Source organism: Schistocerca piceifrons, chromosome 2, assembly GCF_021461385.2.
Source record: "Schistocerca piceifrons isolate TAMUIC-IGC-003096 chromosome 2, iqSchPice1.1, whole genome shotgun sequence".
Lineage (NCBI taxonomy): Eukaryota > Metazoa > Arthropoda > Insecta > Orthoptera > Acrididae > Schistocerca > Schistocerca piceifrons.
Genome location: NC_060139.1, coordinates 685,215,806 through 685,359,984, shown reverse-complemented (window position 1 = coordinate 685,359,984; position 144,179 = coordinate 685,215,806).

Genomic DNA, 144,179 nt, shown 5'->3' with positions numbered 1-144,179 from the left:
GAGTTTCAGTAATGGCATAAATTCACCTCGTGGGCACCTAGTTAGCGCGGCGCGGCGCAGTTTGGCCCTGCCATGTCACCTAGTGGGCTGCTCCTATCTCTGCGGCTAACAGGCAATATACGCTCATCAAAGTCTCGGTGCCACCTCGTCGCGCCAGATATAACGAAACCTTATGTGAAAACTTGCTGCAAGAGACTAGTAACGTCGCTAGTGGTTCGTGAAAGCAGTCCCGTGCATACAAAGCCACATGCCTTCTTACGCCGTGGTCGTACAGTTAACTTTCAAACGGTAAGGCAATCATACGCGCAGTACCTTCGCTCACTCTGTACACAAATTGATACATAGCGGAAGGTGAGTGAGTGTACAGGACTGATGGCGAGCCACATATTTAACAATAATCTACAACTGATTTTTTAAAAAGTAAACATTAAAAATGATGAAACTTCCTGGCGGATTAAACCTGTGTGCCCGACCGAGACTCGAACTCGGGACCTTTGCCTTTCGCGAAAGGCCAAGGTCCCGAGTTCGAGTCTCGGTCGGGCACACAGGTTTAATCTGCCAGGAAGTTTCATATCAGCGCACACTCCGCTGCAGAGTGAAAATCTCATTCTGGATATAAACAAAATGTATAACTAAGAGAGATTCTTAAATGCTGTTTAACAATAACAAACTCTATCAGACTAAAACTACAGAGTATAGTTCCAGTTAGCTATCCTGCTAGATTGTAGATGTACACATGCCATCTACTACATATAATCGGGCCAACATATCATGCCAATCAACGCAGTATTGAGGTTTCGTCAATGTAGGCACGTATTGAGGCATTGAGGAGTTCTGCCGTGTGCACAGCGTGAGTGCTGTCCACCTCGCAAAGCGCCGTTGGAGACACCGCTTTTTCCGTGTTCCAGATAGGAAAATATCCAGGTGGATAAAAGAATGGCCTGGGACAGGTTCTGTAACCAGTGTGATGCTGAGCGACCTAAGTATCAGTTCCAGCCGGAGAAAGTATCCAATGATTTCGTGCAGTCTGCAACGAAGCCCACAGCGATCTGTCACTCGCCATTCCATAACATTACAGATTCCTCGCATGTCTTTTCGGAGGAATGTAAACAGGGATTTAAGGTCAGCCTTGTAAGCAACAAGTGGCATGAAAGTTACTACCGGGAGATACGGTGAGTAGGTGCAATTTCTGCAAAGCATTAGGCAGAACTAACCAGGACATCTAGTGATGTCTTAAGAGGTAAGCTTACATCAGAACTGGTTTGTAAATAAGAGAAGCCTTCTGTTATTGCTGAAACACATAGCCGACGTGCACTCATAATATGAAAGCCGCAACTCGAGAATTTACGGAGGTTATTTGTTAAGAAGTTAATGAGAACGTAATGAGAACTTCCCACAGACATCTTCAGTAATACATCGTGAAGAATGGAAGCCATTTGTGCGATATACATTTTAAAAATGAACTTGTATTAGCATTTACAGTAACAGCAATGGTTCAAATGGCTCTAAGCACTATGGGACTTAACATCTTAGGTCATCAGTCCCCTAGAACTTAGAACTACTTAAACCTAACTAACCTAAGGACATCACACACATCCATGCCCGAGGTAGGATTCGAACCTGCGACCGTAGCAGTCCCGCGGTTCCAGACTGCAGCGCCTAGAACCGCATGGCCACCACGGCCGGCAGTAACAACAATGAGCGTAGAACAATTATCAGTATTTTATACTGGTGTAAATGTTCGCTGAATCTCGTAATAATCAAATGAAATTGTACAGTTTTTCGGAGGCCACCACGTATAATGGAAATAAGAAATTAATTTAGGAAGGTATAAAACATGGAATTACACCACTGCCTCACAAACAAGCAACTCTAATTAATAATTTTTCATGAGAGTAAAAATAGCCTTGTGTACGAGACCAGCCACTGCAACAGGTTAATTACAGAAGTTGTAAAAAAAATTCAACAGAGAATTTCATCAACAGAATGGTAAAGGGCGGAACTGCAACCTAAGGAACTGTAATTGATGACACAATGGAAATATATATTAAGCAATAGGTTTACTTCTAATTGCAACCGATCAGAATGTAACTGTCGCGGGAGGAATCCAACCACATTCCTCTATTGCCTCGTCGTCGACATAAGGACGTCCGCATCTTAAATTCAGTGAGCGTCTCTCGGCACCAATGCAAACACTCACGGTGAGCCTCACGAGCACAACTTGGCACTAGACAAGGGCGATGAAGAAGCGTCACAGAGCAGATACGGGAGGCAAGAAATCCGGGAAACTCCCAGTCAACTTGCACTCCAGTTGCTGTGGTGCAGTTGGAGATGTTCAAATTATAAGCAATATATTTTCAGATGCTTAGCAACGGTAGCTCAACTACATACCTAGGAATTACAGTTACAAACAACTTAAATTGGAAAGAACACATAGAAAATGTTGTGGGGAGGGCGAACCAGAGACCTCGTTTTATTGGCAGAACCACAACACTTAGAAGATGCAACAGATGAATGTGTTCACTACGCTAGGCCGTAGAGTTTTTAAGTAGTGCTGCTCGGGTGGGATCGTTACGAGATATGATTAACGCCATACAACGAGAAAGTTCACAGAAGAACAGCACGTTTTGTATTATCGGGAAATAAGAAAAAGAGTGTCACTGACATGAAACAGGTTCTGGAGTGGACATTATTAAAACAAACGCGTTTTTCGTTGTGGTGATAAATTCTCACGAAATTTCAGTCATGAAATTTCAGTCCGACAGTGAAAATATTTAGTTGACGCCGACCTACATATGGAGACGATCATCAAGTAAGTGAAACAGAGCTCGCACGTAAAGACATAGGTATTCGAGAAAGGAATAACTGGGAATTATTGTGAAGATGGTTGAATGAATCCTCTGCCACACACTTAAGCGCGATTTTCGGAGTATCCATGTAATGCAGAAGTAGATGTAGACAGTGGAAGTCAAGAAAATCATAAGTTGCATTGGAAACCATTGGCCCGAACAGGATAATCAACTAACAATTAAAGTACCTTCCACGAAAGCCATTGGTGCTGCCTATACGCATCTGCTGTCATTGCATGTTGCTGTGCTACTTTCCGATTCGGATGAAACACTATCCAAACGTGGCAAAGATTTTAGCCAGCCAATGAACTATCTACCAATCAGCTTGCTGTCAGTATTATCCAGGATGATAAAACGACTGATTCTCCAACGGATACGGCATCTGATACCGGAAGACAATGTTATTCAGCCAGACCATTTCGTTTTCTAGCACACACTGTCTGCAGAGCTGCTGTTGCTGCTATAGTAGCTGGAAGGCGCTGGCCGACCGGCCGAGGGCGTCGACTGTGAGTTACCGCAAACCACGTCAGCCCCCGGTAGCTGAGTGGTCAGCGCGACGGAATATCTTACCTAACGGCCAGGGTTCGATTCCTGGCAGGGTTGGAGACTTTCTCCGCGCAGGGACTGAGCGTTGTGTAGTCCCTATCATCATCATTTCATCCCCATCGACACGAAAGTCGCCGAAGTCGCGTCAACTCGAAAGACTTGTACCAGGCGAACGGTCTACCCGACGGGAGGCCCTAGCCACACTGCATTTCCATTTACTGAAAACCACAAAAGACAGACCGTGATGGACCAACAACAAGGCAGCACGACAGAACGACAAGACCAGAGTGGAAACCATAGCACGCATCTCAAAGTACACTGATTACAACTTAAACATGTCCAGCTACAGGCATCAGTATTTATGGATGTGGAGAATGACAACGACAGAGCCTGGAAAGACAAACTGTTGATCAACCTTCAGAAACTAAGGAACCTGCATACGACTGTTTGACTGCTTCTTTCAGCACTGAGAATATTGAAGACTGATGGGCAATGATCCAGGCTCTAACAACTAACAAATGGCATCCCCCAGGTGTCAGTGGTGTTACCTTTGCGCTTTGTCATTTAGACGAATGATCTCCCGTTCTTACCACAAGTGGCGCTCCCTCAGTTCTCGGATGACACAGCCTTCTTAACCAGTGATCGCTGCGTGAACTCAGTCATCTGACGTTAAAAGCTGACAGTCACAGAGGGATGGGCTAAGGAAAATTTGATCTCCCCTAATGCTGACAAACCGAGGGTGGTCATGTTGTATCGGCAATGTCCGCTGCTGCGGAATCAACTGCTGAACTACCGAGAAACTGCATGGACTAACCAAGTGAAATACTTTGCAGCTACTTTGGACTCCAAACTACAATTCAGACTGTACTTCCAGAAGAAACGGGTGAAGATTCTACGACTAACCATACAACTCTATCCCTTACTGGCCAGTTCGAACATGGAAGCGAAATTAAGACATCGCTGATTCCGAGAAACGGCCTGAACCGTCCGATTCTACGAAAACCAAATTATGACTTGAATTCTCGTATGTAAATACCAAGATGTACGTCTTTCAGCAACACCAAAAGAAGTAAATAGTAGAAGGAGAGTAAGAAGGACAAATTTCGTTCTAGTTTAGACGCTAACCGAGCCTTGTAGGCCATAAGTTTTCCAAAAAAATGGTTCAAATGGGTCTGAGCACTATGGCACTTAACATCTGAGGACATCAGTCCGCTAGACTTAGAACTCCTTAAAAAATAGTTCAAATGGCTCTGAGCCCTATGGGACCTAACTTCTAAGGTCATCAGTCCCCTAGAACTTAGAACTACTTAAACCTAACTAACATAAGGACATCACACACATCCATGCCCGAGGCAGGATTCGAACCTGAAACCGTAGCAGTCGCCCGGTTCCAGACTGAAGCGCCTAGAACCGCTCGGCCACAAAGGCCGGCTAAGTTTTCCAAACTGACATTTTATTATAATTAAATATTTACAACAAATAATCAAAATTATTCAGTATTCGTATTGATCACAAGTGGGCACCATAAGCCCTGTAAACATGACGCCGACAGCGATCGCCACTCGGTCGGGTAACATTGGAACAGCGTTAAAACACTGAAGTCCAACGTAAGAAGAACACGTGTCACAACAAAAAATTTTTAAGTCCCTAAGATGACAGCAAAGTGTGTATAAACCGGTTGTCATAAATAAAGTTATATTCATGCGATCTAGGCTGTTGAACGTTCCCAGAAAGTGAAACAGATCGCTCTTCCGGTCTTCTCAAAATGAGAAAATTCCATTTTAAATATTTTGCTTAGACCAAACCATTTATAATGTGCTGATTTTTATCCACATGACAATTTTGCCTGACGTCCAACGTAAAATAAACACGTTTCACAACAAAAAAGGTTTTTAAGACCTGAAGATGACACCAAAGTCTGTCGAAAACAATTTTCTTAAAAAATATTAATGCGATCTTAGGCTGCTGAAAGAAATTTCTTCCTCAAATTAATGATTATGTTTGATACTAGTAGACTTCCCTTGGCCAGGAATGCCCTTTTTGCCATTGCCAATCTGCTTTTGATGTCCTCCTTGCTCCGTCCTTCTGCATTTAACAGTGGACTTCCCGTTGCACCCTTAATGTTACCACCCTTACTTTTAGTTTCACCGAAGGTTCATTTGACTTACCTATACGCTGAGTCACTCCTTCCAATAATTATTTCTTTTTCGATTTCTTCACATTTTTCCTGCAGACAATTCGTCTTAGCTTCCGTGTACTTCCTATGTTCTTCATTTCTCAGTGACCTGTACCTCTGTATTCCTGAATTTCCCTGAGCATTTTTGTACTTCCTTCTTTCGTCGATCAACTGAAGTATTTCTTCTTTTACCCACGGTTTCTTCGCAGTTACCTTCATTGTAACTATGCATTTCTCTCCAGCTTTTGTGATTGCTCATTTTAGTTATGTCCTTTCCTTTTCAACTGTACTGCGAACTGAGCTATTCCTTGTTGCCTTAGAGAACTTCAAGCGTATCTTGTCATTTCTCAGTATTTTCGTATATTACTCCTTTGCGTATTGATTCTTCCTGACTAATCTCTTAAACTTCAACTTACTATTCATCACTACTAAATTCCGATCTGTGTCTTTTTCTGCTCCTAGGTATGCCTTACAATCCAGTATCTGATTTCGGAATCTCTGACTGACCATGATGCTATCTAGCTGAAATCTTCCCGTATCGCCCGGCCTTTTCCATTTATACATCCTCCTGTTGTGATTCTTGAACAGAGTATTCGCAATTAGTAGCTGAAATTTATTACAGAACACAATAAGTCTTCCTCCTCTCTCAGTCCTAGTCCCAAGCCCATATTCACTTGTAACCTATTCATCTACTCCTTCCACTACAACTATATTCCAGTCCCTCATGACTACTAGACTTTCATCTTCAGCCTGCAACGTCGGTATGTATACCTGAACTATTGTCTTCAGTGTTGGTCTGCTGTCGATTCTGATTAGAACAACCCGGTCACTGAACTGTTCACAGTAACACACCCTCTGCCGTACCTTCCTACTCATAACGAATCCTACACCTGTTATACCATTTTCTGGTGCTGTTGATATTACCCTATACTCATCTGACCAGAAACCCTTCTCTTCTTTCCATTTCACTTCACTGACCATTACTGTGTCTAGATTGAGCCTTTTCATTTCCATTTTCAAATTTTCTAATTTGCCATTCAATCTTTTGGCATTCCACGTCCCGACTCGTAGAACGGCCTTTCGATGGTGATTCATTCTTTTTCTCATGGCACCTTTGGCAGTCGCCTCCCACAGTTCCGAATGAGGAACTATTACGAAATGTTTTGTCAATGGAGAGTTCAACATGACACTTTTTCAATTACAGGCCACATGTCCTGTGGATACGCGTTATGTGTCTTTAATGCAGTGGCTTACATTGGTTTCTGCATCCTCATGCCGTTGGTCATTGCTGATTCTTCCGCCTTGAGGGTAAAGGAGTGCCCTGAACTTCTGTCCGCGCATCCGCCCTCTTTGACATGGCTGTTGGAAGAATGAGGCTGACTTCTTATGCCGGAAGTCCTTGGCCGCTATTGCTGACTATTTATCAAAATTTAGGCAGTGGCGGGGATCGAACATTGGTCGAAGGACGTTTTCATCACCGACGCTACCCCAACACCACTCACAAAAATACAAAAAAAAATGGGTACTTAAAGAACGTTAATATTAAAGTGAACTTTATTTCTTGGTTTATGTTACCAACTGATCCAATACATTATAAAAAAGATAGATACTACCTTGGACAGTGTTTATTAAAATAATAAAGCTACTTAACTAAAATAAAGTCCAAAAGTGGCAACTGGACTGTTGAGGATAAACATACAGTAATACGTTTGATATTTCATAACTGAACATTACAATGCTTTTGCTTTGAGACAACTCCTCATTTATCGCTATTTCACCAACCGTCACTACAGGCGCCAATGAAAGTTACTAGCAAGCAAGTATCACCATTTCCTTCCCGTGAGCTTCCACGAACGGATACTAACCATAAAATCCAATTATGTAAGAACTTCTTAGCTTTGAGAATAAGATTTTCACTCTGCACCAGAGTGTGCGCTGAAATGAAACTTCCTGGTAGTGTGCTGGACCGAGACTCGAACTCGGGACCTGGAAGATAGAAGACGAAGTACTGGCAGAAGTAAAACTATGAGGACGAGGGCGTGAGTTGTGCTTGGGTAGCTAAGACGACAGAGTACTTGCCCGCGAAAGGCAACAGTCCTGAGTTCTAGTCTCCGTCCAGCACACAGTTTTAATCTGCCAGGAAGTTTCCTTAGTTTTCGTTATCTCATAGTTTTCCATCGACCGCAAAGCCAGTAGGAAATTTCAGACAGAGGATCAGCATCTCCTTCTGTGTCGCGGCGATCTTGTGGTACTGACAGCACAAAACAACACCCTACGTAGCCGCACTCCCGCTTCTCACATCCGAATCAGCAATCCAGTGTGTATTTCCTTGCTCTGATACACATTTCGAACCAAGGCACAACTCTGCTTTACTATGAATAGCACAAAACAACAAGAACATATGATTTCACCGACGTGACTGTTGTATCGTGGATCGTATCGGGAACTCTTCTCACAGGGTGAGTTGACAGTCAAAGAGCCGACAACCGATTCAATTCCCGCAACCTCACACACCCGAGCTCGAAGGCAACTGCCGCGGTATGGTCTCTTGCACAGCTGTTGAAGGCTTCCCGCAGTCCCTCCCGCCTGCTAGTGGAAGGCAGAACACACGTGACAGCTGTAGCTTCTCTGAAATCGATAGACATACAGCCCTCCTGGCAATACTCTGTGCTTGTTCAACATGGGGGCAACAAGCACGTCACATCCCGAACTGTGTACTCCACAACCAATGCAACCGCCTAAACCACGGGGAATCTACATGGGCCAAGGTTCGACATCTCCATGACGAAGTGATTGAACCTACGATCAATGAATTAATTGTCTCTTATCGCAGCAGCTCACCGAAAAATTGAAACATTACATCCCACATCCAACCATCTCGAAAATGTAGGCTTTATCAAACTTGAACGCTAGCAGCGTGTCAGGGTGCCTCGAGCGACCAAAGAGAGTCAGCAATATCCTCACACCATAATAAGCAGCACAATATCAGAAACTACAGCCCACGGTCTTAAAGCTATTATTATCTTTCTTCACACACAGAAGTCCACCTACGAAGTTCGCAAAACTTCGTAAACCCCATACACAAAAAGAAAAAAAAAACTGAAAAGTTTGTTACCCTGTTAGTTCCTCTCCAGTGAAACTCCCAGAGCAGACTCCAGGGGCGGTGCTCATCCATCTATCTCGGCCAAAGTGACTACAACAGCACCTTCTATATCGCCTAGCAGCTTCGCTCGGTGGCTCGGCCAGAAAAGTAAAGCTGACCGGGACTGTGATCATGGACGCTGGGATCAGGAGCGCAGCTGACATTCTAACTCATCCCAAAGGTGCTCCCTTGGGTTCAGGTAGGGACTCTGGGCAGACAAGTCCGTTTCAGAAATGTTACTGTCCACGAAACACTGCCACAAAAATAATGTGTGCATTCTCATTCTGCCTGTGAACTGTCCCTCTACTGTATGCAGTACGGAATTCTGTAAAATCTGTTTTATCGTTTCAAGTTTAGCGCTTTCTTAAGCGCATTAATGGTTCCACAACCTAACCACGAAAAACAATGCCACACTGTTATACCACCTTCTCCGTTCTTCTGTTGGAGCTACACACGATGCCAAGTAAGGATGTCCAGGCATGCGCCAAACCTAAACCCTTCCACTGGACTGCCATAGGATGTGGACAGATTCATCATCCCAAATCACTAGTTTTCATTCAGCCACTGTCCTATAGTGTCGCTCATTACACCACCTAAAGCGCCACTAGCACTGACAACAGAAATGTGTGGGACGTGAGAAACTTTGTACCCCATTCCTTTCAACTCCCTACGCACAGTCATTGCGCCAGCTGACTGCTAGTAGCACATTGGAATTCACAGTTGATTCTTTCCTCTGATTTTCATGTGATTTTTTTACAACAACACTCCGTGTCGCTCGAGGGTTCCTATTCGCTAGTACATGAGGCCTGCCTGATCCTCGTTTATGTGTTGTTCCTTTGTGTTTCCACGTCACAGTCACATCACCGACTGTCGAACTGCGCTGCTGTAGAAGATTTGAAATGTCTGCTGCTCAGACTGTTTATAGGTTTTAGGAGACTAAACATCTAACATCCCAGTCTTCTATTTATACCTAGGATACTCGCCGGCCGTGGTGGCCAAGCGGTTAAAGGCGCTACAGTCTGGAACCTCGCGGCCGCTACGGTCGCAGGTTCGAATCCTGCCTCGGGCATGGATGTGTGTGATGTCCTTAGGTTAGTTAGGTTTAAGTAGTTCTAAGTTCTAGGGGACTGATGACCTTAGAAGTTAAGTCCCATAGTGCTCAGAGCCATTTTGAACCTAGGATACTCCATGTGTCTGTGTCGAGAGTAAATTCTGTGTGCGCGTGTGGATCTAAGGCGGACGTGGGTACCAGCCTGCCAGTCACCTAGTGGGAAGTTAGAAACCGTCTAAATACCAGGTCTTGACTAGCCGGCGCAACGCCCAATGTCGTTAATCTGCGGGGCGTATTAGTACTGAGGTCAGCGCACCTGCCCGAGCCGAAAGTGGATACTTTAACGTGCACGCCTGTGTAGGCAGGTGTTAGAAATGACCGTGATGGATTTATTACTCAGGTGACATCGCATGACTACATTTCGGTACTGCCGGCCGCTAGCCGAGCGGTTCTAGGCGCTTCAGTCCGGAACCGCATTGCTGCTACGGTCGCAGGTTAGAATCCTGCCTCGGGCATGGATGTTTGTCATGTCCTTAGTTTAGTTAGGTTTAAGTAGATCTAAGTTATAGGGGACTGGTGACCTCAGAAGTTAAGTCCCATAGTGCTCAGAGCCATTGGAACCATTTTTTGAACTTCGGTACTGGAGCTGTCCTAACCTACCCTTTCTGCTGTTACTGTTTCTAAACTGACAACACAATACTCCATAGCTCGATTTATACTGACGGATCGGCCTCTTCTGATATCAGCTTCAATTCCGCGATACATACAGGTGTCCGGATACTTCTGTGTAGATAGTGCATAACGTGCTGAAGTAGTATCGTTTCCATTGTTAAGGTACGTCAGAGGTAAAATCTGAGCTCAATTATAAGTGGAATTAATTGAGGGTTCATTTTAAATCGTATGCAGGTTCTATTATTGCACAGTTCGCCATTTCTGTTTTCGCTGTTAATTATTATACACCACGTACAAAATGAAATCTAGTTTGAATAACGATACAGCACTCAAATTATTGATTTTATGAAGAAGAACCTCGTTGCCACGTCTGTCCAGCAACATGAAACTGAAGGTATGACAGTTTCAATAACTTCTGCCTGAAGGAAAGTTTCCTTCAATTCCTTCACTAAAGTGGTTTTGTGAATAATATTGCTAGCCCAGGAACGTGCGCGATGAGGTTTTGTAAACTTTGGAAGGCAGAAATGAATCTGTGAGGGCGGGTCATTCGGAATGCCTGGATAAAACACTGAAGACTAAGGATTGGATTTTCCCCAGTCACACAATCTGAACAATTACAACGGAGCATCCGTTTGTCAAGCGGGTATGGTATAAGTTAGTACCGCTAGAGGCGCTGAAAATCACCTTGCGCTTCTAGCCGGCTACGAGAGTCTTATTTGATATTTATTCCTAGTGCAAAGAAGATCATGTGACTCGTCGTGGCAATTTACCAACAAAATTGCCTCCATTCCGCACCCACGCAAACTCACTGGCTGATGTTCCAGGTAAGACCAAATATTCATCCGCCTCACAGATCAGAGTTCCTGAAGTCTCACGGTTGCTACTCACAGGCGGATAATCGAACTTATTAAGTTCTTTTACACGACATTTTTAGCTACCTGACTACGCACAGTTTAGTTTATGTTTTTTGTTAGTTTGCTTAGCGGAATTTGTTTTGATAAATAACTACCAAATTATGTATTTTTATGCGCGACTTCAGTGTGTCCTAGTCTGGTTTTCTTCCTTTATAGTGTACAATTTTACTCCTTCCAAATACTTCATATACATGGGTATGTACTTTGGATAGCATCAATGTTGATTTCATTTAGTATGGCTTATTCATTTTACGGTTGTTTCTTAGTTGTTTTCAGATTTGTGAATATAGTTAGCCACTCTTCTTACAACTCTTTTCATTAATTACATTACAAGGAAGTCTCAGCATTTGTTTGTTCTTAAATGTTTTGTAGGGTGGTACGGCGGAAAAATACTAGCAAATGTGTCTAACAGAAGCAGACGAATTATGCAGAAGACAGAGGACACGTTTTCTGACGACTCTAGCTTTGAAGTTGACACCAGCGATTCATAAAGTATTGACCGAAACAATGCGTCACTACCAGAACCCGACACAGGCTCAGAAATATACGACAACAACGAAATGCAACAGATTATTTTCTATGAAGAGAATGCAACCATTATTACTAAAGTCGATCGAAACCACCCGTCTGAAAAAGAGAACACTCTCAACCATGACGATAATGTGCTAAATACACCAAACATGGAATGTGACCCCTCCAGATTTACCACGTGTCCCAAATTCCTCTGTTACTTTAACTCAGGACTACCGAAGTGACTCTGTCATTTATTTCTGTGTAGCTAATACGTATTATAAGACTGATAAAACCTTTTTCGTGGCTGATGAATTTTCTTTCCGAATGTGAATAAAAAATTAAAGTCTTCAAACTTCAACGCTTCACTCATTCCAGATTTTCAGATAAGACGCAATATTCTACAACGGCTTAATGTAATGTCAGAAAAATGCGATATTCGCCCCATAGGCGGATGTTCCAACTTCCTACCTGCCTCTGAGGAGGGTGTTTCTAAAGCGCAGTGTAAAACGATATTCCTGTCTAAGTGTTAATCTGCTAGGAAGTTACCAGTAATATTTGATTCGAGTTGTAAATCCTTTTGGTGTAACTCTAATAATTCTTTCAGTGTAGCGTTCATAATTTACACTGATTAATTACTCCATTGTTAAAAGTTCTTTTGTAATGACGACACCAGGAAAATGGCGTCCAGAGCAAACTAGGGTCTGCAACGACACGCTACTTCAACCTGCCCGCTTCTCCTCTTTGCTTCAGATCCTCGTGGCTGTTTAGCCTGTTTATACGTTTATTGAAGTCAACACGGCTTCAGATCTAATTGAAAATACACACGTCAATAATTCTGTGTTGTACCATGCTATCCAAAAGAGGCAAAACACATTCTAAAGTCACACTGCATTCAACAAAAAAGCGTTTGCTTTTTGTGTCATTGCCGATCGTAGAAAGCGAAAACAAACAACCAAGAAACGGTTTCGATTTCTCAACTTTTTATGGAGCAATTTTGTCTTACTTTCTTTGCGCTTCCTATTTATTTCATTTCTAACTGACTTAGGAATTCTCATTCTAATACTGACCGTGGGGATAGACAACAGTACGTTAGAACGTGACAAGAAAACGACTGTAATGTTAGTGTGAATGTATGACTCTAACTTTCGGAAAAAATCATCCACCCAATCCCGAAGATTGCGAGAGCCGACAAGTACGAAAATTATCGCACAATTATCTTAACAGCTCATGCATCGAAGTTGCTGACGAGAATAGTATACAGAACAGTGGAAAAGAGTTTTAAGGCTGAGTTAAGTGACTATCAGTTTGGCTTTAGGAGACGTAAAGGAATGAAAGAGGCAGCTCTGACGTTTCAATTGATAATGGAAGCAAGACTAAAGAAGAACCAAGACAGGTTCATCGGATTTATCGACCTGGAAAAAGTGTTCGACAGTGTCAAATAGAGCAAAATGTTCGAAATTATGAGAAAAAATAGGGGTAATCTATAAGAAAAAACCGGTAATATACAATGTGATCAAGAGACAAGTGGGAACAGTAAGAGTAGAAGACCAAGAAAGAAGTGCTCGGATAAAAAATGGAGTAATACAAGGATGTAATCTTTTGCCTCGACTGTTGAATCTATACATCGAAGAATCTGTGACGGAAATTGAAATGTTCAAGAGTGGAATTAAAATTCAAGGTAAAAGAATAAAAATGTTAGCATTTGCTGATAACATTGCTATCTTCAATAAAAGTGAAGAATAATTACAGGATGTGTTGAACGGAATGAACAGTATAATAAGTACCAAATATGAATTGAGAGAAAATCGAACAAATACAAAGGTAATGAGAAGTAGCAGAAATGAGAACAGCAAGAAACTTAATATCAGTGTTGGCGCCCACGAAGTACATCTAGTTAAGGAATTTTGCTACCAGATCAGCAAAATAGCCCATGGCAGACGGAGCAAGAAGCACATAAAAAGCAGACTGGCACTGGCGAAAAAGGCATTCCTGGCCAATAGGAAAATCATCAAAAATAGGCCTTCATTGAAGGAGCATTTTCTAAAAATACATGTCTGGATCACACCATTGTATGGCAGTGAGATACGGACCGTGGGAAAACCGGAAAAGAAAAGAACCGAATGATTTGGGAAGTGGAGCTACAGAAGAATGTTGTAAATTAGTTGCACTGGTAAGGTAAGGACTGAGGAGATTCTCCTCGGGCGTGGGTGTGTGTGTTTGTCCTTAGGATAATGTAAGTTAAGTAGTGTGTAAGCTTCGGGACTGACGACCTTAGCAGTTAAGTCCCATAAGATTTCACACACATTTCAACATTTTGAGAAGATTCTCCGGAGAATCGGCGAGTAAAGAACTATACGGGAAACAGTGGCATGAAGAAGGGACAGAATGGCTGGGCGTCTGTTGGAATATCAGGGAATAACTTGCGTGGTACTAGAGGGAGCGGTAGAGGATAAAAACTTTTGAGGAAGACAGAGATTGGAATACATCCAGTAAATAATTGAGGACGTTGGTTGCAAGTGCTGCTCAGAGATGAAGAGCTTGGCACAGGAAAGAAATTCGTGGCGGGCCGCTTCAGATATGTCAGAAGATTGAGGCGAAAAATACTATAATTTGGTTGCTTTCTTCTAACAACTGGATGGAAATGCAATATTAACTGGCTTTCGTGTCTGGCTTGTGGCGGATGGTACTTCGTTTTCCGTCTGTTTGTTCAGTAGAATGTCTGGCATGTGACTGATGGTACTTCGTGTTCTGTTTGTTTGTTAGGCAGAAATTTTACAGTTCACTTCCAAATGAGCTAGAGACTTGAAATTTTCAATGTACCAATGCAATGAGAATTCGTTTCTTTGTCTGTTGTGTGACGAAGTGTACTTCTTGTTCCACTGCTATTTTTTCCTTTCCCTGTTTCAGGGGCGAATGCTTCGCGGAAGGAAGAGTGCTGCTAAGCTCCAGGTGAGCTTGTTTATTCTGTTCTAATCTCACAAATTTTTTTTAAATCGCATGAAAAGTTTCACCGAGCAGACTGAAGAGCAGAAAATACAGACTAAAGATCAAAAAAGTTCTTCAGCGATATACTTCCAATTTTTACATGTTACTCTAATGAACATTCGAGCGGACACAGGTTTCATAAATAAATATGAATGTCATATGTAAAAGGAAAACGTTGTCACTAAAAGCCTCCTAAAGATCTTGACGGATTTACTTCAAATATTTACACGAGACTGTACTGAACATTCAGACGGAAATAGACGTAGAGAGGTGGGAGAAGGGGAAGCACAGAGAAAGGGGGAGGAGGCTACGCACGGAGAGATGGGGGTAGGGGGAGATATAAGGAGAGAGAGAGAGACAGGATGAGAAGATGGGCAGAGAAAGGGCTGGCAGGGAATTTGGGATGTATCTGCAATTCCCATACACATTAAATAATTGCGAAGCATTGTCGGGTTCGCTAGTACTGAAGAATAATAAGGACACATAAGCAGGGGACTTTACTGTAATCATTTCGGCTCACTTCACTAATGTTTATCTCTATTTTTTTACAGAGTTCGCAGATAAAATATAAGACATTCTTCTGATCCAGTCACCCAACACATTCCCAACCTCTTCACTCGCTGCACAGTACCCAGTCTTCTTAAGCTCAATCGCAACACGCAACGCACTTTTCAGTATCTTCTGTTGGTCCATTACTTCCAGTAATTTCCAGTTTTCTTCACCACATTTTAATTGGCTTTCCATTGCCTCCCTTTAGATGTTTATTTTGTTTTGGAACACCGGACTTAAACTCAGGTTTCTTCAAGTCTCTTTCAACTTTATTTTTTTGTGCTTTTAATCTCTTCTCTTCAGTGGCGGAAATTTCCTTTTCTAATTGTTTAAAGTGCTTCAGCTGCCTTCTACGCGATTATTTTCTTAGACATAACCATGCTCACAGCTGTTTTCATGCACTCTTCATTCCATTTTCCTCTTGCTTTTTTCTCATTTGTCATCATTTCAATCTGAAAAGAAGCAAGAAGAAGGAACAGTGATTTAAAAATGGAAATTACTTCTGGCCGATACTGAACGAATGTCGGGCAGTCGGTACTGCACGAGAAACACGCAGTAGGATCTAGTCATGGCGTACGTAGCCCACCCAGCTAGCCGCACGGTCTAACGCGATACTTCCCGAGCGGGAAGAGGTGACGGTCCCCGGCACGAATCTGTCTGGCGGATTAGTGTCGAGGTCCGGTGTGGCGGCCAGCCTATGAATGGTTTTTAAGGCGGTTCTACATCTATCGGGCTGGTTCTCCTTGTACGGCGGGAGAAAGCCTCTCCGTCGTTTCTTGGTCCCCAGTTTAATACATAATACACATACTGTACGTTGTGTTATAAAAACTGCCAAGAAACGTTTGTTAGATGTCACTCTTTAATGACAAAGGCAACCGAAATACAGCAAAGAAATTAATTACTTACCTTAAAAACCGACACCAAAGACCTCAAAAAATTCTTGTGCGCTGTGTTACAGCAATACGAACAATCACTGAGAGCAGACAAAGCACTAAAAGAGAGGAAAAAGATAGCTGAGTCCAGTGCACATGTATAAAGATGCTTGCTTCTGCGTACTGTGCACTTGCCTATTTGAAGACGGAAAGCGCAATCACAGTAGCGGCCGGTAAGCTGGATGATATTGCAAAAATCTCTGCTGGCTAAAAACTTGTAGTAATAGGCAGGGAGCCAAATTATAATACTTTCTCTTTCCGTTTCAGATTGTGAGGGATTCATTAAGATTTTTAATTGTTGACAACTAAGTCAATAACATGGTTAGCTATTGTATAAGATAGTCTGTTATTATGGAACTCTAAGAAAATCTTTACTTAATTAAATGAACAGATCCAAACCTTCACTAATAGTAATCTCTGCTTAGGACTGTATGACGATTGTGAAGCAGGTACGTAATTGGGATAGCGTTTGTTATGAGGTAGTATTTTTACTTTTCCCGTAAGGCGAGCTATTAGGAAATTGATCTCAAAAATTCTTTCACTTTTGCAACTTTTTTTCCCTACATACAAGGAGACAAATGGCAGAGATTAAAAACTTCATGGGTTTAAGTTGCATCTGGGGACACCTAAGTTTTCGCATTTTATGTATGCTTAAGACTCAGCACGAACACCATCTGTCCACTAAGGGTAAATTCCAGTGATGAGACAGAATGGCGCTGGGGAATGACCACGTCGGTAAGTGAGTATGCAGACTAGACCAATTTCGATGTTCAAGTCAGAGACGTATCCACATTCTCTTTATGTTGAATAATTTTATCATTCTCTTTATGCGGAATAACTTTATCTGTGTAAAAGCAGGAAAAAAAGCACTCTCGCTCTCTATCTCCCTTTTGTCACTGCAGTTACACGTAATACGTATTGCTCCATTCCCCATTAACACTAATAACAGACTTCTATTATAAAAAAGACGGGCAACAATTCAGATGTGAGTGTCTACATAATCAGTGACTTTGTATCTTTTTAATGCAAATGACTTAGTAAGACCCTTTTTCTCGTAAGTATATTTCCTGTAAAGACACTGTAACGTTCTTTTATATATTTAATCTGCTTTGTATGGAATAATTTGATGGAAGAGTAACCTTCTTTAAATAATTTTTAGTTAATGCGTGACTGAGGAATGGATACAAAACTGGAGTTATTGTATAGCGTGTTGTAACTTCAAGTGGTGTGCTTACTATGTGTTATGATAGCAAAAGCTTTGTCTGAACTGATTGGGCAATGCAACTCCCAATGCCAATGAAGAATGCAGTCACTGCAAAATACATTCAGCCCCTTAGGTACTGAACCTTCTGCCGCTGTTCAAAACTGGTAACTTCGGTCCCCGTGCACATAACAAATAAGTTAAATTATCTTACCTCTAAAGCAGCAACGGTGGAACGCGATATATTCTGGTCTTTCGCGAGAAAAATTAAAATATACTAGCTACAGGCTCAGCGGTATTCAATGCTGGCAGTAATACTTTTAAATGTACATGAAATTCGTTTGGCTGATAAATGAAAACATTTAAGAAAAATTCAATGTCTTTGAAAAACAAATGACCTGGACAGGGAGGCGGTAATGATGTGGGTGAATTATTAAAACTGACTTTTTCAATAGTGAAATTGTATTCAAGGTTAAGTTTGGCTATTCAAAACATCTGACAATTGAAATTACATTACTCAGAAGAATTACATCCTTTTTTTAACAGTTCAGTCACAACAATGAGATTTATACAGCAAGAAATATCTAACCTCACTGAAAACGCATAAACACAAATCATCAAATTATATATACCTAAGTTAGAAACATTACAAGAGGGAAATATCTAACGAGCCTTTATATCAAATCTGTTTACGTGCATTCTGGGGATACTCAACAATGGTAAATTGTCACCCAACTGATATACACTAACTCGCTGGAAAAACGAAATACATAAATGTTTAATATCTTTACCTTGCTTGCGAGAAGACTTCGGCGCCCACGCTTCTATTCGAATAATACATCTACTCGTAATTCCTATATTATAATATAAAACTTGGTGGTTTGACACAGCACAACACAAAAACTACCTACTCCATCCTCTTTCGCCCACAACTTTGCGCCAAGCACTGTCTTACTCCAACACTACAATCTCATACCACATCTTTGGTTCTGCGGTCGTGGACAGTCAGCAATCCATTTTTATAAAGGCTATGAGAGACAATCATCGCTTCTAATATAATAGTTTCATTTTAGTTTACATTAGTATAATTATCACTTACAGTAGCCTCCTTTCAATAAGAATGTTAATGTATTAATTCATATAAAAAAAAAGAATTCTGAACTATTACAGGCGGTCTTATTCGCACTACGCCAACGGCCTTGTCGCAGCGGTAACACCTACATCTACATCTACATCTACATCTACATCCATACTCCGCAAGCCACCTGACGGTGTGTGGCGGAGGGTACCCTGAGTACCTCTATCGGTTCTCCCTTCTATTCCAGTCTCGTATTGTTCGTGGAAAGAAAGATTGTCGGTACGCTTCTGTGTGGGCTCTAATCTCTCTGATTTTATCCTCATGGTCTCTTCGCGAGATATACGTAGGAGGGAGCAATATACTGCTTGACGCTTCGGTGAAGGTATGTTCGCGAAAGTTTAACAAAAGCCCGTACCGAGCTACTGATCGTCTCTCCTGCAGAGTCTTTCACTGGAGTTTATCTGTCATCTCCGTAACGCTTTCGCGATTACTAAAAGATTCTGTAAAGAAGCGCGCTGCTCTCCGTTGGATCTTCTCTATCTCTTCTATCAACCCTCTCTGGTACGGATCCCACACTGCTGAGCAGTATTCAAGCAGTGGGCGAGGCAACAGTAGACAAAACTATACAGCATTGAATGGTATTGGAAAAGCGTACGAGTGCTCCTCAAACTACAAGACGCACCAAAACAATGTGTTATTTTCACAACAATCATAACAAGTAGTCAACGTATCACTTTCGGTCTCTTAATTCAACTCACAACAGTGTTGCACGTATGTCCACCTACTGAGCTGAGACTTCCCGACTGGCATGTTCACGATACAAATTACGTTTCCGGCATGGACAGAGATTTTCCTAGTTTTTAGAGTGTTGAAATGCAATGGATCGAGACTATCGAAGAAAAGGTGCTGAATAACCTGATAGTAGCGTCATTGAATATTAGCGTCCATCGTGTGAAATCGACGTTATCCGCAGCTATACGTTGCGCGATCCTCCCTAGTTAATCGATGAGCTCTTCAGCAGGTGACGGACCACTCAGCATCAACTCACGAAGTAATGTAGCATTGTAGCGACAGCAAAGTCTGTGTGCAGCTCAATATTATTGTTTTTATGAAGTGATTTGCATCTTAATAATCTTTCCTTCGTGGGGGACCACAGTCATATAAAATTTTTTGAAAGAAATTTCCGCCATTTGACTCTTAATAGTTCGTTTATTTAACAAAATAATGACTTTCGCTATGTAGGCATTCTCAAGTGCATGTTGAAATGTTAGTAACCTGCCTGTCACATGTCATGGAAAAATCATGTTTGTTGTCTTATAGACCAGTTATCGTATTACAGGATAGGAGTAAATATCCAAGATTCACAATATGGCTGACGTTGTGCACAATGAGAAACCGTACAACTGGCCTAGAAGACCACAGATATGTTTTTCCACGATGACTTGTCATGGTCAGGTTTAACATTTCAACATGTGCTTGAAAATGCCTACCAAGCCGAAATCGTGATTATGTAAAGTAAATTAAGAGTAAACAGTGATACGGTGGATTTTTATTTCAAAATTGCATACACACAATACATGTAATGGATATCATATGATGTTATATGTGAGGAAAGATCACACTGTTTGACTTCGACAATGCAGTGCAAATTTCTGAATAGAAAGTTGGCTTCGTAACCTGCATCGTCAGCCAATAAAACAGCAAAATTGGAAGACCGTGTAGGAAACTCAGTTTCTACTGTCTGGTTTATATATTTTGTTTCCTTCTGTGTCTACTTTTATGATGTTTGGCGTGCTGCCTCAGCTGTTCTCTGTGTCCCTACTCACAGACCCAAAAAACACAAACGCACAAACACAAAAACATACACACATAAAAGCTCACACACACACACACACAACACGTTGGTGTTAATATGTGAGATGTGGTGTAGGATTAGTATCAGCTTTGTGCGATTGCAAAAAATGAATTTAATCTCTGCGTCCAAGCTAGTAAGCATTGTTCTCGCTTCTGGTATCCATTGTCCGCTCTCCAAGATTATAAGGACTTGGCTCCGGTATAAAGGAAAGCTCAGATGAGTAGAATTAAAATGTTTCACTGGGAGATTATCGTGAATTTTTTAGTTTATTAATGGCTAGGTCGGACACTAAGTATCAGACAAGCCGAAGCTAACACCATTCTTTTTAGTTAAGTATAATGTGTCACTTTTCATAATTGAGAAGCACCTACAAAACGAACTCCTCTTGTCTCCTATCTCGTTTGTCCTACTAATAAAAATATGTTTACAATGTCGTTTTTTTAGTCAGTATTCTTACCAGACCCTCCTTCATTAATAAATGTTTCATCGTATTCATATACCAATTGTTCATTAGGCATCATTTTCGCACTGATAAATGGACTAATTCTGGATGTTTATGTCTTCCCTTGTATCTTCCATTTAAAGCGTGTCGATAAGCTTACCAATTCTTTTGCGTGTAACTCAAATTGATTTGTACAATGATAATTAGTTGAATTTTATTTCTATGTACTCATTTAACATTTAACGTGGTATTTTCTTCGGTGATTTTGTACTAAGCATGTTCCAGATGTATGGCGGAGTGGCTTACATGTTAATATCGGGTCAGTGACCGATTTTTCTATTTTTTTCTTCACGTGCACATTTGCTCTACATGGATTCTAGAGTCGCAAAGTTTATGTTTCCTTCCGTTTTGATTACCTGCAGTTGTTCTACTGATATGTTATTTGCATTGTATTTCATCTTCTTTTGTGTTGTAAACATGTCGCTTTGGTCCCTGAATTCACCACCGTTTCTAAGTTTTTCTACGCCCAATTACTGAGCTCAGATGGTAGAGCACTTGCCCGCGAAAGGCAAAGGTCCCGAGTTCGAGTCTCGGTCGGGCACACAGTTTTAATCTGCCAGGAAGTTTCATATCAGCGCACACTCCGCTGCAGAGTGAAAATCTCATTCTGGAAACATCCCCCAGGCTGTGGCTAAGCCATGTCTCCGCTATATCCTTTCTTTCAGGAGTGCTAGTTCTGCAAGGTTCGCAGGAGAGCTTCTGTAAAGTTTGGAAGGTAGGAGACGAGGTACTGGCAGATGTAAAGCTGTGAGTACGGGGCGTGAGTCGTGCTTCGGTAGCTCAGATGGTACAGCACTTGCCCGCGAAAGGCAAAGGTCCCGAGTTCGAGTCTCGGTCGGGCACACAGTTTTAATCTGCCAGGAAGTTTCATATCAGCGCACACTCCGCTGCAGAGTGAAAATCTCATTCTGGAAACATCCCCCAGGCTGTGGCTAAGCCATGTCTCCGCTATATCCTTTCTTTCAGGAGTGCTACTTCTGCAAGGTTTGCAGGAGAGCTTCTGTAAAGTTTGGAAGGTAGGAGACGAGGTACTGGCAGATGTAAAGCTGTGAGTACCGGGCGTGAGTCGTGCTTCGGTAGCTCAGATGGTAGAGCACTTGCCCGCGAAAGGCAAAGGTCCCGAGTTCGAGTCTCGGCCGGGCACACAGTTTTAATCTGCCAGGAAGTTTCATATCAGCGCACACTCCGCTGCAGAGTGAAAATCTCATTCTGGAAACATCCCCCAGGCTGTGGCTAAGCCATGTCTCCGCTATATCCTTTCTTTCAGGAGTGCTAGTTCTGCAAGGTACGCAGGAGAGCTTCTGTAAAGTTTGGAAGGTAGGAGACGAGGTACTGGCAGATGTAAAGCTGTGAGTACCGGGCGTGAGTCGTGCTTCGGTAGCTCAGATGGTAGAGCACTTGCCCGCGAAAGGCAAAGGTCCCGAGTTCGAGTGTCGGTCGGGCACACAGTTTTAATCTGCCAGGAAGTTTCATTTTCTTTACTATTTAGTTTTGATGTTATTGACATCGAGAAATTATGCTCGTAAGTGTTTGTTCCTTTTCAAATTAATACACAAATTTTAAACATAACATGAATTATCCATTCCACAAGTATCCTCCGCGTGCCAACCCATAATTTGTGAGAGAGGGTTGTCTACCTATGGCTCTGAGCACTATGGGACTTAATTTCTGAGGTCATCAGTCCCCTATAACTTAGAACTACTTAAACCTAATTAACGTAAGGGCATTACACACATCGATGCCCGAGGCAGGATTCGAACCTGCGACCGTAGCGGTCGCGCGGTTCCAGAGTGTAGCGCCTAGAACCGCTCGGCCACTCTGGCCGGTAGTCTACCTACGGCAACACTGTCATTTCCATTCGCCCTCCGTCGTTCCATTCGGGAATGATGCGTGGCAAGAAAGCCTCTTAGTAAGCCTCCCTATGTTTTCTAATTACACGCAGTTAGACGCGTTGTGCTCGTATTGTTGATAAGGAGCGCAGAACGCTAAATCTGTCTGTTATATTGCTAGAGAAGGCCGAAATGCACGCTATAAGCTCACGCAGGATGGCGTGAGGTCTGAAACAGGATACGTAATGAATGCTATAAAGAAAAGTACGTAGCTTCTGGAATACTTAACTTTAGTCCATCATTTGTATACATCGTTCTTGATGAGACATGCTTCATACGATAACTATCAATTGCTATGGCGCCTTGCTAGGTCGTAGCCATTGACTTAGCTGAAGGCTATTCTATCTTCTCTGCATATAAACGAGGCTTCGTCAGTGTTGCATCGCTAGCTAAGTCGTCCGTACAACTGGGACGAGTGCTAGGAAGTCTCTCGAGACCTGCCGTGTGGTGGCCCTCGGTCTGCGATCACTGACAGTGGCGACACGCGGGTCCGACATGTACTAATGGACCGCGACCGATTTAAAGCTACCACCTAGCAAGTGTGGTGTCTGGCGGTGACACCACACTGCCAATACCACAGAGCATATTGCCCGTGGAGAACAACATTGAACTGACATATCACCACAGCGCCGGATGCCGACAGAAGTGTCTGTTGGTCAGGAACTGCACGTTATGTTATGTACGTAAGTGGAATGAAAGCATTAGTCTTATAGAATAAAAAATATAGCTTTTCTGCGGAATAACAATAACTAAAATATAAGCTTTCTGCACGAAAGTGAACTGTATTTGCACAACTGTTAGATCTGTTTTTGTATTTGTTGCTTCTAACAAAAGCACTGTAATTACCTAGTACCTTGTAAAGCACGAAATTGCTTAGTATCATTGTTGCACGCTCCTCGGCATGGTAGACACATGGAGTTCAAGAGGTTGGTGCTGAGATGATCCAGTGTTTGGGGAGAGTTTCTGCGACGACGCATAGCATATTTCAAATTTCCCATCATAACTCCTACCCACACCATAAAGTGACATTATGCTCACATTTTGTGCTTGAAGGAGCATTCGGAGCATGTTCACAGATTAACGGTAGATAGATAGAATAATCTATAAAATGCAGTGGAATAGATTATAGTATAATTGAGGCACTCCTATGCCAGTCGGAGCAATGGAGAATGCTGTAATTCTAATAGATCCCACGTAGTTAATATCTGCAGTAATTTCTCCTTAGTTGCTACATCAATTATGCTTTATCATTCAAATAAGAGAACTTCTTTCTTTTTGCAATTAAATTTACTATGTGTGCCAAGCATGTTTCCCCTATTTGTGGACCGAGAAAGGTGGCGCAGTGGTTAGCACACTGGACTCGCATTCGGGAGGACGACGGTTCAATCCCGTCTCCAACCATCCTGATTTAGGTTTTCCGTGATTTCCCTAAATCGTTTCAGGCAAATGCCGGAAAGGTTCCTTTGAAAGGGCACGGCCGATTTCCTTCCCAATCCTTCCCTAACCCGACCTTGCGCTCCGTCTCTAATGACCTCGTTGTCGACGGGACGTTAAACACTAACTATCTACCTACCCTATTTGTGCGAAACATATTTGGCGGTTATAATACGAAGAAAATTATTCAATTATACATTTTATGGCATTAGCTCTGTAGTTATTCTTGGTAGCTCTTAAATCTAGAGAAGATTAGATCAAGCACCTATTAGCCGTCTAAATTTCCGAATCATCATTTTGCTGAGCAGTCAGTTTCGGTGATACTCCATTTTCTCCATCTTCGGGTTCGCTCAACGAATTTTAGGAAGATTCCCCTCTCTGACCGAGTCAAAGTATGATCAACATTTAATGATTGCTATTCATTGATCTCTAACGGTAATTGAATGCTGGCCCCTGTTCTGACTCAAATCTTCCTAGACGTCCGCCAGAGGCGCTGAAGATGGCGTAATATACCGCCGGAACTACTTCCTCAATAAAATAACGTTTTGGAAATTTAGACGGCTCAAATGTTTTTTACTGAACAGCCGAGGTCCCACAACCATCTGTAGAAACATGGACACACAGACGCTTTAAATCTTTTACAGAAAATAAAAGATTTATATAAGCCGTCAGGACTGATAAGGGTGGGAGGGGGCAGAGGAATGGAGTGGCAACTGACAATGATAAATCTATAAGCCGGGATTATCGCAGACATTTTTATTGATAATAATGTTTAACATAAGGTTACAAAATCTTTTAACCAAAAGATCAACAGATAACCTTTTTAAAATTACTGGAGAAAGTTCCAAAATAATAGCCGGAAACGCACACTAAAGTGTTTCAACACACAGCTAGAAAATCTTAGTCATCAGGTCATTAGATAACCTTTTTAAAATAACTGACGAAAATTTAAGCACAGGATAACAGTATTCGTAGAAGGCGATCAGTTACTTGGTGCTCGTGCCGTTTTGGTCTGACGGGAGGAATGATAGGATAGTCCAGACAGTTGCCATGTTCAATGCGTCCAGATGGCTCAGTAGGCCGAACATCTGCCTAATAAGAAGAAAACCCAGCTTCGAATCCAGGTCTGGCACAAATTTCCAACTTTCTCCATTGATTTCTATCAATGCACCTTGCCGCCAATGTCTGTAATACCTTTGTGCCATAATCGCTAGTTGGCAACAGTGGGGCTGAAAGCGACTTTTTGCATAAAGAGAAAAACACAGAATTTTTTTTTGTTAAACTACATCGCTAATAACAAAACAATTTAACAAATACACAAGCAGATTAAGAAACGCCTAACGAATGATTAACGCTATTATTCAATTACAGTTGTGCAAGGAATACTATTTACAAAGTGGAATTCCGCTGAAATGCCAGATTACGTGAATTGCTCGGAAGCCACAGTGTTAAGAAACTGTTATGAAGGTAAGTAATAAAACAGAAATACCAAAGCTGGTGAAGCTCCGTTTTTCAGCGAACTGGATGTTACATACCTTTCTTATACGTGGGCAAATAGTAAAATTACTTTTATTACAACTGCATGGACGTTCGAAATCTAGTCACCATGAATTGGTTCCGCTTATTGGTGACAATTGAATGTTCCTTGCAAGAGATTATCCGATCTAATAACATCAGATTGACTACTGTTAACTGGTAGACTAGCAAAACCCTCAGAAAAACGGTGATTACGGGCCAGTCAAGAGTGACCAGTACTACAACAGTTAAAACACACAATTAAACACAGGTTAAAAATGGTTCAAATGGCTCTGAGCACTATGGGACTTAACATCTATGGACATCAGTCCCCTAGAACTTAGAACTACTTAAACCTAACTAACCTAAGGACATCACACAACACCCAGTCATCACGAGGCAGAGAAAATCCCTGACCCCGCCGGGAATGGAACCCGGGGAAAACACAGGTTAAAATATACACTATGAGACTCTGCAGAATTAAGACAGCAAATCCGAAAGCACATTTATCCAAGTAGTACATACAAGTCGTTTTAACTCTACCCAGAAGAATATAGCAGTATCAGGAAAGCCGAAATGCAGTGTTTGTTTTTGCTTTAACAACTTACCCGCTCAATATTGAAGGTGAGTGAACTGTTGTTCCGGTCACAGGAACTACAGATGTCTACCATGGTGAACATTACAAAGCAGTCTCTTGAACTACGATCAACAACTCAGAGATTATTAGGTTCACAAATGCTCACCATGCATCCTTTTCTCGGTGACAACCAGTCCGCATTGCTTACAGAAACTGACCAACATTTATAAGTGCAGGCAGCCCTCCTTTCTCAGAGGCAATTCCATATAACCAGTCCCGTCTGAAAATAAACACCAACGTAAGAAGGACGTTCAATAAGTAAAAAACACAGTTTCCTCTGAAAGCAGACTGATTTTATTCAGTATTCTACACTGCATTGTTCATCACTCCTTTGGCTACAAAACACTATTTTTCAACATAATCTCCGTTCAATGCGACGGCCTTACGTCACCTGGTTGGGCCTGTATGGCCACATAATACCACTGTAATGGTGACGTCGGAACCAACGTCTTGCTGCATCAATAACCTCCCAACAATCCAAGTACTGCTTCCCGCGGAGTGAATCCTTCGTTGGCCCAACCAGGTGAAAGTCGGAGGGTGCAAGAACCGGATTGTAATACTGACGAGGAAGAACGGTCCAATGAAGTTTAGTGAGCTCCTTTCGGGTGTGCAGACATGTCTGACGTTCGGTTGAGGGGCGAGGTATTTGATTGTGATCCGTCAGTCACTTGGATTGAGAATGTCCGTGGGTTCGAATACTGCAGGAGACACAGATGTGTGCTGCCGGCCGTCATGCGGTATATCGGACAGAACTGTGCGACTTTGTTTGCAACAATGACAGACGCCTAGCCTAACGACACACCATCGTTGTTTTCACTGCAAAATCTCCATAGACCCTCTGACAGCACCTATCAATATGTGTGTGATGCTGTGGTTGGCTGCAAAAAGAAACACAGTGCCAGGTCTATGCTTGAAACGCTTCTATGCTGCAGACGCCATTTTGAAGGCTACGAATAGCACTGCCACATATTGGAACTTCATGAAATCATTGGGGCTGAAGCGGGAATATTCCACTATGTCCGACTTACTGAACGCCCCTCGTCGATCGAAACTCGCCGCGCAGCTTCACACATATTACTGGCCCAGCCTACTTGCGGTGTTGTAACCATCCAGAAGCCTCGGGGAGAAACTGTCCATTGTCACTGCAGTCGGGGCGTTTCTTCCCCTCGGAGCAGCATAAATCGCCTTCCCCGGCGTGGCACCTCTCGGCTGGGAAGCAGGTGAGCGTAATAACTATTATTTATACTCTTATTCGCACAGATGAATGAATCTTTACAGCCGACCGCCGTGGCCGAGCAGTTCTAGGCGCTACCGTCTGGAGCCGCGCGACCGCTACGGTCGCAGGTTCGAATCCTGCCTCAGGCATGGATGTGTGTGTTGTCCTTATGTTAGTTAGTTTTAAGTAGTACTAAGTTCTAGGGGACTGATGACCTCAGAAGTTAAGTCCCATAGTGCTCAGAGCCATTTGAACCATTTTGAATCTTTACAGATCTCACATCTCTTGTTTGTATTATAGACCACTGAAGATGCCTAGCAGTAATCAACGAAATGTGTGTGCTACGCACAAGAAAATTTAATTTCACAAGATGGAATTGTTCTTATTTACACGATAGAACATAAATAATAAGTTTAGATTTGTGTACCCTCGCAATAAATCTCCGAACGTTAACTCTTGCCAAAGAGCCTGTAGCAGCCGTAAGAATTCAAGCAGACAGTTAGTCTCTTAAGACTCTATGAATATTCCTCCTTTTTAACATCAATATGTGTCCAAAATTTTTCTTTGTGTCGTTGTCATATAATCTCTATTGACACACCTTATCACTGTACACGTTGTACGAAGCATTTTATCTCTATCTGCATTATTGAATATTTACTGTGCCAACACAATTAAAGTCCTGGGCCGCTCAGCAGCTGGCGCCATAGTCAGTGGTTGACTTGCCGCCACAGCAGATGGCATGCCGGCCGTCGAAGAGGCCGAGAGCAGCAAGTCAACGAGCAACCGAGGGTGACGACAGAAAGAAGTCTTATGTGTGACGCTGGACCAGCCGGAACTAGAATGAGCACCTTGTCTACGGGCCGTCAACACATCTTGTGGAGCGCCCCACACATCGAGGTTGCGGCTTCCGGTGTGTCTGTTCCTGAGTGGTTGGTTCCTGTGTAATCCGTGAACAGCGGAGTCGCTAAATCTTGGAGTGTGTTGCTGGGCAGAGGAGTCGCTGTTGGCGGCCGCCAGCTTTGGGACCGCTATATTAGGACGGGGCGGGTGCCGTTTATTGGTGGAGAGCGCAGATGCAGCCTGGTCTGGAAATGTACGTCTGCGGAAACAGAGGGGCAGCTGGCAGCTGTCAACACCGAGAGAGCAGCGCCAAAACACAGGAAGAATGAGTCGGGTGGTATACTGCTGGCTCCCGGGCAGCCTGTGCCTGCTGTGCACGAGCGTGGCTGCGATTGGTGCTGTACACAGGATTGCTCAAGTAAGTTGCACGCTTTTCTGTGTCTAATTAGCAATCCTTGTTACTCGTTGTGGATTTCTTTTCTTACAACGAGCTCCACTACAATATTTGTAATACTGTTGTATGTATCGTGTGTGTGTGTGTGTGTGTGTGTGTGTGTGTGTGTGTGTGTGTGTGTCTGGAATAGAGTGCGATGTTAGTGTTGTATGATGATGAGAGAATGGAGAGGGTGAAACACGCTGTTGGCACACAGCAGCCGCGCGGGATTAGCCGAGAGGTCTAGGGAGCTGCAGTCGTGGACTGTACGGCTGGTCCCGGCGGAGGTTCGAGTCCTCCCTCGGGTATGGGTGTGTGTGTTCGTCCTTAGGATAATTTAGGTTAAGTAGTGTGTAAGCTTAGGGACTGATGAACTCAGCAGTTACATCCCATAAGATTTCCCGGCACACAGCCTTTTCCTAGCGAGTAGCACCAAGAGACCCGCCAACCATCAACAACATCACATGCTCTCACTTTGTGAAACAGTGAGGAAAGGTTTGGTATTTAAATCAGAACTTTGCTGCAAAGTCTGGTGATCAGCAAATTTATGATCCCAACCTGCTCACCACCAGGTTGTTTGCCGCCGCACTAGCGTGGGTTAGCGACTCACACCTCGTGCACTTGTTGCACTTCTAAACTCTGCCGCTGTTTGCTCACTGTCTGTTACAGGTGATTACAGAGGCAACATCCTTAGCACCGCGACCTTGTCGGCATTGTTCAGTTCTATTGTTACTCTTTCTGGGAAGGCCTCACGGCACGTTTGTGTTTGTACTGATAGAGCACTGTTCTCAGATTCTAAAGTTTTGTCTTTGATATCACGATACGTCGCAAGTTTGAGGTTTGATTATGTTGACGGTCTGTCATATTCTTACGGGTGTATGTTATTCATAATGTCGGGTGGCATGCGTGTATGCATGGAATATTTTCAACTAGCGTACGATTTTGGCTGAAGCCGTCATTGCGGTTTAGCTGGTTGATTACGTTATATTTATTCTGAGTAATTTATGACTTCACTGTGGTATTATATTATGCTTCATATGTTGTCATCTTAGTACTGACTGACTGTTATCTGACTGATTAATCATGGGTGACTGGAATTCGATAATAGGAAAAGGAAGAGAAAGAAACGTAGTAGGTGAATATGGAAAGGGGGTAAGGAATGAAAGAGCAAGCCGCCTGGGAGAATTTTGCGCAGAGCATAACTTACTCATAGCTAACACTTGGTTCAAAAATCATGAAAGAAGGTTGTATACATGTAAGAGGCCTGGAGACACTGGAAGGTTTCAGATAGATTACATAATGGTAAGCCAGAGATTTAGGAACCAGGTTTTAAATAGTAAGACATTTCCAGGGGCAGATGTGGAATCTGACCACAATCTATTGGTTGTGAGCTGTAGATTAAGACTGAAGAAACTGCAAAAACGTGGGAATTTAAGGAGATGGGACCTGGATAAACTGAAAGAACCAAAGGTTACGGAGAGTTTCAGAGAGAGCATTATGTAACGACTGACAAGAATGGGGGATAGAAATGCAGTAGAGGAAGAATGGGTAGCTTTGAGAGATGAAATAGTGAAGGCAGCAGAGGAGCAAGTAGGTAAAACGACGACGGCTAGTAGAAATACTTGGGTAACAGAAGATATATTGAATTTATTTGATGAAAGGAGAAAATATAAAAATGCAGTAAATGAAGCAGGCAAAAACGAACACAAACATATCAAAAATGAGACAGACAGGACGTGCAAAATGGCTCAGCAGGGATGGCTAGAGGACAAATGTAAGGCTGTAGAGGCATATATCACTAGTGGTAAGATAGATACTGCCTACAGGAAATTTAAGAGACGTTTCGAGAAAAGAGAACCCCTTGTATGCATATCAAGAGCTCAGGTGGAAAATCCAGTTCCAAGCAAAGGTGGAAAAGCAGAAAAGTTTAAGGAGTATATAGAGGGTCTATAAAAGAGCGACGTACTTGAGGACAGTATAATGGAAATGGAGGATGATGTAGATCAAGATGATATGGGAGATATGATGCTGGGTGAAGAATTTAACAGAGCACTCAAAGACCTAAGTCGAAGCAAGGTCCTGGGAGTAGACAACCTTCCATTAGAATTACTGATAGTCATGGAAGAGACATCCCTGACAAAGCTCTACCATCTGGTGAGCAAGATGTATGAGACAAGTGAAATACCATCAGACTTCAAGAAGAATATAATAATTCAAATCCCAAAGATATCAGGCGTTGACAGATATGAAAATTACCGAACTATCAGTTTAATAAGTCACGGCTGCAACTTTCTAACATTAATTCTTTACAGACGAATGGAACAACTGGTAAAAGCCGACCTCGGGGAAGATCAGTTTGGATTCCGTAGAAAAGTTGGAACGCGTGAGGCAATACAGACACTACGACTTATCTTAGAAGAATGATTAAGGAAAGGCAAACCTACGTTTCTAGCATTTGTAGACTTTGAGAAAGCTTTTGACAATGTTGACTGGAATACTCTCTTTCAAATTCTGAAGGTGGCAGGGGTAAAATACAGGGAGCGAAAGGCTATTTACAACTTGTACAGAAGCCAGATGGCAGTTATAAAAGTCGAGGGGCATGAAAGGGAAACAGTGGTTGGGAATGGTGTGAGACATGGTTGTGGCCTATCCCCAATGTTATTCGATCTGTATATTGAGCAAGCAGTAAAGGAAACAAAAGAAAAACTTGGAGTAGGAATTAAAATCCATGGAGAAGAAATATAGTCTTTGAGGTTAGCCAATGACATTGTAATTCTGTCAGAGACTGCAAAGGACCTGGAAGAGCAGTTGAACGGAATGGACAGTTTCTTGAAGGGGGGATATAAGATGAACATCAACAAATGCAAAACGAGGATAATGGAATGTAGTCCAATTAAGTAGGTTGATGCTGAGGGAATTAGATTAGGAAATGAAACACTTAAAGTAGTAAAGGAGTTTTGCTATTTGGGGAGCAAAATAACTGATGACGGTCGAAGTAGAGAGGATATAAAATGCAGACTGGCAATGGCAAGGAAAGCGTTTCTGAAGAAGAGAAATTTGTTAACATCGAGTATAGGTTTAAGTGTCAGGAAATCGTTTCTGAAAGTATTTGTATGGAGTGTAGCCATGTATGGAAGTGAAACATAACCGATAAATAGTTTGGACAAAAAGAGACTAGAAGCTTTTCAAATGTGGTGCTACAGAAGAATGCTGAAGATTAGATGGGTAGATCACATAACTAATGAGGGGGTATTGAATAGAAATGGGGAGAAGAGGAGTTTGTGGCACAATTTGACCAGAAGAGGCGATAAGTCGGTAGGACATGTTCTGAGGTATCATGGGATCAGCAACTCAGTACGAGGTGCATTCAAGTTCTAAGGCCACCGATTTTTTTTCTTCGGACTGTAAAGAGATAGAAACATGTGCATTGTTTTAAAATGAGGCCGTGTTCATTGTCAATACGTCCCAGAGATGGCAGCACCTTACGGCAGATGGAATTTTACCGCCAGCGGCGAGAATGAGAACTGTTTTAAATACTTAAAATGGCGACGTTTTCCTTACTTGAACAGCGTGCAATCATTCGTTTTCTGAATTTGCGTGGTGTGAAACCAATTGAAATTCATCGACAGTTGAAGGAGACATGTGGTGATGGAGTTATGGATGTGTCAAAAGTGCGTTCGTGGGTGCGACAGTTTAATGAAGGCAAAACATCGTGTGACAGCAAACCGAAACAACCTCGGGCTCACACAAGCCGGTCTGACGACATGATCGACAAAGTGGAGAGAATTTTTTCGGTGGATCGCCGAATGACTGTTGAACAGATCGCCTCCAGAGTTGTCATTTCTGTGGGTTCTGTGCACACAATCCTGCATGACGACCTGAAAATGTGAAAAGTGTCATCCAGGTGGGTGCCACGAATGCTGACGGACGACCACATGGCTGCCCGTGTGACATGTTGCCAACCAATGTTGACGCGCATCGACAGCATGAATGGGACTTTCTTTTCATCGGTTGTGACAATGGATGAGACGTGCATGCCATTTTTCAGTCCAGAAACAAAGCGCCAGTCAGCTCAATGGAAGCACACAGATTCACTGCCACCAAAAAAATTTCGGGTAACCGCCAGTGCTGAAAAAATGATGGTGTCCATGTTCTGGGACAGCGAGGGCGTAATCCTTACCCGTTGCGTTCAAAAAGGGCACTACGGTAACAGGTGCATCATACGAAAATGTTTCGAAGAACAAATTCCTTCCTGCACTGCAACAAAAACGTCCGGGAAGGGCTGCGCGTGTGCTGTTTCACCAAGACAACGCACCCGCACATCGAGCTAAAGTTACGCAACAGTTTCTTCGTGATAACAACTTTGAAGTGATTCCTCATGCTACCTACTCACCTGACCTGGCTCCTAGTGACTTTTGGCTTTTTCCAACAATGAAAGACACTCTCCGTGGCCGCACATTCACCAGCCGTGCTGCTATTGCCTCAGCGATTTTCCAGTGGTCAAAACAGACTCCTAAAGAAGCCTTCGCCGCTGCCATGGAATCATGGCGTCAGCGTTGTGAAAAATGTGTACGTCTGCAGGGCGATTACGTCTAGAAGTAACGTCAGTTTTATCTATTTCGGGTGAGTAGTTAATTAGAAAAAAAATCCGAGGCCTTAGAACTTGAATGCACTTCGTATTGGGGGGCAGCGAGGAGTGTAAAAATCGTAGAGGAAGACCAAGAGATGAATACACGAAGAAGATTCAGAAGAACGTAGGTTGCAATAGGTACTGGGAGAAGAAGCAGCTTGCACAGGATAGGGTAGCATGGAAGTCTGCATTAAACCAGTCTCTTTACTGAAGACCACAATAACAACATGAATTGTGTGACTTGTAACGTACGTGTATTTTTTTTTTATTTCTACTCTCAGTGCACTACTCACTGAAAGTTTTTGATTTAGTGTTTTGGGGAGTGGAGTGTCAGAGGCTTGAATGTGGTAGGGAATCCAGAAAATCTGCCAAGGGAAATGGAAACGCTTAATGTGGATACAATAGAGGTCAGTGAAGTGAAATGTAAAGAAGACAGGGATCTGTGGTCAGATGAGTGAAGGGTAATATCAGCAGCAGCAGAAAATCTTATAATGGAAGTAGGATTCGTTCTGAATAGGGCGGTAGGGCAGAGGGTGTGTTACTGTGAACAGTTCAGTGATAATGTTATTTTTATCAGAATGGACACAAACCAACCGACAACGACAGTTCAGGTATACATGCCGACGTCGCAAGCTGAAGATGAAGAGATAGAGAAAGTATATGAGGATATTGAAAGGGTAATAAAATATTCAGAAGGAGATGAAAATCTAAGTCATGGGGGACTGGAATGCAGTTGTAAGGGAAGGATTGGAAGAAAAGTTTACAGGAGAATATGGACTTGGGACAAAGAATGAGAGAAGAGAACGACTAATTCAATTCCGTAATTAAAATTCACCTAGTAATAGCGAATACTCTGTTCAAGAATCACAGGAGGAGGAGGTACACTTCGAAAAGATACGGGAGGATTTCGGTTAGATTACATCCGAAATCAGATTCTGGAACAGATACAAGTATAGATCACAGTCTACCAGCGATGAAGAGCAGGCTGAGGTCCAAGAGATTAGTCAAGAAGAGTCAATAGGCAAAGAAGTAGAATACGGAAGGACTAAGGAATGGCGCGGTACGCTTGAAGTTCTCTTAAGCTGTACATTCAGCAATAAAGAGTAGTCCAGCAGGCAGTACAGCTGAAGAGGAAAGGACATCTCTAGAAAGGGCAATCACTAAAATTGGAAAGAAAAACATAGGTCCAAAAAAGGCAACAAGAAAGAAATCATGGGTTACAGAAGAAATGCTTCAGCTGATCGATAAAAGAAGTGAGCACAAAAATGTTCAGAGCAATTTAAGAATACTGAAATACTAGTCGCTGAGGAATGAAATAAATAAGAAATGTAGGGAAGCTAAGACGAAATGGTTGCATGAAGAATGTGAAGGAATCCAAAAAGAAATTACCGTCGGAAGGACTGGCTAAGCATATAGAAAATTCAAAACAATCTTTTATGAAAATAAAAGCAAGGATGGTAACATTGAGAGTGGAACCGGAATTCCATTGTTAAATGCAGAGTTGAGAGCGGATAGGTGAAAGTAATAAAGGATTTTATGAGAGGGAAGAGTTGTCTAATGTCATAGCAGAAGAAACGTAAGTCGATTTAGAAGAGATAAAGGATCCAGAATTAGAATCAGAATTTAAGAGAGCTTTGGAGGACTTAAGATCAAATAAGGCAGTAAGGATCGATAACATTTCATCAGAATTTCTAAACAATTATTCAAAATGACAGTCACAATCCCATTACTCATTTTGTCGCCAATCGGTTTCAACCCGCGATGGTGACCGTTCACACGCAGGGTGACGACTCCAGCGGGCGACCAAATGGTGCAAATTTCCCTGAAGATGACCTCATCGCGGGTTGAATCCGGTTGGCGGCAAAGTAAATAATGCGATTGTGACTGTCACTTTGAATAATTGATTGTAAGTAACTTAATCGCTGTTTATCTCCATACAACTATGTGTCTAAAAATTTCAGAATTTCTAAAATCATTGGGGAAGAGGCAATAAAACTATTCCCATTGGTGTGTAGAATATATGAGTCTGGCGACATATCACTGACACTGGGAAAATATCATCCACACAATTTCTAAGACTGCCAGAGCTGACCATTGCGAAAATTTTTGCACAATGAGCTTAACAGCTCATGCATCCAAGTTGCTGACAAGATTAACACACAGAAGAATGGAAAAGAAAATTGAGGGTGTGGAATATGACGATCAGTTTGACTTTAGAAAAGGTAAGGGTACCAGGGAGGCAACTCTAACGTTCCACTTGTTCATGGAAGCATGACCAAGGAAAAATCAAGACACGTTCATAGGATTTGTCGACCTTGAAAAAGCGGCCAACAGCGTAAAATGGTGCAAGATGCTCAAAATTCTAAGGAAAATAGGGTTAAGCTATAGGAAGAGACAGGTAATATGCAATATGTATAAGAGCCAAGAGGGAATAATAAGAGTGGACGATTAAGAACGAAATACTCGGATTAAAAAAGGTGTAATACAGGGATGTATCATTTGCCCCTACTGTTCAATCTGTATCTCGAAGGAGCAATGATGGAAATAAAAGAAAGGATCAGCGATGGAATTAAAATTGTAGGTGAACGGATATCAGTGATACAATTCGCTGATGAAATTGTTCTCTTGAGTGGAAGCGAAGAAGAATAACATGATCTGCTGAATGGAATGGCCTGTCTAATGACTACAGAATATGGATTGATAGTAAATCGAAGAAAGATGAAAGTAACGAGAAGCAGCAGAAATGAGAACACCGAGAAATTTAACATCAGGATTGATGATCACGAAGTAGATGAATTCACGTATTTCTGCTACCTAGTCAGGAAAATAACCAGATGGTCGGAGCACGGAGGACATCAAAAGCAGACTAGCACTGGCAATAAGGGCCTTCATGGCCAAGAGAAGTCACCTAGTATCAAACATAGACCTTACTTTGAGGAACAAAGCCGGCCGGTGTGGCCGTGCGGTTCTAGGCGCTTCAGTCTGGAACGGCGTGGCTACTACGGTCGCAGGTTAGAATCCTGCCTCGGGCATGGATGTGTGTGATGTCCTTAGGTTAGTTAGGTTTAAGCAGTTCTAAGTTCTAGGGGACTGATGACCACATATTTTAAGTCCCATTGTGCTCAGAGGCATTTGAACCATTTTTTTTTTAGGAACAAATTTCTGAGAATATACGTTTGGAGGACAGCATGGCATTGTTTCCCGGGAGGTCCCATGTGGGTTCGGCCGCCAAGTGCAAGTCTTCTTTCAGTCGGCTTACATTGGGCGACTTGCGGTCGATGATGACTACGAAAGGATGATGAGGACAACACAACACCCAGTGAGCGGAGAAAATCTCCAACCCGTGTGGGAATCGAACCTGGGCCCAGTGCATGGGAGGCAAGCACGTTACCACCCAGCTAAGCAGGCCGACTGTTTAATAGAGAAACATAGACTGTGGGAATACCGGAACAGAAGAGAATCGAATCATTTGAGATGTAGTGCTACAAACGAATGTTGAAAATTAGGTGAACTGATGAGGTAAGGAACGAGGAGATTCTGCCCAGAATCGGAGAGGAAAGGAATAGGTGGGAAACACTGACAAGGGGAGGGGACAGGATGACAGGACATATTTAAGACATCAGAGACTTCCGTCGTACTAGAGGGAGCTGTAGACAACAAAAACTGAGAAGAAGACACAGTCTGAATACATCCAGCAGATAATTGAGGACGTATGTTGCAAGAGCTACTCTGAAGAGAGAAATTCGTGCGGGAACCGCATCAAACCAGTCAGAAGACTGATGACTCGAAAAAAAAGTAATGTTGCTAATAAACGCTACCACTGCTAAAATAAAATTATGACTTAAGAACACCTAGACAATCCCACTCCACAGCCTATGTTAATGCTAATACCGATTATTCTGCACCATCACGACCTATGTTGTTTCCAGGAGTGAAGCCTAAATTTATGTCAAATAGTTGAATGTAACCGAAAAACAAGCCGAAGCCACACGGTGTGTCCCGTTCATGGTTGCAGACACAGCACGCCCCAACTGAACTGCACTGATAATGCACGTTTAGTTTAGCTCCATTAGAAAGAAGGCTGTACGTAGTGATTCTCTTTGATAAACTCGATTTAAAAAAAAAAATGAAACAAAATAAGCATTTCATTCCGATGGTGTAATATATTTCTTAATCAGTTAACGGTCCACTACCGAGGCTCGAACCGGCTGACGCCTGTCTGGCAGATACAGTAGATACTGCTCATTTATCTCGTGACATACTGAAGCCATGACAGAAAATGCGGAGAGTTTCTTCCAGTTGTGAATGGTGATTGGTTTAAATAGAACTCAGTAAAAGTTTCTTGCTTTCCTCCCTGTGTCAATTGTGAGTGCACCCACGACGCATATCCTTACCACCTTCTGACGACTCGCCGGTGAACCCAGATCCGTCACTTTTGATTGGGAGCGCTACGGGGGAGTGGAGGGGGGTCTTTAAGTCCCGGAAGCTGCTGCTCCGAAACAAAGCCAGAGGGCTCTCGGTCCGTTTGCGTCCTGCTTTCGGCATCCGCCATTGCCGCACAGCTGAGCAGAAGTGGGAGCACACCTTTAACGAGATCGAAGACTATTATTTTTATTCCAGCGCTAATGATACGACCTCAAAGCAAATAGTGGAGCAATGGCGTTTTCCAAAGCGAAGGCATTGTACGCTGCAAGCTATGAAGTGTCGATTTTTCCAAGTGAATATTATATTTTTCTGATGTAATTTCTTACCAAGCTGAAGTATCATTAAATACAATCAATATGTCACGCATACGATGCCTCATTACCATCGTGTATAGTTTATCACTCGAAGAGTAGGAATTTTCGATGTTCTCCGCCTGTGGGTGGTCGTAAATCTAAGAAACAGTCAGAAGAAAAATACACGACGCTAGTGTTCTAATAATAGTGGTATCGAATCATGGAGGGATACCACTGCGAATCAGAGAGCTGGACAGGCTAAGCTAAGGACAGATTAATGATGTCAAAGAAAATGAAGAACAAATTTTAACTTGTTATAAAATAAGAAAACGGGTAATTGAAATAACTACACAATTTCTATCTCATGATAGAAATAAAGCTAGTGCCAACGCAAAGTATATGTTACAGGCATTACGTTCCATTTTCACAAAAAGAACGATCCAAATAGCACACGATTACATTAGAGGTGAAAATTTAGGGCACATCACGTTGTATAAGTATGTAGGTGTAACACTAAGAAGTGGTACGAAACGAGACGATAAGGCAAAAAATAGTAGTGGTTAAACTGACTTTGAGCATTTGGAAGGATTCTGGTAAAGTTTAGTGCATCTGTAAAGGTAGCAGCGTACAAAACGCTAGTCGCCCAATTCTCAGAGCCCTTTTCAACGAAGCATGAGAATGGATATCGAGCGAAATCACACACGCCCTACTGGGTTCTTAACAGGACGGTATAGCCCATATAAAAGTGCACCAGTAATATTCTAGGAACCTCAAACACAATCCTTGGAAGAGCTGCTCTGAGGAAATCCTCTTGCGTAAATGTTAAGAACCTGTATTCGCTGTGTGACCACTCTGCTGGCACCATCGTAAACGTCGCATGGTTGAAGGTTATAAATGGTTATCGAGCGTTAGTTAGCAGTTTGGCAGTTATTTTTCTATCCTACAGTTTACTAGTGGAACAGGACAGAACATCAAAAACATTGCAACAAAGTGCGCTTGACTAGGTCCTGTATTTATGTGCTTATTGTAGGACCAAAGTGAACCAACTGCCTTACCTACAGGTGTTTACCGACGGCATCACAACACCGGTCTACAGCTATCACTTGTAAATAGATAAATCGGCCAGTGTATACATGTCGAGATGACATGTTTACAAGCTGTCCTGTCAGGGGCTCCATGGAAATTTGCAGCGCAACATTCGCCAGATGTGGCGCTAGCGTAGCCACTGGCAGCCATTCAATTGACGGACTTTCTTCCGTATACCGTCACGTGGCCTCCATAGGTGAAACGAGGACCCTTCCCTCGAGTGTGTATTCAAGATCCCGTCCAGTAGCTAGGGAGCCAGTTCCGCTCGTATACCCAGTTGTGGACCATCTCTTCTCCAGCTCATCCAGAGCAGTGAAGCAACCTCCAGCAGGAAGCTGTCTCGCTCTCCTCGCTGACCACCGCCTCGTCGGACTTAGGGAGCAGCCAGGCTGTCGCCATGTGCAACCACCTCTCACCACAGACCAGTGGCTCGTTGCACTCATCATTCAATGATAGTAACTTCATTGTTGGACTCATCAAGAAATTTCCAGTTGGTTGGATCCAGTGTTTAACTTATTGATGAAATTTGTTAATCAGTGACGATTAACTGTTCCATTGGATTTGACAAAACAAGTAAACTATTATGATACCACTGAACTTTTGATAAGTTTCGCGTCAGAATTATTGTTGTATTAAGTTTAACAATTTATGAAGTTATCGGTTATTGAAACGGTACGTACCTGGTTGGGGAGTGGTAACGTGCTGGACAAATTAAATTGTATTTCCATAAACAACAATTTATTTTTATTATCTCTTACACATAACAATCTTTTAACAGCAAAGGACAACAGGTAAGGTGGAAAAGTCTGTCACCTTTAAGCAAAAACTTAGAAAAAATTAACGTATCTAACGTTTCTAATACTTGAGACCTCGAAAAACGTTAAACATACACAGAGTACCAACATATGTACAAGTGAAGTCCACTGTGTACGAGAGAAAGATTTTAAATTTTAAAATACTCTGCACTTGGCAAATGCAGTAATATAACGAAAGCCACGTCTCGGAGGCGTTATCAAAGATTTTTACTAATTAGTTTAGCGAAAGTCCGTGATAATTACTCTAATTGCCAGTCATTCAGATTATTACGAAAGTTTTAAAATTAAGTATGTGCTCTACTCGATATTGCAGTAAAAGTCAATCTGTCAGCACGACAGTGAAATTAAAATTGAACCGCCTTGAGGCAACCAAAATAAGTTAAATGCTCAAATACAGAAACTAACATTAGAAGAGTTAAAGGATGTTTGTAGCCAGAAATACGGACACTGACTATATCAGCTTAATCCAAATGAGGCAGCAGAGGGCGACAAAAAAACACGCAACGTGATAACAGTACAAGAGTGAGTCAAGAGTGTTTCTGTGCGTAGGGACAGTAAATCCATAATGAACGTATTGTAGTATTAACGGTAGATCGTAGCCTACAATAGGCTTGAGGTGTGAAACATAGTTAGGATTCTTGTGTGTTTGGTGTCGTCGTCGGTATCAGAAGAGGCGACCACACTCAAATGCGCTAGAACAGTAAACATAGTGAAGTGCATACATGAAATTAACTGACCAGCTGTTTTACAAAGACACAAGATACCTCTATCCAACGGTGTATAAAGGATTAAACAGAATCCCTACCTCCTTTTTTTTCAATTAGCTGTAAACTTAGTTCCATTCTGAGGCACAACACAACAAAGCTTGATCCACTTCCAGGCTCCCTGCAACATAAAAACATAATCGAAACCGTTAGCATTGAGCATAAAAATAAATAGCTGTTGGTCGTTAACAATGAAGCTTTACACGTTGTCATATTGGTGAGTAAACGCCGGATGATTTATTTATTTACAAGCGGTGTACACGAACTATTGTTTTGTGATGCCACAATTGGATGCTTTCTATTAGGATAACTAGCCTGCATTGGCTACATGGCCATTGTGATGCCATAATTGGATGCTTTCTATTAGGATAACTAGCCTGCATTGGTTACATGACCGAGAAGATGTCATCCTAGGAAAATCATGGGGTCACAGCATCCATCGACCCCATAGGGTAGCTATGATGGTGCTGTGTTGTGGAGACTGATGTCAACGGGACGCCCCCCCCCCCCCCCTGTAAGAGGCGCCTTACTGTGGGCATTTGGCATTCAAATTCGCTTGAAACGCGAGGTCTGCATTCCATTTTGGTTCTAATTGTCGTTGCTGCACTCCTTTTTCCTTCATCAATTAAACCATAAGTTTTTAAATCAAAAATGGTTCCCTACATGCCCCTTGACTTAACCAAAGTACTCTGCCGAAGTATACGAACCCTCCATACTATACCTTCAGTTCCATTGAAAACCGTTGCATTTGGCAACGTAATAATGCTATTCGTACCACCAATTTCTTGACGTGCTCCATGCCTGCAAATTTAGCACAAAGTGCTAGGTGTACAGAACAATAAATCCCATCTGTCGATCGTGGTAATATTTTGCTCTTTCACTGTCAACTGAATCTCTAAATTCTTTCTGCATGTTTAAGTATTGTCGCTTCACAGTAAATACGCAGTATCGGTCGCTTATGTGAATTCAGAACTCTCATCCCTCTCTTCTGTCATTCCCATTCATTTTACAGAATTGTGACTACAGACTGATTCTTTTAGTGCAAAAAATCACTGGAACTGTCAACGTCCTTCATACTAAGAACAAATAGGAAAGCCTAGACAGCGCTGAAACGACGATTCTGACGGACTCAGAGAGCTGTGTCGACTGAAAAATGCCGCACCGTAATGCTAAATGAAAAGTCACGCTGTCCTGGGTGCTTCCTAGAAGGACCGTGCAAAACCGAGTGACAGGCCATGCCTCGGCCTGCACGTGGGCACACACGTCTGCACCCACGAAGTCTGGCACGCCGTAGCCGGCCCTGGTCAAAAACTTTCTTCGAATTTGAATTTCTCATGTTCTCCAACCTTGCCCCACTAATTAGAACTTGTGGTTTCTTGTTTACACGAGACGATCATACATTTTTTGAAATGTATGGTCGTCTTTTGTTCATTTAGTTTAATGTAATCAATTACCCGAGTTAAATATCTTTTTGAGGCGTCACAGTTGTTACTTGTTATTTATTCCAATGGTGACTACATTTTTTTTTAGTCATCAGTGTTCGGAGTCGTTGGATGCGGTCCGCCACGAGTTCTTCTCCTCTGCCATCTTCCATCCCACAGCAACAGTTATTTGCTGCATGTTTTCCAATCTCTGTCTTCCTCCAAATTTTTATCTTCTACAGCTCTGTCTAGTACCAAGGAAATTAATCCCTGATGGCGTAAGAGATGTCCCATCATTCTGTCCTCCCTTCTTATCAGTGTTTTCGATGTATTCTTTCGTCTCCGATTCTCTGAAGAACTTCTTCGTTCCTTACCTTATCAGTCCACCAAATTTTCTACATTCATCTACAGCACCACATCTCTAATTCTTCTGTTCCCGTTTTCTCACCGTCGATGTTTCACTGCCATACAATTCTGTGCTACAAATGTACATTTTTAGAAATTTCTTCCATAATTTAAGACCTACGTTTGATACTAATAGACTTCTCACGGCATGACATTAAGTTTCTGGCTGTTCTCATTTCTACTACTTCTCATTACTTTTGCCTTTTCTCGATTTACTTTCAGTCCATATTCTGTACTCATTAGATTGTTCATTCCATTCAACACACCCTGTAATTTTTCTTCTCTTTCACTGAGCATAGCAATGTCATCAGTGAATCTTATCACTGATATCCTTTCAGCCTCAATTTTAACTCAACTGTTCAACCCTTCTTTTGTTTCCGTCACTGCTTCTTCGATGTATATATTGAATGGTAGGAACGAAAGACTACTTCCCTATCATACACCCTTTTTAATCCGAGCACTTCGTTCGTGGTCGTCCACTGTTATTATTCTCTCTTGGCTTTTGTATATATTTTACATTAGCCGTTTCTCCTTATAGCTGACCCCCACTTACTTCAGAATTGGGAAAATTTTGCACCACTTTACATTGCCAAACACTTTTTCAAGGTCGATAAATCCTATGAAGATGTCTTCATTCTTCTTTAATCTTGCTTCCATTATCAACCGCAACGACAAAACGGCCTCTATGGTGGCTTTGCTTTTTCTAAGGCCAAAGTGATCGTCATCTAACACATCCTCAACTTGTATTAAAAGTCTCTTTAACCGCCTTTTGAAACTGTACGTAAATACTTCTGATTTTGTAAAATGTTTCTGAATTTTTCAACCTTTACTTTCTATAGCGTTATTCAAAGTAGCATTTCTTAAAGGTCATTGTTAAGAAGTTTGAGTGTCTATCAGGAAATTTATAAAATCTTTGCCAGTTTTGAGAAATATAAAAATAAAATAATCATAAGAATAATAGTATGGAATGCTTGAGTCTTGTCAGCCCAACATATTATCGCTCACAGATCCAGGCTGCCTACCATTTCAAAAAGGATGATGGGAACTATGTTGATGGATAAGAAGTGAGGAAGTTTTTCACTGATTAGGGGAAGAGAGCCGGCCGGTGTGGCCGTGCGGTTCTAAGCGCGTCAGTTTGGAACCGCGTGACCGCTACGGTCGCAGGTTCGAATCCTGCCTCGGGCATGGATGTGTGTGATGTCCTTAGGTTAGTTAGGTTTAAGTAGTTCTAAGTTCTAGGGGACTGATGACCTCAGTAGTTAAGTCCCATAGTGCTCAGAGCCATTTTTTTAGGGGAAGAGAGGGACATTTGGGAAGTATTGACAAGAAGAAGGGGTACGATGACAGATGTCAGTGATTGGCTTTCATGGTACTGGGAGGTATAGAGGGTAAAAGAAATTGTGGATGGGAGGGGTGGGGCACACAAAAATTGAAACATATCCAAGAAGTGTTGAAGGACGTTGCGTGCAAGTGTTACTTGAGAAGAACAGGTTGGCATAAAACACGAATTCGTGGTGTACCGCATAAAACCCGTAAGACGAACTGATGGCAAAAGAAAAAGAAAGCAGAATTGGAAATTTTTTCTTGCTATGCGCCATCCAGTAAATGATTTATAGATCACTATGTAGGCTCCGCATCACAACGTAGTGTGGTTTATGCAGTACACACGTAGGTGCAGAAATGTTTGAAAGTATATCCTACTTCAGATCAGTGAGTAGCTTTTGTAGACACGTTTAAATGCGATGTTAGCGTACTTGACACGACTAGCTGAGAAACTCGTTAGCTTTTCCAAGTGTCGACTGCTTCACACGGCTTTGCTGCTTTGCCACGCATGTTGTACTGTGCGTGTTGTAACAACGGCAGAGTATAGTGCAGCGCCGTGGCTGGGTGTGAGGTACTCCGGCGAGGGGGCAGCCGTGTTTAACCAGGGCACCACATTCATCCTACGCGGAGCTTCTGTTACAGTCTCCGGAACACAAAGTGCAGCTTAAGCGTCGCGGCGCTAACGAAATTAGCTAGAAACACTGCCAGGGCGTTCCTCCTAAACTCCGAAATACTTTTACCGAGATAAGCTGCGCCTCATCCTCTCAAACTAAGCTGCTTGCCTGACAAAAGTTGTATTGCCTTAGACAGATGGAGCCACGTCCTAGTCTCGCGAGCAAAATATTATTCACTATATCAGCTCACATAGTTATAGCGTCTTTACGCTTCAGAACAAATGAGAGGAGGCTTTCCTGTTTGCCATGACAATATTCAGGAAGTGTTGACCATAAATATGAATGAAGTTGCAAATTTAGTAATTGTACTCAAGCTGTGTAATATCGATATAATCATATTCTTCATAATACTGTGTTTGAGGCCAGAGATGTTGGTCAGAGAGATTACCTCTTTTGAAGACAGTAGCAGTGTGTGTTGGACAGTAGGCAATGTATTTGGCTTGAGAAGGATGGATGTTGACCTGCCCTGTAGTGGAGACGGTATTATTTAAAAACTGATTTTGTAATAGTATATTCTGAAGAAATAAATTGAGCAAAATATTTATGGAAGAATGACAAAAGCCACCTTATAAGGTAATCCAGTTTTCTATATCTGTATGTTCTTATTGTTAGAACGTCGCGTATGGTTGATGTTTGCTGCAGAAATCTTAAAATGCAGCATATGGTTTTCATCTCATAACTGAAACAAGTGTGAAGAAAGGTCATCGTACACTGGAAAGTTGACTTAATGAAGCTTAGTTGAACTTGCAGTCTTCGTTCTCATTTATCAGTCGTTAAGATTAGTTCTCCATTTTCATTTTTACTTTCATGACTGTGCCTGCATAATCGCATTGCACACAGCGAGATGTGTACTGAGAAGCATTTTATCAAAACTGGGAAGATTCCTTCTTGCAATGCATATCCCAAATGAAATTTGAATTTTGACTGTCACGTCATTATTCCTAAAGTTGCAGAGCAAAGGATTGTTCGATGGGCACAATTAGACCAACACATTTAATTTCCATCAAAGCTCATGCGCACTGTAAGTCACAGTGAGTGTCAGAGAGTATTTGTGAAAATAATATCAGTTCAGAGGCTTAATAACAATAGAAGATTTCAGTAATGTGGTGTCTTGCGAATTTTCAAGCAATTTTATCACAGAGTTAGATGCATTGACTTTTATGTTCGTTATGTGTGTGATCGCACTAACATTTCTGGTACAATGATTGTTTGCAACATGAAAGATAATGATTAACAATATTCACGTCCAGAATTTTAATCTGAACCATTTTGTTTTGCAGCAGGATACCTTATTTAAATTTCATTTAAAAGGGATTGCTTTCTCGAAGGAATTATTTGATGTCCAGCTAGTCTGGATTTCGCATCGTGTAGCTTGAGCTGCACATATTTACGTTCCAAATTAAATTTTCATATTGTTCACGTGTCCCGCACATGTTCAAAATTAAATTTTCAAATAGTTCCATTGCCCTGCACCGTTTACACATTTCGATATCAAACAAATTTTGCAGAAACAGGAATTATTATTCTGGGGTTTATACTTGTTATCTTGGTTATTTTCGGGAATATTATCTTTTACTTTTGCATTAATTTCCTTTCAATGTTTTTTTGTTTAAATGGTAAATATTTCTTTGTTTAAACTGCTTAAGTATTTCAAGTTTGACGCTTACAGGCGCGAGTTTAAGTATAACATCAAGCTACTGTCTCGGTGCGTACAAAACTAGAGCTTGTAGTCAGTAAATAGCAAGAATCAAAATGAGGAAGGAATTAGATGGAATACAAGTTCAGATGGGACAACGGCTGGCAAGGAGGCCAGCCACGTTAGTCTCAAAGGAAACAAGGACTGAATCTGTTCTTTAAAACATAGATGTTTGTACAGGGCATTACACCTTGCTCCATCCAAATGACACAGGAGCCTTGCATCTCGCCTGTATAACGACTTCGATTCTACCACAGAAGATACAGAGTCAAAGAAGTCGCGGGGCAGGTACCTCTGCACATGCGAAACACTTGGTCCCGTTACCTAGAGGCCAGAATGCGTCTATAAACGGCGGCTGTGAGCTCCACGACAACATCGTTCGGAGAGTGAAGACTGTTGGCATCAACGTCGTGATGCGCTACTCGAGTCTGGTCTCTCACTGCTGGTTTGGACTACAGATTCCTTTAGGAGCTTTTAATTACAGTGCCGATAAACACTTTACGAGAACTTACGCACTTTTCTGTATTATTCTTTCACCACAAGTTCGGTCGCTGCGGCTGACCCACCTCGTTCAGGTTATGTCCAGTTTAGTTTTGTTCTGTGGTTGTTTAACTGTGAATTAATGAAATATGTGCACATTGATAGACAGAAAACAAGCAAGCGTGCATGAAAAGGGGAAAAAGAAAAAGGAAGTTTGGGGTATAACGTCCCGTCGTGGACGATGTGTTTAGAGGTGATGAACAATCTCATAACTATGAAGGGTGGGAAATGAAATCGGCATTTTCCTTTTTAAAGTAACACTTTCCGTAGGTTATTTAGGGAAGCCACATGAAACACATGATAAATGAAAGATGTTAGTAGATGGGTCAAATGTTGAGAACAAATTTTGCAAGTCTCTATGTTTCACAGTTTCATATTTTTCATACAAGTCTGCCCAGTTCACTAGTTTCTAAAGTACAGCCTACTTAGCCAGTTTGGCCAGCCAGTGGTTCGTCTCGTTATACTAATCAGTGTAACGTAAGTTGATCAATTCAGGAATTTTAGCTAGCATGCTCCAATCAGAGCATAGGCTGCCAAAATTTAGCAGTTGCCAATATGCTCTGAAAGAGAGAGCTTCACATACGGTTCCAGCGTTAGTGTGATGTAGAGGTTCTGGTGGATGATGGTATTTGACTACGCAGCTTGGTAGCGATGGGTGCCCCCCCCCCCCCCCACCCCTTGATCCACAGACCTTGCCACTGGCATGCAAGCTTCCGTGTCTCAGCGATACGGATTGTCGTACCGTAGGTGCAACCACAACGGAGGGGTATCTGTTGAGAGGAGAGACAAGCGTCTGGTTCATCAAGAGGGGTAGCAGCCTTTTCAGTAGCGTGCTGGTACTGCGAACGGCTGAACGCAAGGGGAAGCTACAGCCGAAATTTTCCCGAGGGCATGCAGCTTTACTGTGTGGTAAAATATTCCGGAGTTAATATAGTACCCCATTCGGATCTCCGGGCGAAGACTACTCAGGAGGACACTGTTATCAGGAGAAAGAAAACTGGCGTTCTGCGTATCGGAGCGTGAAGTGTCAGATCCTTTAATCGGTTACGTGGGTTAGAAAATGGGTAGGTTAAAGTTAGATATAGTGGGAATTAGTGAATTTCGGTGGCAGGAGGAACAAGACTTTTGGTCAGGTGACTACAGGGTTATAAATACAAAATCAAATAGGGGTAATGCAGGAGTAGGTTTAATAATGAACAAAAAAATAGGAGTGCGAGTAAGCTACTAAGAACAGCATATCGAAAGCATTATTGTAGCCAAGATATACAGGATGCCCACACCCACCACAGTAGTACAAGTTTATATACCAACTAGCTCCGCAGACAACGAAGAGATTGAATAAATGTATGATGAGATAAAAGAAATTATTCGGATGGTGAAGGGAGGCGAAAATTTAATAGTTATGGGGACTGGAATTTGATAGCAGGAAAAGGAAGAGAAGGAAAAGTTGTAGGTGAATATGTAATGGGGACAAGGAATGATAGAGGAAGCAGCCTGGTAGAATTTTGTGCAGAGCATAACTTAATCACAGTTAATAGTTGGTTTAGTAATCATGAAAGAAGATTGCACACGTGGAAGAGGCCAGGAGACACTGGAAGGTTTCAGACAGATTTTATATTGGTAAGCCAGAGATTTAGGAATCGCGTTTTAAATTGTAAGACATTTCCAGGGGCAGATTTGGACTTTTGAGCACAATCTATTGGTTATGATTAAAACTGAAGAAACTGCGAAAAGGTGGCAGTTTAAGGAGATGGGATCTGGATAAACTGAAAGAACCAGAGAATGTAGAGCGTTCCAGAGAGAGCATTAGGGAACGATTGACAAGAACAGGAGAAAGAAGTACAGTAGAATAAGAGTGAGTAACTTTGAAAGATGAAATAGTAAAGGCAGCAGAGGGTCCAGTAGATAAAAGGACGAGGGCTAGTAGAAATTCTTGAGTAATAGAAGATAGATTGAACTTAATTGATGAAAGTAGAAAATATAAAAATGCATTAACTAAAGTGGCAAAAAGGAATACAAACGTCTCAAAAATGAGATCATCAGGAAGTGCAGAATGGCTAGAGGACAAATGTGGGGATGTAGAGGCATATATATAGGGGTAAGATAGATACTGCGTACAGGAAAATTAAAGAGACCTTTGGGGAAAAGAAAACCTCCTGTATGAACATCAAGAGCTCAGATGGAGAACCAGTTCCAAGCAATGAAGGTAAAGTAGAAAGGTGGAAGGAGCACATAGAGGGTCTATACAAGGGCGATGAACTTGAAGGCGATATTACGAAAAAGGAAAACGACGTAGATGAAGATGAAATGAGAGATATGGTGCTGCCTGAAGAATTTGACAGAGCACTGTAAGACTTAAGTCGAAACAATGCGCCGGGAGTAGACAACATGCCGCTAGAGCTACTGATTGCCATGGGAGGGCCAGCCCTGACAAAACTTTACCATCAGGTGAGCTAGATGTATAAGACAGGCGAAATACCCTCAGACTTCAAGAAGAATATAATAATTCCAATCCGCCGGCACGTGTGGCCATGCGGTTCTGGGCGCTTCAGTCTGGAACCGCGTGACCGCTACGGTCACAGGCTCGAATCCTGCCTCGGGCATGGTTGTGCGTGATGTCCTTAGGTTAGTTACGTTTAAGTAGTTCTAAGTTCTAGGGAGTGATGGCCACAGATGTTAAGTCCCATAGTGCTCAGAGCCATATGAAACATTTGAGCGAATAGTTCCAATCCCAAAGAAAGCAGGTGTTGAAAGATTCGAAAATTGCGGAACTACCAGTTTAATAAGTCACCGCTGCAAAATACTAAAGCGAATTCCTTGCAGGCGAATTACAAACTGGAAGAAGCCAACCTTGGGAGGATCAGTTTGGATTCAATATAAACGTTGGAACGTGCGAGGCAATACTGACCCTACGACCTCTCTTAGAACATAGATTAAGGAAAGACGAACCTACGTTTCTAGCATTTGTAGACTTAGAGAAAGCTTTTGACAGTGATAACTGGAATACTCTCTTTCAAATTCTGAAGGTGGCAGGGATCAAATACACCGAGCAAAAGGCTATTTACAATTTGTACAGAAACCAGATGGGATTGATAAGAGTCGAGTGGCATGAAAGGGAAGCAGTGGTTGGGAAAGGTGTGAGACAAGGTTGTAACCTATCCCCGATGTTATTCAATCTGTACATCGAGCAAGCAGTAAAGGTAACAAAAGAAAAAATTTGGAGTAGGAATTAAAATCCATGGAGAAGAAATAAAAACCATGTGGTCTTCCGATGGCACGGTAATTCTCTCAGAGACAGGAAAGGACCTGTAAGAGCAGTTGAACGAAATGGACAGTGTCTTGAAAGGAGAATATAAGATCAACATCAGCAAAAGCAAAACGAGGATAATGGAATGTAATCGAAGTAAATCAGGTGATGCCGAGGGAAATAGATTAGTAAATGAGGCACTTAAAGTTGTAGATGAGTTTTGCTATTTGGAGAGCAAAGTAACTAGCGATGGTCGAAGTAGAGAGGATGTAAAATGTAGACTGGCTTTGGCAAGGAATGCTGTTTTGAAGATGAGAAATTTGTTGAAATTGAGTATAGATTTAAGTGTCAGGAAGTCCTTTTTGAAAGTACTTGTATGTAGTGTAGCCATGTATGGAAGTGAAACATGAACGATAACTAGGTTAGACAAGAAGAGAATAGAAGCTTTCTAAATGTGGTGCTACAGAAGAATGCTGAAGATTAGATGGGTACATCACGTAATTAATGAAGAGGTAATAGAATTGGGGAGAAGAGGAATTTGTGGCACAAGTTGACTAGAAGAAGGGATCGGTTGGTAGGACATGTTATGATGCATCAAGGGATCACCAAATTAGTACTGAAGAGCAGTGTGGAGGGTAAAAATGGTAGAGGGAGACCAAGAGATGAATACACTAATTACATTCAGAATTATATATGTTGCAATACTTACTTGGAGATGAAGAAGCGCCGCGCGGGATTAACCGAGCGGTCTTGGGCGCTGCAGTCATGGACTCTGCGGCTCGTCCCGGCGAAGGTTCGAGTCCTCCCTCGGGCATGGGTGTGTGTGTTTGTCCTTAGGATAATTTAGGTTAATTAGTGTGTAAACTTAGGGACTGATGACCTTAGCTGTTAAGTCCCATAAGATTTCACGCACATTTGAAAATTGTTTTCATGAAGAAGCTTGCACAGGATAGAGTAGCATTTAGTGCTGCATCAAACCAGTCTCTGGACTGTAGACCACAACAACAACAGCGCTGAGGGAGAGTGCTGCCCACGGTACCCTTTATCCATGGTTTTTCTTTGTGATCGTCTTACGTTTCACGCATTTCCAGTTTACATTGAAGTAGTGTTTATTCAGAACAACTTCTTGCTTCATGTGTTTAGAAAGGGACTTAGATATTCCTTTGTGATTTGCTCCAATCCTAGGACTACATCAGTAGCAGTATCAACCATAGTCATTTAATCCATGGATATAAACTGCACGTATTGGATCTATATTGGAGAGCTTATGCATCCCTCTACGTTGTACAACTATGTCCCTTCTTTCATATAAATCACTCTGGTGTCGATCATGCTTCCAACTTATTACCCCTAATTCTTAATCCATAGTCTATCCTGTCAGCCCAGCTCCCACGTTGGCCGTTATGTACATTGATGTCAACACTGTCTTCATTGTCTTCTGATTTCGCGACCTCATGCGCGCCAGCGTACACACTGCGACCAGTAAGTGGTTCTCACTTCCGTACAGCTGGGGGTCGTTCTGTATGGTAACTTTCTGTTGTCCATTCGAAGTGGCCGGCTACGAAAGTACATTCACCGAATCATGACAATATTTGCCTATTATTATTAATGATTAATTGCCTTGTTTAACTGAAGTGTGGCACTATACTGTTTGTTTTATTACTTCACTCATTGTGTGAAAGCTGGGAAACTTTTAGCATGTAGTTAGATAGTTAGGATTTGAGTTCAGGATAAAGATTCATGTAGCCGAATTACTTCCACTGTAGAGCGAATTATTAACAGTAACTGTTTCGTGAACGAGGTAAATATCAATCAATAATATCAGTCGCTTAAACAAATAGAAAACTAACAACAGAAAGTACGTTTAAACCAGACATTTGCGACTGTCGCAGTGTTTACTTTTTGTTTTTTTTTTTGTTTTGAGTCTTCATGAGTCATCAGTTTTCTGATTGGTTTGTTGAAGCCAGCAATGAATTCTCTCCTTTGCTAATTTTTTAGCCAATCTCTTTAGTCAAGCTTTTCGTCTCAGAGTAGCGGTTAAAACCTGCATATTTAATTATTTGCGTGGCGTATCCCAATGTATGTCTTCCTCTACAGATTTTACTCTCCACAGGTCCATGTAGTTGCATGGAAGTTATTCCCTGATGTCATAACAAATGTAATACGTTCTGGCGTAACCACAAGCGCCGGAACGAAGAAGATGCGGAACGCAGGAGTAGATAAGGCGTTGAGGAAACGGCGGCCAATGGTATTCGGAATTGGACCGCGCCACACCAAGAGCGACATCTGGAAGAAGCGAATATAAACGCCGCTCGTGCTAGCCTCGGCCGCTCAGATCGGCACCGGATCACGGAAGTTGGTTATCAGTGACGTTTGTAAACTTGCCAGAATATTTCCCATATCAAGGACTCTAAAGTATATTGCAAGTCGCCCCTAGTTTGCGATTACTACATGTAAATCTCCGAAGCTAAGTATTGTCAGTTTTCTTTCTAGAAATAAAACTGCTAATGTTGTTTGTTGAAATTGTTGTACAACATTCCGAGAACGCTTCATCCCGTAGGGACCCTACTAGCGACGAGTGGGCAAGACCCCGCACCTGGCGACGAGTCATCAACCGAACTACGTGCCGACGGCTACGGCCATATTTTTCAGGAACGTAATTCTCTCTTGTCTTTACTTTGCAGGGGCGCATATTGCTTTAACAATTTCTTGTCGTTTTGCTAACCAGTGTTTTGAGGTGGGCGTTGCAGAATTCTTGCCTTGTATATTTTTCGCATTTGTGTCTTCCAACAAGACTCCTCCCCCACCTGTCCCGCCCACTGCTCAGCGCCACAGCAGCAAGCGTTAGATGCAACACAGATAATGCTGCTTCAGACGACCCAGATTCCTACCTTCCTCAACACGGTGGAGGAGCTACTCGCCAACGATGCGCGCCCGACAGAACTGGCACCGCCTATTACAGCTGCTATACCACCTTTTCGACAGTTTAGTGAACAAGTCGAGGAATGGTTCGAATGACTGCACCAGTTCGATGCGTCTATGGTAGCTCACAACGTCGCAGGTACTGTGAAACTTCCCTATCTATTACCTACGGTAGGAAGTGCAGTGCTAAGATTATTCAAAAACTCTTTCCTCACACCACTCCGAATGAACTGTCGTACGACGCAGTGATAGATAATAACGATTACGACCAACAATTGAATGTGGTAGCAGCTAGGAACCAATTCCTTCATTGCAAAAAACGGCCAGAACAAACGTATTGCAAGGGGGTAATACGTTTGCAGGGTATGGCAAGAAATTGCAAATGCAAATGTGCTTCTGGTGCTTTATATTCAGACATCATGTTGCGTGATGCGATCGTGTACAATGTGCAGATGCCAAAATCAGAGAACAAACACTGAAACAGTCCGATCCATCATTTTAGAAAGTAGTGCAAATGTTAGATCAGTATGATTCCAGTGCCTTGCCGGCCCATACATCTGAGCAGCAACGTATTTTCCGGGTTGAGTCCCTTGTTTGTGATCGCCCCATTCCGCACCGGCGGTTTGCGCTAGCCAAGCCGAGTAAATAGCCTTCCACGCTACGTAAACAGTTCGCTAAACAGGTGGCTACACAGGCGAACAGAATTAAGTGTTGCCCACGATGTTATTCACTGCACGAACGCCAAGACTGTCCCTCCCGACAATGTCAGTGTTACGCTTGTAGCAGGAAAGGACATGTTCAGTCCGTATGTTTGCAATTGAACAAGCGTAAGTATTCAAACCACTCACAAAACTCTCGTCACAAGGCCCATGTCATTAATGCAGTATATTCAAAGTCTGCTACTATCAAGCTTGTTGTTTCGTCAGTGATACGTCAGTCAAACAAACTCTGAAATTTCAGATGGACACAGATGCCTCTGTCACATTGCTAAATCGTCTCACATATGAACTATTAGGCTTTCCAAGCCTGTCTAAAACTAGCACGCAACTGCGGCTTATAATGGACAAGACATTCCCGTTCTCGGAACATGTTCTTTGCCAACCATGTATCGTTCGCATAAGTGAACAGTGACTTTCAGAGTGCTAAAATCACACAAGCGTGAGACCATATTTGGTCTTCAATCTTTTCATTTGTTTGGATTTAAAATTCAGGACAATGTATCAGCTTCTGTATTCAATGCAAAAGAATTCCCGGAACTCTTTTCTGAAGGTTTAGGCAAGGTAACAGTTTTGTTGAACATATTACGCTGAAAGACAATGCTCAACCGGAATTTTGCCGGGCCATTGATTACGGGTCAAAGTCGCTGCTGAACTTAAATAATTGCAAGATAACGGAGTTATTGGGCCTACAGGATGTTACAAAAAGCTACGGCCAAACTTTCAGGAAACATTCCTCACACACAAAGAAAGAAAATATGTTATGTGGACATGTGTCCGGAAACGCTTACTTTCCATGTTAGAGCTCATTTTATTACTTCTCTTCAAATCACATTAATAATGGAATGGAAACACAAAGCAACAGAATGTACCAGCGTGATTTCAAACACTTTGTTACAGGAAATGTCCAAAATGTCCTCCGTTAGCGAGGATACATGCATCCACCCTCCGTCGCATGGAATCCCTGATGCGCTGATGCAGCCCTGGAGAATGGCGTATTGTATCACAGCCGTCCACAATACGAGCACGTAGAGTCTCCGCATTTGGTACCGGGGTTGCGTAGACAAGAGCTTTCAAATGCCCCCATAAATGAATACAAGAGGGTTGAGGTCAGGAGACCGTGGAGGCCATGGAATTGGTCCGCCTCTACCACTCCATCGGTCACCGTATCTGTTGTTGAGAAGCGTACGAACACTTTGACTGAAATGTGCAGGAGCTCCATCGTGCATGAACCACATGTTGTGTCGTACTTGTAAAGGCACATGTTTTAGCAGCACAGGTAGAGTATCCCGTATGAAATGATGATAACGTGCTCCATTGAGCGTAGGTGGAAGAACATGGGGCCCAATCAAGAAATCACCAACAATGCCTGCCCAAACTTTCACAGAAAATCTGTGTTGATGACGTGATTGCACAATTGCGTACGGATTCTCGTCGGCCCACACATGTTGATTGTGAAAATTTACAATTTGATCACGTTGGAATGAAGCCTCATCCGTAAAGAGAACATTTGCACTGAAATGAAGATTGACGCTTTGTTGGATGAACCATTTGCAGAAGTGTACGCGTGGAGGCCAATCAGCTGCTGATAGTGCCTGCACACGCTGTACGTGGTACGGAAACAACAGGTTCTCCCGTAACACTCTCCATACAGTGACGTGGTCAACGTTACCTTGTACAGCAGCAGCTTCTCTGACGCTGACATTAGGGTTATCGTCAACTGCACGAAGAACTGCCTCGTCCATTGCAGGTGTCGTCGTCGTTCTAGGTCTTCCCCAGTCGCGAGTCATAGGCTGGAATGTTCCGTGCTCCCTAAGACGCCGATCAATTGCTTCGGACGTCTTCCTGTCGGGACACGTTCGTTCTGGAAATCTGTCTCGATACAAACGTACCGCGCCACGGCTATTGCCCCGTGCTAATCCATACATCAAATGGGCATCTGCCAACTCTGCATTTGAAAACATTGCACTGACTGCAAAACCACGTTCGTGATGAACACTAACCTGTTGATACCAGGTACTGATGTGTTTGATGCCAGTACTGTAGAGCAATGAGTCGCATGTCAACACAAACACCGAAGTCAACATTACCTTCCTTCAATTGGGCCAACTGGCGGTGAATCGAGGAAGTACAGTACATACTGACGAAACTAAAATGAGCTCTAACATGGAAATAAAGCTTTTCCCGACGCATGTCCACATAACATCTTTTCTTTATTTGTGTGTGAGGAATATTTCCTGAAAGTTTGGCCGTACCTTTTTGTAACACTCTGTATATCAGCTAGTCAATGGGCAAGTTACCTGGCTCTAAATGGCTCTGAACGCTATGGGACTTAACATCTGAGGTCATCAGTCCCCTAGAACTTAGAACTACTTAAACCCAACTAACCTAAGGACATCACACACATCCATGCCCGAAGCAGGATTCGAACCTGCGACCGTAGAAGTCGCGCGGTTTAGGACTGAAGCGCCTACAACCGCTTGGCCACAGCGGACGGCCGCAAGTTCACTGGTTTTGGACGCCAAACCTTCAGATCGCATTCTCCTGTGTATTTACTTTAAGTCTACATTCATCCCACAAACTGCAATTGATACTTGTCCACTGCCACGCCCAGAAGATCTAATGGACAACTTAGGTGCTGAACGCTACTTTTCAAAAATTAATTTGCGCGACGCATATCTTCAAATACAGCTCTATGAAGAATCTCAAAAACTGTGTAGTGAATACTCATTATGGTTTGTTTAAATATTTGCGTTTGCCTTTTGGCAGTGCTTTCACACCTGCAATTTTCGAACGATATCTGGAGCAGCTGCTGCACAAGTGCCAAGCTGTTCAAACTATTTGGACGATTTTGTCGTAGCAGGTCGTACACCTGAAGAACACATTACAAATTTGAGTGCTCTTTTTCATGTGTTACCTGATGCAGATTAAAGTGTCGCATGGACAAGTGTGACTTTTTTAAACCTTAGTTGCTGTATATTGGTCATGTCATAAACAGTCAAGTCGCTTTTGTTATCCATACACGACTTGACAGTTCCTCGCATTATCACAGAATTGCAATCAGTTTTAGGGAAAATGAACTGTTATATTCGGTTCTTACCGAATGCTGCACAAATCACAGCTCGATTGCATCGTTTGCGTCACAAGAACGTCCCCTTTGTTTGGACAGATGGGTGCCAAGTGTCTATGGAGAAACTTAAAGAAAGATTGCCTAGTGATCGATGCTTAGTTCACCTTGGTCCTGAAAACCAACTGTATTGCAAGTTGACGCTTCCTCTTATGGAATCGTTGCAGTACTTTCGCACAGAATTGGTGGTGCAGACAGACCTATTGCTTTCGCATAAAAAGTGTTGTCCAAAGCTCAGTGTAACTAGTCAGAAATTAAGAAAGAGGCTCTTGCTGTTGTGTATGGTGTCACCAAATTCCAACACTATTTGTATGTCATAAAATTCTACATAGTAATGGATCACAAGCCTTTGCAGTCCTGGTTTCATCCGACGAAACCGGTTCCTGTACGAACTGCCCAAAAATTGCAAAGCTTAGCTTTGATGTTGTCTCAATACCAGTACGAGATTGTGTATCGTCCGCCAGCTAAACATGGTAATGCGGAGGCACTTTCCGTCTTCCGATTGGCTCTGATACAGACTTTCACACTTCTGCTCCAACTTGTTTTCATATCGATGCACAATATTCTGAAATGCTTCAGTCTTTTCCGCTGAATTATAAGAAAACTGCACAGGCCACGGACGCTGATCCAGATTTGAACAATCTGCTCAACTGCATTCGCACATCTTGGCTTCAGTCAGTGAATAGCATAAAGAAGACTGTAGTGCGCCGATACTTCGCACGTCCGCATTGTGTCGCTGTACGGAAAATGACAATGGACAGTCAAGTGTGTTGATCCCTAAACCTTTGGAAAAAAGAAGTGTTGCAGTTACTTCACCATAGACACTGGGGGATTGTTCGTACGAGAAAGTTAGCACGTCGACATTGTACTTGGCAGGAAATGGTCGCACAAACAGAACAGATAACGTCACAGTGTCACACATGTGCGGAAAATCAGTCCGCTCTGCCACAAAGATTCTCTACTTGGACTAAGTCGCAATCGACATAGACTTTGCGCTACCCTTTTGGAACCCTCGCTGGTTAGTTGTGGTTGACTCACACAGAAAGTTTCTTTTTGCTTTGCCAATGAACTCGACAACGTCACGTGGCACTATTCAGGTGTTGTCATCGATTGTTTGCCCAGAAGGTTTACATGAAGCAATAGCGTTAGACAACGGACCTCGGTTAACGTCACATGAATTTCAAACGTTCGGTGAAGGCAATGGCATACTGCAACTAACTAGTGCACCGTTCCATTCACAGTCAAGCGGCGAAGCGGAATGTTTTGTCGGAACATTCAAGCACCAGATGGCCAAACTCCGCTCCCAACACATCAGGGATCAAGTGATTCGTGATAAGTTGTTTCATTTACTTGTTAAATTCTACGTGTTTTCTTGGTCAGTCTCCCGTACGCATTTGTTAGGCAGTTAGTGTCTGTCTGTCTGTCTGTCGGTCTGCGTACATTAATAGCTGCCTCTGTCATGTTTGTCGGATTCGGTGGTAACGAATTTGTTGCTTAAGGTGTAAAGGTCGAATTCCTGAAATAAGTTTTTTTTCTTGTCTATCATCTTGAGAGGCGGTATATATGTAATGCAGAGCATGTTTGTACATTTTATGTAAGACTGCATTTCATGGGTTTTTATTTAAACGGTTGTTTTAGTATATAAAGTTACCACCCTTCCACCGAAAGAGTTTTCTTTTAAAAAACAAGTTGCACTTTGAATGGCAAGTAATTTTTTTTAATGTGAGATTTTTGTACCATTTCCATCCCTCCTACGGGGTGCAGAGTTTATGTGTCTGTGTGAGTTGTTAAAATTTTTAGTTTAAAGTAATCTGGTGTGTTGCAGACTTGCACCAGTGTAGTTTTTCAGAGGTTTTTGTGAGTGGTCGTGACTACGGCTGTGTCAAAAGGGAGCGGCAAGGTTCTCAGCCAAAAAGCTCATATTGTCAAAAAAGAAAAAAAATGTTATTTCTAACTCTGAATAAATTGTAACTTGATGTTTAGAGGGTGCTTTCTGATTATGATTTTTAAATCTGTTTTTTCCAAAAAAGAAAGGGTTTTTAGGAATAAAATTTTCATTTGTTGAAAGAAATTTGTTTCCATCAGTTACCCACTGGCAACTACTTCCACGCTCACATAGTGTGATTAAATGTGTTAATGTTCTAGATGAATCGCTAGTAAATAAAGTAAATTCTTTAAGAAAAGATTTTGAAAGTAAAATTCCTCAAACTGAGGCCTATATTTCGTACTCGTAGACTTCCCTTAGTCAGGAATGCCATTCTTGCCTGTGGTACTCCGCTATTTATGATCTCATTGCTCCTTCCGTCATGGGTTATTTTTCTGCATACTAATCAGAATTCCTTAACTTCATCTAATATGTGATCCCTAAATCTGATGTTAAGTTTCTCGCTGTTGTAGTTTCTGATAATTCTTATTTTTCGTCTTTCTTCGATTTACTCTCAATCTATGTCCTGCACTCATTAGACTGTTCATTCTATTCAACACATTCTGTAATTCATCACACTTTCACCGAAAACATCTGTGTCATCAGCAAATTGCAACACTGATATTCTTCCACCTTTATTTTTAACCCCAGTCTCGTGCCTCTGTTTTATTCCTGTCATTGCTTCTTCGGCGTATAGATTGAACAGTAGGGGCGAAAGACTACATCCCTGTCCTACACCCTTTATAGTTCGGGCACTTCCTTCTCGGTCGTCCACTCTTATTATTCCCCCTTGGTTCTTGTACATATCTTACATTAATCGTCTTTGCCAATAGTTGAACGATATTTTTTCAGGATTTTGAACATCTTGCACCATTTTACGCTTTCGAATGATTTCTCTGAGTCGATAAATCCTATGAAAGTGTCTTGAGTTTTCTTCAGTCTTGCTTCCATTATCAACCGCTACGTCAAAATTGCCTCTTTGGTGCGTTTACCTTTCCCAGACAAAAAAGATAGCCATCAAACAGATCCTCAATTTTATTTCCCATTCTTCTGTATATTATTATTTCCAGAAACTAGGATGCATAAGTCATTAAGCTGAATGTGCGATAATTCTCCCACATGTCGCGTCTTGCAATCTTGGGAACTTTGTGCATGATGTTTTTCCAAAAGGCAGATGGCAGATTTGTAAGTCTCATACGTTCTACACACCAACGTGAATAACCCTTTTCTTGCCAATTCCCCCAATGAGGTTTGAAATTCTGATGGAACGTTATGTATCCATTCTACCTTATTTGATTTCAAGTCTTCCAAAGCTGTTTTAAATTCTGATTCCAGTACTGGATCCACTATTTATTCGCTGTCGACTCCAGTTTCTACTTCTATCGCATCAAGCAAATTATCCCCCTCATAGATGCCATCAATCTACTCTTTTCGCCTATCCACTCTCTCCTCTTTATTTAACAGTGGAATTCCCGTTGCACTATTAATCTTACGACGCTTGCTTTTTATTTCACTAAAGGTTGTTCTGATATTTCTATAAGCTGCATCAGTCCTTTCGACAAGCATATCTAGTGGAACGAGAAGACGAAAATCATCTCACTGTAGCAACTGTGTTAACCCCACCAGCCTCTGTGGAAATGACAGTTAATTCGGTAGCAGACTCTTCATTGAGTGATTTCATGCAGTTTTTTGAACGAATTTCTAAAGAGGCGTATTGCAGAAAACTTTGAAAATAATTATTGTTAACAAAGAAGAAGTGAGTTTGTTATATACCTGTTATTATTTGCATAAAAAATTCACACGCAGTTTCTAAACTACGGCGAACATAACAGCAACGACGAGGCTCGTGCCACTAAACCAGAGAGAAAATGGGGAGTGGGAGGTGGAATATTTTTTGAGTCGTCTTATTGTGTTGTAGAGAAAAGGGGGCAGCCGTATTGACCCAGATCAGTGTGTGTGTGTGTGTGTGTGTGTGTGTGTGTATGTGTGTGAATGGGTGTGGGGGTGGGGGAGGCGGGCGGGGTGACCTCACCTTTAATCATTAACTGACCTACAGCCGAAGCAGTGGATAGGTGACTTTCATTTCCCCGCCATTTTCTGGTCACACAGTTGCCCGAGACGCCTTTGCGGTGACTTAGAATGGTCCACAGCCATAAGTCTACCTGTCCTGTTACTGGCTCTCTATTGCCGGTTCATCTCCACACGTGGCCTGTTCAGTTTAAAGTTTTCGAGAATTTTCGTAAACCGTTTGAGACAGCTGATGCAGGATGCATTCCTTCTAAAGGACATGGTGGATTTCCGTTCCCTCTCAGAAAATCAGTCCCTGATAAAATAATCATCAACTTAGTCTTTCTTTCGTCCACCCTTCGAACAGAGTGGAAGGAAATAATCATAAGAAAAGTAAATACGTGGTGTGATACATGTTTTTAATCCGCAGCTTGTGCGCCTTTACGTCGTGATAGACTTGTTTGTCTCATGTTACAAAGTCATTTGTGTGGTGATGCATTTCTTACGTTTTCTATCAGCACAAGCCACCTTTCATTTATTAACCATAAACAATGAAATTCGCTGAGGAATTTGGAATAAATAACACACAAAATTATAAGACACGGTAGCTGGAGGAATGTTGTCAGGTAACATCATAATCTGTTTTACACTGAGGTGACAAAAGTCACGTGCTACGTGTCGGACCTCCTTTTGCCAGACGTAGCGTAGAAACCCAACTTGGCATCGACTCAACACGTCGTTGGATGCCCCCTGCAGAAACCTTGAGCCGTGCTGGCTCTATAGCCGTCCATAATTAGGACAACGTTGGTGGTAAATGATCGATGGGTGACCGAATTATTCACCTGAATTGTCCAGAATGTTCTTCAGATCAATCGCCAACAGTTGTGGCGCCTTGACATGGTGCATTGTCATACAGAAAAATTCCATCGTTATGGCTGGAAATGGTCTCCAATAGTCCAGCATAAGCATTTACACTTAATGATCGGTTCCGTTGGACCAGAGAATCCATGCCATTCCATGTAACCCCAGCCTACACCATTATGGAGCCACCACCAGTTAGCACAGTGCCTTGTTGACAACCTGGGTCCATGGCGTCACGGCACCTGCGCCGCACTCGAATCCTACCATCAGTTCTTCCAAGCTGAAATGGTGACTCATCACCAGGCCACGGTTTTCCAGTCGTGTAGGGTCGACCAGATGTTGTCACGAGCCCAGGAGAAGCGCTGAAGGCGATGTCGACCTTTTAGCAAAGGGACCCGCGTCGGCTGACTGCTGCCTTTGGAGCCAAATTTCGTCGCACTGTCCTAACGAATAAGTTCGTCGTACGTCCTACATTGACTTCTGCGGTAATTTCACGCAGTGGTGCTTGTCTGTTAGCACCCAACTCTATGCAATCATCGCTGCCCTCGGTCTTTAATAGTAGGCCGTCAGCCATTGCATTGTCCGTAGTGAGAGTTAATGCCTGAAATTCGGTATCCTCGGCATACTGTTGAGATTGTGGATCTCGGAATATTGGATTCCATGACGATTTCCGAAATGGAATGTGCCATGCGTATAGATACAGCTACACTTTCGCGTTTAAAGTCCGTTAATTTCCGTCTTACTGCCATAATAACGTCAGAAACCTCTTCATATGAATCATCTGAGTACAAATGACAACACCACCGATGCACTGCCCTTTTATACTTTGCATACGCCTTACTACCCCATCTGTATATGTCCATATCACTATCCCATGACATTTGTCCCTTCAGTGTATATCACAGCTTATCCCTGTAAGACAATCCTGAATTATATTTTCTCTGACTTTGCTAAATCGCTTCTGGAAAAAGCTGAGATGGTTCTTTTGGGAAGGGCACAAACTACTTCCTGTCCCATTCTCAGCTAATGCTCCATCCATAATGATTCGTTGTTGACAGATCAATAATAGGTACTCCTCCATCTTCTTGGGTAGACACCACTATTAATAACATCACGTGTTCCATACTTTTCCTGGTATTATTCTCTAATTGCCTCGTGTCTCTCTGACCTCAACGTGTTTTCCATTACAATGTAGCATAGTATAAGCACTGTAGCTGTCATCATATTTCGATTATCAAGGCTTCTTAAATTCACATATGGCTTCGGGTACATTTTGAATCTACTAAAATCTAATATTTCACAAAAATTTAAACCTTACATGAATGTGATGTTATTCATTACAAGACTACGTCACCTACCTTTGACGGATTACATTACAAACTAAACTGGAAACTGGAATATATTTCGGTTTCTGTATCTTTTTAACTAGCTAAACATGGAAATTTTCATAATTTGAAAATTCGCAGGACCTAATACAATTTCTGTCTGTTACAGGTACTAGACACAATAATGCAGTGATTATTGTTCGAGGGTACTGGGAGTGAATTCTTTCAGTAATGAAAATTTCAGGAAACGTTCCATTAATAACCTAGAGCTGTAATGCATGAAGACCGTAATGTCAGTCAGTGTTTCTATGACTGACGATCTCTACTCAAATGTTAATTTTGCACATTGCACATTGTCAACGATTTCAAATTTCTGTTCCTTATTGCTGCAAGCCTTTTCTGCTGTTAGATGATACGCAAATCAGTATTTATTTGACGTTATTCAGCTATAATGCATGTTATAATGCGACACCATTTCAGAATTACTGATAGTCTGCCAGTTTTAGGAGCAAAAAAAGGATATATCTTGTATATACCTCGTATGTACGTTACTGGATGGTGTCGGTCATCTGCTCCGATATAAATGCCTGCGCTCTGAACAGAGAAAAACGTCAATTAATAAAAAATTGGAGGTCCACTTTTCAGTTACTGTTCACGAAATATGCCGTTTATGTCGAAATTATAACGTCAAAGAAATTATGAATACCTTTCAAATTCTGTGTAGGCCACTGCATCGCTAAACCTCGGAGCGTTTTTCGTTTTGTCACACAACGGAGATGCTGCGATATGAAAGCTCAACGAGCCATGAATGCAAATACACTAGTTGGGCAATTTGCACGGAATTACGCGAGAAAGGCAGGAAGTTATACGAGGGATTGGTCCATTTTGCTTCGTTTCACCAGCCACAAATATCTGTGAAAAGCGGCATTTTCCACCACGCATCCACTCTAATTAGGTAAATTCATAAATGGAAATCGTTTTGACTTGGTAATCGCTCATCGTTTGCTGCAACAAATCCGCGAAATCGGATGTAGGACCGCCGCCGAGTGAATCGATAGGAACAGAATTTTCTGGATTATTCAGTTCTAGCAAAGGACAACGGAAAAATGTGGTCAGAAATTCATATACTGGCTGTTTCACTACTCTGCTATGAAAAGTACGTATAACCGATGGTTCTAAAGTAAAATTAATGAATTTATAAGACTGACAAATAATCTGAATCTTTGTACAGCTTAGTTTGGGAGAAAAACATTATATTTCATGTTTAGAAAGATGAGACTCTAGCTCCCAAATGCCACTGTATGTGGAAGTCTTTTCACAAGCTATAAGTCAAGCTGGAAAATCGGGAAATGGAGGTACAAACGTCTGAAACTAGACGTTTTTGTCAGTGTGTTGGAGGAATGGAAAAGAAGGTGAAGAAATCTGGTCAGATGAATACAGGATTATCTTAACAGCGTCATAAATCGAATAACGGGAAGAAGGATGGAAAGAAAATAGGGGTTAATGACCCGTCGACGATGAGATCGTTAGCAATTGTAACATTTATGTACGATATGGATTTACCTCCTTTATGTAAATTTAATGTTTCCGATGTCTGTGTTATAATCTTCTGTCACTCAACAAATACGTAAAAAAAGTTAACATAATTAATTTGTAAATGTAATTTTTAAAACTGTGTTATTTTCTGCTGAAAATACGTTAAAATGTAATATGTACGACCGGTTCATGGATAGGTAATGTAGGATTGTATGAAATGTAAAACCCCAGCTTTGCTGAAGGCTAAAAGTAATAGAACAGAGCTGTTATTATAAAAACCAAGTACGGGACATTAATATTTATTTTATTTCTAATTTATTTTATTGGATTGTAATAGTGATTTTATTCTTATAACTGCGTTTATGCGTCTGCTATTGCGTTTTCTTGTTAGAAATGTCGTAACCCAGACAGTAGACGGAACATTTTCTGGTTCCCCCCGACCTATGATGTGCCAGTACGTAACTAAAATTTGTAGTGAAAGTTGTTATAAACTTCTATAATTCGGAAACAAATAGAGCTCTTGTTAGCTTAACAGATTGATAACCATTTCCAATTTGCTTTCTTCCAATAGTAAAGACTGAAGCCACCTCGTGTCTCTGTTCATACCATATTACGCAGTACATTTTAAGGAATATTGTATTTCATATTTTAATCCAGAAAGTGTACGTTAGTGGGGGATAGTTTGTTGTAGATTAACTTTACGCTTTTGTCTTTGTCGCTCACTACTAACAAATTTACCAATACATGCTTTGGTGTACTGTCCTTTTCGTATACAATTGACACAACAGACTAATGCGCCAAGTAAATTTACCAACAGCATTTAGTTTTCTTGATTAGCAGCTTATTTACTTGGAATTACTTTGTTGGCGACCATTATAGATTTACGTAACCACTGTTTTACTTACCAGCTTTAGTAATGTTGGTTTGATTTTCGGTAAAACTACTGCTTTCTGTTGAAACATACCCCTTCTGATGACGAAACGTAGTCCTATCTTTTTCCATTAATGCACATCCACTGTCAAACAAACTCTTGTCGAAGAAAATCTTATGTGTCAACTGCTGTTATAATAATAAACTTTAGTGTTATAAGATCTTGCAGAAGCTTGGGTTGGGGAAGACGGAGAATAAATAGGTCGTCCCTTTTCAAAGGGTGTCTAAGATAAATGATGTAAAATCTGAATGTGAATGTCTAGAAGAGGATTTCAACGAAGTCCCTCCGATTACGACCGAGTGTCTTCTCACTATGGCATCTAAGTTGGTAGTTCTTGGGTGCAGACTTCGAAATAAATGGAAAGATAGGAAGAAGAGTGTGTTACTTCTGTTAGCCGTTGAATGACAGTTTATTCTTATCATACGTGGAATGAATTAAACGTCAAAAACTATAATTCAGGCATACGTGCAGATGTCACAAACAGTGGATGAGGAGATAGGTAGAAGAATGTATGAGGAAACTGAAGGGATAATATAGAAATGGGTATTAAAGTATAATTATCTTCACCCGTTGGAAACCTACAGTCGGGGACGGGATAGAAGGCAGAGGTATGTGGGAAAACCACTTCAGCAACGGAATGGATACACTCATGAAAAGAATTTATAGGATGAACATAAAAAAATAAAACAATTATAATGCAATCCTGGCGAATTAAGCGATGCTGAGGGATTTTTATTAAGAACTGAGACAATACGTAAGTACATTTATTTAGATATCAGGAAATCTTTTGTAAAGGTATTAGTCTGTTGTGTATATACGGGGCTGAAACTTAGACGATAAACATTTCAGACCAAAAGACAATAGAAGCTTCTGAAACACGGTGCCACAATGGATAGCTTGGGATCGTATTGCGAGATCGGTTGTCTGAGAAGGCACTGAATCGAATGAATGAAAAGGAATTTAGGGCTCAACAACTATAAGAAGGGACTTTTTGGTAGAAAACATCCTGAGGCATCCAGGAAACCTCAATTTGGTAGCGGGGGGAAAGCTGTAGGGCAAAAGCTATATCGGGAGGCTAAGTGCTGAAAAAGTAAGCAGGTTACTGTGGATGTAGACTTCAGTAGTCATGCCGAGAATGAGGAACTTATACAGGACAAACGAATGTGGGGGGTTGCATGGAACAAGTCTTCGACTGAAGACAGCAACAACAACACTGGCTCAGCAGTAGCTATGAGACACAAAAAATAATCTTTGGGGTCTCCAGTAAAGTCCGCTTATTAATTGAAAATTCCTGTTTGAACATCGTTTCATGAAAAGGTTTAGTTGCAAAAGGCCAAAAATGAGATAAGATACCACGTAGGCATCATCATGAGGCAAAGAAAAGGAAACAGGATTTACACTACAGGCCATTAAAATTGCTACACCAAGAAGAAATGCAGATGATAAACGGATATTCATTGGACAAATATATTATGCTAGAACTGACACTTGGTTACATTTTCACACAATTTGGGTGCATAGATCCTGAGAAATCAGTACCCAGAACAACCACCTCTGGCCGTAATAACGGCCTTGATACGCCTGGGCATTTAGTCAGAGCTTGGATGGCGTGTACAGGTACAGCTGCCCATGCAGCCTCAACACGATACCGCAGTTCATCAAGAGTAGTGACTGGCGTATTGTGACGAGCCAGTTGCTCGGCCACCATTGACCACATGTTTTCAGTTGGTCAGAGATCTGGAGAATGTGCTGGCCAGGGCAGCAGTCGAACATTTACTGTGTCCAGAAAGGCCCGTACAGGACCTGCAACATGCGATTGTGCATTATCCTGCTGAAATGTAGGGTTTCGCAGGGATCGAATGAAGGGTTGAGCCACGGGTCGTAACACATCTGAAATGTAACGTCCACTGTTCAAAGTGTCGTCGATGCGAGCAAGAGGTGACCGAGACGTGTAACCAATGGCACCCCATACCATCACGCCGGGTGATGCGCCGGTATGGCGATGACAAATACGCGCTTCCAATGTGCCTTCACCGCGATGTCGCCAAACACGGATGCGACCATCATGATGCTGTAAACACAACCTGGATTCATCCGAACAAATGACGTTTTGCCATTCGTGCACCCAGGTTCGTCGTTGAGTACACCATCGCAGGCGCTCCTGTCTGTGATGCAGCGTCAAGGGTAACCGCAGCCATGGTCTCCGAGCTGCTGCAAACGTTGTCGAACTGTTCGTGCAACTGGTTGTTGTCTTGCAAACGTCTTCATCTGTTGATTCAGGGATCGAAACGTGGCTGCACGATCCGTTACAGCCATGCGGATGATATGCCTGTCATCTCGACTGCTAGTGATACGAGGCCGTTGGTATCCAGCACGGCGTTCCGTATTACCCTCCTGAACCCACCGATTCAATATTCTGCTAACAGTCATTGGATCTCGACCAACGCGGGCAGCAATGTCGCGATACGATAAACCGCAATCGCTATAGGCTACAATCCGACCTTTATCAAAGTCGGAAACGTGATGGTACGCATTTCTCCTCCTTGCACGAGGCATCACAGCAACGTTTCACCAGGCAACGCCGGTCAACTACTTTTTGTGTATGAGAAGTCGGTTGGAAACTTTCCTCATGTCAGCACGTTGTAGGTGCCGCTACCGGCGCGAACCTTGTGTGAAAGCTCTGAAAAGCTAATCATTTGCATATCACAGCATCTTCTTCCTGTCGGTTAAATTTCGCGTCTGTAGTACGACATCTTCGTGGTGTAGCAATTTTGATGGCCGGTAGTGTAGTATGGTAAGATGACCCCGGTGGCATATATAGATCATAAATTTATACTGAAGAATATATTGTTTCTTAAGAGATTCATCAGGATGATTCAGCGTACAAGGAAGTGAGATATCCAACACCGTTAAGTGATGGAGTGTTTTCGAAGATCTCTAAGGCTGTAGGTACTGTGACAATAAAAACCACGGTAGGATGTTCAGTTAAAGAGTAATGTAATTCCTTGGAAGGGTTAATCACAGAACGTAAACAGAGGAATATAGGTATAAGTCGGATGTACAAATATCTTCGGTTAATCATCTGAATAGCGCAATATCAGAACATCGAAATGAAAGCATTAGCAAGTTATAGGAAGCTAAAACATTGACCTTTATCTGAGAGAAAAATAATTGAGAATCTATGAATGGAGCACAGTGTATTAAAGGCTGTGGAAAAACAGGAAAGAGGAGAGATTTAATGTGTTATAATTATGGTATTACACATGTGTGATGAAAGTTAAGAGTACCGGAAGATAAGAAACGAGTAGACATGCCGAAGAATCGGCGAAGACAGAACTATATAGAGAATACTAACTAGAGGAATGGACCATATGATATGATATGAACAAAGATATCAGAGAATTAAAGGTACTTTCACTTGAGTGAAAGTGCCACCCTTAGGCGAATATGTTGCAGCTACAGTAATTCTGTTTCATACGATGAAGATGTTATAGATGGAGAGAGTCTAACAATAATGTACAAGGATTAGCCGATAAGTTTCAGATGAATGAAAATCAGGCTGGTATCATAGTGTATGGTAAAAGAATACTGTAACCCTCTATCAGTTTACTCGTTCCTTAGTCTGCCTTTTCGGCAGACCTACGCTGCGGCTAAGCTGTGGCCCATAAAGTCCGCTCTGTGGTGCGCCTTATATCATCCGTACAAAATTACAACGGACTGTGGTGGCATTCAGACCGCACTTGGTGCTAAAGAACGTGAGAGTACTTTGTGGTTTTATGTTCGTACTTTCCACCAAGTTCATAAAACTACGTAGGTCTGCTTTAAATTTGTAATAAATATAATCAAAGCTTCCTTTTCAGAGACAAAAAGGTTAGTCGATGTTATGGACGTTTAGATATAACTAATTAAAATATTTAAGAAGGTTAGACTAGAAACTCACCGTTCAAATATTATCAATGTACCTGAGTAATATATCAGTTCTCACTTACTGATAAAATTTTACAGGCACTAGAGCAAACATTAACATATACGTAAGCTTTCATTCTCTTACCTCAAGTTGAAATATTTTATAAAAATACTTTATGACAGCTGTTTCGTGATAACTGTAGAATTTTTCCTTAATATTTGTGCTTTTAATCTGTACAGAATGGCCCTCCAGCACCAATTCGTTCATTCTGGTCGGTAGGGCGAGCACATCTATGACAACAATGACAGAAGGTAGGATATACTTAGAACGTGAGAAATAATGCCTGTCTAAAAACTTCCTTCAAGGGGCACGTGAATCACTGTAGTCGACATTGCCAAGTAGTAGTAAGTGTTACTGTGGGCTTACGATCGCTAAAATTTCCTCAACCGTATTTTACATATATTTTACAAGGATTTTGCTCAAAGAGGGTAGACGACAGAGAATTGAACAAGTAATATACGGTACTATAATAAACCAGGATGATCGGCAACTCGAATACGATTAATAATCGAATGTTTGTCACTATAATAGAGAAGTGTCCGTTAATATTTGACGACCGACTTAATTCGACCTACGGTTCATTTGATGCATGCGGGGAACTTTTTTATTATAACATCTTCAAGCATAAATGAAATACACTGTCTGACAGAAAAAAGTTAAGCACCCAGAAGATGAGAAAACGAAATAAAACATCACACTTTGGGATACTATGTGATGTTTTTTCACTGGTTGCAAAATCGAATCAAATTTTGTAAGAATACGACAGTCTGAGCCCTCTTATCACCATGTTGTTGCTCCCACTCTGTCCTGCACACATGCACAAGATTCGGTTGGGAAAGGTCCATAAAGCCGTTTTATCCTCTCCTGAGGAAAACTGACCCAAAACTGTCGTGTCAGGTTCTTGATCTCTTGGGTACTGGCACGGAGACACATTTGGTATCGGTGACAGATCTTAAGAAATCTACTGCCCACGGGAATACCGCAGCATCACGCAGATAGTTGATAATAGAGATGTGACATGTGTGGCCGAGCATTTTTCTGTTCAAAAATGGCCGCGCTATACTGTCGCTTGAGATGTAACACAGGAGGACGCAGGACGTTCGTGACGTACAGTTGTGACGTCAGTTTCCTCAGTCACTACCATCCGTTGCCTGAAGTTACACCATGAAGCCATGAGTAGCACCACTGTGTCTTCGTAAAATCAGTGGTAGAAAGGTACCACTCCACGGTTCACCACCATACCAGCAGACGATGATCAACCATGGTAGTACAGAACCGTGATTCACCGTAGAACGCAATGCGAGACCGGTGATCGGCAGTCCAGGCTTTCCGGTCGCGGCACCACACCAAACACAACCATTTGTGTTGTGGTGTTAATGGCAGCCCACGCATAGGAGAGTAAGTCCCTCGTCCGGTTGTTGCTAGACTCCGACCGGTTGTGCGAGAAGAAATAAATTGTTGCAGTAAGTCCATTACTTGTTCTCGGATGACACACGTGGTTACGATGAGATTACTATATTACTGATGCACATCCCTCCCTTGCATTTCTCCCTTGCCGTAGTCACACATGGTAGACGATAACCTTGACAACTTGTACGCCTGTGCATCTGAATGCTCTACAAATATGGATATTGCATGATGCGACCAGCCGACCAAATGGAGACCACCGTGAAGACCCTCTCAAACTCTGACAGCTGTCGATAACGCTGTGTCCTTATAGTACGCTGCATCTGTTTATGTTCCACGGTGACGCTGTTCACGCACGTTATGTACCATACCATGTCTGGTAACAAAACTGAACTGTTGCACTTTGGCGGTTGTTATAGCTTTCACACAGGATTGCAGAACGTGTGTAATTGTACGAAGTTCCAGAGACTTATATTTTCTGGGTGATTCACTTTGTTTATCTGGCAAGTATAGACGAGGAAAAGATGTTATTCCCTCTGCTTTGTGGTAAAGTATAGTGTTTTTGTTGGTATAAAACGCTCGTGATATTTCACACAACCGTCTTATAGACCATTTCATTTGGTCCAACATTTCTCCGGTGATATGTAAATTGATGGTAGAAGGGGGGGGGGGGGGGAAGGAAAGGAGTGGGAAGTGAGCTATCCGGGACAAAGTGGTACCGCAACTGAGCGGACTATCTCGACACAGACACCATGCGTTCATATGATTCGCCTAGACGAACAATGGATCCATCTTCTCTAGTGCAGATGCACATGTACGTCCGACTTCTTGCTGGAATCTCAGAGTAGAGAGCTTGGAAGAAATTCACAATGACTGCGGAAGGATAGTGCTTGGTGGGAATGTGGGTTGGCCTGGAGGCGTGCCGAGATAGTCTGTGCATTTGCGATAATGTGTTCCAAATGGTGCAGTGGTTATCCCACCTCCCTGAAACATGGAGGTAAGGGGAAGGCGGGATATCGGTTACGATTGTGGACGGAGCCGTAATCAGTTACTATTGGTTGCCTTTTACAGTCACACACATTTATTTTTAAACCAGTAATTCCAGACTCAACAATAAATAAAAAAATACCACATGTTATTAATGAAGGAATAAACAATTGTGTAAATAATAGTGTTTTCAGTGGGTTGCAATTTAGAAAATCACCGTAAAGTACAGATACAGATAATGTTTAAAAAGAACAAGCAACTGTAATCACAGCTGAAGGTCTTACACGCCAGGAACGCAAATTATATGAAAAATTTAGAAATCTGCTGTAAAACAGCAAATACAAGTTAAGGTTAATTAAAAGAAACAAGCAACTGATTACCATACGGGTGAAATAAGATGATGGTAACTTTGTAACACAAACCTTACACTGCTATATTTATTGCAGAAGGCGACCAGAACTATTAACTAGACATACATAACCTTTAATGTAGGCATTACAACAAGGTATGGTAATAAATATTACAATAATAAAACACAAGGACCAGCCACAGACGTTTCTCCAGGAATCGGCCTCCGAGAAGGTCCGAAAACAAACATTTTCGCGAGCAGTGACATAGGCAGCCAAGAGTTGCATTCACTTCGCAAGATGGTAACTCAGACTATTGGCAGTCTAACGAATGACTAATGATAATCTTGCTGAAGCTACCTGACGTCCAATAAACCACATGCAAGAATGGACAACATGCCGAAGCCGGAACCGGCGGACTACACTACGCTCCCAGAATACTGCGCTTAGAGCACCCGGAACGAGAAACGAATCACTACCATCAGAGTAGAAGAATCACAAACGGCCTACAATCAAGACAGCTGTCAAAACTACACACCTTACCGGACAGCAGTGGCAAGGTGAGGAAACGTACACTGCCATTACATACAGTAACCCCCAGGGCAGGTAACTGGGTCGTTAGCGGCCATTAGGCAAGAAAAAAACCGCTGGTTGTAACAGGCTGAACGCAGTAAATAGTAATAAGAAGTCGAGGAAAGATAATCAGATCCGCCTTCCCCAAGCACTCCACTTCCTGCTCTTCGCCTCGGCGACACTACGAGCAGCAACAAGAACCCAACTCACTGGAGAATTGCGAGATGTCACGATGGTGGAGGTATCGATACTTGAATTGAAATGCCAGCAGGATCTGGTTTATGACAAGGTCGTGCACCCTTGTGACCACAGGCCCATCCATTCCGGCTGTCCATGCGCGCCGCCAGCAGTCCCAGCGCATTCCCGCACTGCACGGACCTAGTTCCTCCTGAGTCCCCAACCGAACTGCCACATTCACACGACCCAGAAAAACAACCACGTTGCCCCAAAGATAGGGAAACAGTTACTACATATCGATAACCGCCGCTGCTGCCACTACCGGACAGGCAATGCTTGCAAAACCGAGTGGCGCCAGTCAACCAGTCAACACGAGAAGAAGACACACACAACCGAAGCCATGCCAAATAAACGATACCGTCTGGCCTGTAACAGAGGGCGGAAACCTATAAAAAGCACCAACGCCAGTCGCAGCACGGCTCACTGCCTAGGAAGCAAGAGAACGCGGATTCGAACCTTAGTCCGGTACATATTTTCGCTCGTCGCCGCCAAATCCGCGTAATGTCCCGATGCAGTGGCTTAGTAATACCCTCCCATTCCGTTCCTTTCGCCCACTCCTCCCCTCCACCTTCAATTTACATACAAGTTATCACAGCTGCGGATTCCGAGTGGTGTCTGTTCTTCTAGACATGTTCGAAAGAACAGACAAGAAGCATTCATACAGTTTTTCTTGTGTGAGTAGATACGTAAACTGCATTGTAGATACATTAAAACAACATAACAAGCAAAGAAGACGACAATTATGCATTGCGTCGGCTGTATCATCGTCATTCAGCAGCGTGGTGAACACAGATTTTACAACAGGTCCAGGGAATCACGCACGTGGCACTCATGGTGTCAAACAACCGAACTCCCTTTATGGTGCCTAGATGAAATGTAGTTATCATCGCCGGTAGGTCACTCCTTGTGAATCTCGACCATTGAGAACAGTTGTAGAGGCTGGTTATCACCCACATGTTAGGAGATCGTTGTAGAGGTAGCAATAATGTACAATGAAATTTTCACTCTATAGCGGAGTGTGCGCTGATATGAAACTTCCTGGTAGATTAAAACTTTGTGCCGGACCGAGACTCGAACTCGTGACCTTTGCCTTTCGCGGGCAAGTGCTCTACCAGCTGAGCTACCCAAGCACGACTCACGCCCCGTCCTCACAGCCTTAATTCCGCAAGTACCTCGTCTCCTACCTTCCAAACTTCACAGAAGCTCTCCTGCGAAGCTTGCAGAACTAGAACCCCTGGAAGAAAGGATATTGCGGAGACACGGCTTAACCACAGCCTGGGGGTTGTTTCTAGAATGAAATTTTCACTCTACAGCGGAGTGTGCGCTGATGTGAAACTTCCTGGCAGATTAAAACTGCGTAGAAAAATTAATTTCATGTGCGAGTATAACGAGCATCAAATTAAAAGTTTAACCTGTTAGCAAGGAGAGTGGCCCTAACCTGCGTTGTGGTATGACGTTGGTATAAAAAGTTTTTGCTTATTACGTCTAAGAACTGAAACGTCGTTAGCCAAGAAGTCGTGAAACAACACACAACAAACGTACAATCATGGGCGTAATCGGCCTATTTCTCGGTAGTCAAAAGACAGACTTATAAGCAAACAGGACGAGTACAATGCCTATTACCCTCACTCGATAAAACTAATCGTTGAGTTTAACCACTGCGCGCATCGATAACATTGTCTTAGTGAGAAACACAAGCTTAGGTTTGCAAAAGTTTATATTTATTACTACTAGGTCACCTAACAGTTCAAAAGTTATAGGACATCATAAAAGCTCTTGAAGTCTTAAGAGAATACTTGCGGCGTGGCGAGTTGTGCTCTCACTAACCTTCAAAACAATCAGTCCACCTACCTGGACAGGCTTCAAGTTGTCTGCCCCTTCACCCTACTACGGTAGATACTGGTTCAGCAAACAAAAGCAGCGTTGACGAAGATTCAACTAAATACGTACCACGCAAAGCCCCCACCAACTCTAGTCCATGGGCAGTAGCAAAAAGTTAGTTAAACTATTGAGCGTTACGGATTCTTGCATGACTGGTTTGAAAATATGTCTAAAATATTCTTTTAGTTTGTTTACTGCCTTTAAAAAGGAAAATTGCAATCTAGCGGATATTTAATATCCCGAGATTAATTATGCTGTGTCACTGACTGTCTCTGCAATAAGATCACATCCAAAATCAGTCCGAAAATTTTTAGTCCTACTAGATACTTTGCACGTCCTAAAGTGTCACTGTCCCACGTCTACTTGTGAGTTAACACATTCAATCGTACAGTAAGGTCCTTGTAAAGAAGTGCTCGTCATAATACCTCGTAATCTGCACGAAACACGCCACGCTGAGTTTGCTTGCGGCATGAAATGTTCACTCTCAAGGCTCAAATTTTCACAAAAAAGCTCAATACTGTAGTTGCTTTTCGTCAACGATACGAGAACCGACGAAACATACGAATTTCTTTCATTTTGGTACAAATTTGATTAGCATGATTTAACGTAGTTGTTTACCGGAAGACGGCTCCCTAGGGACTCATAGATCTGAGGTCCATACCCTTACTCAATCGTGCAGCAAATGCTGAATTCCTATCGGCTAATAAGTTAAGCAGCCAATCAGATCTTTTCGAGCGCTTCTTTAATCGCAGTATTTCTAATATCAGCCAATCAGATTACCACAAGTAATTTAGACTATAAATCTCATAAAAAGAAAATACTATTACTTTAGACAAATTAAAATACTATTAAACTTAATACTCAACGCCCCTTCTGGCTGCCTTTTACAAAATCATGCTGACTTGTATATACATCACAAATTCACCTACTGCACAACATGTTTCTCATGCATTCATTTACATAATTTTAATGCAATATCACAGTCTCACTTTACGTTTGTCGTCTATACGCTCACTCAGTCTCTCAAAAACACCAACACAACCAAAACACAGCGAAATAATAATTTTCGAAAATACTTTCAGTTACGTCAGAAATCTGTGGTATTGAACCTAAGAAAATTCCACAAAACTGAGTTACATAAACCTATCCTCTTGGTTGTAGTTTCAATTGGTACTATAGATGAATGCATTACAGTCCCTAACTGAGTTTCACAACGCTAGCACGGTTATTTTATATTTTAGTCAAAAATTATATATCCCAAACTATTGAAGTTGCTGATTTGAAATTTTTACAGTACGGTTTTGTTATCCATAGAATTTGGTACAATTTGCTAAAGACTGAAATGAAATTTAAATCGTTTCAGTAATGGTTATTATTATTTATTCTAACTATTGAATACAAGACAGAAGTACACTGAAGAGCCAAAGAAAGGGTGCACCTACGTAATATCGCCTAGGGCCTCCGTGAGTAGGACTTGGCATGGACTCGACTAATGTCTGAAGTAGTGCTTGAGGAAATGATCAATCCTGCCGAGCTGTCCATACATCCGTAAAAGTGCAAGGAGGGTGGGGATGTCTCCTGATCACCACGTTGCAAGGCATCGCAGATCTACAAATGTTCATGTCTGGGGGAGTTTGGTGGCCAGCGGAAATGTTTAAACTAAGAAGAGTGTTCCTGGAGCCACTCTGTAGCAATTCTGGACGTGTGGGATGTCGCGTTGTCCTGTTGGAATTGTCCAAGTTCGTCGAAATACACAGTGGACATGAATGGGTGCAGGTGATCAGACGGAATGCTTAGGTACGTGTCATCTGTCGTATCTACAAGTATCAGGGGTCCCATATTACTCCTACTGGACACGCCCCACAGCATTACAGAACCTCGAGCAGCTTGAACGATCCCTGCTGGCATGCAGGGTCCATGGATTCATGAGGTTGTCTCCACACACATACACGTCCATCAGCCCGATACAATTTGGAATGAGACTCACCCGACCAGGCAACATGTTTCCAATCATCAACGGTCCAATGCCGATGTTGACGGGTCCAGGGGAGGTGAGGCTTGTGTCGTGCAGTCATTAAGGGCACGCGTGTGGGCCTTCGGCTCCGTAAGCTCGTATCGATGATGTTCCATTGAATGGATCGCACACTGTCACTTGCTGATGTCCCAGCATTGAAATCTGCAGAAATTTGCGGAAGGTTTGCATTTCCGTCACGTTGAACGATTCTCGTCGTTGATCCAGTTCTTCTGGCCACAGCGATGTCGGAGATTTGATGTTGAACTGGATTCCTGATATTCATCGTCACTCGTGAAATGGTGTTACGGGAAAATCCCCACTTCATCGCTACCTCAGAATGCTCTGTCCCATCGCTCGTGCGCCGACTATAAAACCGTTTTCAAAATGGTTCAAATGGCTCTGAGCACTATGGGACTCAACTGCTGAGGTCATTAGTCCCCTAGAACTTAGAACTAGTTATACCTAACTAACCTAAGTACATCACACACATCCATGCCCGAGGCAGGATTGGAACCTGCGACTGTAGCGATCTCGCGGTTCCAGACTGCAGCGCCAGAACCGCGCGGCCACTTCGGCCGACAAAACCATTTTAAAACTTACTTAAATCTTGTTACCGTGCCATTGTATCATCAGTGACCAATGAAACAACTGTGCGAGACACTTGTTCTGTTGTGTAGGCATCGCCGACCGCTGCGCCTTTTTCCGCCTGTCACACATCTCTGTATTTGAATACGCATGCCTATAGCAGTTTATTTGTCGCTGTAGTGTAACAAAGAGGAAGGTATTCTAAAAATCTGGAGTGAATTCAACCAAAATGATAATAAAACGGGGGGGGGGGGGGTTACCAAAATATGTGAAGACTGTATAGAGAAGTACAGCACGTTGTAATTTGTGGGCAGCTTACTAATTCAACCCTAAGGAAACAAAACCACAAATTATAATCAAATGGGCAAGTCAGATTGCAAGCCAGTAGAAGTAAGTAGTGAGCTACGCAGAGTATAGGTCCCACCACTGCTGTCTATGAGACTTACATCTCCCCAAAATCAATGAAGCGCGTACCTATCATTGCCAAATAGTGGCCAGTTGCACGGCGCTCACGTGAATGCCACGAAACCTAGTTCTCCATCGTCAACTCTCTGTTTTCTGCGCATTAACAAGCACAACCCTAGTACTGCCTTAGAGCAGTGACTCCTTGGCTGATTAGCCTCTTCACGTCAAGTTTGGTGCTGGGGCGACTCAATTCGATTGTATGCGCAAAATCTTTCTCGCGCTGGGCGAGTGCCACGGTGTCTCACGGCCTTTGGGATGTTCTTGCTGAGAAGGCAAAAATGTTGTTAATTATTCTCTGGTGACGGTAGCGGCAGCGCAGCACCCCCTGCCCTCACCTAGCTCTACCCACAAAAGCATGAAGCAGGACACAGCCTCACTTCAACGAAATTTTCCCAGCTCCATGGGAAGGCTCACTTCTCCTCATGTAATACATTGACTACCTACAGTTAACAACAGGACCCTGAGACCACACTCAGAGTGCATCTCTCCAGTGCGAAAAAGGCAAAGCCTACCTCCCGAGCCCACATGTCCAATACTCTCAATAAAATAATCACCGAGAATGGCAGAAACTGAAACAATTTCACTTAGCGATTGTGACAATTTTACAGCAAAGTCTGCGTCATATGGCGGAAAGAACATCCACTTAAAGAATTCATAATAACAATATAAGATACCGGCACGTGTAGAATATGCATATACCTGCACAAATAACATCCCCGTGTGTCTGCTTCCTCCGACGTTCTAGTAACCGATTGCTTGCTTGTCTCTCGTCCTGCCCGTAACATCGGAGTCCAAAGAGCTACCATATGTAAATAGTTACTTCTAAAATTGCCTACAAGATCCTATATAACTTCTTTGCCAAGCGATTTTACGTGAAAGACATGTAACCATAGACACACCACTCAATTAGTTTTTAACTATTGGCAAAACAGTTAAAGACAGCTAAGGAGGATCCCAGCTACGATTACTATGTTGAGAGAGAAAGAAAATGAGAAAAGATCCATTCAAATCAACAAAAGTACTTGTTATTTCTCTGATAATTACTTGTCGTAACTAAGTCCGGATGAATTATGAGATTTGTTGGTATGTTGATAGCTGGCTACATACCAGAACCCAGGTAGACAGAGAAAGTTATGTTGAAGAAAGCAACAAAGCCAAACAGATAATTGCAGCATCCAAGAAGAAATCGTGGGAAGACTTTGGAAACAGGTTGGAGACTATGGGTCAAGCTGCTGGAAAACCATTCTGGAGTGTAATTAGCAGTCTTCGAAAGGGAGGTAAGAAGGAAATGACAAGTATTTTGGACAGGTCAGGAAAACTGCTGGTGAATCCTGTGGATGCCTTGGGCAGATGGAGGGAATATTTTGAAGAGTTGCTCAATGTAGGTGAAAATGCGATCAGTAATGTTTCAGATTTCGAGGTAGAATGGGATAGGAATGATGATGGAAATAGGATCACATTTGCGGAAATGGAAAAAATGGTCAATAGATTGCAGTGCAATAAAGCGGCTGGGGTGGATGAAATTAAGTCGGAACTCATCAAATACAGTGGAATGTCAGGTCTTAAATGGCTACACAGGATAATTGAAATGGCCTGGGAGTTGGGACAGGTTCCATCAGACTGGACAAAAGCAGTAATCACACCAATCTTTAAACATGGAAACAGAAAAGATTGTAACAACTACAGAGCTATCTCTTTAATCAGCGTTTTGGGTAAAATCTTCTAAGGTATTGTTGAAAGGAAAGTGCGAGTATTAGTTGAGGACCAATTGGATGAAAATCAGTGTGGGTTTATGCCTCTTAGAGGTTGTCAGGAACAGATCTTTAGCTTACGGCAAATAATGGAGAAGTGTTATGAGTGGAACAGGGAATTGTATCTATGCTTTATAGATCTAGAAAAGGCACATGACCGGGTTCCTAGGAGGGAGTTATTGTCTGTTCTACAAGATTATGGAATAGGAGGCAAACTTTTGCAAGCAATTAAAGGTCTTTACATGGATAGTCAGGCAGCAGTTAGAGTTGACGGTAAATTGAGTTCATGGTTCAGAGTAGTTTCAGGGGTAAGACAAGGCTGCAATTTGTCTCCACTGTTGTTCATATTATTTATGAATCATATGTTGAAAACAATAGACTGTCTGGGTGAGATAAAGATATGTGATCACAAAATAAGCAGTCTTGCATATGCGGATGACTTAGTTGTGATGGCAGATTCGATTGAAAGTTTGCAAAGTAATATTTCAGAGCTAGATCAGAAATGTAAGGACTATGGTATGAAGATTAGCATCTCCAAAACGAAAGTAATGTCAGTGGGAAAGAAATATAAACGGATTGAGTGCAAAATAGGAGGAAGAAAGTTAGAACAGGTGGACAGTTTCAAGTACTTAGGATGCATATTCTCACAGGATGGCAACATAGTGAAAGAACTGGAAGCGAGGTGTAGCCAAAGCTAATGCAGTGAGCGCTCAGCTATGATCTACTCTCTTCTGCAAGAAGGAAGTCAGTACCAAGACTAAGTTATCTGTGCACCGTTCAATCTTTCGACCAACTTTGTTGTATGGGAGCGAAAGCTGGGTGGATTCAGGTTACCTTATCAACAAGGTTGAGGTTACGGATATGAAAGTAGCTAGGATGATTGCAGGTACTAGTAGATGGGAACAATGGCAGGAGGGTGTCCACAATGAGGAAATCAAAGAAAAACTGGGAATGAACTCTATATATGTAGCAGTCAGGGCGAACAGGCTTAGATGGTGGGGTCATGTTACACGCATGGGAGAAGCAAGGTTACCCAAGAGACTCATGGATTCAGCAGTAGAGGGTAGGAGGAGTCGGGGCAGGCCGAGGAGAAGGTACCTGGATTCGGTTAAGAATGATTTTGAAGTAATAGGTTTAACATCAGAAGAGGCACCAATGTTAGCACTGAATAGGGGATCATGGAGGAACTGTATAAGGGGGGCTATGCTCCAGACTGAACGCTGAAAGGCATAATCAGTCTTAAATGATGATGATGATGATGATGATGATGATGATGATAGCTGATCCATTTCAGAATGATGCGACTGTTTCACTGGAGATGCCCTTCAAGTCTCCCAACGTGATGCCCTACGAAAAATCATCCACCAATATCTTAAAAATTCACAAACTAATTCCTCCTGACAAGAGGTGAAAGATCGAAGACCCCTCCCCCGGCCCCCCCCCCCCTCCACCATACCCGTCCACCTCCAAACCAAGTGGGGAATGGGAACGTGTATGGAATCAACTTGCGTCCGCCGAAAAACGTGGCCAATATCTTATGGTCTAAGTCTTGAAAAAATCCTTCTGTGAAAGTTCACTTGGATAAATCCTGCAAAGGGCCAGGCCTTGACTAACAGCTGAAATAGATTCAGACCTCAGGGCATCACGGCTTGAGAGTTACACTTCAATGAACTAGAATTTGATGCAAGACGTCTGTCTTGGACCAAAGGGACTTAGCCCACTAGTGATGAATTCCAGGCTGAAGGGCCCGAATATGTCCTCTACTTCCAGCGCTCCAAGGACGTATTTTCTGGCTGTAACATCCATTCAGTTTCAACAATCAAATGGACGTCATCGGAAAAGATGGTAACAATGATGCAACCGCCATACGATCCAGACGACATCATAAGCTGGCATACGAGCCTGCGATGCACACAGTACAGAGGAAAAAAGTAAGGCTTACTCTGTCACTCCTTCCCAAAACCTCAAATTCAGTCTCATCAGCCTTGTAGTGTCCCACCACTGACTTCAACTAAGATGGCCATGAGTGCTCAGGCACTATGACCTAAGGACCTGGCGCAGACGTCAGATACGACAGAATACTGTAGCAATAGGAAGTATTGTAATGGTAGACGACTGGTTAAAGCACCATGATATAAAAAAGCGAGCAGAATTTGTGGTCTCATCACGAGAATCCTTCTGGATACCACTGACTAGCGACCTTGGCAGCCGAACGCGATGATACTGTGCAGGGCTTCTTGCTCAATCCAGTGGCACCTGAGTTACTGTGTTAGTAGTTGACATTTTCAAGCAGCGGAGGAGACTGCATCAGATTCGGCCCCGTTAGTCACCACAGACACCTAGTTTACTTTGAAGTTTGATGAACAGGCGCCTATGGTGTGGGATCGTCGGTCATCTCTCTGGATTGAATATCCAGCTGCCTTTGATTGACACTGCTGACTCTTTGTCAGATACAAAGTATCTCACTTAGCGTGTAACACAAATTAAATGTCGACACAGATACGGGAAAAGGAAAGGGTACAGTATTAAACATACTCTTTTCGTTCTTCGGATCCACGAAAACCTAAGGAGAGGTGGTCCGCCATGAAATCGTCTCCTGTGCCAATGAGAAAATCTCTTCATCACAGGGTAGCATTTTCAGTCTACATTAACATTTACAGTCTATGTCCTCAGTTATTTGCAGGATGTATTCCAAACTCCGTCTTCACCGTCAGTTTTTACCCTCTACAGCTCCTTCTGGTCCTTATGGAAACTATTCCCTGATGTCTTAATAGGTGTCTTACCATTCTGTCTCTTCTTATTGTCAGTTTTTGCCATATATTATTTTCCTCGCTGATTCTGCAGAGAACCTCCACATTCATTACATTATCAGCCCACCTAACTTACAACACTCTTCTGCAACACCATATCTGAAATGATTTTGTTCTCTTCTGTTCCGATTGTCCCACAGTCGTTGATTCCTCTTGGTTCTTCTTGATTAATCTCCTAAACTTCGGCCTACTTTCTATCAATAGTAAATTGTGATCTGGGTGCGCCTTAAATGCAGTATCATGCTCTCCCGTGACCCTTTCCTCCACTCCTTCCCCGATAACCGTATTCCAGTCTCCCATAACTATTAGGTATCCATCTCCATTTACCTAATAAACTACCCATTCATTATCCTCTTATACTTTCTCTATCTCTTCATCTTCTGCTTGCGACTTCGGCATGTACCCCTCAGATATTACTGTAAGTGGTTGCTTGCTGTCGATTCTGATGGGAGCAACCCTATCACTGAACAGTTCGCAGTAACTCCCACGATCCTATTCATAACGAATCCTGTTCCCGTCGTACTATTTTCTGCTGCTGTTGGTATTACCCTATACTCATCTGACCAGAAATCTTTGTCTTCTCACTATATATAGATTGAGCCTCAGCATTTTCCTTTTCAGATTTTCTAGCTTCCACCCACCACATTCCAACTTCTGACTTTTTACTCCCCGACCCGTCGAAAGTTGTCCTTTGTTGATTATTCGATAATTTGCTCACGGTCACCTCCCACTCATCTGTCCCCTCCCGGGGATCCAAACGCGAGACTAGTCCAGTATCTTTTGCGAATGGAGAGATGATCATGAAACTTCTTAAAAAACAGGCCACTTGTGCTTGTACACACATTCTTTGTGTTTAACGCCTTTGTATCCTCATGCCGTTGATTATTAGTAGTTCTTCCTCCTTTTAAGAACAGATTCCCACCCCAAGGACAAGATTTAAACGTCTGTCCGCTCATGCGCCCTTTTTGACAGGGTTATTGCCAGAATCTGGATATCTCTCATGCTGGAAGTATTCGGCCGCCTTTTCTGATTACTTTTATTCAAAATTTAGTCAGTGGTGCGGTTAACCCGGGATCGAGGACGTTTCGATTATATTACTTGTCAAAGACGCTACCCCCTTGACCGCGGGAAATGGCAGATGTGCCTACTGTAAAGACACGAACTTGCAACCACGAGGGCAGCTAGAAGCAGTAATTTTGTCACACGTCCACCTTTCACAGTTATGTATCTCCATCCACAATATGACGAACTGGAGGCCCTTGTTTGGTGAACAACCCCAGTTAACATGCAGAACAGCAAGCAGCTCGGCTAGTGGGTGCGCTGCTTTCGGCGGGATGCTGGCGAACCCGTCGCTGTGATACGTGATATAGAGAAGTTTAATGACCGACAGGTACCTATATCTAACGGACGCATATCTCAGTAGCTTTATCCATTTACTCGTTTTCACTGTTTCAGGGCTGGACTGAGCTAAACGGTCGACTTACATCACATAACGCCTCTAAAAATTTTGTATAATTATTCTTGTTGCACATATAAAAGTTTTGCTGTCGAGGTAAGGGATTTCTTCATATGTTTTTCCACCCAGTTGTATTTAATGTTTTATTTCCGTTTGATTCTAAGAAAATTACTGTTTTATTTCCATGTACTTTAACGTTGTTATCGGCATGAGATATAATTGCAAGCGCATGAGGTTAATGCATCCAATCATCGTGTAGTGTGGTACTCATACGAGCGATGTTCAATAAGTGAGCTGCACATTTTTTTGTCGGCAAATTTCGGTTGAAAAAAATGCAAACCTTGTTGTGGGACATCCTGGAATATTCCCGCTTGAGCCCCTTTAGTTCCTGAACAACGGGCAGGTGGCGGCACTACCTTCAAATTGGCGGCTGTGGCGGAGGGGCATTCGAAATAGGAAGCTGTCATTAAGTTTCTCTTAGCGGAAAGCCAGAGCATCGAAGATATTCATAGGCACTTGCACAATATCCATGGAAGCCAGGGAGTGAGTAAAATCTCAGTGAGTCGTTGGGCTAAGTGTCTGTCATTATCGCAGTAAGGTTGAGCAAACCAGGCCGAACTCCCGCGTGATAGCTGCTGGCACACAGCTCTGACTGCTGCATTGTTGTAACATTCGGACACTGGCATTCGAAATGACCGACGGATTACAATGAAACAGTTCGATGTTCAACTGGACTTCTCTGCTCGTAGTGTTCACAAAACTTCATTGCACTGTGTTTCATCCAACCTATAGCCCGGAACTTGTACCTTCCGGCTTCTACCTCAAGGATACACTCCGCCGGAAGCAGTGTGTGGATGCTGAGGGGGGGGGGGGGTGATTATTGATGCTGCATGGCACCGACTCCGACGTCGGTCAATGGAGGCACTCCCAAGAAGGTGATCTAACGCCGTCGTGTTGGAAATAGCATTTTGTAGTTAAAACACGCCATAGTTATTACATTATTATTACCACAGTGGATGATGCTGGTGCGCATTAACAGGATGTACATTCGGTAGTATATCGCATCGATAACAGATCTAAAGAATCTGGAAATGAAGCTCCAGTTTACATCGTAATCAATTGCAAATAAGTTAAAGCAGTAAATACAGCTGAGTGGAAAGTTTTTGACAGAATAATAGCCTTCGTTCAGCAGTAAAGAACGCATCTCCAAATTCCAGCGCGAAGCTAGCAAAACGAAGAAAAAGTTAATGTAATCGACGTACAGCATGTGTACTGCATCAGACGTACGGATATCTCGACATAGAAACCGTAACACTTACATAATAATCAGTACTATTGAGACACTTTAGGAGTTAATACAGGTAAGCTACAACATCGTCCAATATGGTACAGCTGCGAAGCTAATGAAGAGTTCCTTTCAACTAGTTACAGCAGTGAGATTTACTGATCCTGTTTGTGTTGTTTGCAGGCAAGAGCTTTCTGCAGAAACGGGAGAGGCAAAACAAGCTACTGCAGATGAAAACCTTTCCGCTTGGCTAAGTCTTCAATACCGGGCGACGTTCCTCCAGGGCAGGCGAAACAAAATTCCTGTGACAGTAGCGTCGTTCCCGTGTAGGAGCGGTAGTGCCGGAGATGGTGGTGGGGGGAGGCGGGCGAGGGCTGGTAGCTACTTCCTTTCAGCGAAGATGGTGGAGAGGGAAGGCGGGAGGGGGAGGAGGCGTGCCTGTGCGTCGGTGTGGGAGCGCTCGTCGGCGGGCGCTGAAACATTTATAGGACACGGGACCTCCTTTCAACCTCTGCGCCGCTCACCTTACTCGCTGTACAGCCGAAAGCGACTGCCAGTGCTGAGGAGTCTGCACGACTGGTTTTCCTATCGCCTGTTTCCACATGTAATGTTTCTTATACTAACGGCAGAGGAAAAGTCATGAACCACCTTCTGCGGCAACAGTTACGGGATTCTACTTTTTCTTTTTACTGTCCCAGTTGCATCCACCATCACAGAATTGACTTGTGGTTGATTTCGAACAAAAAGTTTATTCTTAAATATCATTCATCATGGAATTACCTAAGGTAACGATTTGAAGCTAGTCAATTATAGATTTAACTGTAAACGCAGCAGCGACAGAAAATGAAACAAGTGAAGTAACTGATAATTCTTCCACCTGTACCATGTTATCAGGGACGATCAAAAAGTTGCCGTCTGAGGGCGTTACTGTAGCGTGTATGCAGCATAGGGCGACTCCGATGCGGGAATATAAACAACAGGTAGGCAAGGTATTAGTGTGCCATTCGTATCTGAGGGGCTTGCGGTAATTCGTAAAGGTAATCTACGGCGACGTTATTATCAAACGTGTCCGGACAGGACCGCTATGTATTTGCAGATGTAAACTGGGTCAGGGATTTTCTCTGCCTCGTGGTGATTGGATGTTGTGTGATGTCCTTAGGGTAGTTAGGTTTAAGTAGTTCTAAGTTCTAGGGGACTGATGACCATAGATGTTAAGTCCCATAGTGCTCAGAGCCATTTGAACCATTTTTTTGCAGATGTAAATATGCCGTGTATCTGATATTTTCTTTGAGGCATACAAACACAGAAAGACGCATTAGTCTGCAAGGAAAGGGGTAAAGCTCTGAGCGAAGTGACCCCATGGCAAACAACTTTCCCCTTTTTTGAAACATCAGCCATCTGACCCGTTAGATGCGGTCCGCCATGAATTTCTTTCCTGTGCCGGTATCTTCATCTCAGAGTAGCACCTGCCAACCTATGTCCTCAATTTTTTGCTGGATGTATCCCAATCTCTTGTCTTCCTCTACAGTTTTAGGTCTCTACAGCTCCTTCTAGTATGATGGAAGTCATTCCTTGATGACTTAAGAGATGGCCGATCACTCTGTCCCTTCTCCTTGTCAGTGTTTTCCACTTTCCTTTCCTCTTCGATTCGGAGCAAAACCTCCTCATTCCGTATCCTATCAGATCACCTAATTTTCAACATTCGTCTGTCGAACCACATCTCAAACGCTTAGATTCTCTTCTGTGTCGATTTTCCACAGCCCTTGTTTCACTGATATACAATGCTGTGCTCCAATCGTGCATTCTCAGAAATTTCTTCCTAAAATTTACGCCTATGTTTGATACTAGTAGACTTTTCTTGTCCAGGAATGCCTCTTTCGACAGTGGTAGTCTGCTTTTGATGTCCTCCTTGCTCCGTCCGTCACTGGTTATTTTGCTACCTGTAGCAGAATTCCTTGACTTCATCTACTTCTCGAGCATTAATCTTGATACGAAGTTTCTCACTGTTCCCATTTCTGCTACTTCTCATTACTTTCGTCTTTCTTCGATTCACTCTCAGTCCATATTTGTACTCATTAGACTGTTCATCCTACCCGCCAGGGTAGCCGAGAGCGTTAATCCGCCAGGCGGATTCATGACGAGGGCGGGTACGCTGGCCAGCCTGGATGTGGAGTTTAGGTGGTTTTCCACATACCAATAGGTGAATACTGGGCTGATCCCCACGTTCCGCCTCAGTTACACAGTTGGTCCTGTTTTCATTATCACCCGCTACGTCAGAAATGCCTCTCTGGTTCTTTTTCTTTTCCCTAAAGCGAAACTAATCGTTGTCTATCACATCCTCAATTCTCTTTTCCATTCTTCTGCATATTATACTTATCTGCAACTTGGATGCGTGAGTTGTTAAGCTGATTGTGCGATAATTTTCGCACTTGTCAGCAGATTACCTGCAATGTCTGAGTACGATTATTTTATGTTTCTCAAAAAACTTTATATTCTCTGTATGTCATGTGTTCTACAGAATTTTCGAAGTCCAGACTGAAGACGTAAATATACTTGCATTACGATTTTTATTATACATACTGGCGTTACTTCAGTGAGATCATTACACAGTAAAATTACAGAACTGGAACAACAAGAAAGAGTTTTCAGTAGAAAATAATTCTTAATGTGCATTCAGGTGTAATTGGTAACAATATTATCTGTTGATAAAGTTCTTGTAGTGTTTTTTGATACAGTAGAAATTATATTTTATGGGTTCATCATTTTTCCTAAAATCTGGAATTTAGTAAAACATTTTATTCCAAATAAATTGAGATGTGACATCTTCCACTGAGCCAGTGAGCTGTCCAGATTGTAAAAGTCCTCCAGAGTGAGCAAAACCGTTTTGAAACAAAATCGTACTTTGACTTCATATAACGGAAATTTTCTGCACAAAATACAAGAAATCGCTTATTTTTTGTGGCGTGCTAATTACATTCAACCACACATCCATCACCATTGAGTCAGCTGATAATGAACGTACTTTTCCCTCAGTAATTTTGATAGGCTCGTTCAACGGGAGCAATGTAGTACGGCGGCTCTTGCTCTGGAGGAGAAACCCGCTTTGTCTCCACCCTACTAAGAAAACCCGTTTTGGTATACTAATGTGTGATACACTCTCTGGAAGACAGCTAAATTTCAGCTACAGCTTAGCCTCCGTACAGGAGTTGTAGTTAATACCTCTTTATTATATGATGCACATAATGTTTCATTGCAGTATTTCCTTATTGACAATGTACAAACTAGGAATGCGTAATTCTTCTGTGTATGACCTACCTAGCTTGGTCGTGTGGCGGTGGCTCACATAGCAAGAGAGCGGACGTGCCGGTGATGAGGAAGGAACACTCCAATAGAAGCGAGTCAGGCGCCAGGCACTCGAGCCATCAACGTCAACAAGCCAGCCGAGAACAACCAAAAGGCCAAGTGGATTGTGTCTGTCAAGATAAAATCCCCTGCAGTTGTAAAAATTATTTATTTCTATACAGGATAGCACAATCCGTTTTCGGGACATGTGTTCCATTTACAGCTGTATCTTCAAAATTATATATCAGTAATAATACCATCCGACATGGTTAACATAATCAAAGCTAAAGAGAACATACAGAGTTTCTTAGAATCTTCCCTCCTCTATTCCACGCCCTGTAATGCATTAAATACGAGTCTGCATAAGTTAGATTAAAGTAGTTTAAAATAGTGCATCCTTGATACATGGCATTGAACAGGATACCTTCTCCGATCGTAGAAAATCTCTCGCAGAGGAGGACGTACGCAAAAGGATAAAGCTTGTAACCTGGATACATTTTTAATAATTTTATCGGATGTGTTAATATCTGTAAAGGAAAATGATATATTTGCGGAACTGTGGTCAGAGAAACAGTTGTTAGGCAACAGTGTCTGTGTCTGTGATGGCAGCAGTATGGAGTCGTAGAACCTTTGACGGTCAGTAGAGCATAGCTACGCTGTGCAGCAGGCGGGGATTTGTTGGGTGTACAGCATAATGAATGGACGCGCTTTTGGAACTATGTGAGCTTCAGATTTATTGCGAGAAGGAATGGTGACTCAGAACCATGGTTGGACAGTATACGGAAATAAAAAGAAATTGAAATGAAGAACAAGGTATTATTATTTGCAGAGAAAAAAAGTTTATTTTTATTTTTGTAGACTTGTATTGTTGGTCCAATTTACCGTCGTCACAGTCAAGTTTTTGAAAACTATTCTATTGATTGATCTTATGAGTCAATTTACTTTACCATGAGTGTTATTAGATTAAATGAATTTTCGTATTAGGGACTATAATCGTTCACATTGATAAGTTCCTTCCCAACTGAATGACTTAAAGGTTCAGTCATGTGTTTCATTGGCATCTGTGTCAAGATTAAGAACCCAATTTCCCTGTACCAACTGTAGTTAGCTTTAAGCACAAACTTTTTTAGCTATTGTGGAATCTTGCTGTGGTGCTGTTTCTGCTAGTACTTCATTTTGCAGGTGAGATTCATAATACGTGACTGTTTCATTTCCTCTGCGCAATGTTGATTGTGTCAGTTTGTTTATTTTACCAGGGCCATACGTCACTGCAGAAATTTTCGCATGTTTTAGAATAGATTCGTATACAGGTCGACATTACAGTTTTTTTTTCATACACTTACATTTTCTTCAAACAATTCGCACTGAACGAGTCTACAAACCATGAAATTATTGGTTTGCTTATTCATTTGCTTGAGAATGAGATTGGTCTTCAGGTAGGATTATTTTCAATTTCACGTACGTGATGTGGCTTTGAGCTAGGTATCATATTTAGGTTGTCAGTTCACACACCGACGTTTGTATTTACGATAACACAAGTATAGGTTAGTCACTTACAAGGTCCCCAATTATAAGAGCGAAAGCCACCGTTAAATGAATTAAATCGTACAAAGAATTAACGGCTCGACATCCCAAATGCCCCATTGCAGAATTTACGACGGTCGAGGCTTAGGGGCACGCCACCCATAAATCCGCATGAAGCCAGATGAGCGGTCTTTCGAACACCTAAGTCCATAAAAGGGCTTGTGTAGACTACACACGTGCAGATACAAGTATGTGAGGAAAACAATGCAACGCCCTGAGTGAAGTTCGCAACTCACCGATGCTTTACAGACTCCCACTAAACCAGTACGGAGCACAACCCAAAGTCAAAATGTCTGCGAGAGGGGACGTATACCCAAACCGTCAGCGAATGGACTACTCACGCTATCTGCGCTCGCCAACGACGTGTCTGAGAAACCACAAACTGTCATCCACTGTAGTAAAAGCTAACTTCTCTCATGTACCAGTGAGGCACAAGCACGTGATTGCATTGCATGCCAATGTAAACGGACGTAGTTCCTGCAGTGGCACTTTTATGTGGGTCCTCCTCTGCGAGAGGCTTTCTGGCAGACCTAGGACTGAACGGTATATACATGTCATGTACCAGACATGCATTACTTTAACATATCTTAACAAAGTTTAACGTTAATTATACAACCATTGAGGGCTCAGACTTTAATGAACGTATTTCTAGGAATTTCTTTTGCTTTTCTTTACCTTTGATTATCTTGAGCGTATGGATAGGTACTATTATTCATTTTAGAAATCTTGTAGATGCATCTGAAGCTGGGACGTACACTGATCAGATGACCACATACATAATAGTGTAGGTCGCTGGAGGGAATTGGCACCACATCTGCACACACAAGTCATAAATCCTGGTGAGGGGGTCGATGAGCTCTGACTCCACGTCCAATCGCATCCCACATATGTTAGATCGGGTGTAGCACTGGCCAGTTGGGGGTCCAGCACATTGACTTGCCACTGTAATCCTCAAATGACAGCAACACACTCCTGGCCCTGTGAGATCACTCCATATTTGCCGAAAAATGCCACTGCAGTCGGGAAATGTGATCGTTATGAAAAGATGTGACATAGTGAAGAAGGTATCGGGATTCATCAGACAATGAAACGTTCTGCCAATGCACCAACATCCAACACCGATGGCCACGTGCCCATTTTAGTCGTTCTTGCTGATGTCGAGGTGTTAACATTGGCAGATGCGTGGGTCGTCGGCTGCGGAGGCCTGTCATTAGAACTCATCGGTGCACTGTGAGTTCAGACACTCTTATACTCATCCCAGCATTAAAGTCTGTCCAAACCCATGACATCTGGACGTGGTTTCAGCTTGGTTTCGCCACGAACTGAAGACACACACAACAGCACTCCCTAAACACCCTACATATCGTGCAGTTTACGAAACGCTAGTGCCGAACCCCCGGGCCACCACAATCTGCCCTCGGTCGGACAGATCGCGCGCCTACCCCATTACACGGTCAGTACGCTTACTGATACTACACGCACCATGCGTGCATTCCTCGCCTTGTGGCGTCACTATCGCCTGAACGGGCTTATACAGATGGTAGGTAGGTGCTAACAATGTTCTGGCTGGTCAGTGTTACGTCCTGAAACCAGGTAGTGTTTCCCTTCCTAGAAATAACAGTTTTTTACAACTGTAACGTATTTTATTGTTGACAATGAATGAGAGGTTGTCCCGCGAAGAGAAACGTGTGGGTTGTGATTGTTGTCATGCGACCTCCGCCCCCCCCCCCCCCCCACTCCAACCGGTGTTTTCTAACTACTTCTACCTTCAGCGTAAAACGCTCCTGTAGAAGTGATGTTCTGTGGCTGCTGTTTCGAGGCCTGAGGCGTGCAGCGCCCAGAAACCGGATTTATTTTGAGTGACATCGGGTAGTAATAATTACGAGCAGATATCAGTATGGACCACCTCTTACGATTATGCTCATGGGTTTTCCTCGTTGTACCGACGAGGCTTGAACTCATGTATGAAGACTGGAACTTTAATAGTGGCAACCATTCATTTGCAGCTCGTACAAAATATATTGAAACCTGGTGGTAGTCAAGGGAAGGCAAGATTCCGTTGCGATTGTGGACGGGGCCGTAATCAGTTACTATTGGTGGCCTTTTACAATTACACACAAATTATTTTAAACCAGTAATTCCAGACTCAACAATAAAGAAAAAATACCACACGTTATTAATGAAGCAATAAGTAACAGTGTAAATAATAGTGTTTTCAGTGAGTTACAATTTAGCAAATCACCATTAAATCCAGATAACACAGATAATGTTTTAAAAGCAAACCACTGTCATCTGGACAGAAGGCCTTTACTCGCCAGGAACGGCAATAAATTAAGAATTGTCTAAAACTCGCTGCAACTTACAAATTACTGGTATTGAAATGTTAAAGGCAAGTCGACACAAAAACAGCAGACAGTATCAGACGCCAGGAACGGCAGTAAACTGCTTAAATACAGATATCAAATTTGAATTTTAAGGCAAGTAACCACAATCACGGCTGAAGGCCTTACACGCCAGAAACGGCAATAATATAAGAAATTTTGAAACCTGCTGTCAAACAGCAAATACAATAGCGGAAGTTACTTAAAAAACAAGCAACTGATACGGACTGTTTTCCAAGAGAAGGTCCAGCAACAAACGCTTTCGCGAGCGATGAGATAGGCAGCATAGAGTTGCATCCACTTCACAAGATGGTAACTCAGACTTCTGGCAGTGTAACGAATGAGTAACGATAATCTTGCTGAAGCTACCTGACGTCCGATAAACCAAATGCAACGATGGAACAATACGCTGAAGCCGGAACAGATCGTCTGCACTACGTCACCAGAAAACTGTGTTTAGAGCACCCAGAACGAGAAAGGAACCACTACCACCAGAGTAGAAGAATCACTCCTGCTCTTCGCCACGGCGACACTACGAGCAGCAACACGAACCGAAGTCACTGGAGAATCGCGGGATATCACAATGGTGGAGGTTGCTCTACAGGGATTGAAATGCACTCATCTTAAAGCCTGCTAGATGTGCTTTACGACGAGATCGTACACCCTCGTGGCCACAGCCCTTCCATTCGGCAGATTATGTGTGCCGAGAGTGTTCTCGCACTGAGCGGACCTGGCTCCTCTTCAGTCCCCACCCGAACTGGCCCACTCACACGACCTGGAAAAACAACGACGTCGCCCCAAAGATAAGGCAACAGTTACCACATTTCGATAACCGCATTAAATGGCGGACAGGCAACGCTTGCGAAGCTGAGTGGCGCCAGTCAACATGAGAAGAAGACAAACAGCTGTAACCATACCAACGACACGATACCGTCTGGCTTGCAACAGAGGGCGGAAACCTACAAACAGCACCAACGAGAGCCGCAGCACGGCTCAACCTCCCCCCTCTCAAGGACAAATCCGGGGATGTGTGTCAGGAGACCCAACTAGCGGCTTACACAAACTTAATTTGATTAAGGTGGACCCAGTATTGTTTACCGGTACGGTTTTCCTTAGCCAGAAGTTTAACTGAGCCTAAAATCCACATAATCGTACACAGACCCAGAAAACGGGAATTAAACGTACCAAGGTTACCTACACGCACCTCCCTCCCTGGAAAATCACGGACATACACCTGATCTCCCAGCTTACACCTGAAGGCTCGTTGATTACGGTTATAACGACTAGCTTGTCTGTTGTGAGCCCTGAGAATATTGCGCCTCGCGTATTGAAGGCAAAGCTAAGCCAAGGCAGACTAGAATCCCACTTACTGGGAGACTTCTGATGAAATATAATCAGTGCGGATTTAAGGTTATGATTGATCCTTTCCACAGAGGATGCCTGTGGATAATACGGAGTTGTAGTTACATGCTTCACACCGCATTCAAAACAAAAGGCCTTGAAGGGAGCCGTAAGAAAGGCCGGCGCATTATCAATAACGAATTGCTTAGGAGGTCCTAAAACAAAATACGTTAGTCAAATGAGCAATGGTGGTTTCAGCAGTCACATTACGACTCGGAAAAATCCAGGTAAACCTCGAAAACGCATCAATAATAAGTAATGTATACCGATGGCCTCTTTTGGTGTGAGGTGAGGGCCTCACATAATCGATATATTGTTTGTCCATGGGGCAATATTCCCTTTTGAACTAAGGAACCCGTGTTGAAGAGTGTTATTCCGTTTGCCGACACGACACAACTGACACCGAGAAACCATTTCTCCGGAGTCTCGGTCAATAGACAGCCAAGTCAGATGTTCCTTAATCTTCTGCAAGGTCTTATAGGTTTCTGAACGCCCGCCAATCAACGAGTTGTGAAAATAATAGGAAACGGGGCATACTAGGTTGTCCGGTAGGTAGATCTTAATCTCCTACATACGACCTACCAAATTACACAAAATGCCTTTCCTGATTATGTATTCATCCAAACGCTCCCCTGCCTAAAGCCGTTTCTTAACGGGTCCCCAAGTGGGGTCCTGATCCTCATGGTCGGCAATGTCACTAAACAAATGAAGAATGCCGCCTAACACGACACAACTGAGATTGCCTTCCGAAGCGTCGTGGGAGCCCTCACTAGATGATTGTTCAGTAAACATAAGGCTGAGGACGTCCGCGAGCACATTCTCGGTGCCTCTAATGTGCTTAACCTCGATCTGAAACGCCAAAATGCGTACTGCCACCTCGCGATACTGCCGGTTTCACGCGGACTGGCTTGCACCCAGCTTAAGGCTTAATTATCAGTCTCTAGCTTAAATACTCTATGTTCGAGATAAAACCGGTCCTTGTGCAGTGCGAACAAGACGGCCAATTCCTCACATTCGTAAAAAGAATATTTAAGCTCGGCGCTGGTTAACCGACGAGACGCTTAAGCTAATGGCTGCCTTTGATCCTTGCACTCCTGAAGGAGGACAGTTGAAATTCCCGCATTAGATGCGTCGGTTTGGACAGTAAAATTCTTATTAAAATCAGGCACTCCGAGAACCGGAGGATTGGCTATAGCCACGTTAATGTGCTCAAATGCGGCCACTTGAGCAGGTCTCCACTCAAAGCGCACCCCTTTCCAGCGCAGTTCATTTAAAGGAGCAGCCAAATGAGCAAAATTAGGGACAAAACGAATAAAATAATTCGCCATACTTATGAACGTGGATATCCCTCGCTTATCAGTGGGCAGCGGAAGGGCTCTCAAGGCTTTAGTCCACTTCTAATCAATGCGAAAACTCTCCCCTGATATTAGGTGATCTTGAAGGGAATCTGCTACCTGGCTAATGTCACGTTATTGGGTTTAACAGTCAAACCGGCCCCCTGAAACCTAGAAAAAACTTGCTGGGTAAGTTCTAAATGCTCTTGAAACGAAGGACTATAAATTACAAAATAGTTCAGGTAACTGTAAACACAGATTAATTTCTAGTCTCCAATAATATTATGCAGTAAACGAGTAAGGACGGCTGCACCAGTAGCCAAACCAAAGGTGCCCTATTAAACTCAAACAGATTCCAATAAGTACTAAATGCTGTAACATGTTTACATTCTTCGGCTAAGGGAATTTGATAATAAGCTTGATTCAGGTCGAGCACAGTAAACCAATTAGCCCCGGCAAACAAAGTAAAAGAGTTATGAAGATCAGATAAAGGAACAGATTCGAGGTCAATCTCCTTCTTTACGTGACGGCAGTCAACAACAGGCCGAAAATCCCGCCCCCGATGAATATAGGGGAGGCACAAGCGGATGTATAAGGCCTAGTAACTCCCTGCTCAAGCATTTTGGAGATCTTTTCCCTTAGTATCTTCATCTTAGATGGCGAGAGACGATATGGGGACTGCCTGACACGAATATGGTCAGATGGACGAATATGGTAGTCGAGAACATTAGTAACCCCCAGTCTATCACAGAGAAGCTTTGGGAACCTCTCCTACAAACACTCTAGTTCTGAGGCCTACTGGGAAGAAAGATGGGTGAGATCAAATTCGCTAACCTTAGCATCAACAGCCAGCTTTGCTGCAGCTCGATGCTCCTTACATTTAGTACACTCATAGAACACAAATTTCTGACCAGAAGCGTACTTAAACAAAAAGGTGTACCCCGAATAATGCAAGACAAGACCAGTTTTACCGATAAAATCACATTCCAAATACAAATCGACCGGAAGCTCCTTAACCAAAGCCAAGGAGAAATCCCCAGCCGATATACTCCCACAGACCCAACCACGCAGAGGCAACCCGACATCTCCGCATCAAAGACGGGACCGGCCTAAGTCTCGCGAGATGACCGAAGTTAAGAAACCATTAAAAGCTCAACAATGAAAAGGAGCTACCCGACTCCAAAAGGGCACAAATAGGTTCGCCACTTACTCTATAACAAATATAGGGTAGGGGGGGGGGGGTGATGATCGAGCAGCGACACGGGCAAACCTGGGTTTAAAGGCTCGACGGTGGGGTCGCTGCCCATCCGAGCGTCATTTATTGACTCTGGGTGTCCGCGGCTGAACGTAAGAAAGAACTAAATGACCTGTTCGACCGCACCTGAAACAACGCCGCGATTCCCCTTAGCAGACTCAGTTGATTTTGGTAATCCGGAGTTCCCCTTGGTGACGCCCAAGGGCTGAATTTTAAGTTCATGGTGTCGCTGCCCAGCCAGCTGGCATTTATTGGCTCTGGATGTCTGCAAATGAATACAAGTACGAACTAAATGCCCTTTCCGACAACACCTGGAACAACATCGTGATTCCCCTTTAGAAATCTCAGCTGATGTTGGTAATCCAGAGTTCCCCTCAATGCCATCCACAGGCTGAATTATAACTTCACGGTTACCAGTTAATTATCCAGACATACTTTGTCTCTCTCTTCATCTTCGGCTTTCGACGTCAACATGTATACCTGAACGATTGTTGTCGGCTTCGATTAACTGTCGATTCTGACGAGCAAAATCATTTCACTGAACTATTCGCAGTAACACACTCTTCCATACCCTCCTATTCATAACGATCCTAATCCCGTTATACCATTTTCTGCTGTGTAACGTTCCCTGGCAGCACACACACTATTAATAAAATGAAATGACATTTAATTGTACTATGTACGCCGCTATGAAGCAATTCGAATGTACTGTAATTGTTTAACAAAAAAATATTATTTAATTTTGTATAGAGGACATTCGTTATTATTGTAATATTTTCTGTAATAATATTCTCGATGTATTTATGATTGTAATATTTCTATACTCATAATGTAATTATGAAATATGTTAATATTTGCTATGAAAAAAATGTAAAATACAGCGACAGAGGAAAATAATGTTGTAAGATTGCAAAGAGACATTAACAATCAGCAATAGTATAAATAGGAATACGTAATGTGCATTCTTTGTCGTCTTCCTCGAGAGCTGAGAGAGAGAGGAACCTGTGACGTAGCATTTTATGAATGAGTAGACTGCTTTTGTCTGTATCTATCTTTAGGCGCCTTTAGAGGAGAAATTACAAAGTAATGTAAGTTTAATTATTGTTGTGGTCTAAATACATTATAATTTATCAAAATTGTGTATTACTAATGTAAATTAGTGTTGTGACGTAACAAGACTGTTACGCCACTTGAGGTAGCCGGTAGGATAGGCACGCGTACACACACGCCGACGGGCGTCAAGTCTGGAACAGGCTACGTAATTAATGCTATGAAGAAAAGTACGTAGCTGGATTAATACTTATCTTTAATCAATCATTGTGGTACATCGCTCTTGACGATACACAGGAGACTTTAATTACAATCACTGTAAGGCTAATGGCGCCTTGCTAGTTGGTAGCCATTAACTTAGCTGAAGGCTATTCTGTCTCTCGGCTAATGAGAGAGAAAGGCTTCGTACATCTAGTCGCTAGCTAGGTCGTCCGTACAACTGGGCTGAGTCCTTGTTCGTATCACGAGACCTGCCTTGTGGTGGCGCTAGGTCTGCGATCACAGTGGCGACACGCGGGTCCGACATGTACTAAATGGACCGCGGCCGATTTAATCTACCACCTAGCACGTGTGGTGTCTGGCGGTGACACCACAATTAGCTTGCCCATGTCATCTATAATATTTCTTTAAAGAATTTTCAGTATTTTTAGCGATTATCGTTGGTGTTGCTGGGCTGTGCCGCGACCGAACGATTTGCAGCGGCGGCACATTTAAAAAATTGTTCCGCTAAAAAATTAACCAAACCCGTAAATCGGGAGCAGATAAAATTAGCAGTGAATTACGAAATATTTTTCTTTTATAGCGATTCTGAGGCTGACAGAATTTATTACTGGTTTTACATTTGTGCATTCAAAGGCGGATAATTAACGTTGAAATTGTTAATCTGTTGGTTCTTTCAATTTCTAAAGCAACTAACTTAAACGTATAGTGAAGTGTGTTTTGTCAATGATAATTAAACGTTCAGGTCGGCTTGGCAATATTGACCCATTTTATGCTAACAGAGACAGTCTTGTGTTCCATAGCTAACGCCGGGAAAGAATTCAGTAAATATTTAAAAAAACCACTGCATTTAGAAAATGTGTGCCAAGTCCGAAATACGTAAAAAATTTAATTTATACAATTTTCAACTAAATGTTCTTAATCAGTTAGTATGAATTTATCAGCATGAGAGGGTTGCTAAGGTTCACGTAATTTTAAATGTGCTTAATTCTGTCTAAATGAATTTTTATTACCACACGTAAATAAGGGGTTCTACAACAAAGTTCGTACTGAAAGAGCAAATAACAAAAATATTTAAAGCCATTTCTTCGCCATTTTCATTTTTTATTTGCCTAATAAATATATAAACATATTTTTTTTTATTTCATTAAACTGGCGCCCAATAACGCGGGGCTCGAATAAGCAGTGGCCACAAAATACCCATGAGATAACTAGGGAATTATTGTAGTAGAACTTTGTTAGAGAACAATTAATAATTTTTTTCATGTATTGTAGTATTGCCCAACCAATATTGTGTGGTAATACCTGTATATGATTTTTTGCGTGAGAACACTATATACCCAGAGGCAAGCTGAAGAAGAGAGCTCATTATATCAAAAAATTAATTACCTACTACAATACCAGGGGGCAGCTGCACCCAAGATAGATCACCAAAGGGTAAAGCTACAGTGTAGTTGTCCTGTGGGTAGTAAAGTAGCCTCAGTGCAGTGTTCTCGGATCATTAGTGGTGTGCTTGTTGTTAGTGTTCTTTTTTTTAAAAAACAACAGGACGTTTGAGTAGTTAGTCATCGTAGTATATAATAAGTGTGTTTCAACAAATGACCATTTCTTGTGTGATTATGTCAGTGAAACCTGAGTGTTAGGATATTTAGTTCAGATTTTGTTTCTTTTGTTGACTATGGTTAGATTGCGTAATCAGAAAATTATAAACATTGATAATGAACAACAGTTAGCAAGCAGTGATACCGAGTTAGAAAGTGAGGCACAAAGTAATGTTAGTGGCGTGGTTCAGGAAGTACAATGTGAGAATCTGGGGGCATAAGGGCAAGAAATGTTGCCACTGCCAGCCAGTGATTCAGTTGAAAGTAGAAATACTTTGCCACCTACAAGCACTAGACACGGACCAGAGAGTGGTGAGGTGTCAGAAGTGCAATCATTAAGGGCTATGTTCGAGCGCATCCTCAATTTCCAAACTACGTTCGTGCATGAACAAGCAGAGCGTGACCAGAGATTGGTAGCTGAATTTGCACGTATGCAAGCGGAACGCGATAGAGAACGTGATGCTATGCATGCAGAACGAGAAACTGAACGTGATGCTAAACAAGCAGGGCGTGATCGATGCCAGCATGAGAGAGACTTGCAGTTAATGCAATCTTTGGAAGCTATGCAAAGTGAGATTGTTAGTTAGAGACAAAACTATGAAACCATACCCAAAGCGGTGCAAGAACTGAGCGAAAGAGTAGATTATATCCAGGATAACGCCAGTATCGTAGATGAAATCAGTGTACTGGCTAACAGGATGGAAAAATTAAAAATTGACACAAGTCAAGCAACAGAGCAGAAAATGTCCGATCAGGCGAACAAAACTGAAAACGAATTTACAAAAAAAATAGACGAGAAGGTGCACGCCGCGATTGAGGCCAAGAACTTGAGCTCGAGTGCGGAAGTGCAGGACCTAAAAAGGGCGGTGCACACTATTCCGCTGAGGCAGCGGAATGTCAACCGTCGTCTTGCGGAGCTGGAAAACAGCTTGTTGGACGACGACGCACAGACGTGTGTCACGCCAGCCAGGTCCAACAATGATAGGCATATAAATACAGCAGTGAAAAATGGCGACTGCGAGACAGAACAGGCAACCAATGTTAGCGAAACACAAGTGTCACTCCAAAATAGTGATTGAAGAAAGCCTGATTAAAAACCGACAGTTTCAGATCTTTACAACGGAGAAGAAATCTGTTCACCCTGTAGTATTTATCAAGGGATTTAGAAACATTTTGCCTAGCGTTTGGATTTATACACAGAAATTACAGTTCGTTATTTCTTACATACAAGGAGATGCTGCATTATGGGCAACCGAAGCACCTGATAGTTGCGACACATATGAGTAATTTGAAAAGGCATTCTTAGCCAAATATTGGTCAATATGTATTGAGGAGAGATTACGGAAAGAGGTATATAATCCAGAGCCGTATTCTCCACGATTAGGCAATTTGCGAAAATATTTTGAGAAATACATTAATAAGACCCGTTACTGGGACGAGCAGATTTCATCCCGGGATTTGATCAGACTTTTGAAATCACACTTGCCGATACATGTAAAGGAAAAACTTATACACGTACCGGAGAACGACATGGAACATTTCTTGTCTGTTCTGGACTCAATTGGCCTGATTCTGGAGGATGTTAAGGCAGCCTCTGAACAGGCTAGAAGTAACGGAAACGGTTACAGAAATGGTCGAAATAACACGCCTCCACCAAATAATGCAAACGGCGGAGGTAACAATAGGAGACAAGACTATGTACAAAACGAGAAGAGAGGTAGAGACCGGAACGGCAATAATCCACGGGTGAACAATGACCGGAAAAGGAGGTTCGATGACCGATATGAAACAGGCCCACCAAGATGGAAAAATGCCAGGGGGCCGTGGAACACCAATACCTATGACGATGCAAACCGAACTTGGCCACGGAACCAGAGGCCCAGTCCGGACCGGTAAAACAGTGAAAGATATGACAATAACCGACCGCCACCACAAAATGCGCCAATTGCGCAACCGTGGCGGCCGACGCAACACAACTTACACATAGTGGAGGTCAGCGACACAGAGCAGCCATCCACCAGTAATAATCCAACAAACTAGATTCAGCCGAGATACGGTCTCCATCGTCGGCTGAGGTTTGGAGTGAGAGCAGCCCGACACAGAATAAAACATCGGAAATCTGTATCCTCACGTATAATGACGGGGTACAGATGGGACATGAATTAATAACTGACCACCCACGTGCATAAAGGAGCACAAAGACAAAGTACAAGCGATAATAGAGATCAAAATTAACAATACTGATGAGCAAGCAATCGTAGATACAGGTGCTACTGTCAGTGTCATGAGTACGGATTTATTCAGAGTACTGGGGAAAGAAAAGCGTATGCTGACATTTCCTGTGAACAATTGCAAAGTCACTGGAGCCATCAATGCACAGCGACAAATAAGTAAACTCCAAGTGCGGGTAGAGATGTACATAGGCAACCATTGCGTGCTCGTTGCTGGTAGTAAAGGGTTTAAAGGTAGCCTGCATTTTGGGGGTAGATTTTTTGAGAGAAAGGGACGCAGTAACCGACCTTTCTCGGGGAAAATTAAGTTTGATGAACACGGGTAGTAGGATAGAATTGTCCATGCTCAGATCTGAGGAGGTACCTGTGCGTAATTGTAATGCTATTAACATAAAATGTAGGAATCAGTGGATACTACATTTAGACAATCATTCTCTAGGACAAAATCTCTATTATCCAGACGTACAAAGTGATCAATTAAAAGCAAATGTGGACGCACTTGTGAACAAAGTATCACAGTCCGAAAATTTGAACTCAGTGCAACAGCAGGATTTGGTACAGTTATTGTATGACTATGAAGATGTATTTTCGGAACGACCAGGAATTGTTAAGGGATATCAATACAATATCGAGGTGAAGCCTCACAAAACATATTGTCGAGCCTCATACTCCATTCCTTGGTCCAAGAAGGAAATAGTAGCCATCTCTAAGCAGATCCCCACTAAGGGGGAGTACGGGGACTGTATCCGCCTAAGGATGTGAAAATATTCTTACAGTAAATGACTAATAATCCTATTTGTTATGTGTAAAAAGGTACACCATTCTTTTGGAAATGAATGAACATTAATGATGTGTGATCTGTAGAGATAATGTACTAGTGTAGAAGTATTTAGTTATAAGCATATGATTGACTTTCTCTTTCGTTTATGATTATTTATGTTATGTCTTCTTTTTTATTAGTGTTAGCTTAAACATGCTCTAAATGTCTGCACAGATAACCTGATTAGTGCAATTATTTGTAGTGTTAAATTGTGACAGAGATCAGTCAGGAGGAACATTTTAGTAGTGATTAGTTTGTGTACAGCATGATGTTCTATATGTGTGTCACACTTGAAATATTTCTTGGTACAGTGTTTTCTATTTTATATATATATATATATATATATATATATATATATATATATATATATATATATGTGTGTGTGTGTAGGTGTCAGATTGACAGATTCGAACCCAGAATAATATCAATAATATGAGACCCTGAGAACTTTATTTTCAAACCAGTATTATCAAAGAGAGTAATGCACCCAGTAGTGACCCGAGGGCACCTTGGGAGGCAAACTTATTGCAAATTTAAGTAACGCAAAGTTACGCACAAAGAAGCTTCAATTGAAGCATGTGCAGATCCAATCAGTAAAAAGAGCTAGCCTGATACAGTCCAAGTCAATTTTAGCCTACAGAGACTATACTGTAGTTACGTAGGACCTTGCAAGTAAAGTGAGACATAATTTCAAAGGAGTTATTGAACAATATGCCTGAATCCGGCTGGAATGCACAAATAAAATCTACTCGAACATAAATATAGATGATTTTTGGGCAAACTAATACGAAATTTTAACATCTGTTACCATGTACGCAATTATCACACACCTTGGTAAAGAGCGAACAAAGAAGTTACGAATGTGCTATTACAAAACATTGCACAACGGACATTGTAACTGAAAAAAAAACCTTAAACAAAAGTGCAGTATTGTGTGGCAGAGACAGACAGTAACTGTTAAAACTGCAGCAGTACGTCACGAGGTTGTTTTGAACAAGCAATAAGAAACTGTATCGTCGCCGTGTGTGCAAGTGGACAAGGAAATAACACGACACGAACAGTGAGCCGATAACAGACGGTGGACCAAGCTAGTGTCAAACTATAACTCTTTGTGTGTCAAGGGACGCCAGGAAAGCGCATTGACTACAGAGATACATTTTGTTCTAAGGTGAAAATCTGCGCGTGACTGATGACAAGTCATGACATGGTGAAAAAATATTGTGTGCCCATAAAACGCGTTACTGTGACAACGAAACATTGTGCAAACCAGACTAGTGAAGGCCTACTGAATAATAACTGCCAATAACTGTATGCGCTCTTTCCCACAGCAGCAAAACTGCCCATAAGGATAGTACACTCTTTGTGAACTTGTTGCATGTTTGCTGGAGCACTGCAAGAAGATGTCACACGGGTGAGCTGATATACAACGCGCATCCGGCTACTTCAGCCCTGAAGCGGCCGCAGCAGCCCTTAGCAGACCAGACAGCCACACGCCTCTCCGCTGTCAACACCGGGGGCGATGACCTACACGGAGCCGACGCGCCGCGCCGAGCGCCGCTCAACAATCATTCCGCACCGCTCACCAACTACAGCATTATTGACATATTCCAAAAGATTTACACAAAGTGCAAAACATGTCAATGAACTCAATTTTTGACAAACATTGAACACTTATTACGTGTACCCGTAAATTGACGAGAGTAAATGAACACTAACAAGTGTAGGAGATGGATTTGTAACACGTAGGTAGTGAGAACATTATGAAAGGTGACGTTGTACTAAATAATTTCAAAAAACTAAGTGATATATCCTAGGACAAGTGACCTTGCAGTATATCGCAAAAATGATAATTACGAGTTGTTAAACACACACAACAAACTTTCGTTGAACTATATGTGACTGTGATATTATGTAACCGTTGACGACAAACTGCTAAATCATTTCAAAAGAATCACTGTTAAAGAGACGAGATTAATCATGAACCAACTGGGATGGCTAGGCTCCGGCACAGTTTTGCCCAGGTTTCCTGTCTGCCTTCGCCCAAATGGGGGAGCCATGAACATATATAACCCTGGGACTAATTAAAAGAGCCATTCCATAAAAAAACAGAATTGTAAAGAACGTTACTGGCACCATTGTGTCAAAGTATAGAAACTCTTTGCCAAATGCTGCCAGGGGCCAATGTAACGTTCCCTGGCAGCACACACACTATTAATAAAATGAAATGACATTTAATTGTACTATGTACGCCGATATGAAGCAATTCGTATGTACTGTAATTGTTTATCAAAAAAATATTATTTAATTTTGTATAGAGGACATTCGTTATTATTGTAATATTTTCTGTAATAATATTCTCGATGTATTTATGATTGTAATATTTCTATACTCATAATGTAATTACGAAATATGTTAATATCTGCTATGAAAAAAAATGTAAAATACAGCGACAGAGGAAAATAATGTTGTAAGATTGCAAAGAGACATTAACAATCAGCAATAGTATAAATAGGAATACATAATGTGCATTCTTTGTCGTCTTCCTCGAGAGCTGAGAGAGAGAGGAACCTGTGACGTAGCATTTTATGAATGAGTAGACTTCTTTTTTCTGTATCTATCTTTAGGCGCCTTTAGAGGAGAAATTACAAAGTAATGTTAGTTTAATTATTGTTGTGGTCTAAATACATTATAATTTATCAAAATTGTGTATTACTAATGTAAATTAGCCTGCCCATGTCATCTATAATACTTATTTAAAGAATTTTCAGCATTTTTAGCGATTATCGTTGGTGTTGCTGGGCTGTGCCGCGACCGAACGATTTGCAGCGGCGGCATATTGAAAAAATTGTTCCGCTAAAAAATTAACCAAACCCGTAAATCGGGAGCAGATAAAATTAGCAGTGAATTACGAAATATTTTTCTTTTATAGCGATCCTGAGGCTGACAGAATTTATTACTGGTTTTACATTTGTGCATTCAAAGGCGGATAATTAACGTTGAAGTTGTTAATCTGTTGGTTCTTTCAATTTCTAAAGCAACTAACTTAAACGTATAGTGAAGTGTGTTTTGTCAATGATAATTAAACGTTCAGGTCGGCTTGGCAATAGTAACCCATTTTATGCTAACAGAGACAGTCTTGTGTTCCATAGCTAACGCCGGGAAAGAATTCAGTAAATATTTAAAAAAACCACTGCATTTAGAAAATGTGTGCCAAGTCCGAAATACGTAAAAAATTTAATTTATACAATTTTCAACTAAATGTTCTCAATCAGTTAGTATGAATTTATCAGCATGAGAGGGTTGCTAAGGTTCACGTAATTTTAAATGTGCTTAATTCTGTCTAAATGAATTTTTATTACCACACGTAAATAAGGGGTTCTACAACAAAGTTCGTACTGAAAGAGCAAATAACAAAAATATTTAAAGCCATTTCTTCCCCAATTTCATTTTTTATTTACATAATAAATATATAAATAAATTTTTTTTATTTCATTAAAGCTGCTCTTGATATTATTCCATATTCATCTCATCAGAAATCCTTGTCTTCTTTCAATTTCACTTCTCTGACCACCACTATATGTAGATTGAGCTTTAGCTTTTCCCTATTCAGATTTTCTAGATATCTTATGAGGCTGAAATTTCTGATATTTGAAGCACCATCTCGTAGAACGTTATTCTTTCGTTGGTTATTCAATTTTTTTTTATTCTCACTTCCCCTTCGCCGCCCCACCCCAGGGACCGAATAAGTGACTATTCCGGAATTTTGCCAATGGAGAGATCATCATGACACTTTTCCAGTTACAGGCAACGTGCCCGGTGGATATACATTATTAACTGAAGAGCCAAAGAAACTGGTACACCTGTCTAATATCGTGTAGGGCCCCCGAGAGTACGCAGAAGTGGTGCAACACGACGTGGCATGGACTCAACCATGAAACCTGTAGGGCCGTCCGCAAATCCGTAAGAGTACGAGGGAATGGAGATCTCTTCTGAACAGCACGTTGCAAGGCTTTGACTTTGTGCTCAGTAATGTTCATTTCTGGGGTGGCTGGTGGCCAGCAAAAGTGTTTAAACTCGGAATAGTGTTGCTGGAGTCATTCTGTAGCAATTCTGGATGTATGGGCTGTCGCATTGTCCTGCTAGAATTGCCGACGTCTGTCGGAATGAACATTGTACCTGAATAGATGCAGGAGATCAGACAGGATTCTTTCGTACGTGTCACTTGTCAGAATCGTATCTAGATGTATCAGGGGTCCCATATCACTCCAACTACACACGACCTGCAACATTGAGCCTCCACCAGCTTGAAGAGTCCCCTGCTGACATGCAGGGTCCATGGACTCACGAGTTTGTCTCCATACCCGCTCTATACAATCTGAAAGGGGACTCGTCCGATCAGGCAACATGTTTCAAGTCATCAACAGTCCAATGTCAGTGTTGACGGGCCCAGGCAAGGCGCAAAGCTTTGTGTCGTGCTGTCATCAGTGGGTCTTCGGCTCCGAAAATCCATGTCGATGATGCTTCGTTGTATGGTTCGCACGTTGACACTTGTTGATGGCCCAGCATTGAAACCTGCAGAAATTTGCGGAAACGTTCCACTTCTGTCATGTTGAGCGATTCTCTTCAGTCTTCGCTGCTCCCATTCTTGCAGGATCTTTTTCGGCCGTAACAGTGTCGGAGAACTAATGTTTTGCCGGATTCCTGATATTCACGGTACACACGTGAAATGATCATACAGGAAAAGGCCCACTTCATCATTACCGCGGAGACGCTGTGTGCCATCGCTCGTGCACTGCCTATAACACCACGATCAAACTCACTTAAATCTTGATCCAGACACTTTTTATCTTATATAGGTGTTGCCAACCGCAGCGTCGTATTCTGCCTGATTGCATATCTCTGTATTTAAATACGCGAACCCATACCAGTGTCTTTGGCGCTTCAATGTATGTCCTTAATGCAATGGTTTACACTGGCTTCTGCATCCTCCGCCTTTGGGGACAGTTTAACACCCCAAAGGCAAGAGAGTGCCCTGAACATCTATCCGCTCCTCCGCCTTCTCTGACGAGTCCGTTCGCAGAATGAGGGTGATTTATTATGCCGGAAGTCTTCGGCCATCAATGATGATTTTTTTTTTTTTTAGATTTAAGCGATGACGGTTAGAACCCGGGACCAAGATTGATTTGACCAATAGTCAAAAACACTACTCCTACACCGCGGTACAAATACGACAGTGTTACTAATGTCAGGTGCAGAATTACTGAAAATGTGGAAAACTCACTTCAGCTTGCAGATTGTGAAGTTACAGCATGTACATTTTCTACACCCATAATGTTGACTTCATAGTCTGATGAACAATTTTTAACTGTGAAAAACAGTTGTAAGTATTTTTATTGTAACTCTTAAAGTATTACCCCTCGTAAGACATTACTTTGCAAATGAAATACCCAGGCCACATTAGTTTTTCATCTTCACACCACAGCAATATATTTAGTTCACCAGACAACAAGCTATACCTACGCATGTGTGCACTGACAATTCAGTTCGAACTTCCTCATGAATCTTGCACCAATCGATGTCATAACGTCGATGTCAATATTAAGCTCATGCCGTATTTGACAATTAAATGTTCGAAAACTAAATGTTCGGAAATTATTGGCATAAATTTAATCTCGACGCGACATTGGCTCACTGCAGACTGCTTCCCCGAGACCTGGCACCTGGATCACCTTTCACTGTTCGCATCTTTATCAGTAAGGCACTCTTTCTCCTCCTGTTCTTATAGGAGTTCCATTTTACACATAATGTTTATGAATGTTACTGCCAATATTTTCTTAAAATTATTCATATCCAAATAAATTTGTATAATAATATAATAAAACTAATTCAATGTTACACTTTATATTATAGGTCAAAATATGTGAACCCAAGAAGATGTCTATAAAGTAAGAAGGCGAGGAAAAACTAAAACTAAAAATTTGAATGGATTCATACTGTGTAGTGATTCCTTGACTGTTCCGATTTTCAAACTACAGGGTGTTCCATTGACAGTGACCGGGCCAAAAATCTCACGAAATAAGCATCAAACGAAAAAACTACAAAGAACGAAACTCGTCTAGCTTGAAGGGGGAAACCAGATGGCGCTATGGTTGGCCTGCTAGATGGCTATGCCAAGGGTCAAACGGTTATCATGTGCGTTTTTTTAATAGGATCCCCCATTTTTATTATAAATTCGGGTAGTACGTAAAGAAATATCAATGGTTTACCTGGACCACTTTTTTCGCTTTGTGATAAATGGCGCTGTAATAGTCACAAACGTATAAGTACATGGTATCACGTAACATTCCGCCAGTGCAGACGGTATTTGCTTCGTGATACATTACCCGTGTTAAAATGGACCGTGTACCAATTGACGAAAAGGTCGATATCGTGTTGATGTATGGCTATTGTGATCAAAATGCCCAACCGGCCTGTGCTGTGTATGCTGCTCGGTATCCTGGACGACATCATCCAAGGGCCGGCTGTTCGCCGGATAGTTACGTTATTTTAGGAAACAGGAAGCGTTCAGCCACATGTGAAACGTCAACCACGACCTGCAACAAATGATGATGCCCAAGTAGGTGTTTTAGTTGCTGTAGCGGCTAATCCACATATCAGTAGTAGACAAATTGCTTGGAATCTCAAAAACGTCGGTGTTGAGAATGCTACATCAACATCGACTGCACCCGTACCATATTCCTATGCACCAGGAATTGCATGGCGACGACTTTGCCACTGGGGACAAGAGAAATTACGGGACGATGACTGATTTTTTGCACGCGTTCTATTTAGCGACGAAGCGTCATTCACGAACACCTGTAACGTAAACCGGCATAATGTGCACTATTGGGCAACGGAAAATCGACGATGGCTGCGACAAGTGGAACATCAGCGACCTTGGCAGGTTAATGTATTATGCGGCATTATGGGAGGAAGGATAATTGGCCACTATTTTATCGATGGAAATCTAAATGGTGCAATGTATGCTGATTTCCTATGTAATATTCCACCGATGTTACTACAACATGTTTCACTGCATGACAGAATGGCGATGTACTTCCAACATGATGGTCGTCCGGCACATAGATCGCGTGCGGTTGAAGCAGTATTGAATAGAATATTTCATGACAGGTGGATTGGTCGTGGAAACACCATACCATGGCCCGCACGTTCACCGGATCTGACGTTCCCGGATTTCTTTCTGTGGGAAAGTTGAAGGATATTTGCTATCGTGATCCACCGACAACGCCTGACAGCATGCGTCATCGCATTGTCAGTGCATGTGCGAACATTACGGAAGGCGAACTACTCGCTGTTGAGAGGAATGTCGTTACACGTACTACCAAACGCATTGAGGTTGACGGACATCATGTTGAGCATTTATTGTATTAATGTGGTATTTACAGGTAATCACGCTGTAACAGCATGCGTTCTCAGATATGATAAGTTCACAAAGGTACGTGTATCACATCGGAACAACGGAAAGAAAACGTTCAAACGTACCTACGTTCTGTATTTTAATTTAAAAAAACCTACGTGTTACCAGCTGTTTGTCTAAAATTGTGAGCCACATGTTTGTGACTATTACAGCACTATCTATCACAAAGAGAAAGAAGTGGTGCAACTAAAACATTCGTATTTCTTTAAGTACTACACGAATATATAACAAAAATGGGAGTTCCTAATTTAAAAAAAAAAGGCAGGTGTTATCCGTTTGACCTATGGCAGCGCCATCTAGAGGGCCAACCATAGCGCCACCTGGTTTCCCCCTTCAAGCTAGACAAGTTTCGTTCCTTGTAGTTATTTCGTTTGACGCTTATTTCGTGAGATATTTGGCCCGGTCACGATCAATGGACCACCCTGTATGTATGAGAAAGATTATCGTTAGGTAAGTGTCTTCTTACATACTTAGTACAGAACAATTTTTTAAATTTTTCAAGCCCCTTTTCAGTCTTGGCTGTGCTGCTGAAATAGTTCAGTGTTGATGAACAGTCTCAAAACACACTAAATCGGCATCGTCAGTCACCGAAACAACACACACATTTCTTTGCTTGGCTTGATTCGTATACGTATTAGAGATAGAAATCTCTAAAGATCAAGAATTAAATTAATACTTCTTTATAAACATTTTAGCTTACAACCACTAAGATTAGGAACATAAACCACAAAACGTGTTTCATGAGATAAGCTGACATCGTCTGCCAATCTAAGTTAACTCCTCATAAAATGCGCTTCAAAAGCACAGAACGTCAAAATTTAAAAACAAATCAAATTATTCGGATATGAAGTCCACGAGATTCCCTGCTCCGCTTACCCACGTCACCTGGGCTTTGCACCCGAAACGAGTTACTGTGTGTTATGTTGCTAATATTAGTGGCTATATGCTAAAATTTTAACGATTACCTTAACAACGGCTGCCTCTAGTCCTGAAGATGGAAAATAATAGCTTAAATTAATACATTCGCTACGAGGCCCTTACTACTGAATTCCAACACACGTGCGCCATCTCTCCACTGCCTTAAGACTGATATCGTTATAACTTTGAACTTCGTACAACTTCATAAATTCTCGTAGGCGATGGATTTCGTAATGCTATATTTTATTTATTATTGATGAATGTATCACTTAGGCGTGTTGTTATGATAACCGAAATTTTTCCTGAGTTTTGGGGATCGAAATTATTAATTTTTTAAATATTATTTGGTTCATACTGTTACCTCTTCGGTGGCTGAAGCTGTTGCATACTCTACAGTCGCCACCTGCTTCTCACAACATAGGTTCTTGCACCAGTAGCTCGTCTTGTGCGTCACTATTAAATCACTCGCTAAAGTGCACTGAAAAGACACAAGATTTATCCGCCTTTACCATCTTCAGTTTTGTGCGGGTGTTATTCCTTAGTCCAGTTACATTTCTCCAAAAATTTTACACACAAACTTGAAGAATCCCTTGGTTGACCTTTTATAACTTCGTAGAAATGTTAATTATTCCTTCTGCCTTTCATGATGATATCTTCCAAACCTCTGTCAATTTCCAACTATAGTACTGGATCCCCTAGGTTCTCCAAATCAATATGCATGTCATGTTAATATCAGTCATTATCTCCCGTTCCTAGCGGCTATCAAATACTCCAACCAGCTACCCGCTCTCTCCTCTGCATTTCATTGGGGGATGCCTTCTGCATTCTTCATATTGATGCCTTGGATTTTAAATAATCTGAATGTTTTTTGAGCACTCTACGTGGTAAATCCAGCCTCCTTGTAATCACTTCTTTACCGATTTCAGCATATTTTCTTCCATATTTATTCCTTAACATTCCTTGTAATATCTGTTGGTTTCATTCCTATTTGACTTTTTTGCTATTTTCTTTATTTTACTGAAAATTTCTTTCTTTCCTGCTTTCATTGATAAAATGAAAGTTTGATTCTGATATCCCCACATCCTTCGCAGTTACGTTTCTTACACCTGTATTTGTCTGAGTAGCTTTTGTGATAAACATTTTTGGCAATCCATTCCTCTCTCTATGGTTTTCAGTATCGCAATATCTACAGCCTCACACCACTTCGAACGCATATTGTTCCTCATTACTTCAGTAACCCACTTCGCTGTTTCTTGATTCTTGCTGTCTGTTATCCTAAACGTCTGCCCAACTTCGGTTCCTAAATTTTGGGTACGGATAACATCGGATGCAGGGTCCGACATCAGTCTCATATTGGAGTTCAGAATCTCTGGCTCACCATTATATAATCAAGTTGATATCCTTCCTGGTCTTCAGGCATTTTCTCTCCCCTCTCTTGTGGTAACTATTAGTAACTGAAATTTATTGCATAACTCAAGGAGTTTTTCTTCTCTCATATTCCTACTAATGAGTCAGACATCCCACTTTGCAACTAGTGTAAACTTCCATTTTGTTGTTCATTCAGTCTTTCATGGTCACCTTCCCTTTAACAGTCCTCTCCTTAAGATCCGAATGGTGACTAATCCAGAATCTGCCGCCGATAGAGAGATCAAATGGTTCAAATGGCTCTGAGCACTATGCGACTTAACTTCTGAGGTCATCAGTCGCCTAGAACTTAGAACTAATAAACCTAACTAACCTAAGGACATCACACACATCCACGCCCGAGGCAGGATTCGAACCTGCGACCGTAGCTGTCGCTCGGCTCCAGACTGTAGCGCCTAGAACCGCGCGGCCACTCCGGCCGGCAATAGAGAGGTCACCAAGACAATATTTTCAGTTGCACCCAAACTTTGTGGGGTTACCTTCAATGTGTCTTTCATGCAATCGTATTCAGTGGCTTCTGTACCCTCATGCCATTGTTAGTCGAAGGGTGAGATGGAGTCTTGAACTTGAATCTACCCCTCCGCTCTTTTTTGACAGGGCACTTGGCAGAATGAGGCTGACTATTTATTATTATAAGTTTACCCAGTAGCTATGCAGTGACTGGCACTGCACACGTAATCCAAAATTCTGGATTGGTAGTCAAAGCGCTGTGGCCCAGCGGTTCTAGGCGCTTCAGTCTGGAACCGCGCTGCTGCTATGGTCGCAGGTTCGAACCCTGACTCGGGCATGGGTGTGTCTGATGTCCTTAGGTTAGTTAGGTATAAATAGTTCTAAGTCTTGGGGACTGATGACCTCAGATGTTAAGTCCCACAGTGCTTAGAGCCATTTGAACCATTTGGTAGTGAAAGACACTGCCCCTGTAGGACAATGACAGTTGCGCTTCCTTAGGCGATAACTTGGAACATTCTCCTCTAGCATAATGCCTGTTAGAGGTGTACCTTACGACGGCTTTCTTGAGGCATTTTTAAAATAATAGGAACAAAGCCTTCTACGCAGTTTGATTTTCAGCGGGATGAAATTACTCGCCCACGGATTATAACCGTCTTCCAGTGCATGTTATAAGCATCAGAAAACAACCTTATTAACCCCACTTCGAGTAGGCTAACACTTTCCGTTACCGCATGTACACTTTCACGGTGGGCTCACCGAATAACCAACTCTCATCTGCAAGTATACGTAAACATTTTGTTTGTTTATGCGATCGTGCGGGTTTTTCTCTTTCATAAGTGATACTTCACAAAATTGTACTGTGAGTAAGCAATAATGTACCTCATATGCACTATGACGTAAATAAGTAAGAAAATGGCGTAACATATCTGTTTTTAATCTCATACTGAGAGAAACATTAGTGTACAGATTTAGTGAAGCTACACTCACGTACAAAATACAGCAAGAGCGTTGTGTGGCTGTCTGTATCCATCCACTACTGTAGATAACGCTACCTGGAGCAAGAGCCTACATTAATTGTAATTTTATATTATTAAAACTGATTTATCTGCATATATAAGCTTAAATTTTTAAAGGAAATTCCGTTAGAAAAGAGATTCTGCACCACCAGAGGCTAACAAAACGTCGTTAAAAAAAGTCTGAAAATGAATTAAACTCTCGTTGCATTTGCATTCGTTTTGAATTCAAAATTAATGGGTGTTCCATGCGCAATCTTATGTTTCTTTTTCTGTTATTTTTCAGCTTTTTTCTCTTATACTAAGCTTTATTACTGCGTCATTTTTTGTTTTAAAGAGAAATTTCTTTCCCTCATTGTATAATATGTGTGTGGGACATACAGTTCACGTGTTATACGTGTACATTGAAGTAATCTAAAGAAACGGGGCTATACGGACAGACCTCTTAAAAATAAGCCTTTAAGTTATAGAGGAAATCAAAACAAGAAAATTTAAAACTGTTTTCTGTAATTCAGCTCACTTACCATTTCTGTAAATTTGAATGTTATTTATTTAGCGTACAATGCTGAAAATCTTTCTCTGTGATTTTATTGTGATCTTGTCGCTTAAAAATTAAGTTTCTCTTAGTTATCATGGGGGATGGAAAGCAGTCTACACACCGACGGGTAAGTTGTTTTAAGCTATTTATTTTCACTACACAGACCGTCGACAACATATTATGATGTTATTTCACATTGATCTATTATCTATACGGTTCTCCAATGAATAAAATATAGGAAACAGGCACTGTCACTCGAAAGAAGATCCCATATGTGAAACTCGAGCTGTTGTTGCAACTGAAATCCAGAGTATCAGCATGAATAAGTGAACATAATTGTTCATCATATGTATCCCTTCACGCTTGATGTCTTCGCATATGGCGATGGCATCTTCCAGCAAGATAAAAAATGAATCTAGGGAATATGGGACTTAACATCTGAGGTCATCTGTCCCCTAGACTTAGAACTACTTAAACCTAACTAACCTAAGGTCATCACACACATCCATACCCGAGGCAGGATTCGAACCTGCGACCGTAACAGCAGTGCGGTTCCGAACTGAAGCGCCTAGAAACGCTCGGCCACAGTGGCCGGCCCAGCAAGAACACTGATGAGCCGAAATATTATGATCACGTGCTTAACAGCTCATTTGTCCGTTTGGGGAACGAAATACATCACTGACTCTGCCTATCAGGGATCCGACAGTTAGTTGGAAGGTTTTTGAAAGTATGTGGCATTAGATGCCTAAGCACAGGTTATGTAATCAGCGTAAACAACGTGCCGCTGATTCGCGTACGCGATGGTGGCACCCGATGGCTACCCAGATGGGTACCATAGGATTTACATCAGGAGACTTTGGTCATAGAGACATCAATGTGTTCGTTATAATACTCCTTAGACCACAGTAGTACGGTTCTGGTTCCGAGACACGGACAATTATACTGCTGAAAAATAATATTCTCGTTGCGGAAGTCATCAAGCATGAAGGGATGCAGGTGGTTCGCAGTTGTCAGCGTGTCTTCGATTACTACCACAGGTCCCACACAAGCGCAGTGGAAGGTCTCCCTTATCATAATACTTCCCATACGAGGCTGCGTCCTTGCCGCGCTGCACTTTTCGAACCGCCGTTCACCTCGATGGCGGCATTTGTGAAGGCGACCGTCGATCCAGTGTAGAAAAAAGAAAATTCACGCGAAGAGCCGATAAATTTCCATTGGTCCACAGTCTAATCTCGACAGTCCCGTGCACACTGCAAGTGACGATGAAGTTGGCCTGCTGCAGTGCTCCATGTTCAACAGTGTACGAAGAATGGTGCGCTCCGAAACAGTTGTGCGTTCACCAACCACTGTGCACAAATGGCACAGATCACCATCTGTCCTACTTTACAGAGCAGACAAGCCTCCGATCCCCGCGTTCTGTGAAGAGCCGTGGACGTCCAACCACTTAGCGCCTAATGGTAATTTCACTGTCCTGCCCCTTTCCACAGATGCTCATGGCAGTAGCATGTGAACATTCGACCAGCTTCACCTCTTTCGAGATACTCGTTCAGAGGCTCTGCATACTAATAATCTGACATTTTCAAAGTGGCTTACTTCAATAAATTTCCACATTTGCAGCCCATATCTTCGTTAGGTTGACCCTTCGTCCGCATCTGCTCCGCTTACATACTTTTGTTACCGCACCACGTGCCTACAACGCCACCAGCTGGCATCGAACGTCGCGGCGGCCGTGGTGATAACGGTTTGGCTCAACAATGTAGTTGTCCGTGTCATGAGGCCTGAATCGTGCCACTGCAGTTCAAAAGTCTGAACATGTACTCATGTTAATGTCTTCGATAACAAATTAATGTGACTTGAATCCGATGAAACACGTATGGGACGCGATCGGCTGCCAGGCCCGCCCACACAAACCATTGCCCAGTAACTTGCAGGATATGTGTGATCAGTGCGTACTGTAACACCCCACCCATCACATACCTGGTTTTGGTGTGTGTTCACCCCAGGTAATTGACTATCAGATCAACAGAGAGTGCAAAACTGCCACAATGTCGGATAACGCAAAGAAAGTAACAAGGCCCTGTGACTCCTGATTGAACTTCGGTGGCAGTGTTGACATTAAATGATTCTGAATTGATCCCTTTTAATTAAAAAGGGGTGCACATTGATGTTATATTCAGCTATTGAACACCAAATGCAAATGTTGAACATAAAACTAATTAAGAAAGTGACTTGGGATTTCGACTACTTGATTGAAAACAGATGCAGTCGATAAGCACAGATTTATTTTAACTCACGACCTTCAATCATCACATTACATACTCTCCTTACAGGCAGTGGTAATAAATTGCGTTTGCGTGGGGTAAAGCGCGATAAATCAAAAGTAATTCCTATCGACTGACCCAGGCATAATGCGAAGTGCGAGAAGAATTCTACAATACACAGCCCATGAAACCCTCATGGAAACTTTGTTGATGTGATCCAACAAATTAATCAGTGGCTGGAGCGGGCACAATATCACCGAATTCAGCGTGGCCGCGCGGCGTCGTTATGCGGATGTGGGCCGACCTCGTGGTGCTGCAAGGCTGTGCTCGTCTATTCACTTACAGCTATCTTGCTCAGTACATAGCTGAACGAAAACTTTCCATCTCCAAGCTCAATCGTTCCATTTGCTAAGTCTGAAACTACAGAGATGCTCACTCTTTCTCAGGCAAGCTGAGTAAAGAACGACACGTCTGCACTCTAAGCAAGCTTGGAAAGGAAGACCACTACTGGGACTTCTCCCAGTCCACTCTTCGCATGGGTTTCCCCCCCCCCCCTCCCCCCCAGCAAAATCACGAACGCCAATTGCAGCGCAAGTCGCGTTAATTATGCGTCGCTTTCCAGCGCTGACCAATGCATGCTTTGGGAAGTGAACAAATTCCCACAAAATTTCCCTTCCTCTCAACTTCTGCTATTTAGCTCTTCCCAGGCCACCCATCAAGGTTAGCATCTGCACAAAACACCAATGTTTCCAGAATTCTGACTCCTAGGAGAGTACTTCAAATTCATTGGTGCTATGTTCCCATCGGAGGCTGGCGTATTTCATTCGGTCGCTCTTCACCTGATTTACTTCAGACTCTGCGGACCGTGAATTCAGCGTGGAGTTGCTATAGTCACAAACACGTATATTTTGGCCTCTGTCGACCACTCCACCATTGCTTTGCGTGGATTACTTACATGTTTAACTGAAAACGGGACGACAGACATTTATCAACAGGTGTACAAGTTCTCCGTCTCTTCCCGGTACACCAGCATGGGGTCAACCACCAACTCACTGTCATTCATCTTAAGGCAGCTGGAGGGCGCGCCCCGTTACTGCTTTCTCAGAGCTTGAGCCGCCCTAAGCTGCCTATTGTCGCTTTCCTTCGCTGCTCCCCAGCTGGCCATGTTCGACTCTGAATACTTCCCTGGGATAAACTAGCCTCCAGTAAATCAACGCATTTCCACAAAGTTTTCGTATCATGTGAATTACTTTAAAACCATCACCCGACATTAATTATTCCAAAACGTCCACACTATACCCTCTACAAGATGCATTGTGCCTTGTCAGTCATTTTTGTTCAGCCCTACTGTTCGCTCAACTTGAGTTAGGTGATCTTTAATGACTTCATGTAAGGGGCATAGTTCTTGCCTTCTTACAGTACACATCAGGTGACACATACCCGTAGAAACCAATGAAGACGTTATGTGTCAAACATTGACCAGCACTCTATTGAGCTGGTGGTCATAGTTCCGGCTCATCAGTACATATAAAGAAGAATACACCCAGGATAGTGTTAGTTTTGTTAAAGATATTTCGCTTTAAATATTGACACCCTCACTGTTACATAATGACCACAATACTGTTAGCAATTTAAAAAAATTATCTCTAACACAAAACACTTTACAACTAGTATTAATGCCTTATGTGCCGTTATCGCACACAATATGGTTGTCTACAAAAATTACTTCATTTTGAGCTCCAGTAACATACATCTTTATTTCGACTTTGCTTGCAGCATTCATCTTGATGGCGACAAAACTGCTGGGTTTCCACATATAGGACTGTGGTTTCACTTCCTAATAGACGCAGCCTAAGGCTCATTCAAAGACATTGCATCACAGTCAACGACAATCAGTATACATATATATTACTAAGTGCACAATATGCGTGCAGCTAACGCTCAGAAACGAGTCCAGGTAATATCAAGGGAGTTATATGGTATGGTATCCCTGTATCCCCCATTCATGGAAAAGGTTTTCGTTTTTACCTGAAGGGCGTGCTTTTGAAGGTACAAGGGCTGAGAACTTTCGTCCTCTAGAAATTTCTACAACATTTCAGAACATTCCAAAGTATTCGAGAAAATTCCACAACATTCGAGAGTACTCTAAAGCATTCCACAATATTCCAGAATGTTCCACAATGATCCGGGATGTTCAAAAATGTTCGGGAATAGTATAGAACATTCGGGAAGATTCCAGAATGTGGGGAACATTTAGGAACATCGCAGATCGTGCCACATTTCAGAACACTCTCCAATGTTATGGAATGTCCTGGAACACTGTGGACCACTCTAAGCATTTTAGTGTCCTATAATTCCTCACTGGTGGGCCTATCCATTGGTAGGGGGATATAAAACAAGATCCGTCATGGTTTAGAACGTCAGTTTCTTATCAGTGATAAAGGGAGTAACCGAAAAAGTAGTGCAGTGAGTGAACAAAAACAAACAGTGAAGTGAGAGTAGTAAAAATGGTGCAGTGACTGAATATAAATCGAAAATAAAGTGTGAAAAGTCTTTAAAATTAGTGTATCAGTTAGTAAAAAGTTGATTTAATTTATGTTTTGGACAAAGACCAAACGTAAAATAGGTGGCGGTATTGTCAGTTCTGGAGCAAAGAGGCGACAACAAACAATAAATAAATAAAATAAAAGTAAAATTAAAAAACAGCTAGAAAACGAAACAGACGAAGAGGGCGAAGCACGTTCCAGTTCTCAACGAACGAGAATAAGCACCGCGAGAAGCAGATAAGCTGAAGAACAACGAAATGACCGAGCTGAAGAATCAATAATTGCGAAAAAGTAGTGCAGTGACTGAATAAAAACAAAGAGTAAAGTGTGAGTAGTCAATGCGATATAGTGAATGAATATAAATCTAAAATAAAGTGTGAAAAGTGTGTGAGGTGTACAGCTTGCTCTCGAGCAGGAATAAAATGAAAAATGTGTTATAAACAAATGTTGTAAATAGTTAAAATATTGTAAAGATTTAGATTATGTTTTTAAATTTTTTTAGCTCTTATACTTTAAAGTTTATCCTTTTGTTCCAACTACCACACAATCTCATACCTTTCCACCTTTCCATCTGCTTCGGCGAATGCTGGATGCTTACCCTTAATCCGCCTCAGTTACACTATGTCGACGATTGCTGCGCAAACACTGTCCTCACGTACGCGCAGACCACAATTATTCTACCATGCAGACATTTCGGGTTACACCTGTCTTGCATGAGACGTTCCCGGGGGGAACTGGGGGGTTATTGTGCGATTCAACCCCAGTGGACCCCCCCACCCCCCCTCCTCACGGGAACATCTCATACTACCCTGAGCAAAGCCGGGTACCCCAGCTAGCAGCATAATACAATGAGGTGATAAAGGTCATGGGATGCCTCCTATCACCTCGAACCTCTTTTGCCCGGCATAGTGCAGGAACTTAAGTTCATATGGAAGTCTTTTGTGAAAATATCGAGCTATGCTTCCTGTAAGGCCGTCCATAATAGCGAAAGTGTTGCGGTGCTGTATGTTGTTCACGAACTGACCTCTTCATTATGTCCCGTAAATGTTCGATGATATAAATTCCGGGCCATCTGGGTGGCAAAATCATATGCTCGAATTGTCTATGATGATACTCAAGCCAATCACGAACAGTTGTGCCCTGATGACATGTTGCATGGTCCTCCACAAAAATTCCATCGCTTGTTAGGAACATGAAGTCCATGGATGGTCTCCAAGTAGCGGAACATAATCATTTCCAGTCAATGATTGGTTCAGTTGCACTGGAGGACCCAGTCAATTCCACGTAAACACGGCCCATAACTTTATGGACCAACCACCAGCTTGCACAGTGTTTTGTTGACAACTTGAGACCAAGGCTTCGTGGGGTCAGAACCACACTCGAAACCTACTATCACAACTTACCAAATGAAATCGGGACTCATCTGGTCAGGCCACCGTTTTCCAGTTGCCTAGGGTCCAACTGATATGGTATCGAACACAGGGGAGGCGCTGCAGACAATGTCGTGCTGTTAACAAAAGCACTCTCGTCAGTCGTCTGCTGCCATAGCCCTGTAATACCAAATTTCGCCGTACGGTCCTAACGGATACATTCGTCATACACCCCACATTGACTTCAGAGATTATTTCACGCAATGTTGCTTGTCTGTCAGCACTGACACCTGTAAGAAAACGCGGCTGCTATCGGTATTTAAGAGAAGACCGTCAGCCACTGCGTTGTCCGTTGTGAGAGGATGCCTCAAACGTGATATACTCTGCACACTTTTTTCAGTGTGGATCACGGTATATCGAATTCTCTAATTACTTCAGAAATGGAATGTCTTATGCGTCTAGCTCCGACTACCGTTCAGGTTTCAAAATGTGTTAATTCTCGGCGTGCGGCCATAGTTACTTCGGAAACCTTTACACATGAATCATCTGAATCAAATGACAGTTCCGCCAGCGCTCTGATCTTTTGTACCACCGCCATCAGTAGATGTGCATGTCGCCATCCCATGTCTATTGTATTGTGAATTGAGTCGGGGACGTAGAAACGACGGAGAGGCTTCGTCCCTGTCGTAGCCCGCAGTGATTGACAATCCCACAACAGGCTACAACAGTCCACTCACCCCACCGCCGCCCCACACCGAACCTAAGGTTATTGTGCGGTTCGACCTCAGTGCCCCCCCCCCCCCCTCCCCCGCTTCCAACCCCCCCGGGTGCGTCTCATACAAGACAAGTGTAACCCGAAATGTTTGCATGGTAGAATAATTATGGCGTACGCGTACGTGGAGACAGTGTTTGCGCAGCAATCGCCGACATAGTGGACCTGAGGCGGATTAAGGGAAACCAGACCGCATTCACCGAAACAGAAGGAAAACTGCCTTAAAAACCATCCACAGGCTGGCTGGCATGCCGGACTTCGACACAAATCCACCGGGCGGGTTCGTGCCGGGGACCGGCACGCCTTCCCGCTCCGAAAGCAGCGCGTTAGACTGCGCGCCTAACAGGGCGGGCTCACCATCCCATGACTTTTGTCGCCTAAGTGAAGTGTCCCACCGGTTTCCGATCGGGGTGCGGTGCATCCCTCGAGCAAGAGCGCCCCTCGACGTTTGCATATCAGGCCACGACAACTCAAATGGAGTACCAAAGAACGTGATTCATCCGAACCAGGCACTTAATTGTGAGTTGTGGCTTTATCATGTAGATGTACCCTTTTATTGATGCAAGGTCTAGTCTCGGTGATCCTGCTATACCATCAGTAGTAAAGTGGGAACGTGGGTATAGCTACTCGATGGTGACAGTACAGCTGATCGTAAAAACTACTCTCCAACATAAAGAAATTATATCTTAAGAAATTAAGCTATGAATAACGCTAGGCATCTGGGACGACAGGCAAAGATGCCACTCGTTAACTAAACTTTCGTCTTGTGTGGAGCAACACGTGAACTATTACGTGACTGAAACTGCCTGACAGATTAAAACTGTGTGCCGGACCGAAACTGGAACTCGGGACCTTTGCCTTTCGCAGGCAAGTGCTCTACCAACTGAGCTACCCAAGTTCTAATCTGTCAGGAAGTTTCATAACAGCGCACACTCCGCTGCAGAGTGAAAATCTCATTCTATTACGTGACTGTCTGATCTTGCTTTATTGTCGAAAGGTACGAGCTTGTTAATCATAATGTGTAGTCTGTTCACAGAAAAGAAACACACCGTATTGTTTCCACTTCCGGATGAGCGATTGAATGTATCCTTATTCTTTTATAGCAGAATAAGACAAGTTCGTGTAACGGAAGGTGGAATGTATCTCACTATATTCTTTCATTGCCATGATGCCCTTGAAACATAATCATAATTGCTGGTTTTCATGTAGTAATGAAAGTTTGAAAATGATTCTAAACCTTGAAAAGTGGGAAATGACTCCGAGTTTCTGACATTGCATCTGTATTAGGTCGGATTCAGGTGCACGTCCACACTTCATCACTGTTGCCTTGAATCCTCTTGGGACTGTTTCTTCAACAGACCACTGCCACTTATTTCCAGCCGTGCTTCTCCACCTTACCCGGGGTACTGGAAGGGCGAGGAAACGTCTTCTTTAATACTCCATAACTGTGCTTTTATGTATTCCCATAGTTGTGTCACACAAAATTATTTGCAACAATTGTCACTTTGAGAAAGCATTGAAAAGTCCTCGACTGGCGTCTTATCGCAGAAGTGAAGGGAAATATCAGATTTTTTACTCGGAATAGATGTTACTATCAAAGATGAACCGCTCTCGGTACTTCTATTACTTCTTGAGTAAATAGCGAAGCCACATGGTTTCAAAGTTCTGGGAGCCAAATGCATTAATATTTTGGTTGTGGTAGAAACTTATTCTTGATAATCAGGAATTTATATCAATCGCAGACTGACACAGTGTATAAGTGGCCCTTGAAACAGCTTTCTTTCATTCATTGTCAGCTCCTCCGTCTTCTGAAGACATTATTGACTACAGTTCCTTCATGTACGTAGAAGACGGTTATGAACGAATTGAACAAACTTCTTACATTATTTCGCTAAGCTACAACTAAGACAAAAAGTTGTTCATTGGTCGTAACTAGAGCGGCCCATCTTTAATACTAATACCTATCTCCAAGTGAAGAAATATTTCTCAAGACTTCCTTTTACTACTGCAATAAGGTGCTAGTCGAAGACCTCCCACCGCTTTGTCAAAGTGCTTTCGGTATCCGAGCGAATGTCTGTATAGGTTCTGGATTTTCTCAGAGCCTGGCATCGCATTCAGCGTGCGCTTCAGGAAAGAGGATCCTCACAGAGTGCCGACGCTCGCCGTGTTCTTCCCCTCTCCCCCCCCCCCCCTGCTCGCTTCCGTGCTACCCTACCTTACTTTCACAGACATTCTTCTAAGCGTCGCTCCGCGAAACAGCACACAGTCGGTTGTAACCTACTGACTTCCACTTGAAATCCCCTAGATATCTTTCATGTTATCTTAAAAAACATTAAACATGTATTTTAACACTTTTGAGAAGTTAAGGCTTTTTTATTTTCTTTAAATTCTGAGGCGTTAATGCGGTGTTTGCCAATGTGCACCTACTCTACACAGTATTGCCACTTAAATTATGTTGTGGTCTTCAGTCCGATCAGTCCGATGACAGATTCATTACACCTCTTCACGCATTCTGTGCTGTGCAAGTCCCTTTAGCTCTTCCAAAACAACAGCACTTACATCCGTTTCAACCCACTTTCTATATTTAAGGCCACGCTTGGTGGCCGCGTGGTTTGAGGAGCCATGTCACGGATTGCGCGGCCCCTCCAGCCGGAGCTTCGAGTCCTCCCTCGGGCACCGGTATGTGTGTTGTTTCTAGCATAACTTGGTATAAGATAGTTTAAGTAGTGTGTAAGTCTAGGGACCGATGACCTCATTAGTCAGTCCCTTATGAATTCACACACACACACACACACACACACACACACACACACTGTATTCGAGCTTCTGTTCTCTTCTTTTCTGAACTTCAAATCGACCAAGTTTCACTTTTCGCATGAGGTTACACTGTGATAAATATGTTGAGAAAATACTTCCTAACACTTAAATTTATATCTGATGTCAACAAATCCCTCTTTTCCTTTTCCTTATTCGTACATAATTATTTACTCTGTTGCCTAAACTGCAGAACTCATTTATTACCATTGGAGTCTCGTTTCTAATCTCTTTCCGTCAGCAGGGCCTGATTCAGTTCCGCTACATTACATCAAACTATTATACATTCATTGATGTTAATTTTAGAATTTGTTTTCGAGACCGTATCCTTTCCATTCCATTGCTCGCTTAAGTCCCTTGCCGTCTGACAGAACTGAAGTGTCATCAGCAAACCCCTGAGTTTATGTACCTTTCCACTAAACTTTAGTTCCCTTTCCTAATTTCACCTTGGTTTCCTTCACAGCTTGTCCCCTATACAGATCGATAACATCGGGGATAGGCCTGTCTCGCTCCCTTGTCAGTCGCTGCTTCCAGTAACTGCAGTCTGGTTTCTGTACACCTTATAGATAACCTTACGCGTCCTGCTATTAACCCTACTGCCTTCAGTTATGGAAGAGTGTATTCCAGTCAACATTATCAGCAGCTTTCTTTCGGTCTGCAAATGCTTTAAACGTAGGTTTTCCCTCCATATCCTATCTTCTAAAATAGGAACGTTATAGCCCCGCTTGCTCGTAAATTTCTCCAGGACCCAAACTGATTTTTTTTTCATTCTTCTGTGAATAATTCGCTTCAGTGTTTTTGAACTATCATTCATGAAACATCTATCAGCACCTGCCTTAAATGACACTGTCGATAAATACTCAGGAGTAACACACTGGGCAAGTTATAATTGCAATATTGTAGAGAAATGTCCCTGCCCCGATAGAGAACTGTATGGTTCGGCGTGTCATGTCACAGGAATTCCGTCATACATTCTTGTGGTAGTTAAAGTGACCGTCCTGTCGTAGCCAGAACGGAAAAGACCAAGATACCAGTACTTTTCATGGCTACAGCACCATGCGTCCCGACGGTGCGACGCCCTCTGTAGCGGGGAATGGCAAGTGGGGCACCTCACACATTACCGTTTCCATTGTTTACCAGGGCTAATTCAAAAGGAGACGCCGCCATGGTCAACCACGGGAAAGAATGTGTCGGTAACGGGATTCCCTGATCACTGTTGAGGTCGGCTAGAGTGGATAAACTGGTGACAGTTCCAATTCATTGACGGACAACAACAATATGATTAGTAATAAACGTAATCATTGTCTCTATAAGGCTGTAATGCGATGTTTATTTAATTAGCTGTTAGCTAATTTCGACCAAGCGTCCCTGTCCAGCATATTTGTAACATCTGTATTTCACGTCATTTACAAATTAGTCTTAATTACAAGTAAAAAGTAAATATAATCCGTCAGTTTATGGAAACGTCCACACTAAATAAATATGGAATTACAGCCTACTAAGGACCATGTTTACGTTTATTAAGCATCCGGAGGCTGTGGATTCCAACAAATACATTATTTAAATATGATTAGTAATACTAGTCGTAAGCCAAACATAAACAGAAACCGAAAGGTACAGAACATATTGCCCCGAAAAGGCACAAAAATTAGGCACAGGTAACTCAGACGTGCGAGGAACTGAAAATACAACGTGTCGCGATTCAGTGAACAGAGTGGCCTACGGTCGAAGTGCCTTCAGTAAAGTTGAGCTTTGTTAATATTCATGGTAACGGGAGGCAGGTTAACTGGGTGGCAGTGGAGACCACTGACTTCATTGTGCCCTTGTAGCCATACAAAGACACTTCCAGGCATGAACTATTTTGTAAAATTGTACGTCTGTGACCGTCGGTGACCGTCGGTGACTCGACACTGGGACCTCTCCTGTTCATGTCATTGTCTCACCAATCACGCTATCAGTGAACACTGCAGCTGGTCACCTATAGCTCTTTGCCACCTCCACAGGCGACGAGAGGCGAGAGAACTAAAGTCGTTTGATGCGGCGCTCCACGAATTCTTCTCCTGTGCCAACCTCTTTATCTCAGAGTAGCACTTGCAACCTACGTGCTCAATTATTTACAGGATACATTCCAATCTCTGTTTTCCTTTACAGTTTTTGCCCTCTACAGCTCCCTCTAGTACCATGGAAGTCATTCACTCATGTCTTAACAGATGTCTTACCATCCTGTCCATCCTCTTTAACAGTGTATTTCAAAAAATGGTTTAAATGGCTCTAAGCACTATGGGACTTAACATCTGAGGTCATCAGTCCCCTAGACTTAGAACTACTTAAACCTAACTAACCTAAGGACGTCACACACATCCATGCCCGAGGCAGGATTCGAACCTGCGACCGTAGCGGTCACGCGGTTCCAGATTGTAGTGCCTAGAACCGCTCGGCCACTCTGGCCGGCAGTGTATTTCACATATCCCTTTCCTCTCCGACTTTGCGCAGAACCTCCTCATTCCTTACCTTATCAGTCAACTTAATTTTCAACATGCGTCTCTAGCACCACATCTCAAATGCTTCGATTCTCTTCTGTTCAGGTTTTCCCACAGTTCATGTTTCACGACCATACAAACTTTGATCCAAACGTGCATTCTCAGAAATGCAGACGTACGTTCTCAGTAATTTCTCCTTCAAAATAAGGCTGATATTTAATGTTAGTAGGCTTCTCTTTGCCAGGAATGTCCTTTCTGCCATTGCTAGTCTGCTTTTGATGTCCTCCTCGGTCCATCCGTCATTGATTATTTTACTGCCTAGGTAGCAGAATTCGTTATCATCATCTACTTTGTTACCATCAATCCTCATGTTAAGTTTCTCGCTGTTTTCATTTCTACTACTTCTCATTTCTTCGTATTTCTTCGATTTACTCTCAATCCATACTGTGTACTCATTAGACTGTTTATTCCGTTCAACATACCATGCAATTCTTCTTCACTTTCACTCAGGATAGCAATGTCATCAGCGAATAGTATCACTGATATCCTTTCACCTTGAATTTTAATTCCACTCCTGAACCTTTCTTTTATTTCCATCACTACTTTCTCGTTGTACAGATTTAATAGTAGAAGCGAAAGGCTACATTCTTGTCTTATACCCTTTATAATACGAGCACTTCGTTCTTGTTATTCCCTCTTGGCTGTACGACCCGTTTCTTTTTTTTTTCAGACTGTTACATTGTCGAACCGTTTACCCAGGTCGACAAATCCTATGAACGTATCTTGATTTTTCTTTAGTATTGCTTCCATTATTAACCACAATGTGAGAATTGTCTCCCTCGTGCCTTTACCTTTCCTAAAGCCAAACTGATCGTCATCTTCTGTACATTATTTCTATAAGCAATGCTTGAGCTGTTAAACTGATTGTGCGATAATTCTCTCACTTGTCCGCTCTTGCCGTCTTCGGAATTGTGTGGATGATGTTTTTCAAAAAGTCAGATGGTACATCGCCAGACTCTACATTCTACATACCAAAGTGAATTGTCGTTTTGTTGCCGCCTCCCCCAATGATTTTCAAAATTATGATGGAATGTTATCTCTTCTGCCTTATTAGATCTTAAGTTTTCCATAGCTCTATTCAATTCTGATTCTAATACTAGATCCCCTATCTCTTCTAAATCGACTCTTGTTTGTTCTTCCATCACATCAGACGAATCTTCCACCTCGTAGAGGCTATCAATGCGTTTTTTCCACCTATCTGCTCTCTTCTTTGCATTTAACAGTGGAATTCCTGTTGCACTCTTAATGTTATCACCATTGCTTTTAATGTTACGGAAGGATGTTTCGACATTCCTGTATACTAAGTCTGCCCTTCCTACAATCATTTCTTTTTCGATGTCTTCATACTTTTTCTGCAGCCATTTCGTCTTAACTTCCCTGCACCTCCTATTTATTTCATTCCTCAGTGATTTGTATTTCTGCATTCCTGAGATTCCAAGAACATTTTGTTTACTTCCTTCTTTCATTATTCGATTGATGTATTTCATCTGTTACCCATGGTTTCTTCGCAGTTGCCGTCTTTTTACCTATTTTTTCTTCCCAACTTCTATGATGGTCCTTTTTAGAGATTTTCATTCCTTTTCAACTGTACTGTATACTGAACTATTCCTTATTGCTGTATCTATAGCCTTAGAGAACTTCAAACATATCTCGTTATTCCTTAGTACTTCCGTATCCCACTCTCTCTTTGAGTATTGATTCTTCTTGGCTAATGTCTTAAGCGTCAGCCTACTCTTCATCACTACTATATTCTGATCTGAGTCCATATCTTTTCCTGGGTATCCCTTACAATCCAGAATCAGATTTCGGAATCTCTGTCTGGTCATGATGTAATCTAACAGAAATCTTCCCGTATCACCAGGCCGTTTCCAAGTATTCCTCCTCTTGTGATTCCTGAACAGAGTATTCGCTATTACTAGCGGAATTTTTTATTTTTTTTTATTTTTTTTTTGTCTACTGATAGGTCTGATGCAGCCCCCCAGGAATTCCTTTCCTGTGCTAACCTCTTCATCTCAGAGTAGCACTTACAACCTACGTCCTCAGTTATTTGCTTGACGTACCACTGTCTTCCTCTACAGTTTTTGCCATCTACAGCTCCCTCTAGTACCATGGAAGTCATTTCCTCATGTCTTAGCAGATGTCCTATCATCCTGTCCCTTCTCCTTATCAGTGTTTTCCACATATTCCATTCCTCTCCGATTCTGCATAGAACCTCCTCATTCCTTACCTTTTATCAGTCAACCTAGTTTTCAACATTCGTCTATAGCACCACATCTCAAATGCTTCGATTCTCTTCTGTTCCGGTTTTCCCACAGTCCATGTTTCACTACCATACAATTCTGTACTCCGGACATACATCCTCAGAAATTTCTTCCTCAAACTAAGACAGGTATTTGATATTAGTAGACTTCTCTTGGCCACAAATGCCTTTTTTGCCATAGCGAGTCTGCTTTTGATGTCCTCCTTGCTCCGTCCGTCATTGGTTACTTTACTGCCTAGGTAGCAGAATTCCTTAACTTCATTGACTTCGTGACCATCAATCCTAATGTTAAGTTTCTCACTGTTCTCATTTCTACTACTTCTCATTACCTTCGTCTTTCTCCGATTTACTCTCAAACCATACTGTGTACTCATTAGACTGTTCATTCCGTTCAGCAGATCATTTAATTCTTCTTCACTTTCACTCAGGATAGTAATATCAGCGAATCGTATAATTGATATCCTTTCATCTTGTATTTTAATTCCACTCCTGAACCTTTCTTTTATTTCCATCATTGCTTCCTCGATGTACAGATTGAAGAGTAGGGGCGAAAGGCTACAGCCTTGTCTTACACCCTTCTTAATACGTGCACTTCGTTCTTGATCGTCCACTCTTATTATTACCTCATGGTTGTTGTACATATTGTATATGACCCGTCTCTCCCTATAGCTTACCCCTAGTTTTTTCAGAATCTCGAACAGCTTGCACCATTTTATATTGTCGAACGCTTTCTCCAGGTCGACAAATCCTATGAAAGTGTCTTGATTTTTCTTTAGCCTTGCTTCCATTATTAGCCGTAACGTCACAATTGCCTCTCTCGTCCCTTTACTTTTCCTAAGGCCAAACTGATCGTCACCTAGCGCTTTCTCAATTTTCTTTTCCATTCTTCTGTATATTATTCTTGTAAGCAGCTTCGATGCATGAGGTGTTAAGCTGATAGTGCGATAATTCTCGCACTTGTCAGCTTTTGCCGTCTTCGGAATTGTGTGGATGATGCTTTTCCGAAAGTCAGTTGGTATTTCGCCAGACTCATATATTCTACACACCAACGTGAATAGTCGATTTGTTGCCACTTCACCCAATGATTTTAGAAATTCTGATGGAATGTTATCTATCCCTTCTGCCTTATTTGACCGTAAGTCCTCCAAAGCTCTTTTAAATTCCGATTCTAATACTGGAATCCCGTTTCTCTTCTAAATCGACTCCTGTTTCTTCTTCTATCACATCAGACAAATCTTCACCCTCATAGAGGCTTTCAATGTATTCTTTCCATCTATCTGCTCTCTCCTCTGCATTTAACAGTGGAATCCTTGTTGCACTCTTAATGTTACCACCGTTGCTTTTAATGTCACCAAAGGTTGTTTTGACTTTCCTGTATGCTGAGTCTGTCCTTCCGACAATCATATCTTTTTCGATGTCTTCACATTTTTCCTGCAGCCATTTTGTCCTAGCTTCCCTGCACTTCCTATTTATTTCATTCCTCAGCGACTTGTATTTCTGTATTCCTGTTTTTCCCGGAATATGTTTGTACTTCCTCCATTCATCAATCAACTGAAATATTTCTTCTGTTACCCATGGTTTCTTCGCAGCTACCTTCTTTGTACCTATGTTTTCCTTCCCAACTTCTGTGATGGCCCTTTTTAGAGATGTCCATTCCTCTTCAACTGTACTGCCTACTGCGCTATTCCTTATTGCTGTATCTATAGCGTTAGCGAACTTAAACGTATCTCGTCATTCCTTAGTACTTCCGTATCCCAGTTCTTTGCGTATTGATTCTTCCTGACTAATGTCTTGAACTTCAGCCTACTCTTCATCACTACTATATTGTGATATGAGTCTATATCTGCTCCTGGGTACGCCTTACAATCCAGTATCTGATTTCGGAATCTCTGTCTGACCACGATGTAATGTAATTGAAATCTTCCCGTATCTCCCGGCCTTTTCCAAGTACACCTCCTCCTCTTGTGATTCTTGAATAGGGTATTCGCTATTACTAGCTGAAACTTGTTACAGAACTCAATTATTCTTTCTCCTCTTTCATTCCTTGTTCCAAGCCCATATTCCCCTTTAACCTTTTCTTCTACTCTTTCCCCTACAACTGCATTCCTGTCGCCCATGACTATTAGATTTTCGTCCCCCTCTACATACTGCATTACCCTTTCAATATCCTCATACACTTTATCTGTCTGTTCATTTTCAGCTTGCGACGTCGGCATGTATACCTGAACTATAGTTGTCGGTGTTGGTCTGCTGTTGATTCTGATTGGAACAACCTGGTCACTGAATTGTTCACATTAACACACCCTCTGCCCTACCTTCCTATTCATAATTAATCCTACACCTGTTATACCATTTTCTGCTGCTGTTGTTATTACCCGATACTCATCTGACCAGAAATCCTTGTCTTCCTTCCACTTCACTTCACTGACCCCTACTATATCTAGATTGAGCCTTTGCATTTCCCTTTTCAGATTTTCTAGTTTCCCTACCACGTTTAAGCTTCTGACATTCCACGCCCCGACTCGTAGAACGCTATCCTTTCGTAGATTATTCAACCTTTTTTTCATGGTAACCTCCCCCTTGGTAGTCCCCTCCCGGAGATCCTAATGAGGGACTACTCCGTAATCTTTTGCCAATTGAGAGATCATCATGACACTTCTTCAAATACAGGCCACATGTCCTGTGGATACACGTTACGTGTCTTTAATGCAGTGGTTTCCGTTGCCTTCTGCATCCTCATGTCGTTGATCATTGCTGATTTTTCCGCCTTTAGGGGCAATTTCCCACCCCTAGGAGAAGAGAGTGCCCTGAACCTCTATCCGCTCCTCCGCCCTATTTGACAAGGCCGTTGGCAGAATGAGGCTGACTTCTTATGCCGGATGTCTTCGGCCGCCAATGCCGATTATTTATCAAAACTTAGGCAGTGGCGGGGATCGAACCCGGAACCGACGACGTTTTGATTATGAATCAAGGACGCCACCCCTAGACTATTCCTTGCCCCAAGCCCATATTGTACTGTAACTTTTACTTCTACTTCTTCCCATACAACTGCTTTCCAGTCTCTCATGATTAGATTTTCATTTCCCTTTACATACTGTATTACTCTTTCAGTATCATCATATACTGTGTCTTCATCTTCAGCTTGTGACGTCGGCATGTATACCTGATCGTTTTCGGTATTGGTTTGCTGTCCCATCTGATAAGAACAACCCTATCACTGAACCGTTCATAGTAACAGAAAATTATTTTGAACAATTAGTTCATGAGTCCACTCGAAGCGTGAATGGTTGCGAAAGCATACTTGGCCTTTTAGCAACAAATAATCCGGGACAAATAGTGAGGATCGTGAAGAATACAGGGATTAGCGACCACAAGGCAGTTGCTGCTAAGCTGAATACCGTAACACCTACAACCATTAAAAAGAAACGGAAAGTACATCTATTTAGAAAAGCTGATAAAAATGCTCTTAATGCCTTTTTAAGAGACAGTCTTTACTCGTTCCGACCTCATCATGTAAACGTACAAAAGTTGTGGAATGTTTACAAAGATATGGTATCGACAGCAATTGAGATATATATACCACATAAATTAATAAGTGATGGTACTGATCCCCCATGGTACACAAAACGGGTGAGATCGTTGTTGCAGAAGCAACGAAAAAAGCATGCCAAATTTAAAAGAACATAATATCCCCAAGATTGGCAAAGTTTTACGGAATTTCGAAATATATCGCATATTGCAATGCGAGATGCTTTTAATAATTTCCACCACGAAATTCTGCCTCGAAATCCGGCAGAAAACGTAAAGAGATTCTTGTCATACATAAAGCACACCAGTGGCAAGATGCCATCAATACCTTCACTGCGCGATAACAACGGTGAAGTCACTGATGACAGTGCCACTAAAGTAGAATTATTAAACACGGTTTTCCGAAACTACTTCACCAAAGAAGACGAGGTAAATATTCCTGAATTCCAATCAAGAACAACTGCCAAGATGAGAAACATAGAATTAGATGTCCTCGGTGTAAGAAAACAGCTTACATCACTTAATAAAGACAAGGCCTCTGGTCCAGATTGTATACCAGTCAGGATCCTCTCAGAGTATGCTTATAAAATCGCTCCATATTAAGCAATTATATACAACCACTCGCTCACAGAAAGATCCGAACCTAAAGACTGGAAAATTCCTCAAGTCACACCAATACCCAAAAAGGGAAGTAGGAGTAATCCGCTGAATTACGGCCCTATATCACTAACGTCGATTTTCAGTAGGGGTTTGGAGCATATACTGTATTCCGACATTATGAAGTACCTCGAAGAAAACGATTTATTGACACATGGTCAGCACGGATTCCGAAAATATCGTTCTTGTGAAACACAACTAGCTCTTTATCCTCATGAAGTAATAAATGCTATGGACAGGGCAAGTCAAATTGATTCCATATTTTTAGATTTCCAGAAGGCTTTCGACACCGTTCCTCACAAGCGTCTTCTAACCAAACTGCGTGACTACGGAGTATTGCCTCAGTTGTGCGACTGGATTCGTGATTTCGTCGGAGCAAAGATAATGGTGCTCGAATTCAAACTTTACACAAACAAAAAACATATTGGTGTGTTAACGCCCGGACAAGAAAAACCAAGTCACAAAAACATGGTTTCAGTTCCGTCAGTATTTGTTCATATGTATGACGAAACACCCAATACTATTCACTATCATTAGATGGCAGACAGACGTGTTATAGATCCAGAAATATGGGGTAAAAGGATCGAAGATCAATCTCTCGATGAGATCTGTATATAGCCACAAAATGGCTCTGAGCACTATGGGACTTAACATCTATGGTCATCAGTCCCCTACAACTTAGAACTACTTAAACCTAACTAACCTAAGGACATCACACACATCCATGCCCGAGGCAGGATTCGAACCTGCGACCGTAGCAGCCGCGCGGCTCCGGATATAGCCACACTCGGACCATTCCTCTTTGTATCTTTCTTATATATCTCTGTTTATTCGTGATACGGTCTACATACCTGGGGGACATATTACACTTCATCGTCTAACCAAACTGCGTGCCTACGGAGTATTGCCTCAGTTGTGCGACTGGATTCGTGATTTCGTCGGAGCAAAGATAATGGTGCTCGAATTCAAACTTTACACAAACAAAAAACATATTGATGTGTTAACGCCCGGACAAGAAAAACCAAGTCACAAAAACATATAAAGCAGGTTTCAGTTCCGTCAGTATTTGTTCATATGTATGACGAAACACCTCAATACTATTCACTATCATTAGATGGCAGACAGACGTGTTATAGATCCAGAAATATGGGGTAAAAGGATCGAAGATCAGTCTCTCGATGAGATCTGTATATAGCCACAAAATGGCTCTGAGCACTATGGGACTTAACATCTATGGTCATCAGTTCCCTACAACTTAGAACTACTTAAACCTAACTAACCTAAGGACATCACACACATCCATGCCCGAGGCAGGATTCGAACCTGCGACCGTAGCAGCCGCGCGGCTCCGGATATAGCCACACTCGGATAATTCCTCTTTGTATCTTTCTTATATATCTCTGTTTATTCGTGATACGGTCTACGTACCTGGGGGACATATTACACTTCATCGTAAGGTAAACCCTAATGCAAATAAAAACGTCGGCTGAGAACGATCAGCGACTGGTAGCCGTTCGCAGTATATCTGCAGCAGAGATCGTGACGCCACTCCAAGTATGTCTCACTGAAGTATTCGTTCTTTCATTCATATTTTAGAGTGAATGAGACAATGAAGTATGACAAAGTGCTGAAATATTCAGTTTATTTGTTAATCACTGTGGTAAATAATTGACTAGTGTAGTTCTTCTTCAGATCTTACTGGCGAGCGTTTCTTCTGGTCAGCCAGTGGTGCTTCTGCGTGACCGTTGACATGCACTGTAAAAAAGTATTAGGTTCCTTCTTGTTTTGAAGTGAAACATATGTGCGGAAAACAAAAGCAGCGAGAAACAGACTGTACTTAACATCTTCGACGCGTGTTTGAAAAAAATTCATTGCTTGCGATGTGGTATATTTTAGAAACATCATCTCAGTCCACCAGAGTGCATCTCAAGTGGTGTGCGGAAAGAGAGACATATCGCAGACAAGAAGACGACCATCTTATGGATTAGGAAAATGTGATTATTTTGGGAAAAAAGCTTTAGAGTCGAAGTTACATGAATGGAAGCAGCTGATACATTCCTCATCACCTACCAACTTAGTATATGACAGCTCCAGCTGCGTACTTGATTCCTCGAATACTGAAATAGCAGAAGTTGATAAATTAGCACAGGACTGACTGTCAGTATTGAATTGTGTAGTTTCAGCATTACCCATACCTCTAGGGAAATGGCAGCAAGAGAGGGGAAGAAAACCAATGTGCACTCCGTGTGCATACCGGGGTGAGTCATTCCAGATGTGGAAAGGGTCCTTCCGGATGCCATGAAGGGTACAGGGTGCACCCATCTGCAGGTGGTCGCTCATGTCGGCACCAATGATGTGTGTCGCTATGGATCGGAGGAAATCCTCTCTGGCTTCCGGCGGCTATCTGATTTGGTGAAGACTGCCAGTCTCGCTAGCGGGATGAAAGCAGAGCTCACCATCTGCAGCATCGTCGACAGGACTGACTGCGGACCTTTGGTACAGAGCCAAGTGGAGGGTCTGAATCAGAGGCTGAGACGGTTCTGCGACCGTGTGGGCTGCAGATTCCTCGACTTGCGCCGTAGGGTGGTGGGGTTTCGGGTTACGCTGGATAGGTCAGGAGTCCACTACACGCAACAAGCGGCTACACGGGTAGCAGGGGTTGTGTGGCGTGGGCTGGGCGGTTTTTTAGGTTAGATGGCCTTGGGCAAGTACAGAAAGGGCAACAGCCTCAACGGGTGCGGGGCAAAGTCAGGACATGCGGGGACCAAGCAGCAATCGGTATTGTAATTGTCAACTGTCGAAGCTGCGTTGGTAAAGTACCAGAACTTCAAGCGCCGATAGAAAGCACCGATGCTGAAATCGTTATAGGTACAGAAAGCTGGCTTAAGCCAGAGATAAATTCTGCCGAAATTTTTACAAAGGTACAGACGGTGTTTAGAATGGATAGATTGCATGCAATCAGTGGTGGAGTGTTCGTCGCTGTTAGTAGTAGTTTATCCTGTAGTGAAGTAGAAGTGGATAGTTCCTGTGAATTATTATGGGTGGAGGTTACACTCAACAACCGAACTAGGTTAATAATTGGCTCCTTTTACCGACCTCCCGACTCAGCGGCATTAGTGGCAGAACAACTGAGAGAAAATTTGGAATACATTTCACATAAATTATCTCAGCATGTTATAATCTTAGGTGGAGATTTCAATTTACCAGATATAGACTGGGACACTCAGATGTTTAGGACGGGTGGTAGGGACAGAGCATCGAGTGACATTATACTGAATGCACTATCCGAAAATTACCTCGAGCAATTAAACAGAGAACCGACTCGTGGAGATAACATCTTGGACCTACTGATAACAAACAGACCCGAACTTTTCGACTCTGTATGTACAGAACAGGGAATCAGTGATCATAAGGCCGTTGCAGCATCCCTGAATATGGAAGTTAATAGGAATATAAAAAAAGGGAGGAAGGTTTATCTGTTTAGCAAGAGTAATAGAAGGCAGATTTCAGACTACCTAACAGATCAAAACGAAAATTTCCGATCCGACACTGACAATGGTGAGTGTTTATGGAAAAAGTTCAAGGCAATCGTAAATTGCGTTTTAGACAGGTACGTGCCGAGTAAAACTGTGAGGGACGGGAAAAACCCACCGTGGTACAACAACAAAGTTAGGAAACTACTGCGAAAGCAAAGAGAGCTTCACTCAAAGTTTAAACGCAGCCAAAACCTCTCAGACAAACAGAAGCTAAACGATGTCAAAGTTAGCGTAAGGAGGGCTATGCGTGAAGCGTTCAGTGAATTCGAAAGTAAAATTCTATGTGCCGACTTGACAGAAAATCCTAGGAAGTTCTGGTCTTACGTTAAATCAGTAAGTGGCTCGAAACAGCATATCCAGACACTGCGGGATGATGATGGCATTGAAACGGAGGATGACACGCGTAAAGCTGAAATACTAAACACCTTTTTCCAAAGCTGTTTCACAGAGGAAGACCGCACTGCAGTTCCTTCTCTAAATCCTCGCACAAACGAAAAAATGGCTGACATCGAAATAAGTGTCCAAGGAATAGAAAAGCAACTGGAATCACTCAATAGAGGAAAGTCCACTGGACCTGACGGGATACCAATTCGATTCTACACAGAGTACGCGAAAGAACTTGCCCCCCTTCTAACAGCCGTGTACCGCAAGTCTCTAGAGGAACGGAGGGTTCCAAATGATTGGAAAAGAGCACAGATAGTCCCAGTCTTCAAGAAGGGTCGTCGAGAAGATGCGCAGAACTATAGACCTATATATCTGACGTCGATCTGTTGTAGAATTTTAGAACATGTTTTTTGCTCGAGTATCATGTCGTTTTTGGAAACCCAGAATCTACTATGTAGGAATCAACATGGATTCCGGAAACAGCGATCGTGTGAGACCCAACTTGCTTTATTTGTTCATGAGACCCAGAAAATATTAGATACAGGCTCCCAGGTAGATGCTATTTTTCTTGACTTCCGGAAGGCGTTCGATACAGTTCCGCACTGTCGCCTGATAAACAAAGTAAGAGCCTACGGAATATCAGACCAGCTGTGTGGCTGGATTGAAGAGTTTTTAGCAAACAGAACACAGCATGTTGTTATCAATGGAGAGGCGTCTACAGACGTTAAAGTAACCTCTGGCGTGCCACAGGGGAGTGTTATGGGACCATTGCTTTTCACAATATATATAAATGACCTAGTAGATAGTGTCGGAAGTTCCATGCGGCTTTTCGCGGATGATGCTGTAGTATACAGAGAAGTTTCAGCATTAGAAAATTGTAGCGAAATGCAGGAAGATCTGCAGCGGATAGGCACTTGGTGCAGGGAGTGGCAACTGACCCTTAACATAGACAAATGTAATGTATTGCGAATACATAGAAAGAAGGATCCTTTATTGTATGACTATATGATAGCGGAACAAACACTGGTAGCAGTTACTTCTGTAAAATATCTGGGAGTATGCGTGCGGAACGATTTGAAGTGGAATGATCATATAAAATTAATTGTTGGTAAGGCGGGTACTAGGTTGAAATACATTGGGAGAGTGCTTAGAAAATGTAGTCCATCAACAAAGGAGGTGGCTTACAAAACACTCGTTCGACCTATACTTGAGTATTGCTCATCAGTGTGGGATCCGTACCAGATCGGTCTGACGGAGGAGATAGAGAAGATCCAAAGAAGAGCGGCGCGTTTCGTCACAGGGTTATTTGGTAACCGTGATAGCTTTACGGAGATGCTTAATAAACTCAAGTGGCAGACTCTGCAAGAGAGGCGCTCTGCATCGCGGTGTAGCTTGCTCGCCAGGTTTCGAGAGGGTGCGTTTCTGGATGAGGTATCGAATATATTGCTTCCCCCTACTTATACCTCCCGAGGAGATCACGAATGTAAAATTAGAGAGATTAGAGCGCGCACGGAGGCTTTCAGACAGTCGTTCTTCCCGCGAACCATACGCGACTGGAACAGGAAAGGGAGGTAATGACAGTGGCACGTAAAGTGCCCTCCGCCACACACCGTTGGGTGGCTTGCGGAGTATGAATGTAGATGTAGATGTAGATGAAGGAGAAATGCACAACTCTTACGACAAGCTTTTCTGCTCCTCGTATTGTCTCGCAAATTTTACTTTCCACTTGATGCCTTGTGATGTATATTGCGTAATTTGATAACGTGTTGGTTCATCGTTCTGACAAAGATAAAGAGAATTTAAAGCTATACTGTTTTCCTGATGTTTCCGAACACATATTCTGGGAATTGGACGTGTAATTTTTCGCCTGTTACGATACGTTACAACTGCAACTGTGTCTAATCCTCGCATGGAGCGGATCCCAGCGTAATAAGAAGGTAACTGGGAAAGTACGGTCGGTATTGCAGTAGCTAAAGGAACTTGGCTTAAATGTTGAAACACGCACACCGATGTTTGCTCGTCAAACGTCACTGTTGGCATCGGTATTGCCGCAGTGCGCTGTTAACGGCGCTCAGCGATTCTGTTTCTGACAGCAAGGGACGTAGGAGCAGCGGAAATTTATTGACCGATAAATGAAATGTATGGCCCCAATTTGATGAATCATAGGAAAAAGAGTATGTGGATGAGAGCTTTCAAGGATTAAGGGAAAATATCCATCACGAACCGCGATCTGGCCGACTATTAGTTCGATCAAAGCCGTAGATGAGAAGATACGAGGTGCGGCTAGAAAAAAACCGGACTGGTGCTGGAAAAAACATTTATTTACAATTATTTACAATTTCATGTTATCTCCTTCAATGTACTCTCCTCCTCGGTCTCTACACCGCTCCGTACGAATTTTCCACTGTTCATAGTAATGCTGCAGATCATTTTCGGTAAGTCCATATATTACTTACGTCGCTTTTTCTTTTACTGCTTCAACAGTTTCAAATCTAGTTCCTTTCAAAGCTGACTTGACTTTAGGGAAAAGAAAAAAGTCACAGGGGGCCAAATCAGGTGAGTAGGGTGGATGATCTAAGATGGGAATGTTGTGTTTTGCCAAAAACTTCTTCACTGACAACGCACTGTGAGCTGGGGCATTGTCTTGGTGAAGGATCCATGACTTTTTTCTCCACAAATGGTTCCGTTTTCTCCGTACTCGCTCACGTAGGGTAGCCAGGACGCTAATGTAGTAATGCTGATTCACTGTTTGTCCCTCTGGTACCCAATCAATGTGCACAATCAATTTGATGTCAAAAAAAACAATCATCATTGCCTTGAATTTCGATTTTGACATTAGTGCTTTTTTTTTGTCGTGGAGAACCAGGAGTTTTCCAATGCATCGATTGGCGTTTAGTTTCGGGATCGTAAGTAAAAAACCACGATTCATCGCAAGTAATAACATTTTGTAAGAAGGTGGGATCACTTTCAATGTTTTCCAGGATGTCAGAACAAATCATTCTTCGGCGTTCCTTCTGTTCAATTGTGAGACACTTTGGAACCATTTTTGAACACACTTTTTTCATGTTGAAACTTTCATGAAGAATCTGCCTAACACTTTCCTTGTCAACTCCTGTTAACTCAGACACTGCTCTGATTGTTAAACGGCGATCTTGTCGAACAAGTTTACCGATTTTTTCAATGTTTGCATCAGTTTTTGCTGACAATGGTCTGCCAGTGCGAGTGTCATCACTGGTGTCTTCGCGGCCATCTTTAAATCGTTTAAACCACTCAAACACTTGCGTTCGCGATAAACAATCATCGCCGTACACTTGTTGTAACATTACAAACGTTTCACTTGCAGATTTTCCTAGTTTGAAACAAAATTTGATGTTAACACGCTGTTCTTTCTGTACACTCAACATTTTCCGACGCACAGACAAAACGTCAACTACTTAAAACAGACGCCACGGGCAGACTGAGTGCAGGAGGCAGATGAAACTCGAGCAGTAGGCGGAGCGAGAGTCAATTCACAGGCCACGCGATTTTCAGCCTTATTGCATTCGTTTTATTGTTTCACCAGTACTAGTCCGGTTTTTTTCTAGCCACACCTCGTACGTGAAGACCATCGATTCACAGTTTGAACTTAAAACGTTGGAATTTGCGAAAGTAAGTAGAGCAACTTTGCTCCAAGTTGTCTCTGAAAAGTTGCAATTTCTCAAAATTTTGGGCAAGTAGGGTTTCCAGGTTGCTTAGTAAGAAACACAAAATGGTGTACGTTTTTCCACCAGTATCATAAGGAAGGTGATATATTTTTAGAGAACATAGCCGCAGGTCACGAGACACGAGTTTGTCACACGTTCCAACGGTCTAAACGTCAGTCAAAGGAATGGCGTCACACGACATTGCCAGTGAAAGACAATGCCAGGCAGAGAATCTTAACATGCTACTTATGGTAACCGTATTTTGGGATCAACATGGACTTTCGTTAGTCGTCCTTACGAGCGAGGAACGATAACAAATGCAGCAGCTCATTGCGCCACCCTAACCAAACGTCGAAGTATACAATGCCGGACCCCATTCTGCCATTCACACTGTAACACTCCAAATGCAGAGCCCCTAATGACATCCCTTTTGACAGCAAAAGATATAAAAATTAGTTATCCTGACCTTGACGGTAGCTACTGGCAACAATATATTAACACTATAGAAAATTTGACCAACAGAAGTACTAGGGAACTAAGAACATCTATTCAACGGAAAGAACTAAATGAAAGACTATCAGATGATCACCTAATCTATGGAGCATGAAACTCTAAATAACGAATTCAAAATACATGCTCTACGAAGATTAAAACCCAGACGAGATAAGGTGATCAGAGATAACATTTATCCAAGAGAAGAGTTGTAGCCGCATCGAGGTGTAAGTTCGCTGCGACTACAATGAAAAACCTCAATGGAGATGTTAACTCGCTCTCTCCTAGACGTTGCGATCGAAGCACGCTTATTGACCGATACTAGATTGTTTCAGACCGATATGGAATTTTAAAGTTTTTCAAGTATCTTCTTGGCCTATTGGTCAAAGTTATGTAGAAAAGTGTGTAACGTCGACGAGATAAATTTTAGCTACAGTGCGACGAGAGTAAATTATGCCTCTAACAATTATAAACACTATCTATTCAACATATAAAAAAACAGTGAAAACTATGATAAATATTAATTATTTGTATAATATTCTATGATGTAATTGGACATATCGATGTGTATCATATAAAGACAATGATAATTGTAAATTCTTTTTATGATCTGCTTTTGTCTTCCTTTGATTTTACCTTTTGTTGGATGGCTTTTGTAGGTTGCGGACGCATTTCAAACTGAGGTCTGTTAAGAAATTGTAATTATTTGTTAATTATTACTTGAGAAGAATAGAGTTCATTATTATTATAAACATGAGTGAATAATTATTTGTAACTTTAATTCCTCTCTCAGTAAGCATTATCTTAATTATTTCTTTCCGCTGCAAGGAGCGCAGCCATTGATGATAGCGATTTGTATCGCGTTTTTGTCTGTGTTTTCCTTAGAAACAAATCAAATGTTTGCTTGATGACGTCTAAATAGTGCACAATAGGAAAGTAGAGTTTACAGAGTTTAATAAGCATTTCAAATACTTACTTATTTGCTCTAATAATAGAAAGTCTCTATCAATTGTCTGCCGCCATCTTAACAATTATCTCAGCGGCAAATTCAAATTACGCAACTCTGCAGACATAAATGCCGAACGTAATACAAATATGTAAAAATAAATGTGCACCGGTGGTCTCGAACTCATTTTAATGAAAATGATTCGAATCAGATTGGTTCTTTAAAAACAGTGCTCATAGCACGATTTTTATAACAAACATTTCTAGCTGATGTATGGAGCCGAAATTAATTACGCACAAGTTGCGAAGAATATTGTTTCAGGTAACATACGTCAGTGTTGTGCGCGGCTGATATTCGATGGTTTTCATGATCATTTTTCTGAAGATAACTGTTTCCATCATAATCCATAGTTGTATGAACTGTGTTATAGTGACGCTTACACAACTTACAGACAACACTTTAACTTGACGCTAACTTGGAGTTCTTTAGCAACTTGACAAAATCTTTAGCCGGAAGAAAATTTATTTAGTAATTACTCAATGTAATAAAATAAAACTCTCATTTTCATTTATAAATTAGTTAAATACCAAACCACTGAATAACACAGCGAACGCCACAAGTGACAGAATATATACCGTTTAGTCAGAGAATGGAACAGATATTAAATGCGAGGGAAAAATAATTCATCTAATACTTCATCAATTCTGGGACTTAGTCGTCGTGACCTTTGATCGTCACGAACATTGAATGACACAGCAATATACCAAACGTCGACATAAACTCTACAAATAGACATGAGCAGGAAAAGTATACACCCAATCATAAAGAATTCACAGGTACCCCGTGTTGTCGGAAGCTGTAGTCAATGTCAGAAATGCTGATGTAAATCGCAACTTCAGTTCCTTGAATGAGAGATCGGAGTGCTCTCTAGTGCAGTGGTTAGATAATTCAAAAGTTCAATAAACTCAGTTATAATTTTAATACTTCAAGTGGTATAAATCATAGTATTGAAATTTATTGTGTAATTGTGATATATTTATTTTCTTGAAAGAAGGCCGAAGCTGAAGGTGATTGAGTGACCTTATTAACAGCGAACAGTAATTGAACATTTTGTTACCACACTTTCTGTACGTTATTTAGGGGATATATTATCTCTGGATTTACGACGTAGGAGTTGTTGAATTAGCACGGTTGCGACGCATTAACGACGCTACAACGCTTCACAAATCAACATTCTCGCAAGACTATAATATGTCATCCGTTTGAAAGGTGGAACTTACGTTTGAACATTCATTTGCAAACCGGGCATAAAAACTACTGTTATCAAGTTCGCGTAGGCTCATAAAAAGTTCAAATGTGTGTGGATTCCTAAGGGACGAAACTGCTTACGTCATCGGTACCTAGACTTACACTCTACTTGAACGAACTTAAACTAATTTATGCCAATAATAACACAGACACCCATGCCCGAAGGAGGACTCGAACCTCCAACAGGAGGGGCCGCGTGGTCTGTGACAAGACGCCTCAAAGCGCGCGTCCACTCCGCGAAGCGTTAAGCTTATAAGCCCGTCGCGAACACGCCAAGGATATTTGGTTTATTGTTTCAGATAAAGGGGTTGTTGTTGTACCGAGTGGTACATTCGCTGTGTGTAGCAGTAAAGAAGACAGACATACTTCGAACAGCATTGCTTGAATTATAAGTGAGGGCCGCTCATACATTTCGGCGTGCTGCTCCATCGATACGCGGATATCTGTTATAGAGAGATAGTATCTGAAACTAAACAAACAAAGCGAGTAGTTTGTTTTAACAGTTACAGATCGGAGTTGTCGCGATCGATGGACGTCAGCCTGTATCAACCAGACTTGAACAACCATCCACATCGAGCCGACATACACACACGCCACAACACCCATTATCTGATTGGAGGTGTTGGAATGGGAACAGATTGTCCACCCACCATACAGTTGAGACTCGGAGCCGAGCACCTT